Source organism: Lithobates pipiens, unplaced genomic scaffold (genome assembly GCF_037356315.1).
Source record: "Lithobates pipiens isolate NorthernLeopardFrog02 unplaced genomic scaffold, aLitPip1_a1.2 Scaffold_27, whole genome shotgun sequence".
Classification (NCBI taxonomy): domain Eukaryota; kingdom Metazoa; phylum Chordata; class Amphibia; order Anura; family Ranidae; genus Lithobates; species Lithobates pipiens.
In genome coordinates this window covers 106,293,019-106,437,197 of record NW_027507788.1, presented here as the reverse complement: position 1 = coordinate 106,437,197, position 144,179 = coordinate 106,293,019, and the positions used below count along the sequence as shown (strand labels likewise).

Genomic DNA, 144,179 nt, shown 5'->3' with positions numbered 1-144,179 from the left:
ATGGCATCTTCTATTGTTAGGTTAGTGAATCTTATAGTTTTACTCAGAACTTCTATTTTAGTATGGCCTTCTTCTTTCCCTTCTGAGTCTACTTTTTCCTGTTGTTTAATTTTATTAGGTGGTAATACCTCAAGGAAAAATGTTCCTGAGGGGTCAGTTCCTGACACCCATGCTCCCATGGAATACAACCGCTGATCTTCCTTCCTCGGCTCCGTTAATGTTATTAATAGTTGGTTACAGTTCTTACTATTTGTGCAGGGGGAGTTGGCCGCTTTTGTGATTATGAGTCTCTCCTTTATACCACTCTTTTTAGCCCCTGGTTGATTATACCCCCAATCTTGATGCGCTGTAGTCCATAGGGCTTGATCCCATGCTTGACATCCTGCCTTATTCCAGAGCCAGCAGATATATTTATCTGCCCATAGAAGTCCTCTAGCCCCAGTTGTATCCCCACAATCTGCAATCTGACAGAAGTCTACCAGTATAGTGCTAGTTATTCCCTCTATAAAGGTTAGATTTAATGCTTTTCCTGTTCTTTCCCAATCCAAAGGTTCCTCTACTCTTCCATAGCGCCTACCCCCTCTTATGGATGCCTCTCCTAGAGTCACCAGTAACCCAAGGATAATTACTGTCCCTTTCATCCTAACCAGCTACAGAGTTCCAGCGGATAGGATAGGGGAGTTGGAAGGGGAGGGAGACTTCACCGGTTTGAGACAAGTCCCACCTTGTGTGAGACCTCCCTTTGTAGCCGGACTTTCTGGACCTCTTGTAGCCAACTGGCCCTACTCTGCCTGTAAAACCTTCTTACAATGGGACTGGTGAATCCAGGTAGACCTCTCTGCTATCCTTATAGCCGTGGGAGTGATGAGAAGAACTTGATACGGTCCCTCCCACTTAGGTGAGTGCCAATGCTTTCTCTTTATTATTTTTACCAGGACCCAGTCTCCAATATGGATTTTCTCTTCTCCTTGGATTGGACCTTCTGGAATAGAACAGACTTCATTAATTTGCTTCTGTTTCAACAGATTAGACATATATTCTGATAGAGTACGTTCAGATTCTTCAGCTGGTGTTTCATTTGGCAATAAGGGTATTTTATATGGCCTTCCATATATTATTTCAAATGGGCTCAAACCTTCTTTTGTGGGTGTAATATGCATACTAGTTACCGCCAATGGTAAGCAGTACATCCAATTTTTACCAGTTTCTTCCATAGCTTTTCTCAGCTTATTTTTTAAAATTCCATTGTGTCTCTCCACCAATCCAGCTGATTGGGGGTGGTAGGCGCAATGGTTTTTTATTTGGATACCCATCACTTCTGTCAAATGTTGTATAGTTTTATTTACAAAATGGGGTCCATTATCACTGTAAATCCTTTCAGGGATTCCAAATCTAGGAATAATATCTCTTAGTAATGCTTTGGCTACAGTCTGTGCATCTGCACTTCCTGTCGGGAATATCTCCACCCATTTTGTCAGGGCGTCTATAATTACCAAACAATATTTCTTCCCTTCACATTTGTCTAATTCAATAAAATCCATGCAAATGTGTTGGAATGGATATTGCGGTGTAGGGAACTTCCCTTTCTGTGGTCTTATACCTCCCTGAGCATTGTGTCTTGCACATATAAGACATTGAGAGCAAAAAGTTTTTGAGTAGTTTGTGAATCCATAGGCTGTACATACTTTATTTAACATCTCAGTCATCCCCCTGTTTGACACATGCGTTACTCCATGTGTCAATACTGCTGCATACCTAAATAAAGATTTTGGTGATACCGGTTTCCCTTCAGGTGATGTGTAAATGTCATCAATTATTGTGCAACCCTTTGTTTTCCAATATTGTTTTTCCCCAGGGGGGGCATTTTGCTGCATATCAGTAAGGACTGTATGATCTATCACTATGATTTCCTGTTCTGTCATTATTTTATGTGTTTCTTGTGCCGCTATTTTGGCAGCTTCATCTGCCCTTTTATTTCCCTTTGAGATGGGGTCCGTATATTTTGTATGTGCTTGACATTTACAGATTGCAAGCTTTTTTGGTAACTGTATTGCATCTAGGAGTTCTAAAATGAAGTCCGTATGTGAAATTGGTTTACCACTGGAGGTGACCATCCCCCTGTTTTTCCATTGTTGTGCGAAAACATGCACTGTTGAAAAGGCATATTGACTGTCAGTGTATATGGTTACAGATTTTCCTTCTGACAGTATACATGCTCTTGTCAATGCTACAAGTTCTGCAACTTGTGCTGAATAATGTTTTGGTAGTGGCCCCGCTTCCAAAATCTCATCCTGTGTCACTACTGCATATCCTGTTGCATTTGTACCATCTGGATTTTTCTTACTAGAACCATCAACAAAAAGTATCATGTCAGGGTTAGATAATGGTACATCTTTCAGATCACTTCGTGGCAGTACCTTTTCAGCGATGGCAACAGTGCAGTCATGTTTATACCCGTCAGTAGGAAGTGGTAGTAGCGTGGATGGGTTTAATGTAGTACACCTCTGTATTGTTAAGTGAGGTTGTGTCAAGAGTATTGTCATACAGGAAAGGTGTCGTGCTGGGCTCAAATGTGATATCTTTTGCTGTAACAGGATAACAGACACTGCATGTGGTACCTTGAGAGTCAGTGAGTGATACAGCACTATAGATGCTGAGGCCTTGACTGCTTCAGCTGCAGCAACCACTGCCTGTACACAGGGTGGAAGTGCTCTAGTTACACTGTCTAACTTTGTAGAGTAGTAGGCAATCGGCCTCTGGTGGCCACCATGTGACTGTGTAAGTACTGATGTCATGTGACCTTCCCTTGAGTCCACTGTTTGTTCAAAAGGTTTGTCATAATTTGGTAAGGCTAACACTGATGAGCTAGAAAGGACTTGTTTTATGTCAGTAAAAGCAGTCTCTGTTTCCTCACTCCATTTTATAGCATCCTGGGGGGCCATCGGGCTCCCGTATATTGCCTGTAGCAATGGGGCCGTCAGTATTGAATACCCAGGAATCCAGGCTCTACAGAAATTTGTCATACCCAGAAAGGACATCATTTGTTTCTTTGTCTTTGGTTTTGGCAGCTGGAGGAGTGCTCGTATTCTCTCCTCATCCAGGTGCCGACCTTCTTTTGAGATGTTGTACCCCAAGTATTTGACCTGCTGTTGCCACAACTGAAGTTTAGCTCTATTTACCTTATGCCCTTGATCATGGAGAAAATATAACAGAGCCATTGTATCAGCCCTACAAACCTCTTCTGTGGAAGACGCCACTAAGATATCGTCTACATAGAGGAGGAGCTGGCTTCCCCCTGGGGGTATAAACTGAGCCAAGTTTGAGGACATTGCTTGTGAAAAGATGGTAGGGGACTCACAATAGCCCTGGGGCAGTCTGGTGAAGGTGTACCTTTTTCCCCTGTAGGTGAAGGCAAACCAAAATTGATGGTCGGGGTGCACCGGAATACTAAAGAAGGCATTACTTATATCAATCACAGAAAAGAATTCATTCCCTGGATCTAAATCATTCAGTAATGTGTGTGGATCTGGTACCACAGGAGCTCTTGGTATAACTGCCTGGTTAACAGCTTGGAGATCTTGTATCATTCACCAGCCTGTAGAAGGCGGAGCCTTCTTAACAGGGAAAAGAGGAGTATTGCAAGGGCTGTCAGGACATGGAATAATCACCCCGGTTTTTAAAAGTTCATCTACTACAGGGGCTATACCCTCCTCTGCTTCCTTCTTAAGGGGGTATTGTCTAAGGTGGGGTCTGTAGTGTGATTTTGGAGTGATGGTTACTGGTTGGACTCCTTTTATGAGTCCTACATCTGCTGGACCTCTAGTCCACAGTGTCTCTGGAAGCCCATCTAACAGATGATCCTCTTGTGCCAAGTATCATTCAGTTCCTGCAGCCCACATGTGTGCTGAGGGTGTTGTAATGATTTCGTGTCCCAAGGGTTTGTGACAGAAATAACCTGTCGACTTACTTTTGTATAAATCAGGTAGGCCCACAGGAGCCCAATCTCTTAGGTCTTGACATTCCTTCACAAACTCTCCTACATCTTTCCAATCTCGGCTTTTAGGTTTAGCTAAGGATAGATGTGGGGCAATTTCCCTAAACAGAACCTGTTCTTCGGGGGGTATACAACATGCTGATACACAGAATCCCTCAACACTCCAGTAAACATTGGTTAATTGCAGGGTAACTTCCTTCTTTAAGAAAAATCTGGAGGCATAATACCTATCAGGCCCTGGTGTTCTCTTAAAATACATTGTGCAGTGAACTCTATTTGGTGTCTGTAAATCCACTGTCCTCCCTTCCATCACAGTTTCAGCATAATTAATCATTTTGTCAACAGTATCAACTGTCTCCTTGTCTTTCATATACACATCTAAGGAGTAATAGTAGTGTGTATCTTCTATTGGGTTAATGGGTCCCTGTCCTACCTGGACTGCAAACCCATTATTTTGTGCACTGACTGACATGCACATGGCTGACATTAGGTCTCTACCCAAGAGATTCACAGGGCAGACAGTAGATAAGATCACTCTGGTTGTGATTTTAACCCCTGTCTCTGGTTCCTCAATGGTGACATACTCAGACAGTAATTCCCTCACCAATTTTCCACTTACTCCTTGTACCAAAATAGATTTTGTAGATTTATCAATATGGGGCGCATCTGCAGGGTGAATTAAGGTCCTAGAGGCGCCAGAATCCACTAAAAACTGTACACATTTTCTCTCCACCATTAACTCAACCTGTGGTAAGCTTTCAACATACCCTATCTTTTCCAGGTGGCTCACACATACTGTTTCTAGTCAATCCGATTTGTGAGGGCCTGGCCCCTCAGGGCAGTCCCTAGCCAAATGTCCCTTTTTTCCACAATCCCAACATTCCCTTCTTTCCACCCATTCTTTATTCCTCCATTGTCCTCTACCCCTTCCTCTTCCTCTAAAACTGTTCCTTCCTCTAAAACCACCTGTGCCTCTCCCTCTATGAGACCCCTCTTGTTCTGCCTCAGCAGTGTACTCTTCTGCATCCTCCTCTCCTTCATCACCTTGCATAAAAACCTTTACTTTCACATTCTTTTTTGCTTTTGCTTTCAAATACTTCTCAGAATGCTTAGCATATTGTAAAACATCTAAAACTGATGCAGTTCGGTAAGTAACCATGTTTTTAACAATGTAATCCTTATGATCCTGTTTCAATCCATTTAAAAAAGCAATCTTTAGCTGTTGCTGATATGCACTATTCACATCTTCAGCTTCGGGGAGCCCGGAGAACACTCTAAAAATCTCTCGTAATTTATTTAGGTAGTCACTGACACTTTCTTTATCTTCTTGTACTGTCATATTTATTTTTTGCCAATCAGTCCGTTGTACCCATCTAAGCTGGCATCTGTTCAGTAGGGCAGTCAACCTGTTTCCTAAGTCTGGGCTTTCTGGAGGCAATGGATCCCCCCGTCCATGTGCATTTGCTGGGGCGCAGGGGTCCCAATCCCCCTTTACCGAAGCCCAATCTGATCCTAATACTCTCCTCAGGGCTCTCTCTACTTCCACCCCATTCAATTTATAACTGTTCCGTAATCCCTCTATGTTTTCAATGAATTCAGCTGGACCTAATTTTGGATGTTTTATGTGTTCTGTAGCCTTTTGTATATCACTGTCAGTCCATGGTCGAAAAACAGTCATAGTCAAGGGATATGGCTGGCCCAGTGCATCATTCTGTCCTCCCCTTGGGTTTGGGACCTCTATCAAGGGGTATTCCTCACCGTCCTCCACACCATACCTAATAGGAGGTTTACTTAGTCTCTTGGCTCCTGCTGGGGCACCCAGTGCATGAGTTATGGCGTCAGTTAATGTTTCAAGGATCGATCTGTTCATCTCCAGGACTGAACTACTGTCTGGAGAGATTGAGGAAGTGGAGTTGGGGTTTTGTTCAGAGGCGGTTCCTTTGACAGGGGTGGATGTCACAGGGAAGGTGTTACCCTGGGCAGTTACTTGCACCTGAGGGGGAGGACCATTATAGGGAGGTGGTCTCTGGGTATAACAGATGAGATCATCCTCTTTGTCCACTAGGGGCAATTGGGCTTGGCATTTTTCCTTTGTTCTTTTCCCTTCTACCCTAATTTTAGCATGCTGAAGCCAATACTCAGCCATTTTTAACCCATACTTTTTCCGATCTTTAGGTCCTAACAACTTCAGCTTATCCACCAACTCCTGACACCCTTTCACAGTTAATTTACCATTAAATCCAAACTTCCTCTCCCACTTAGCACAGTATTGAACAGACTTTGGGTCATTGCTATGCATAAATTTCTTATCACCTTCTAATGGCAACTCAGGGACACAGCAACATAAACAAGCACAAGATATTCTCTTACAAAGGTTACTCCCCATTGTCAGTGTCTGTCTGGTCTCTCATTAACCTATAAAACACTGGAATAGTGACTCTCGGTTCACGGTAACAAAAGGAATATAAGAAGAATATAAACATCAACCCTCCCCACACTATAGGGAGAATTAGAAAATAATTAAAACGTATCTCAGCAGTACCGTTATTCAATGAGCTTGCAACATCAACAGAAAAGTTAAACATGAGAAAAAAGAAAGTTAACACACTGAGAAAGGAGAAAAAAAAAATATTAGCCTTGCGATCTTTTTAGATCACTTAACTAAACAGCGCTTAAAATAAATAGTCAGGCATTTAACCTCTGACATTCGGTATACCACAAATCTTTTTGTTATCTGTCCGGACAGCGGGCGACGTAATTTTTTACCTTAGACAACGTCCCCAAGTGTCTCTGTCTACGAGCACTGGATCATCTAGATATTATACGATCAATACCAATGTCGGCAATTACAACACATTAAACCAGAAGCAAAGAGAGAAGAAAAGACTCTTAGAAAGAATTAAGAATAATTTAAATTATCTTACCTCTCAAACACCTGGACTGGATCACACAAGGTTCGGAAACAGACAGTGGAATCCAGATCTTTCTTACCCCTGCCCCTTTTTCACCAAATAACATTGATTGGGGGGACTTATAAATCGGTCGGTGAGCTTCAAAGTCCAATACTCACCGAAGTGTTGTAGGGGCAGTCTGATCTGAAAACCAGCGTGTTGCTCCTGGCTCGAAAGACCAAAAATGTTAGGAATTTCCCTTGTGATCAGTAAAAACTCCGGGTAGTCTGAGAAGCAGGAAAATTTATTTCTGATGTGGCCCACAACAGAGAGACATGCTTACAGGACGAAAGCTGAAGAAAAATGTCTCCCAAAAGACTGTGTCCCGCCTTCACATAACCCATAAGAATAACATCTCTATGCTTCTATTGGCTGAGGAAAACATAAATTAAGTTGTCATGGTACGAACTAGTACCTTTATTCAATGAGCTTATGTTTTCCCGTACATTCTTAGGCTATCATATTTAGTTAAATCTAATGATTCTACAACTTACTATGGAGTTAATTAGGACAAAACAATACAATGAGTTAATACAATAATGTGCTCAGAAGTAAGTTTTTTAACAAATCAGTCTCAGGATTATTGTTTTTCTAATAGTCACACAATAAACATTTAAAACTTTTCTAACAGATGACTTCCTGTTGATCGAACAGCCAGGCACACCTCCAAGGGACCTCGACAAATTAAGGACCGTCTTTGGGAACCTCAATGTTCCCATCGCTGAACATAAGGTAGACGGGCCCGCGCAATCATTCACCTTCCTCGGAGTCAATCTGGACACCAGCTCCATGCAGGCCAGCCTGCCCCTCGACAAACTGACCCGCATCAGGGCAGTTCTCCACGAGTTCACCCGCACCAGGGGATGTACAAAGAGGCAGCTACAGTCGCTGTTGGGCATGCTCAACTATGCCATGCGTATAATTCCGCAAGGTCGCTCCTTTGTCTCACGCCTGTTGGTCTACCTTTCTCAGGCACAAGACCCGGATCAAATCCTATGCCTAGATACCACAGCCTTAGCAGACCTGTTCGATGTGGGACGAGTTCCTGTCCACCTGGAACGGTATCTCTTTGTTCATCCCATATATCTCACCTCTCTCGCCACAGGTAGTGACAGATGCCGCGGCCTCCACAGGGTTTGCGGCAATTTTTGGCCACCATTGGTTCGCCGGACCCTGGCCTTCTCAAATACTCAGGATCCCTGGGTTTAGTCAGTCGTCATCCCTTTTCGAGCTCTACCCCATGGTAGCAGCCGCCCAGCTCTGGGGTCATACCTGGACAGGACAAACTGTAGGTTTCACCACCGACAACCAGGCCACAGCCGAAATTGTCAACAAGGGCAGGTCCAAATCTCTCTCCGTGATGTCCTTCCTACGCAGGCTGGTGCAGCTGTCTCTGCAGCATCAGTTTAATGTTTACTGCACGTTTATCCCAGGAAAGTACAACTGTGCAGCTGACGCATTGTCCCGCTTTAATTTCCTGTCCTTCTTTCAGCAGGTTCCCAGTGCAGATTCGGTCTCAGCTCCTATCCCGCATTGGTCTCAGTTGACCCTGGACTAGAGCCACATCTACATAGAGCCACTCAGCTCATCAACCATTCACTATCGGACAATACTCTGAAAGCCTACCGGGTAGCCTGGAAGGCGTTCAATACATTTCTGCTTGCCTCCACAGTAGGCACCCCCACAGACGCTAGGCACATACTAGCCTTCACCTCATACTGCCATAATCAACTGGCCTTGTCATTCAACACCATCCGCTTATACTTAGCTGGCATACAGCACTTCCTCTCACTTCAGGATCCTACCAAGCCGTCCATCTTCTCGTCCCACGCGATCCGAGCCATCCTGCGCGGCATCCAGAAGCAACAGCCGCCAATAAAAGTCAAACGGCTCCCCATCACCAGTTCCATCTTCAGGGACATGTCCACCATGCTTACCAGTTACCCCTTCGGTGTTCTCCCCAGTCTGGTCATACAGGCAGCCATTTACCTGGCCTACTATGGCTTCCTACGGCCCAGCGAGTTCACTCATAACAGCCCACATACTCCAGTCCTTCGCAGACGTCATCTGCTCCGTAACCAGGACCACTTCATCCTCCACCTCTCGGTAACCAAGACCCAGCAAACAGGCACCGGCGTAGATATCCACCTCTACAAAACCAACAACGCCTGGTGCCCGGTCGCTGTGCTTACACAGTTACTCTCTCGGTTACCCGAGCTCCCGGACTCTAGCCCTCTTTTGCCCTTCCCGGTCAAACCGTTAACGAACTGCCAGTTCATTAAACATGTTAGGATTCTCCTCCGCAACTTGCTCCTCAATCCCGGTGAGTATTCCGGCCACTCCTTCCGCATCGGAGCAGCTTCATCCGCATCCCGGCACGGGGTCCCGGACCACGTCATCAAAAGATTGGGCAGGTGGAAATCGGCCTGCTTCACTCGGTACATCCCTAACCCACAGGTAGAGATGTCTCGAGCATTCACTCAACTTGCTTAATAAAGGTTAAGCTGGAAACAATAAAACTCTCTTATCCCTACCTAAGTGTTTTGCCCCCTTATTTTGGTATACCGTCCTTTAGACCAGGGCACACTTTCAGGTCCATTTCATATAGGGTATCTCATAGGGCTTCAGCCATAAGTAAGAAGGCCAGTATGGTGGCCTGAATTTATGGGAGGAGCCCGGGGGGTATTTAACCAGCCCACTCGCCTGTGGTCTTTGTCGGTTTCCTGTGCGCAATACCCACCCTCCCATCCCCTTTTTTAGGGCATTTATCAAAACATTTCTCTTCAAACACATTCATTTCTAATTACTGGGTATGCCCCCTTATTTTGGTATACCGTCCATTAGACCAGGGCACACTTTCAGGTCCATTTCATATAGGGTATCTCATGATAAGTTTGTATTGTTCGGATACGTATCGGTCATAGGGCTTCAGCCATAAATATATATATATATATATATTCTTTTTAGCAAAGACTCTGGAGAATAAAAAGATGGTTGTTCCAATATTTTATGTCACACTGTATTTGCGCAGCTGTCTTTTTAACACATTTTTTTGGAAAAAATACACTTCACTGAATTTTAAAAAAAGCTAAACAATTTTTTTGTATATTGCAAAAGATTATGTTATGTAAAGGTAAATAGATACTTAACATGTTAAAGTTTAAAATTGCGCACACTCATGGAATGGCGATAAACTATGGTACTTAAAAATCTCCATAGGCAACGCTTTAAAATATTTTAACGGTTACAGAAAAGATCTTTCTCTAGATTGCTCTCACTCTGATGATCACAACGATACCTCACATGTGTGATTTGAACACCTTTACATTTGAGGGCACGACTTGCGTATAAGTTTTCTTTAGTGCGCGAACACGCGGGGACGGGGGCGATTTAAAATAAATAAATAAAAAAATCTGATCACTTTTATTGCTGTCAGAAGGAATGTAAACATCCCTTGTGACAGTAATATGAGGTGACAGGTACTCTTTATGGAGGGATCTGGTGTCTAAAAGACCCCATATCCCTCCTTTACACTTAAAAGGATTCAAATTGTCACAATCTGTGTTTGTGAATACTGTCAATTTTTAAAGATCGGCACCGGCACCATTGGCAGCCAAGTAAAAAGGAAGAGACATTGTGACGCCGCTTCCTGGTCACTACATCAGAGACTTGATCAAAGCCAAATGCCGCTATGTTTGGTTGCTACCACCAGGTAGCCGACTGCCCGCTCTAAAAAATGGTACAGGGTACATCCGCTTCGTACAGGTATGTCGCTTTGCGAGAAGTAGTTAAAGATCTTTTATTTATTTTTTATTTTTTCGCAAACGTGATGGTTTATAAGGATAGATTTACGCATTTTGCAGTGCTTTTGCAGGTTTGCAGAAACACACTGCAGTCAGTTTAACATTCATTATTGGTCACGTTCATATCTTTACACTTTCCACCAGTACGTTTTTTGGAAAGGTGCAGGAATTTTTTTACATGCAGCATTGTGCATAATTGGCTTGATGGCATTAAACAGAATCTCATCAAAACGCGCCAAAAACATTTTCGGTGCGTTTTCCTGAATGACAACAGACACCTCCTCCTAGCAAGATACATAGATGTGAACCTAGCATTAAGAAATGTATTAATAGTTTTTTGCAAAGAAAAACAAACACACATATACTTACATACACTATATTGTCAAAAGTATTGGAACACCCGTCTTTACAAGCACATGAACTTTAAAGGCATCCCAGTCTTATGATATGTATACACAATAGAATTTTCCCACAAGAAAACCATGGATTTTTTTCCGAAGGATGTTGGCTCAAACTTGTCTTGCATACACACGGTCACACAAATGTTGTCGGAAATTCCGAACGCCAAGAACGTGGTGACGTACAACACGTACGACGAGCCGAGAAAAATTAAGTTCAAGTCTTGTTGTCAGAAAATTTGAGAACTTGCTCTCAAACATTTGTTGGTGGAAATTCAGACAACAAATGTTCTATAGAGCATACACATGGTCTGACTTTCATCCATTTGTTGTCGGAAAATCCTATTGTGTGTGCGGCCCACTAGTCTGTAGAGTTCAATATTGAGAAACAGCCCCAAAGCATAATGTTTCCACCTCCGTGCTTGACTTTAGGGATGGTTTTCTTAGGACCATAGTCAGCATTTTTATTTCTTGAAAAACAGCAAGTCATCCTCAGGAAGGCACATGTACAGTCATGCCAGTGCACATCTAATTGATTCAGAGAAGTATTGGGAGAAAGTGCTGTGGTCCGATAAGATTAAAATTGAGCTCTTTGGCATTAACTCGACTCGCCATGTTTTGCTTGGGAATCAAATACTTATTTCAGATTACTTTCACACTGGGATGCCTGGTTGTAAGCGCTAAAGTGCCGCTTGTTTTAACGTTGCTTTTGTGGCTCTTTTTGGTTGTGCTTTTTACCCCCAAAAATTAAAAAAAGTTCCCTTTTGTGGCACTTTCAAGATGTTTTAGAAGAGCTGCCCATTCATTGCAATGGGCACAGCATTTTAGGAGAGTTAAATACAGCGCTCCCAACCTGCCCCAAAGATGCTGCTTGCAGGACTTTTCCTAACATCCCACCCCAGTGTGAAAAGACACACTGCAATAAATGAGAGGCACTTTTCAGATGCTTTTCAGAGGCTATCTCTAGCGCTAAAGCGCATGAAAACCACCTCAGTGTGAAACAGGCCCGGACTGGGGCAAAAAATAGGCCCGGGCATTTTAGACTTAGCAGCCCGGGGGGGGGGGGGGGGCATTCGTGGGGGCGGTTGATGCCAGGATGTGGAGTTCCAGGATGTGTGGGTTTGATTACTTTAAGGCCGCTTTCACACGGGACGGATCAGTGATGATCCGCCCCGTGATGATCCGCTTGCTCAGCAGGGATCGCTCCGTTGTCCCCGCTGAGCCGGCAGATAACAGGGCGGTCCCTGCACACTGTGGGGATCGGACGAGCACGGACGGTCTGTCCGTGTTCGTCCGATCTCCTCTGCAGACGGATAGAAAAATAGGATTTTCCTCCGTTCTGCAGAATCGGACAATAGTGGAGGTGGACAATATCGGGTTCATCCGCAGACACCCGCTATCCCATAGGAATGCATGTATGTCCTTTTTTCATCCGCAAACGGATGTATGAAATACAGACATAATGTCCGCATGTGTGAAAGGGGCCTAACTCCGGTTTTGATGGTGGAGTACTGAAAATAGTATGAAGCAGCAAAAGATGAGGTTTGCTCTAATCCAGGGGCAACCTTTTGGGCATAGTGTGCAAAAAAATGCTTTCAAAGAAATTGAGAGTGCCAGATACATAAAAAATATATATAAACGGTCAACTTCACATGGAAAGGAATCTTTCAGCCCCAAATCCTTTATGAATACTGCGTAATAACTGGCTTTGTGACTACTGTAAAGCCGTTATAAAGTATTAAGCCTTGTACACACCACTAAACTACCATTTTTTCCTCAAATTATATTTGCAGTGTATGTGGTATGTGTTTATGGAATGATTGTATGATATATATGTTATTTCTCACATTTTATCCACAAGTAAAGATTTTTAAAAAAGATACTTGAATGAATGAATGAGTGACTTGTATAGCGCTACCTATGCGAACTGAATCGCCTCAGGGCGCTTTCTTGCCACCAGAGTCCATCTGCGGCTTTGCGTGGTCCTTTACCCTGTAAGGTCCTGACATGCTTACAACACTGACATACACATACACACATAGAAACTTAGAAGTTTTTGAAATAGGACTACCAAATGTTATGAAGATAAGATAGAGAAAAAACAGAGTTCAGGAGTGTGTTACATAAAGAATGCAGGGCTCATGCGTGCGCTACATAAAGAGTGCATGGCTCAGGAGTGCTCTACATAAAGAATGCAGGGCTCAGGAGTGCGCTGTATCAAGAATGCATGGCTCAGGAGTGCACTGTATCAAGAATGCATGGCTCAGGAGTGCGCTGCATCAAGAATGCATGGCTCAGGAGTGCGCTAAATAAAGAATGCATGGCTCAGGGGTGCGCTACATACAGAATGCATGGCTCAGGAGTGCGCTGCATCAAGAATGCATGGCTCAGGAGTGCGCTTCATAAAGAATGCATGGCTCAGGGGTGCACTACATAAAGAATGCAGGGCTAAGTAGTGCTCAGGAGCATGCTATATAAAGAAAACATGGCCCAGGAGTGTGCTACATAAAGAATGCAGGGCTCAGCTGTGCCCATCTATGCAGCCTGACCAGTGCCCAGCAATGTAACTTGACCAGTGCCCAGCAATGCAGCCTCACCAGTGCTCAGTAATACAGCCTCACCAGTGCCCAATCTATGCAGCCTCACCAGTGCCCAGCAACGCAACCTCACCAGTGCCCAGCAATGCAACCTCACCAGTGCCCAACAATGCAACCTCACCAGTGTAGGGGATCAGAGAGGAGAGCCGGCCAGGTCATCACACAGGCCGGTGTTGCCTGTTGTGACAGCTTTAATTTGAATCACCGCCATCCTGCGGTCATACCAGTCCCAAGTGTACTGTCTATCAAAGGAGCCAAACCAGGAGGCGGGACTTGTTTGACGGTGGGCACCCAGTGATTTAAATATAAGCTGTCACAGTAGGCGATGCCAGCCTGACACCCTCCAGTGTGGTACTTGGGCCGGACTGCACCCCCCTCCCCCCCCGCCTCAGCACCTGCCCAGCATCGGCCTTGCACTGGGTGGACATCAAAAATGTTGTGGCCTCTTACACAGCTTTTGGCCTGTTAAGAAAAGTTCCCTTTAATACACAAGGATCTCCTTTACTAGGGTGGGGCAATGCCTGTTCTGCTGTTGTTGCCTTGCTGTATTTCCCTGGATGACGCTGCTTACCATGCATGCATGGCTCATGGGTTTTGCACAATTGCAGTCCAGGATCCACATCATGGCAATGCCCATGTATTGCCATGACGTGGACACTGGCACTGACACGGTGGACATACTTTTGGTCACACCTGTATGTGTGAACTGAGCCTGTAAGTAAACGCAAAAAAAACAATCCTCCATAAACAGAAATGATTCTCTAAATTAATAAGTGTTCATACAATAGTGTTAGCATGCAGATAGCTGTGAACACTACGCTCTGTTGTTTATTGAGGATTATTATTAGTTTGTGTGGTTAGGTTATACTTTTCACTGTATAAAGTTTGGATAACACAGGGTTAAATGAAAGGGTCAAAACATACACAGACTGATCGGGGATGCTTTTACAGTGATGTCTGCCTGCTTGAGAAATTTGGGTCAGCTATGTGGGAGAGACCATGGGCGTCCGCAGGTAGGGGCAAGGGGGGTCAAGTGCCCCCCCCCCCCGGGAATTGGGGACCAGATCTTGAATTTAGCACAGTCGCGTTCCTATCTGGGCTTCCTGCCCACCCCGTTCCTTCCCTATTGGCCATAACTGAGGACCAATCAAAGCAGACCAGGAGAGGAGAGCATCATGGGACATGTAGTCCCAAAGATTGGTAGCCCCATTTTCCACAGGGAGGAGGCAACAGCCGTACACAGGCGCAGTACACAGGACACGCAGATTCTCCAAAATATCCGAAGATGAACGGCACCTGCGCCGTGAGTCCAGGTTCAAGCCCCACCATCTAAGTGGGCATAGAGTAAGAATAAAAAGAGCCAAGCAAAGCAAGGCCATGCCCGAAGCACGGCCCTCTAATATTTGCAGCCCTATGTCCACTTGGATGGAGGGGCTTGCACCTGGACTCACCTCGCAGGCACCGTTCATCTCCTGAGATTTTCGGAATTTCCTTGTGCTCCGTACTGCGCAAGCGCTGCACCTGCTCAGTACACAGCAGACACTATTTGATAGGCAGACATTTTTGGACAGAACACCGGCCCTGCATGAGGCAATTCCCAGCTAATCCGCGGACTGGTGTGAAAGATGTCAGGATTGGCTTAGCCCTTCCCCCTCTGGGCTGGCCGCTCAGCTGTCGGCTATTTGCCCACTCTCTTCTCTTTCCACAGTTACCAGCTGTTCCCGATGATGCTCATCTGACCTGCCTGTTTAAAGCCTCCCAGCTCACTCTTTCCTTTGCCTTTGCGTTGGTCACATCACAAGGAACCATCTCCTGCTGTTTGTTTCAAGACTGGCTTGCTGACATCCCTCCTGGCTTCTTATCCTGCTTGCAGTTGCTCTCCTTGGATCCATGACTTCTGGACTGGCTGATTACCCGATCTGGTTTATGAACTTTGGACTGGCTGACTACCCGATCTGGCTACTGGACTCTTGCTATGCTTGACTACGCTTTTTTTCTATTTACACAAGTGTGATTTTATTGTACTTCTGTCTCAGTCTGTTTCATGGTTCCTGACAGTACGCGAAAGCCATGAATTCAGAAGATACAGTCAATCCACTTGTTGGTAATATTTTTTCCAGATTGGATGAGCAAGATCACCGCATGAATCAGTTTGCCTTGGCGTTACAAACGCTCCAGAATCGCACGGCTCACCTAGAATCCCCCACGGTGGCTGCTCCGGTACAACCTGAGTCACATGCCGTCCCTGCTGCTGCACCAGTCTCTGTGCAGGCACCCGCCTCGAGTATTACATCTAGAGGTATGACTGGTTCTGCTCCGCTTCCCCAGTGATTTGGGGGGCGATCCAGTTCAATGCAGAGGGTTTCTCAATCAGGTTGAGATATACTTCGAAATGCTGCCCCAGGCATTTCCCACGGACAGAAGCAAAGTAGGTTTCGTGATATCTTTGCTTTCTGAGAGAGCCTTGGCCTGGGCTAACCCTGCTGTTTATTTCAAGACTGGATTGCTGACATCCCTCCTGGCTTCTTATCCTGCTTGCAGTTGCTCTCCTTGGATCCCTAACTTCTGAACTGGCTGATTACCCGATCTGGTTTATGAACTTTGGACTGGCTGACTACCCGATCTGGCTACTGGACTCTGGCTATGCTTGACTACGCTTTTTTCTATTTACCTTTTTATTTTTATTAATAAACAAGTGTGATTTGATTGTACTCCTGTCTCAGTCTGTTTCATGGTTCCTGACAAAAGTAGAGTGATAAGGGAGAAAGGAGGTGTGTGATCTAATGCATGAATCAAGTTGATAAATAAAGTTTATTCTAAACAAATAAATGAATATAACGAAAATTACTACGTGTTCATAAAAGCAGGTTACAATATTTTTATTTGATAAAATAGTGGAAATTATTATAAAACCCATGCAAAGCTATAGGCTGAATCAATGGCTAACACGTTTCAAGGGGATTCCTCTTCATCGGAGCCTTGGAAGACAAAAAAATTATCTGTATCAAGTGGTAGGTTTACATAGAGAGCGACGACTGTTTGGGAGATGTGTCACAAGACAGATGGTGTGTTTCTATATGTGAATTCTCCTCTGTTCTAGTGGTGTTCCTGTCCACATCACAACGCTCTGCACACCAGCTGGTGAAGGAGTTGCAGCTTGTGTAAAGTGGCTACAGGTCTGAATCGATCGTTGGATGACCCTGCAATCCTCCTGCAAGAGTTCTATAGTGTGCTGAATATGACCCTATGATGGTCTCCAGCCAGATGGCTGAACTGGCATCAACTAAGGATCCCATACCATGATGGTTCCCCACTTATGCCATCTTGGTCTTCCTTTCTAATGTCTCCAAAGATCCCCAGCCTTACACCTGAGGACACCCCACACAACGCAAGGTTCTTTGTATGCCATCCTGCAGGCCCAAGCACCAAAAATCAATGCCTATGGCGTTAAGATGAACGTCATCACCCCTGAGATACCGGTTAGTATCAACCTACAAATCCCTGTGCCATACCACCAGGCCTCCATTGCGAACTATGAATCTGCTCACCTCCTTGTGACCTTAATGCAGGTCTTGTTGGTCTTTTCAACCGACCTGGCTCAATACCAGTAAGTGCGGCCAACAATATCAGACCACACTACCATGGTTTTAGGAAAATCCATGCGGATTAAGAGGACATCAAATTTAGTGTCCCTGATCAAGTAGATAGATAGACCTTACCCTCAAGTCATTGCCCCCAACATGTAAATCTAAAATATGTGGGACACAATCCAAGCGGGCATACTTGGGAACTTCGGGCAACACCCTGCTCCACAGCATACCTGGCACACCTATCCACCGGACCATGGCTACCTCCCTGGGGACTCCCAACTGGTGGCCGTTCGGCCATACATCTGCCCTCCTTGCCCCCCAAAAGACAAAAGAGTGTCCCATGATCCACACAAGACCAGCATCATCTGAAAGAAAAATGCAGCACATAGCACTAACAACCCATTAACAACATAAGGACATAACACATTGCACTTTTATCTGACGATAACCTATACCAAATGGGGGCGAATATAAAGCCTAAATCATTCTGATTCCCAATGCCCAATGCTCTTTATAACTGACTTGTTCAAACCCCATCTGGCTGCTTCAGTGGCAGCCCCGATGCAGAAGGAATGTGACAAATATGCCGTGGGGTGTTCTGGAATTGGTAAACAACAACCCATCCTGGTTAACTAAAAATGTTCCCCCACCTAAAGGGCGGACAACAAAAACTCCTGCACTGCTACTACTTTACAAACAACCTCCCCTGGGACGCCATACACATGTACATACTTACCCTTCCCCCACCGGTCCGGCGTAGGAATATAGCCACCAAAGAACTTCCACAGTGAACATCACTTGTCTGTATAGCCCCAAGAGGTTTCCTGGATGGGCTAACCAATTATCCCAACCTGAAGGCCCCATAAAAAGCCAATGCGAATGCCACTTTGAATAAACTGGACTCATAGCTGGAATTGCATACCCTACTCACCTGTAGCATTAACTGGTGCAACATGGCAAAAGTGACTTGGCACCTACTGTCACCTATCCTGTACCCCTTCAAAGCCTGCCTAACCACAAAATCTTTGGTAACATCACTCCCCCCTGTTAATTTGAAACAATTTGCATAAGCTGACCATGTACTCACTCTTACGGAATTCCGTATCAAGCCTGCGATGACTCCAACGCAATTTACCACAGCTGTTGGGGACAAGGACTCCCGTGTTGCTCCGCTCCCAGTGCCAACCCCCAAAATAAGCCCCAAAACTGGACGACCCAGCTACATCGGTGTAAAAGTCAAAATCAAAATTGCTCACAGGCCTCACCATCCATAAAGACTGGCCATTATAAGAGTCCAACAAGACCCGCCAAACAAGCAGGTCCTCCTGGTGCTCCCACGTCAGAGTAATGAAATGCGTAGGAGAGGAGACGCCAGCGAAAAAACACCCGCCCCATGGGCATAATCCTGCACGCAAAGTTCAACTTCCCTAACAGGGACTGCATCTGCTGCAATTGGATTTTTCGCTTGACACCCACCGCACGGATCTCAGCCTGTAGACTGTGTAACTTGTCTTCCGGCAGGCGACACTCCATGGCCCGTGAATCGATTACTATACCCAAGAAGCTAATCTCAACCACTGGGCCAACAGTTTTGTCAGGCACTAGCAGTATTACAAATCGTTCCACGATATGCTGCAAAGTAGCCAGCAAAATACCGCACAACCTAGAAGAAGGAGGGCCCACACATAGAAAATCGTCTAGGTAATGGATGATGGAATTGATGCCCGACACGTCCCTCACCACCCATTCCACAAATCAAGTGAAGGTCTCAAACAGAGAGCATGAGATCGAACAGCCCATAGGCAAACACCGGTCAACATAAACAACATCCCAGCACTGACACCCCAAAAGGGGTAAAAACTATCCAGGTGAACAGCCAGTAGCCGGAATGCTGACTCCACATTCGTCTTTGCCATAAAGGCACCCTGACCATACCGCCGGACCCAACACACCACGGCATCAAATGAGGTATATGATAGTGGGCGGCACAGTGATGTAGTGGTTAGCACTCTCGTCTAGCAGTAAAAAGGGTCGCTGGTTCGAATCCCAACTATGACACTACCTGCCTGGAGTTTGCATGTTCTCCCTGTGCCTGCATGGGTTTCCTCCGGGTACTCTGGTTTCCTCCCACACTCCAAAGACATGCAGGTAGGTTAATTGGCTTCTGTCCAAAATTGGCCCTAGTATATAAATAGGGACCTGGGATTGTGGGCTCCGTGAGGGTAGGGATGGATGTGAGTGTGCAATGTACAGGGATAGGGACAATTGTAGACACTCACTCAGGTTGAACTGGATGGACTGGTGTCTTTATTCAACCTTACTAACTATGTAACTAGGTATAGTGAGCATGCCTCCGGGTCAATGGTGTCATTTACAGAACCCCCCTTTGGGAAGGACAGGTGATGAATCAAACAAAATTTACCTGGCTCCTTCTTGGGCACCACCCCCAATGGAGAAACTACTAGGTCCACCAAAGGAGGAGTTGAGAAGGGCCACCCAAGTGGCCCAACGCCACTTCTTTGGACAATTTCTCCAAAACTACTGGATGTTGTAACGCTGAACGTAAATTATGAGACAATGAGCATGGAATGTGAAACCCCTCCCTAAAACCCAATTCCAAGAGTCAGGCGGATACCTACTTAGAAAAGAAAGCATCCTTTCCACCCTCAACGGGGTCGTCCCTTTTACCTGAAGGGTCTCCGGAATGTCCGTTTCCCTGTTTAAAAAAGCGTGACAATGTGTGACTAACCCCGCAGCCCAAACATTCATGTTTGAAACGGCAACCGCTTCCAAACCTGCACACCCCTTCACTGAACTGCCAACATGCCCCTTTACATTTTTGGGCCTGCTGTCCTGGTGCCTCTGAACCACTGAACCTGCTGGGAAAAAAGCAGTGGGGGCCCATGCTGAAGACATAAGTTTCATCCATAAACTGACGTCCTTATGATCCCACTGTAGGGACACTGAAATGGCTTTCCGCTGGTGAAATTGTTCCTCATATCGGAGCCACGCCTGCCCCCATATACCCATTGCGCCGAGCAGCATTCGGGCTGTTTCTCACCAATCACTCTCTCCAAGATCGCAAACACTTGAAGCCAGTTAACAAAGGAGCTGGGAATCAGGTGATGAAGCCGATTTTCCTCCTCCTACTCTTTTTTTGACTCGTCAGGTTTCACCCTATCCAAATTGAACTTCTCAAGTGGTAAGAATGAAAAAATCTCCATGTGCTCACCTTTCCATATTTTTTACTCACTTCCAGCTTGAGATGTGCCCCCAGTGGGCCCGCAAAACACGTGTATACCTCACATTTGTCCGCATCTGCCATATACATGATATCAGCCACCTTACTTGAATCCTTAACCGCGTCGGATTTGTCAGAAACAGACGCTCCCGACTGCCCCACTGCCCCCCTAACTGAAACCAGACCACTGACTGCCCCCAGCTCTGGAACCTCCAAGGGCGAGGGACCCACCCAGGCACAGGGGAATGGGTGTTGCTACTTACCTCAAAGTACTGGACCAGTGATTTTAAACCTGTTAAGAGATGTTGGAAATCCAACCCACCTCCTGATGCAGCAGCCGCGTGGGTCACTGAGTGAGGAGAAGGTGCGTTATACAACCCCGACGAGGGAGGGGGGAACACCCTGCCCCCCGCCCCCGAGCTTAAAATCCCAACCAACACTGCCTGTAAGGAGGAAAGAGCATTATTAATGGATTTACCAGGCTGCACAGGAGAAGGACCCACAGCCGCACGTCCCACATCCACTGCCGCCAAGCGATCTGGCACTTCATCCTCTGAGCTGGACAGCTCACCTTCTGACAGGAGGAAGGCCGCATCCTGATGATTTGCCACCAAAGGTTCGTGGACATTATTGTTGATAGACTCTGTCCTTCCTTTGGGGACCAAAGGTTCTTTAGTGGGGAGAATATGTAGCAGGCATGTTGTAATGCAATTTCTCCTTTTGGCCACAAGATGGAGACAGAGAGATGCTGACTGGTCCTTCCAGAAAACAGAGCGAGAGAGAGAACACTGGGAAAAGAGTGAGTTTCAGGAAGGGCTGAGGGGACAGAATAGAGAGAAGTACTGAAGTAAAATAGGGAGATACCGAGGTTCAAAAAGTTCCTTGCTGGGACACAGTGACACTTAACAGTGAGGAGAGGAGGAGTGTGTGAAGGGAAGGAACTGAGGTACCAGAGAGAGACACACGCTGACACCAGGGACTGTGTGCTCCAACAGAGGTGGCGGGATATTCTGAAGCCCGGAAAAAAAGAGTATGTGAGGAGAATAAGGAGAGCGGTCTGAGCGAGAGAGAGAGAGGGAGAGAGAGAGAGAGAGTGTGTGGGGAGGTGACAGGTGTGAGGAAAACCGCTGAGACTGAGGAGACTGAGAGAGAGAGACTCTGGCAGCATCAGAGGGGGAGAAAGCCAAGCTTTTCCAGAGACTGCCTGGAGAGTGTTACCTGAAGATGGAGGAGTGAGGACACCTGAGGGGAGCCAGGAGCAGAGACAGCCACGTGCTCCACTACTATTTCGTCTAGGGACCCTACTCAGCAGCCCAGCACCACTCAGCTCTGCAGAGACAACCCATGCCGTTCAGGGATCGAGATACCCATCCAGGTATCGGGTCAGCCGCTGCCTGTTCACCTAGTGAGTTTCGCTACTAGTCATCTCATTTGGCCATCAGCAAGAGATCCAGAACCTTACAACATCTGTTGGAGCATCAGGAGCCTGAACCAGCACCTGGAACTATTGTCGTGTCATCACATAGAGGAGTGGTGAGCGAGTAAACCCAACATCCTTCTTGACACGATACTGACACTGCATGCAGACACCAATTTCCCTTTTTAGTGTCACAGGATGCTTGTTTGGAGCTGCCATCTCTAGTAGTTTGCTCTTTTAAATCTCTACTAACGGAACATTCTAGAGGATTACTGCTCCGTGCAAGCTTGTTTAAACCTTCTCTTAAAATAAGGGTCCCAACATTTGCTAGCAGAGGATACTAGTATTCTTCCCCTCAGGACCTGCAACATTACAGAACTGTGCTTACTGTACTTTTCATTGTGTGTTTGCCTTCCAAAGGTGTTTGCAGCCCAGGAGGAGCTGAGAAGTTGATAAGTCTTCTCTCCTTGCTCTCAACGCCTGTATTAAGGGCATATAGATTACTTCCCTTTCTATACCTGCAGTTGCTAAATATTGAAGGTTATCTTTTCTAATGTATTAGCTATTTGTAGCAAGGTTTACCAGTGTTGTAAGTTTCCATAGGCTTTAAACTGTGCTAATATATTCAACTTGTTTATCACTACCAGGTGTGTGGCTATTTTTGGTGATAATCCACAGCCAGGATAACGGTATTTACCACATGTGTCCTTAAATGCGTTTGCAGTACTTTTATTTAACCAGGTGTGTCAGAGGAGCTGAGGTCATTCTTCGAGTTTAGGCAGAGATCAGAGAATCCAAATTCGCCAATTTATACCAATATGGTAACAAACTACTTACTTTATTGTATACAATACAGAAACCCCATCCCAGCCATCAAGATTTTTCCATATACACTTTTTGGGGTACTGTGTGTGTGCTCCTGGTTCATGCTTAGGTCCTTTCCTCAGCTCCCGTGCTGGACATATTTATCTGGCTGACCTGCAGGTGGTATAGCGTGGCCTAGTATAAGCTCTTATGTGAGTACTTTCAGTTATGGCCATTTATTTGTTCATCATCATCCTTAATCCCTCTACACCCTCCAGTCTGTGGCTATATCAAACTATAATGGTGATTTTTCTTATCCCCTTTTTAGTATATGGATGCACTTGCTCCTGATGAGTGGGTAGAAGTCCATGAAACGTTGTTGAGCTTATTTTGATGCATCCATCTCATATTTATGATTCTAGATGGTTTTTATTGCTCTACCACCTTGATATAATGTTATGCCTACTCCATTTGGAGGACTGTGATGTATAATATTTACTTTCTGTGTCATGTTGGTGATTATCTTCAATATGTATGTTTTGTATTACTTTGTATTTTATATGCCAATGTGCTATTTTGCGTTTTTATGAGTTGATCCATGCCCTATCTTTGGTCTAATAAAGAATGAAAATTTTTACATATGTATATGGATTTGTCTGGCTCTACCCCACACACCTCATCTAAAGTCCCACCCTCCCCCCCCTCTTTTTTTCATAAGCAACCAGGGATGGAGGCGCAGTATTCCCCATTGCGTCTCATTTAAAGTCCCAAATATTCCCTTTTTTCTTTGAAATTCACCAAGCAGTTCCTTCTGGGGTGACACTACAAATGCAAAGTTGAAAAAAATTACTGAACGTCCGCTTTATAATCCCTCAATGACCTCTGTAGTTTCAGACATTGTGGTGCAATTTATCCTTAAAGTTCATAAGAGCCTGTGTTGATGGGCTTTTGTTTTTTTTTATGGATAAATAATAGATGAATGGAGCTTGCCAGATGCACATGACCACCTTTTCAGTTGCACTAACAAGCTTCAAACGACCTTTCTATTCTATTTGACTGGTAGGGGGAAGGAATCCATTCCGATGCAAACAAAGGCCTGTCATTACCGGCCCTAACAGAGGCACTGACATTGGATCTAGTAAGCTTCTCAGCAGGGTTTACCTTGCTTTCACTGCAGTGGAACTTGACAGCCTTCCAGCCTTATACCAGGCACACCTGGAGCTCAGCTTTACAGTCGAAAGATGGAAAGCTTCCAAAACACTGCTAAATCTGCTGACAATCTAATGAGAACCCTACAGTGCCTCTGCTAGGAACTTTGAAAATGAATTGCCCCACAATACCTGCAGCAATCAGTGGTTGCTTGCTTTGAAGGTAATTTACAACTAAGCATTTAGTAATACTTTACTTTGTCCATAGTCTGGCAACCAGTTTACTTTAAACTAAATACAGATCTGTAAGCATTTTGCATATCAACTTTCCTTTAAACCACCAATCATAAAATATTATTTTAAAAGGTTTCTTTAAAAGAAGATTATTTTTAAGCTCTACAGTCTTGAAGTCCTTTTTTATTTATAACATAACTACTTCTCTTATAAGAACAACATTTTCAGTATAACATAAATCCTTTACTGTTTTGTGCGTTTTCCTATAGGTATGTCATACTTGTGCACCAGTTAGAGCCTTTGACAGAAATTATTGTTGATGGAGCTCCAACTACTGTCTCTTCATTCTGCCACTGACGCGTTGAAACTTTAACGGTACCGCGCTGTATGTGTTTTGTGCTCTATGGAATATTCATGTGAGGGATAACAGTACAATGAAGGAGTTACCATAGCAACCAACATATTTTTTTCTTGTTTTCATCATTTATGTTGGTACACTTAGCCAAAAAATGACAAATTACTGCCTGGAAAAATGGACATAAGAGATGCTCTTTGTGACTAAGAATTCAGTAGACCCTGGCTCCTAATAAGCCTAATGAGCAGCTCACGCTAGCTGCCTCCACTGCCTTTCTTGTAGAATAAACCAGAATATCGAAAAATAAACTTAAGACAGTATAAATCCACCCAAACTGCATGAGACGCAGATGCTCTATTTGTTTAACCACTTATCTACAGGGCAATTTAAAAAATTTTCCCCACACATGTTAACATCTGCATTTTGTGCTAGAAGTTACGTTAACCACTTCCCACCCACGCTATTCTCAATATACGGCCTCATGGCAGTTCTCCAGTTCTGGGAGGGCATCCCTTGATGTCCTCCAGTGTGCGTACTTCCTGTGAGCCCCCTGGGTCTGCATTGGGAAGTCTCTTTGAGTGCTGCGTGCCTTGGACACAGCATATCACAGATCAGGGTAAAGGGCCAATCACAGCAGCCCTTTTTCACATGATCACTGTGTTCAATCACAAGCGATCACAGATGTAAACAGAACAGGTCTTTGCCTGTTAATGGCTGTCCTGCTCTCACAAAGAGACTGTGTGTGAGAGAAAAAGGGCTGGATCTGTGGGGGGAGCAGTTAGTACATTAATTTACAGTGATACACAGTGCCCTGATCCTCCTGCAGCCTTATCAGTGTCCTGATTATCAGTGCAGCCCCTTCAGTGCATCTTATCAGTGCCCATCAGTGCTACCTTATCAGTACAGCCTCCTCAGTGCCCATCTGTACAGCTTCATCAGTGCCTACCAGTGCAGCCTTATAAGTGCCCATCAGTGCAGCCTCATTAGCACACCTCAGTGAAGAAAAAAATTACTTATTTGCAAAATTTTATTATAATAAAAAAATTTCAAAATTGTTGGTCTTTTCTCATTTATTTAGCAAAAAAAAAAAAAGTGGGGATTAAATACCACCAAAAGAAAGCTCTATCTGTCTCAAAATATTATATAAATTATACTTGAGTACAGTGTTGCATGACTGAGTAACTGTCATTCAAAATGTAAGAGCGTGAAATCTGAAAATTAGCCTTGGCAGGAAGGGCTAGAAGATATACGGTATTGAAGTGGATAAACCTCCCAAAAAGTGTATATTTGCTAAAAGCAGAGGCCCTGGAGTATACAAGTGGTCATTATAATTGTTTTATCACACAATATTGGTGCAGCCATTTATCAAACACATAATTTTCAGGACAAGACACAATAAAATTAATTTTAGTTCACACAACTATAATATAAAACCTAGTTTTTGGTAAAATATAAAATATGGGATTGTATCAAGTAAATAGATACTAAAATGTTGACTCGAAATTGCGAGCGCCCGAGAAATGGCGACAAACCATTGAAGTTACAGTATGTTCTTCTTTTACAGATATCCAGTGCAGATTGTTGAACATGCACAGGACTGTCACCCACTTTGCCTCACTGCACACTCCCCACCCATTCTAGAATGTTTCTCTGCAGACCTTGGGGCGGCTTCAATGTCCTGGCGGCTTGAGGATGATGGGAGCCCCGCATAGCAGAAGTACTAAAGGACGAGGATGGTGCCCAAGAGAAGAGAGGCTGTGTTAGGTGAGGAAATCACAGCCAGCTGAGATCAAGTCATGGTACCAAGAGGAGCTTTGTTGCTGGAGGCTTAACTAAGAGAGGAGGCAGATAGCAAGAGCAAGTGCCACACCCCCAAATCTGACCATCTCTTCGCACGTTTTACATTTCAGTCCAGTGTCCAGTCTTCATCAGTTTGCACTGGGTGTCTGTAGAAGGACACAGCTCCAATGTTGTTAAAGACTTTGTTACACCTGCCTGCCTATGAAGCACCATAGCAACCTATGTTCTAAAAATGACACCATCCACAGCCCTACTGATACTACCCACTGCCCTGCTGACACCATCAACTGCCCTGCTGACACCATCAACTGCCCTACTGACACCGGCCACTGCCCTACTGACAATATCCACTGCCCCAATGACACCATCAACTGCCCTACTGACACCATCCACTGCCCTACTGACACCAGCCACTGCTCTACCGACACCTTCCACTGCTCTACTCACACCAGCCATTGCTCTTATGACACTGACCACTGCTCTTTTGACCCAGTCACTGCTCTACTGACACCAGCCATTGCTCTTATGACACTGGCCACTGCCCTACTGACACCAACCTCTGCACTATTGACAATGTCCACTGTCCTAGTGACACTGGCCACTGCCATACTGACATCGTTCACTGCCCTGCTGACACCATCCACTACTCTACTGACACCAACCTCTGCCCTATCGACACCATCCACTGCTCTACTGATGCCTAACTCTGCCCACTGCCCTACTGACACAATCAACTGCCCTACCGACACCAGCCACTGCCCTACTGACACCAGCCACTGCCCTACTGATAATATCTACTGCCCCAATGACACCATCAACTGCCCTAGTGACACCATCACTGCCCTAATGTCACCAGTCACTGCTCTACCGACACCAGGCATTGCTCTTATGACACCGGCTACTGCTCTACTGACGCCGTCCACTGCTTTTCTGACATTGGCCACTGTTCTACTGACACCTGCCTTAACACAACACATGTTAAAGCATGACATTCTGTGCTTGTGTTAACAAAACGCACCAGAAATGCAAAGTGTGGAGGGGCCATGAGTGCAACAACCATCATGCATAGTTGCCAACATTTGGAAAAAAAAATTCCCAGGGACACCTTATGCCGCATACACACAACCGGTCTTTCCGGCAGAAAAGGTCTGATGGACTTTCGACAGACTTCCGAATAAATGGACTTGCCCACACATGAACAGACTGAAGTCCGTTCGAAAGTCTGTTCGTTTTGAACATGATGGAACTAGAAAAGGAAGTTCAATAGCCAGTAGCCAATAGCTGCCCTTGCGTCGTATTTGGTCTGTCGGACCAGCATACAGATGAACGGTTTTCCCGATAGGAATTGAGTCCATCGGACAGATTTGAATTTTGAAACATGTTCTTTTGTTAACTTTTTAAAGAAAAACGATCGGATTATCCCACACACGATTGGACTATCTGACGGAATGATTCCATCTGACCTATTCTGCCAGAAAGTCCAGTCGTGTGTACGCAGACTAACTTGTTAGCTTTGTATCTAGCAAGCAATTGTAGTCAGAGAATGACTTTATTAGGGACAAGGCGTTTTACATGAAGGTGGCTCTACGGATTATAGGGCACAGGATCAAAACCCCAAGTGTACATGAGGCCGCGTACACACGGGCGGACTGTTCGCCCAACTTTGTTCGTCAAACAATCCGACAAACAGTCCGCTCAAAATTTGCATGAACGGACTTGACCACACACGATGAACGAACAGTCCGCTGAAAGCGTGCACGATGACGTGAACGGCACGTACGACGGGACTAGAAATTCGACGTCCAATACACTGCAATGCAACCTTCGCCGTGTAAATCCTTTCTGAGCATGCGCGAAACTTAGTTTGTCGAACAAGCCTACACACGAGCGGACTGTCCGCTGAAACCAAGTTTCAGCGGACTGTCTTACGGGAATTCCGAAAAACTTTGTTCGTCAGACTGTCCGCTGAAACTGTCCGCTGAAGCCCACACACGAGCGGACTGTCCGCTGAAACACTGTTCAGCGGACAAAGTTGGGCGAACAGTCCGCCCGTGTGTACGCGGCCTGAGGCTTTAGGAGTAGGGATGGGCAATCGGTTCGGCCCGAGCAACAACTTTCCTTGTTCGGACGTTTGGCGAATAGACTAACAAATGAGTCATTCAACCGTTTGTTCGGCCCCCCGAACTGACCACAATGCATTGTGGCGCTGAACAGTGCATTGCAAGCACTGAATACAATATTAGTTTAGTGTCAGTCTAATGATAGTGTAAGTGTAGTGAGGAGGACCATCATTCAGCTTTTCATAGTGTGCAGCTAGAGTAGGGACAGCTCAGATAGTTTCACTGTAGTGTAGTGAGACCATGTCCATAATCTTGACATTAGTGTATAGCTAGAGTAGGGACAGTTCAGATAGCGTCAGTGTAGTGACGATTGAACACCATCTATTTGATTGCGTTACTGCAAATTTAACGCCATTTACTTCTATGGCGTTACTGCCAGTTTAACGCCATATAGTTTTGTGTGCGTTACTGCCAGTTTAATGCCATATAGTTTTGTGCGTTACTGCAAGTTTAATGTCATTTACTTCTGTGTGCGTTACTGTCAGTTTAACGGCATATCATTTTGTGTGCGTAACTGTCAGATTAACACCATATAGTTCTGGGTGCGTTGCTGCCAGTTTAACACCATATAGTTTTGTGTGTTACTGCAAGTTTAATGCCATTTACTTCTGTGTGCGTGACTGCCAGTTTAACGTCATATAGTTTTTTGTAAGCTACTGCCAGTTTAACGCCATATAGTTTTGTGCATTACTGCAAGTTTAACACCATATAGTTTTGTGCGTTAGTGCAAGTTTAATGCCATTTACTTCTGTGTATGTTACTGCCAGTTTAACGCCATATGTTTTTTTTGTGCATTGCTGCCAGTTTAACGCCATATAGTTTTGTGCGTTACTGCAAGTTTAACACCATTTACTTCTGTGTGCGTTACTGCCAGTTTAATGCCACATAGTTCTGTGCGCGTTACTGCCACTTTAACGCCATATCATTTTGTGTGCGTTACTGTCAGATTAACAACATATAGTTCTGTGTGTGTTGCTACCAGTTTAACACCATATAGTTTTGTGCGTTACTGCAAGTTTAATGCCATTTACTTCTGTGTGCGTGACTGCCAGTTTAACGCCATATAGTTTTTTGTGCGCTACTGCCAGTTTAACCCATATAGTTTTGTGCATTACTGCAAGTTTAACACCATATAGTTTTGTGCGTTAGTGCAAGTTTAATGCCATTTACTTCTGTGTGTGCATTACTGTCAGTTTAACGCCATATAGTTTTTTGTGCGTTGCTGTCAGTTTAACGCCATATAGTTTTGTGCGTTACTGCAAGCTTAACGTCATTTACTTCTGTGTGCGTTACTTCCAGTTTAACTCCATATAGTTCTGTGTGCGTTACTGGCAATTTAATGCCACATAGTTCTGTGTGCGTTACTGCCAGTTTAACGCCATAGAGTTCTGTGTGCGTTACAGCCAGATTAACACCATATAGTTCTGTGTGCGTTACTGCAAGTTCAATGCCATATAATTCTGTGCATCACTGTACGTTTGGCGCATTATATGGCAGTATATTATAGTGTATGCATGGAATGTGTCTGTGTAGTGTGAGTACTCAAATTAAAGTGCACCAAACACCACTTTACATTTGATTAAAGTGAATCTACATACATATTTCCACTTCTTTTTTACATTTGCTTACAAGCACCACCCCCTCCCTCCAAATAATGTCTGGGAGGACAACAAGGAGAGACAGATGTTCGCTTGGTACTGTAATGCCCCGTACACACGACCAGACTTTTCAACATCAAAAGTCTGACGGAATGATTCGGGCAGACTATTCGAACGTGTGTGGGCTGCAGCGGACTTTTGATTTGCAAAAGTCTGACAGACTTTAGAAATGGAACATGTTTCAAATTTTTCCGACAGAACTCTGCCGGACCCAGAAATCCGCTTGTGTGTGTGCTAATCTGACGGACTAAAACCGACGCTAGGGCAGCTATTGGCTACTGGCTATGAACTTCCTTATTCTAGTCCAGTCATACGTCATCACGTTCGAATCCGTCGGACTTTGGTGTGATTGTGTGTGGCCAAGTCCGTTCATTCGGAAAGTCCGTCAGAACTCTGTCAGAACTCCGTCGAAAGTCTGCCGGACTTAAGTCCTGTCGTGTGTACGCGGCATAAGGGGGCCAGCAACAATTGTATCCACAGGCAAAGGTGGACGTGGTGGTCAATCCTCAGGCAGGGCATCATTTCCTCTGTTTAGTGAGTTTGCCCGTGCTACCCAGCCACAGCATGAATGGCAAGTCTCACCAGTGCTAGATTGTGGTCATGTATGGCTGTAAAGAAAATCACATGTGATACAGTGGGAACTGAACCCAGTGCAGATGGAAATCGACCATAACTGGAAGATAATGATATGGATACCAAAATGTACAATAAAAGATACCAGCGCACAATGGGTTAAAACCAATGAAAATTGCAATAATGTGAACAGTTTATTAGATAAAATTCATGTGGAAAAAGTATTTCAAATGTCAAAGCATTTCTAATGTTAAACCGGATATAATAGAAAAGCTTATGGTGATGCTGGAAGGATCCTAAAGCAGAGAGAAGCTGACGGCATCCACGGATGGGGAAAACCTGGCAGTGGGGGTGGCGCCAATGTCCCCACTGTACTGAGCCAAACTAGGAACTCGTTCACCGGTGGTCTGTGGGCAGCTAGGCGTTCTGGTGATGGAAGGGAAGAAAGAAGTGATCAGCGGGAGCTTCATGCTCCACTTGTCAGAGTACCGGGTCAGCCCTACTGTCAGGGAATGGAGTGAAGCCGCAGTCCACGGTTAGATGTTACAATGCTCTTTCCGTCTGAGCACAAGCAGGTGTGTGGCTGCTCCCAGAGTTGGGTGGGGATGCCCTAGTCCAAGTACGGAAGTTGGGAGGAGGGAACCAAAGCACGGTCAGTTAGCATGGATAGCGTCCAGCACTGGTGGAGACTATGGTTCATAGTCAGGTTCGTGAACCAGCAGGGTTGCCACAGCATGCAGAGGAGGTGGTGGACTGACTCACTAAACCTTCCTCATCCTCCTCATTCTCTGTCACACAAGCAGAGACAAGTGTGCAGTCCCCTGCAGTTGACAGAGTGGATAAACCTGCCTCCTTGTCCACATCTATTCCTGCCATAGCCCCACCACACAAAGAGTAATTTTTCTGCACCTGTTTGACAGGTGTATAATTGTAATTTGGTACAGCAAGGCCAATTCTTGCTTTCATCAAGATTACCTCTATAAGGTTACGGTGGGAAGGCGCCAATGACACCCAAAGACCAATTTTTATGCACCCGTTACTTCTATCTAAAGTCAAAGTGACACCAGAATATATCCAAAAAATCTCTAATATTGTTCCCAGTGCACTATATTATGGCCTCATCATACAAACTGACTCCCCAGCTGTTGCTGAGCAAAGTAGGCAGCTTGCAGGAAAAAAAATTTTTTTTTTGGCTTTATAGCAGATTCTAGACATGGTACAGATCTGCCACCTTACAGGTAGTCTAAGGGGACCCCCCAGGCACTATATTGCAAGGAATTTTTCATTTTTATACTTTCACTTTAAAAATAAATAAATTACTGCTCATTTAAAAATTACGTTTTTCACAAACTTTTTTTTATAGATACATCTCCCCCAGGGCAAGACCTGGACCCCTATAACCATTGTATGCCCAATTACTTGCATATAAGCCTTCAAAATGGGCACTTTTTGTCATTTTTTTGGACGTTTGGGTCCCATTGACTTTATTCGTTATTCAGGTCCGAACATTTGCGGTGTTCAAAAGTTCTGGTGTAAACTGAACATGGGTCCGTTCGGCCCATGCCTATTTAGAAGTCATTGCACTGTGTGAATTCTGAATCCCAAAGGGTAGAGCTGGAAATATTCCCAGACCACCATGCATCTACTGGGCTTGTAGAATGGATCTATTGCAATTTATTAGCTTACCACATTTTCTGGGGTAACCCCCCATTTCCTCCGTAATCCCCCTTTTTTCTTGATTTTTGTTCTGTCCCCTCCCCCCACCCTCCTCTAGTCTTCACCATGCCCTACCTCCCCTCTTTCCACTTTCTTCTTCTTGTGCCCCTCACTTGTCAGTCCCCTTATTTTCTTTTGTTTTCTCTTCTTTGTATTCTCCCATTTTCCTACCATCGCAAATGGAATGGGATTCTGACTTCCCTTTTGCTCATTCTCCCTTTTATTGTTTTGCACTAATGAGCCTTGTTATGATATACTGTAGGATAGTATTATCAATGTTGATCATTAATCGACTTTGGCACTACAGGGTCACCTGTGGTATTACCTAGTGAAGTCGAATCTGATCATGTGCTTTGCAAGCTGTAAAGCTTGTAAATTGTAACCATAATATCAATGTCTCACAATCTACTAACCAAGATTAGATTCATATAATACGTCTTTTTTACATAAATCCCCCTGTTGATCTGTGGTAATATGTTTAAGTGACCACGGGGTCAAATCTGTCAACAGGTTATTATCAATAAAATTTCAGTGAAAGGAAAGTGGATGAGGGGAAGATTATGGCAGAAGCAGTGAAAGTGGATGTGAGGAGGACTATGGGGGGAGCAGTGAAAGTGGATGAGGAGAAGACTATGGGGGGAGCAGTAAAAGTGGATGAGAGGAGGATTATGGGGGGGGGCAGTGAAAGTGGATGAGAGGAAGACTATGGGGGGGCAGTGAAAGTGGATGAGAGGAAGACTATGGAGGGGCAGTGAAAGTGGATGAGAGGAAGACTATGGGGGGCAGTGAAAGTAGGTGAGGTAAAAGACTATGGGTGTAGAATTGAAAATGGATGGGAGGAGGACTATGGGGGGAACAATAAAAGTGGATGGGAGGAAGACTATGGGGGTGCAGTGAAAGTGGAAGAGGGTAAGACTATGGGAGTGCAGTAAAAGTGGATGAGGAGAAGTCTATGGGGGAGGGAACAGTGAAAGTGGTTGAGAGGAGGACTATGGGGGGAGAAATTAAAGTGGATGAGGAGAAGACTATGGAGGAGCAGTAAAAGTGGATGAGGAGAAGTCTATGGGGGGGGGGGACAGTGAAAGTGGTTGAGAGGAGGACTATGGGGGGAGAAATGAAAGTGGATGAGGAGAAGACTATGGAGGAGCAGTAAAAGTGGATGAGAAGTCTATGGGGGGAACAGTGAAAGTGGTTGAGAGGAGGACTATGGGGGGGAGAAATGAAAGTGGATGAGGAGAAGACTATGGCAGTGCAGTAAAAGTGGATGAGGAGAAGACTATGGCAGTGCAGTAAAAGTGGATGAGGAGAAGTCTATTGGGGGGAACAGTGAAAGTGGTTGAGAGGAGGACTATGGGGGGAGAAATGAAAGTGGATGAGGAGAAGACTATGGAGGAGCAGTAAAAGAGGACAAGGAGAGAACTATGAGGGGGGAAGTGAAGGTGGGTGAGATAAAAGACTATAGGAGGAGAAGTGAAAGTGGATGGGAGGATGACTGTGGGGGTGCAGCAAAAGTGGATGGGGGGGGGAAGACTATGGGAGTGCAATAAAAGTGGATGAGGAGAAGTCTATGGGGGGGGGAACAGTGAAAGTGGATGGGAGGAAGATTATGGGGGTGCAGTGAAAGTGGATGAGGGGAAGACTATGGGAGTGCAGTAAAAGTGGATGAGGAGAAGTCTATGGGGGGAACAGTGAAAGTGGTTGAGAGGAGGGCTATGGGGGGAGAAATGAAAGTGGAAGTGGATGAGGAGAAGACTATGGAGGAGCAGTAAAAGTGGATAAGGGGAAGACTATGGGGGAGCAGTAAAAGAGGACTAGGAGAGAACTATGGGGGGAGCAGTGAAGGTGGGTGAGATAAAAGACTATAGGAGGAGAATGAAAGTGGATGGGAGGATGACTGTGGGGGTGCAGCAAAAGTGGATGGGGGAAGACTATGGGAGGTGCAGTAAAAGTGGATGAGGGGAAGACTATGGGGGGGAGCAGTAAAAGTGGTTAAGAGAACTATGGGGGGAGAGCAGTGAAAGTGGATGAGGGGGAGACTATGAGGGGAGCAGTGAAAGTGGATGAGGTAAAAGACAATGAGGGGGAGAAGTGAAAGTGGATGACAGGAAGACTATGGGGGGGGGGGGTGAAAGTGGACAAGAGGGGGCCTATGGGGGGAGATGTGAAGTAGATAAGAGGTGTACTATGGGGGAGAACTGAAGGTAGATAAGATGTGTACTATGGGGGGAGATGTGAAGGTAGATAAGAGGTGTATTATGGGGGAGAGAAGTGAAGGTAGATAAGAGGTGTACTATGGGGGGAGACGTGAAGGTAGATAAGAGGTGTACTATGGGGGGGAGAAGTGAAAGTGGATGACAGGAAGACTATGGGGGGGAGTGAAAGTGGACAAGAGGGGGCCTATGGGGGGAGATGTGAAGTAGATAAGAGGTGTACTATGGGGGGAGAAGTGAAGGTAGATAAGAGGCGTACTATGGGGGGAGATGTGGAGGTAGATAAGAGGTGCCGTGTACTATGGGGGGAGAAGTGAAGGTAGATAAGAGGTGTACTATGGGGGGAGAAGTGAAGGTAGATAAGAGGTGTACTATGGGGGGAGAAGTGAAGGTAGATAAGAGGTGTATTATGGGGGGAGATGTGGAGGTAGATAAGAGGTGTACTATGGGGGGAGAAGTGAAGGTAGATAAGAGGTGTATTATGGGGGGAGATGTGGAGGTAGATAAGAGGTGTACTATCGGGGGAGAAGTGAAAGTGGATGACAGGAAGACTATGGGGGGAGTGAAAGTGGACAAGAGGGGGCCTATGGGGTGAGATGTGAAGTAGATACGAGGTGTACTATGGGGGCAGAAGTGAAGTAGATACGAGGTGTACTATGGGGGGAGAAGTGAAGGTAGATAAGAGGTGTACTATGGGGGCAGAAGTGAAGTAGATACGAGGTGTACTATGGGGGGAGAAGTGAAGGTAGATAAGAGGTGTACTATGGGGGGGAGATGTGGAGGTAGATAAAAGTTGTACTATGGGGGGGAGATGTGAAGGTAGATAAGATGTGTACTATGGGGGGAGATGTGAAGGTAGATAAGAGGTGTACTATGGGGAGAGATGTGAAGGTAGATAAGAGGTGTACTATGGGGGGAGATGTGAAAGTGGCTGAGAGGGATTACATATCTCCCAACTTCTTGAGATAGGAATAAGAACACATATTAGCAAAACTATGTAGGCATATAAGACATACCCCTGCCATGCCCCCCTTAAAAGAGCAATTAACAAAAAAAATATTAGTTTTTTACCAATACTATATTGATTTTTGGAATTTACAAATGCGGCAATTTAGAAATCGGATGAAAGGTTTAGCACTGGGAAACACTTTTTGAAAGATAAATGGTGCTTTTTATATACATTTATATCAGAACAAAATGAGGGACACATGAGGAGGAAAGAAGGACGTTGTTCCAATTCAGGGACAGTCCCTTGAAATCAGGAACAGTTGAAAGCTATGAGGATGATGCACCAACAAAAGGTGTCATGAGTAGGGTGACCAGATGTCCGCGGTTTCAGGGGACAGTCCCCGGATTGAGGACTGAAACAATTCTGCCTCCGGGTTTTGTCCCCAGATTTGACTTCAACAGGAGCTGGGGCAATTTTCAAAGACAGTCAGTGCAGAATAAAAAAAAAATCTGAATTACACACCACGCTCCTACTAGCTTAGGGGAGTGTATTTTTTCCATTATCTGTGTTCCTTTCTGATGATGATGTGCCGGTCACTGGTCGGAGCGGATGGACTATTTCAGTTTCCGGCACATGCCCATTCTGCTCCGTTCACATGTTGTTCTGCCTTGGCTCAAATCCTGGCCAGCCGCCTGCCTGCTTATCTCCTTGCCTTCCCTGGCAGAGTCATTTTCCTCCGCTCCCCACCCAGTAGTAGCCGGGGCCCGGAGAGTGAGACCTGAGAGGCTGTGAGGCAGGCGGAGGCAGCACAGGGCAGAGAGAGGAAGCTAAGCTCAGCTGACGATGTCCAGCAGCAGGAATAGAGGGGAAGCAGATCCAATCGTGGGGCTGCCAGTGCCTTCAAGGCTTCAACACAGGTGTGCTTTGGGGGTGTCTGTGAATAGACTACATTGCACTGTGTCTGTCTCTCTGGCATAATGGATGTATCAGAACTCACAGGCAGCGGGGGGCACTTATTGGTCAGAAGTTCACAAAATCAGCACCCAGCAGCCATGTTATGTGCACAATGTGACAGAGCCAGCCAGAGCCATGATAGAATGCCTGCTGCCTGTGAGTTATCATAACGCTGCTGATCCTAACCAGTTGCCCGTCAGCTGATAGCAGATTTACTGCTACAGGGAGGTCGCACTGCGTAGGATCACGTATATACGTGGTCCTGCATTTCTGGGTATCAGAGCCAATCAGCGGATCCGGCTATGTAAACAAGGCAGTTTGCCATTCTGTCAGTGTGGAAGACATTGATCCTATGTTCCTGCAAAGCAGGTACAGGTATCTATGCCTTCCCTTAATAAAAGCACCTCCCCCACAGTGAGAAAACACTTGTTAGGCACACATTTAACCCATAGATTGCCCTAGATGTTATCCCCTTCCCAGTCAGTGCCATTAGTATGGTGACAGAACATATTTTTAGCACTGATCACTGTATTAGTGTCACTGGTTCCCACAAAGTGTCAAAAGTGTCACTAATGCCGCGTACACACGAGCGGAATGTCCGACAGAAAAAGTCAGACAGAATCTTTTCATCGGATACTCCGATCGTGCGGGTCTCATCTGACTTTTTTTTTCGAAAATTCTGACGGACCTAGAAATAGAACATGTTCTAAATATTTCCGACTGAACCATTTCCTATCGTGAAAACCACTCGTCTGTATGCTGTTCCAACAGACCAAAAACTACGCATTCTCTGAAGCAAGTAAGAGATGGAAGCTATTGGCTACTGGCTATTGAACTTCTAGTCCCGTCATACGTGTTGTACGTCTCCGCGTTCTAGACGGTCGGACTTTGGTGTGATCGTGTGTAGGCAAGACAGTTTCAGTGGAACTCCGTCGGAACTCTGTCGGAAAACCCTTCGGAGTTTATTATGACGGGAAAACCGGTTATGTGTACGCAGCATTAGTGTCCGATTTGTCCACTGCAATATCGCAGTCCCGCTATGAGTTGCTGATTGCTGCTATTACTAGTAAAAAAAAAAAAAAAGTATGTCCCCAGATTTCATTTTAAAAATCTAGTCACTTTAGTCATGAGAGGATGCTGTGAGTCACTGCACGCCATGTAATGATGAGATCAGTACGCTAGTTGATGTATTCTGATCGGATTATATATCAATTGCTACACTCCGCAACGCGCATACCATCGCTGCCCTTTTCAAACATGGCGTTGTAATTACAGTCACATCTTAAACGTAATGACGTAACATCCCGGGGAGGCCAGTGAATTGTGAAGCGGAAATAAGGTCTGGCTCCGCCCCCTTTCCTTCCTTTCCTCTCCAGGCTGAGCGGAGTGAGGTAGTGTTCCGTACCTGTGGCTCTCCGTTCCTGGGGATACGGGGTTATAATGGCGGGGAGAGAGCACCACTACACCCCCGTCGCTCTGTGCTGCCAGGCATGTCGGCCCTGAGGCGGATGGAGCGCTGTACGTGGTGCGGGGCCGCGGCTCATACAAGCACATGGGGTGAACGTGGTAGGCCCGGAGCGGCCTCCCTGCTGTTTGTGGAGTCCGGGGCTATGGGTGTCCTATGTGTGATGTATACGTCCGATACGTACAGGAGAGCCGGCATCTGGTGTGCAGCTCTTCTGTGACACCCTGGGTGTGCGGTGATCGGGGAATACACCGGGGATCAGGCCGGAGGACATGAGTTGTATTTGGGCTCCCAGGACTATCAATGGGAAGCCGGAGCTGATGATCAGGGCGCGCTCTGTCACATCATAACCAGGGCCTTGAAACATCTGTACAATGTTTTTATTATTCAGATTTGAGATTTTTGTGCCGATCCAAAGTGTTACTTAAAACCCCAACAATTAAATATACTGCAACCTATTCTTAGATTTGGTGGATGTGTAAGGTTTTCATTTTTAGACTTTTTTTTTTTTTTTTCAGTCCAGCCTGTATCACTTCCTGTCTCGGGTGTCTCCACTCTGGATGGCGGAACAACCGAGACCCCTTTGGGCAGCAGCGTTGCCAATGTGGGGAGAGGGGGGTGTCATGTAGCAGGTTTACATGGACTTGACTAATAAAAGTTGAACTCCAGCTTACAGGTTTATAGGCAGTTACAACAAACCATTTTAATCACCCGTCAGTGTTGTAATGGTAAAGGCATTTTATCCTATACATTCTTTGTATTACAATACAAAATCTTTTATATGTAGGCCCCCCCTAATACTCACCAGGGACCAATCTCAGTCCAGCACTGTGCATGTCTGCAGTAGCTCCTCTGCCATTGGCCCTTGCTGCTGTCAGTCAAAATCTGCGATCAGGGAACGGGGCCGAGTCAGGATGTGTCTAAATAGACTCAAACAGCCTGGCTCGGGAGCATGCCTGCTTGAGTACCCCTTATAGGAAATGAAATGGCTGCACACTCCACTGGAAGCACGGATACGTTATTGAAGTGCCAAGTACAGATTAAAACATCACAGCACTGGCAGGAAGGTGTTTCATGCACAGCAGCGCTTATTTGTTCCCAAATTAAGTGCTGCTTTGTGTGGAAGAATGCATCTATTCTCCTGTCAATACTGTGATGTTTTAATCTGTACTTGGCACTTCAATAAAGTGTTTGTGCTTCCAGGGGAGTGTGCAGCCTTTCCACTTCTATTGTCTGGATCTCAGGCGAGCCGGACTCTCTGGTCTGTTTATCGCATATGGGGCTAAGTGTTGTTACCTGAGGCAATGTAGCTGTTTGTGTGGACTGAAGCGGCTTCCTATGGGGACACTTGGCGTAGGGAGGAGCCAAGATCACCAGCGGCGGACTTGTGGAGGGGCTGCTCTGTGCAAAACCACTGCACGGAGCAAGTATAACATGTTTGTTATATTTGATTTTTTTTTTTTTTTTTTAAGCCTGTAATATCCCTTTAAGCTACCTGCTTAACCTTTTGATATTTGTAAATTAAAAATCCATCTGAACAATTTGTTTTGTAGGTGCCGAAAATGTCTGCTCATTTACAGTGGATGGTCATCAGGAACTGCTCCAGTTTCCTAATCAAGCGAAACAAGCAGGTGTACAGTACTGTAAGTAGAGATTTCTTCATTCTCTGTACGATTTAAACAGCTATACATGAGGCATGTGTATTCTTTCTTCGATCTTGGTTGCTTTGTGTATTTCTTGTACATCTGCAGTAATCCAGCATGAAACTTTGCCACTAAGTAAAAGTATTTTTTTGCTAGAAAGTTACTTAGAACCCCCCAAACATTTTTTTTTCCAGACACCATAGAGAAAAAAATGTCGGTTGTTGCAATACTGTCACACTGTATTTGCGTTGCAGTCTTATAAATGTATTTTTTTAAAGAAATACACTTTTTTGAATAATAAAAAAAAAAGTTAGCCCAATATTTTTTTAGATTTTGAAGCATATTGTTACACTGAGTAAATGGATACCCAACATGTCGTGTTTCAAAATTGCACCTGCTCGTCGAATGGTGACAAACTTTGACACTTAAAAATCTCCATAGGCAATGCTTAAAAATTTCTACAGGTTATCAGTTTTGAGTTAAAAGTTCTTTTGCTAGAATTTTTGCTCTCGCTCTAACGATCGTGGCTCTGGCAAGCGGCGAAGATGACGGGACCTGGTGGGAGGGAGTGGTCACCTCTCCTGCTGCTAATATAATTCATTTTGAGGCGAAACCACAGCAGAGACCACTTTTATCCGAAACCAGACTGCCTGCAGTTTTTAAAAATACCGGGGGTTAGGCATCTATCTGCTGCCATAATGGTATTCAATGGCAAAATACCAACGGCGGACGGTCAGGGAGTGGTTAAAGGTTACATTTTTTTATTTTTTTTATTCTTTGTGGCTATTGGGGAATGTATTAAATTTAGTTTTTGTGTCAGTGTTTGGCTTTATTAGCTTTGGTCTGGTTGAAAGCGGTGCTGAGTATAACCAGGCTGCGAAGGTGAAATTCAGTTTGCCACCACCTGAACTTAAAAAAAAAAAAAAAAAAAAAAAAAAAAAAAAACTACGTAATTTCTAAGTAGGACTATAACAAAGTGTTTTTTTTTTTTTTCTTATTTTGGATAGAGTAAGGGAGGGTCATAACCCCTCTGTTTTTTGCCATCTGTGTCCAATCATTGGGTAGTTTTCCATTCACTTCCTGTCCCATAGCCAAACAGGAAGTGAGAGGAAATCCCTGCAAATTAAATGAGTCCCATGGGACCCTCAGGTCACCAGAACTAGTGTCCCCATTTCAAGATTTCCCCTCTGACTTTTCTGGGGACAAACCAAAATGATCTTTTTTCTTTTTACTTTCAATATTAATGGTAAACGGGACAAATAGAGAGGGCAAATCTCTCTAACAGGGACACAGGCTGCAAAGAAACAATAAAAAATGCAAGTGTTATAATCCATCTGCGCTCTGTCCAAAAAAAAGAAAAGTTTTGCCTTTAGTTATGCTTTAATCTTAATAAAAACGGCTTCCTCTTATTGAACTGGTTGCACACCGGCTAAGTCACAAAGATAGTACATAGACTAGAACAGGGGAAGGCAACCTTAAAGAGGTGGTGATCTACCTGACCAACATGGGATAAGACAAAGATCACCAGGCACAGTGTCAACTCCACACCCGATTTTAATCCTCTACTTGCCGTACTACCATGTAGCAATCGTGTGCATTTGCATGGCAATTGTGGATTTATAATCTGGTGCTGAGGAGGAAACGTATCACCTATTAAACACTCGGATTGCTTTTCAGGGGAGCAGCAGTTCCTGCCACAACGCAATGTATTTGCAAATTTCCTGGTTTCTGTGCTTTGCCATATACCTCTATTTATAGCCTGCAGCTGTGGTGCACTTTCTGAAAGCGCACCAGAACTCTTGCACCAGACCATGATCTACCAGTCACCTGTCTGATCTACTGGTTGCTCACCCCTGGACTAGAATGATGCAAATCGCCACAAGAACATTTTATTTTTTGCTCTATCAGTGAAATTTTAAATTGGATAACTTTACATAGGACATCACACCCTTTGTACTCCTTTAGGCAACGTACACTTTCTGTCACTTGAGACAGAACATTTATTGAGCCAAGTGCCCTGAAAAGGAATGAGTTAGCAAAGCGTTTGCTTCGTTTTCTAAAGTTTGGTTTAACCCTTTCATGCCTAAAGGGTAAAACAAATCTTAATGCCTAAGCACAATTTTGCAACTTTGACATGCATTAGTAAAACCGTGCGTATCATCACAACTAACTTGTGCATCCAGGTGGATTATACTGTGTTTTATTCAGGACAAATTGGGCTTTTATTTGGTGGTAAATGGTAATGAATTTAGATTTTTATGAATTTTTATCAATGAAAAATTGGCCCAAAATAGTAATAAAAAAATAGCTGTATATTATTTTTCTGTCATAACCTACCACCAAAGAACAACCTAAAATAAGTTCTCCTGCTCCCAATGATCGCAACGATACCAAATATGGGTATGTTGTTTGTATCTGTAGTACAGCTCAGAAACAATAGTGAGCACTTTGCTTTTTTTTTGTCATACCTAAAAAAAATTTGGTATAAAAAAAAAAAAAACTGCTAAAAATATACTGACCCTGATCTTTGACTCTTGACCCAAACATTAAGCCTGGCACTGACCTAGAGCAAACCTTTTTTTTTTTTCTTTTTTTTTTCAGTTTCTTTTCTCTCTACAGGGTATAATTCCTCTCCATTTAGAGAGTGAAACACACAGGGGCAGGCTTCACACTGACTGATCACTGTGGTAGCCAATGAGGGGCAAAAAGTAATGTTGCTTTTTCATTTTTTTTCAAAATTGTTGCTTTTTTTGTTTATAGTGAAAATAATAAACACAGAGGTGATCAAATATCAAAAGAAAGCTCTATTTGTGGGGGGAAAAAGGATGTCAATGTTTGGGTGCAACGTCGCACCACTACGCAATTGTCAGTTAAAGTGACGCAGTGCCGCATTGGGAAAAAAGTGCTCTGGTCGGGAAGGGGGTAAATCCTTCTGGAGCTGAAGTGGTTAATAACCATCATGGGTAGGGCTGCAACTAATGATTATTTTCATAATCGATTAGTTGGCAGATTATTGTTTCGATTAATCGATTAATAACATAAAATACATTTTTAAAAAAAGGTAATTTTGCTGCAATTTGTTGTTGGGCAGATTAACCACTTGACGACCAGCGCACGACGATGTACGTCGACAGAATGGCACGGGCAGGCAAATGGGCGTACATGTACGTCTCTTTAAATTTGCCGCCCTGCCATCAGGAGCGCGCCGGCGGCGCGCTCCCGCGCTGGTCGGGACCTCCGTGAGTCCGGTCGCGGGACCCGCGGACTCGATCGCCGCGGGCATCCCCGCGATCGTTTCACGGAGCGGCCGAAGGAAGAAATGCCGTTGTAAACATTTCTCCATTCTGCCTAGCAACTAGTGATGCTGATCTCTGCTCCATGTGATTGGAGCAGAGATCAGTGTTCACAAAATGAAAGCCCAACCCCCCCACAGTTAGTAACACACCCCTAGGAACACTTAACCCCTACACTGCCACCCACTGGTTAACCCCTTCACTGCCAGTGTCATTTACACAGGAATCACTGCATTTATATAGCAGTGATTATTGTATAAATGACAATGGTCCCAAAAATGTCCGATGGGTCCCCCACAATGTCGCAGTCACAATAAAAATCGCTGATCGCTGCCATTACTAGTAAAAAATTATTAATAAAAATGCTATAAAACTATCCCTATTTTGTAAACGCTATAACTTTTGCGCAAACCAATCGCTTATTGTGATTTTTTTTTTTTTACCAAAAATATGTAGAAGAATACGTATCGGCCTAAACTGAGGGAAAAAAATGTTTTTTTATATATTTTTGGGGGATATTTATTATAACAAAGTAAAAAATAATGCGTTTTTTTCCAAAATTGTCGCTCTATTTTTGTTTATAGCGCAAAAAATAAAAACCGCAGGGGTCATCAAATACCACCAAAAGAAAGCTATTTGTGGGGAAAAAAGACGTCAATTTTGTTTGGGAGCCACGTCGCACGACCGCGCAATTGTCAGTTAAAGCGACGCAGTGCCGAATCGCAAAAAGTGGTCTGGTCTTTGACCAGCAAATTGGTCCGGTCTGAAAGTGGTTAAAAAACAAAAATTGCTGCAAAAACGCATGATTACGTGCTTTTCTGCAGCTTCTCCATTGAAGTATATTGAACCAAAAAAAATAACTCTGTTACCTGAATCCAGTAGCATATTTTCCCAATGAGGTTGCATTGTTATATTGGTAATTGTTAGGATTTCTTCTTTAGACAATCCCTCTCTTCCCAAGGTCTTTCCTGTAAATGGCTCATACAGGGTAAAGAATGTACTTGAGACATCTCAGTATACAAACAATTTCACAGTCAGCACTGTTTTTATACCACAAAGAAGACCCTGTATTGTTATAGATAGAATGAGCAGTGTAATAATTAAGCACACAGGCGTTTTGGCTTTAACCACTTCAATACAGGGCACTTAAACACCTTCCTGCCCAGACCAATATTGAGCTTTCAGCGCTGTCGCACTTTGAATGACAATTGCGCGGTCATGCTACACTGTACCCAAATGCGGGTGGGCACGGATAGGCGGCACGGGTGGGCACGGATAGGCGGCACGGGTGGGCACGGATAGGCGGCACGGGTGGGCACTCATAGGCGGCATCGGTGTTATAGTAATGGATGCCAATCAGTGCCAAACAATAATGCATGCCAATCAGTGATGCCCATTGTGGCCACTGATTGGCATCCATTATGGGCACTGACTGGCACCCTGGTGGTCTAGGGAGGATTATGGATTTTTATTACCTTTTCCCTGGTGGTCTAGTGGTGTCCCTGGTGGTCCAGTGTGGGCATCCTCGGGGGGGCTGTGCTGATAATCGATCAGCACAGACCCCCCCTGTCAGAGGAGCAGCCGATCGGCTCTCCTCTACTCGCGTCTGACAGACGAGAGTGAGGGAAAGCCGATCACCGGCTCTTCCCATTTACACTGTGATCAGCCGTGATTGGACACGGCTGATCACATGGTAAAGAGTCTCCGTCGGAGACTCTTTACCGAGATCGTAGTTGCCGGGTGTCAGACTGACACCCCGCAACAACGATCGCCGCAATGCGCGCCCCCGGGGGCGCGCATCGGCTCATAATCCTAATCACGTCATATGACGTCCGGTTAGGATTATGAAACCACTTTGCCGCCGTCAATTTGTAATAGGGCGGGCGGCAAGTGGTTAATCACCATTTTCTACACCCCTGCCAAATAGACAAGTATTAGTAGTGTTGGGAGCAGATAATGTGCCATTGCCTGTTAGGCACTCCTAAGTTATTCCTTGTTTACCACGGAAGTCATACATTGGTGGACATCGTGATCTTTTTTTAAAGCTTTTTCTGTACTTGTACAAATTATCAATGTAATTGTTTTCTAGGAGCCAAACAATCTGAAGGCCAGGAACTCATTCCGCTACAATGGTCTGATTCACAAGAAAACAGTCGGCGTTGAGCCTGCTGCTGATGGAAAGGGGGTCATTGTGGTCTTGAAAAAGCGTGCCGGTAAGAAGTAGTTAAACAAATTTTTGTTTCTTGTTAACTGGTATCTGTTTAGAGACCTGTGTGAGAAATACAGTACTGTATTAAAGTCTTTAAATACGTGTGAAGAATTGCTATAAAATAAGAATGCTTTCAAAAATATATATTCCCTTTTTATTCATCATCAATTTACAAAATGCAACATGAGGAAAATATAAATCAAATGACTACCCTTTGGCTTCAAACCAGCATCAATTCTTACACTTGCACAATTTTTACACTAGCACAAAGTCAGGGATTTTGTAGGTTGAGTCATGTGAATGATTAAAGTCGAACTATAGGCAAAACTTATTTTTATTAATTTATTTTTGGATAGAGCAAGGGGGGTTAACCCCTGTAAATTCTTTTTTAAATGTGTCCCTTTAGGGAGATTTCCCTTCACTTTCTGTTCCATAGCCAAACAGGAAGTGAAAAGAAATCCCGGCAAATTAAGGGAATTCCTTAGGGACCCCCAGGTCACCAGAACTAGTGTCTCCATTAGATGATTTCCCCTCTATTATCTGGGGACATGCCAAAACTTGGGATTTTTGTTTACTTGCTATGTTAATGGTAAACAGGATAAATTGAGAGGATGCATCTCCTTTAATGGGGCTTGTAATCCTCCTCCACATTACCCGAAAACAAGTTTTTCATTTAGTTATACTTTGACCAATTATAATGTCATCAATTTCATGTGTATATTGAAACAGTCATAAACAGCAACATCTGTGAAGGAAGCCTAAATCTGAGCGAGGAACAGCCAAACTCTGCTACTCAGGGGGAGGGTGCTAATTTGCCTTTGAACTGTGATAAGAAAGCATAAGTGGGATTTCTGCTTAGAATTATCAGATCGGTTATATGGTGTACAAAAATGTTGCCTTGCTGTTTTTTTGGGTTGGGCAATAACCTGAAACTTTTCTTTTTAGGCCGTCGCAAACCTGCCAAGTCATATGAGAAGATCACCATTAACAAAAACTCCCGTGCGACCCTCAGCAGCTTGCGCCACATTATCCGCAAGAATAACTACAGGAGGGACCTGCGTATGGTGCGTCATTGTCTATGTTCTTTGTGACTGATCACTGACTTAGGCTGGCCAAACATTATACATTTTGCTTATTCAATTTCCTTTAGATTTATCTTTAAAGTTGAACTAGATGGACTGGTCTTTGTTCAACCTTACTATGTAAAGATGTTATTTTAAAAAAAAAAAAAAAAAGTTATACTTGCCTGCTCTGTACAAGGGTTTTGCATAGAGCGGCCCTGATGCTCCTTTTTTGGGGTCCCCCAGCGGCGCTCCTGCCCATGGGGGCACTTGTGCGGGCGCGCTTCTGAGTCCTGCTGCTGTGTCCATTGACAAACGGCAGGACTTGGCTCTGGCTCCCATGTCACTGGATTTGACTGACAGCAGAGGAAGCTCATCTATCCAATGAGGATCTGAGACATCGGCTGGAGCTGCTGGGCTCGTTCTCATCGCTGGAACGAGCCTGTCCCTGTATTCAGCCAAAGCAATTTTTTTGTTTGAAAAGGGTCGAGGGTCTGGTTGCTTTGGGGTTTAATAACGCTTTTTTTGTCATTTTTGCAGTGTTTACATGTTTTATCTTCCACATTTTTTTTACTATATTTAAGGGTTAAGCCCACCTTTTGCAAAAAACAAATGCACCCATATTTTCCGCAATGTGGTTTTATATTTTTTTTTGTAAGTGAGCCAGCAATGCGTTGTGGTGATCAGTGGATCGTTGGTTACATGCTCCTGCACAGAGCTACAGGCTTTCAGTTTGAGACCTAAAGGAAGGGTCCATGGACCATGTGTGCAGTAATCATTATCGTTGTGTTCCATTGAGAATTATGTCTAGCTGCCTGCCACAGAGACTTGTAGTTCACAGATCTTTGCAAATGAATGATGTAATTGTGTGTGTGTGTGTGTGTGTGTGTGAAGCCCTATGCAGAATTCAAGTGAAATCTGGCACAGTGGTGAACGGGTTGACATAGGAGAGGGTCAAACTGTGACCAATCTGTATCTACAGTGAAGGCCCACAACTTCCTGCTTTGCAAACACAGATACCAAAGGGTGTGGCTTGAAAGCTACTGCTGGCTCAGCCTTTTGACAGCAGTCAAGCTTTGGCCCAGGAGGAGGAAGACTGCAGCCCAGTGGTTGAGAAACACTGGAACATTGTGTGGTACGGAGGCATAGATGCATGACACTGCAAAAGTGTTGTCCAGTACAGCTTGGTTCATGTTTCACATTGTAAAATAACTGGTAGTTTTCTAGGTTTGTGTGATTAGTATAATTGACTCTTTTTGTTTCTTTAATTTAGGCGGCTCTCCGTCGTGCCAGTGCTATCCTGAAAAGTCAGAAGCCAGTTGTGGTGAAAAAGAAGCGCACCCGGGCTGCCAAGACTGCTTAACTTTCTAGGAATATCCGTAATAAAATTTTCAAACCAAAAAAATATCCTTGCCATGGTGCCTTTTTGTCAGAACGTCTGTTCATTGCTGTAAATTTGAAGATTTACTTCAAGTTGAGTAGTAGGGAAAAAGTTTTTACTGGTCGTAAGCTTAAAGCCCAAGTGTAGCTTGAAAAATCAATAAAGGGGGGCTTAACTTGCAAGGAGCAAATGTGTCCCTTGTGCTGATTCTTCTTTTAGTAGTAGTCGTTCTCGGTCCAGCCTAATTTTGCCTGCTAATGTGCATTACAGAATATGCTGTGTGCGGCTATATGTACATAACTGCTGGCGCTCATATGGGTGTATTTATCACAATGGAAAAATGTGCATGTACAATGGGAGCGCTAGCAGTTATCGGTATAGCCACAAAGACGTATAATGTGCTGCATCTCAATGGGCAAAATTGTACTGCAGCTGAGGCTCCTGGGCACCAAAACGAGCATATTTTACTCTGTACAGCCACGTGCAAAAGCCCTAACCTGTAGGCCACTATTGCCACCCACCACCTGATATCTCTGGCTTCAGTACTTTTGAGTCACTGGCCAGGAACAAGTAAGGAGGGCTTGTATAAAAGCAAAACTTTTTTGGTTTGGACAGAGTGGAGATGCACTAGAACACCTGTAAGGTGTTTATTGCTACCTCTGACCTTGTTGGGAAGATTAACCCTTTGTCCTGTTTACCATTATCATTGAAAGTATAAGCAAATTTTGGGTTGTCCCCCACAACCGCAATAGAAAGGAAAACTACCAATGGATGCACTAGTTATGGTGACCTGGGGCAAGGCAAGAAATCCCCTTAATTTGCTGTGATTTCCCCTCTTCCTGTTTTGGCTGTGTGACAGATGGCAAAAAGCTAACTGGTTATAAACCTCGCTTTTCCAAGTCATCTTCCAGGATGGTTTACAGAGATAGGCTCCTCCCACCTAGCACAGGAAACCCATGATCCACATTATAAAAGCACAACACATGCAATAGCCTCTCAGCATTTGTTTACTCCAGCCAGACAGGAGCTCCAGACAGTTTTATTTTTTTGATCCTGCCTTCGTGTTAGGTGGTGGCAGGGGCCTCCCGGCATCCATACCCAGTGTAACAGGAGCAGTATTCCTGGGGTATGAGTCAGCTTGAGCCACCCATAGACCTGGAGAAGCGGTCTGGGCTGAAGGTAAGGGACCCCCCTCTCCTGCTTTGTGGTTGTAGCCTCAGTGAGGTACCTGTTAGGAGTGGAGGAGGGGGTCCAAAAGGAATGGCACAGCAGGGTGTTCTGGTGGAGGTGGGACCTGCCGTTTGGTTCCAGGTGCTTTTCTCCGCTACTATGCTTCAGGGCTTCTCTATCCTCAGCTTGTGGACCATACGGGTGGCGCAGGATGTCACTTGGTACACCCAAACGCTGAGAATTGAGGCCCTAGCAAGGGTAATTAAAGGATAACTGGTGTGCTGTGCTGGAGGGCGGTGCCGGATCCACAGCGCCACCCAGGATTCTCCACACCTCCTTAAATGGGGGCCAGGATAAGAAGTTGGTGCTGAAGGCTTGCAGGAGCAGCATGGATGTGCCAGGATCTATGTAAGCAGGTCTGGAGGTGCCATCGGTTAAATCGGGCCCTAAGGTTAGAAAATGGCGTGCAGGCTGCGCCTTTCCCTTTCTTATCCTGTGGTGGGCGCACAGGGCTTTTATCCAGAGCCTATTTTGTTTATGCTTATGGTGGACAGGTGCTGCACATACTTGCATAGGTTCCTTTAGTGGGTGACTTAAAAATTCTTAGATTAGAATTGTGTTATCCATTGGGTGTTTTGATAATTGGTATTTACTTCAGTGGAACCAATTTCCTAGCGTCTGATTCATTGCAGGACAAAGCTAGCAAAACAGAAATAACCCAGAAAAAGGTGCCCGATGTGCACCAAGAAAATGCCTTATGGTTGAAAGAAAAGTGCATGTCTGGACTGTATAGATCAGGGGTGGCCAACCAGACGAAGACCAAGAGCCACATTTTTTACTGAGTTACCGCAAAGAGCCACATCATACGCATGCTGGATAAATAAGTGAAAAGAAGCTGAAATGGTTAACAGCCAGCAGTGTGTCACACTATCAACAGACCGAGAATGTCCTGAGCAGATCTTATCAGTGTTCAGGTGAAACGTTATTAAAAAAAAAAAAGTACAGAGCAAGACAGAGGGAGAAGGGAGGACAGATCATTAACCTGCACACTTGTGGCCATACCTTTTTGTATCTCATCGGCTTCAGATACAGCGTGTTTCTCCTTCCTCTGCCCCCCTTCAGCCTCACTCCAGCGCCTATGTATTCAAATGTGGCGGGCTGGGGGACACTACACGCTGATTGGCTGTTGTGTGGGAGGAGCGGAGGAGTGCAGAGACTCGGGCTGCCTGTCACCGCAATGAAACAGCCTGAAGAGCCGAAGGAAACCGATCGACACAGCCCGAAGAGCCGAAGGAAACCGATCGACACAGCCCGAAGAGCCGAAGGAAACCGATCGACACAGCCCGAAGAGCCGAAGGAAACCGATCGACACAGCCCGAAGAGCCGAAGGAAACCGACCAAAGAGCCGCATGCGGCTCGAGAGCCGCGGGTTGGCCACCCCTGGTATAGATAAACTAATCAAGGGAGAGACAGGACCTGTCCTCCAAGGGTTTTATGGACTAAATTAAGGAGATGAAACACTTTACAGTCCTTTAAACCCAGGGAGCAGGAAGCTCTTGCTGAACTTATCCCCTGTACTTCCGGTGTTCTGCCATATAGTGTCCGGCCATCATATAGTGTCCGCGCCGTACTGCGCATGTGCCCTACGGAGCAGATAAAGCTTCGGAAAATCTCCGAAGCTGAACGGCGCCTGCGCCGTGAGTGGAGGTGGTAGCCCCACCATCCAAGCAGACATAGGGTTGTGAATATTAAAGGGTCGCTCGCCACGCTTCGGGCTCGGCCTCACTGTGCTCGGCTCTTTTATATTCCTACTCTGTCCACTTGGATAGTGGAGATAGAACCTGGACTCACGGCGCAGGCGCCGTTCATCCTCGGCATTTTTTGGAATCTGTATTGCTGTGTACTGCGCAGTACGCAGCGGACACTATCGGATGGAGGACCTTATACGATAGGGCACCAGTGCTGGTGGTAGGCTGATAGTCCTTGCCCAGGCACGGGCAACCCATCAGCAGGGAGTACTAGAGGGGAGCTCAGATTCTGAGGAAGGGGAGCTTAATAGGGTGGAAAAAACCCAGCAAGGTCCTCCCTTCAAGGAGGAGGATGATACAAAGTTGTGGGAAAAGTGTCCCAGACTAGACTCTTCCCTATCTAAAATTTCAAAAAGTTCAGAGCTCTCCTTTGGAGGACACAGCCACCTTAAAGGAGCCAATGGACCGGGTGACACAAGCGCATGGGGATCGTGCTGCTGCGTGGGATCCCTCTCCTGAAGGACGTTCCTGAACATCCACTCAGAAGGAAAAAGCTCCCACTTGGCCATATATGTGCAGTGGTCGGGTGGGAGGTGATTAAAGAAAGTTTGGGAAGTCTGCGCCGCTAAATTTAAATCAGCCCTAGCCACTAAATGCGTGGCTCATACGTTGGTTTGTGACTAAAACAGCTCCGTACTCTTCTGGAGTCGGACATGCCCAGGGAAGAGCTTTTGGATGCTTTGCCAACTCTAAATAAGGCTATATAGCAAATGCGTCCATGGAGTCTGCAAAGTTCTCGGCCAGGTCTACAGCATTGATTGATTAATGAAGCCAGGAAGCTTGTATTGCGTTGTGAATAGAAAAAAATCACAGGGAAAATTTTTATGTTTTTATGATGTTTTGTAAATGGGTAAAAAACTCAATAGAATATATAAAAGGGGGGGGATGAAGCCAGGAGGGCTATCTGGCTGAAGTCCTGGGGAGGTGACAGTGTTAACTGCATGCCGACCAGCCTCCGCAGTTGTACTGCTGCAGCATGGCTCGCCTGCGCGAATAGCATAAACGGCCGCTTGGGACACACGGAGAACCGTCAGCTGCACGTGTAAACACAGTTGCCGGTTCTCTAAACTGACAGATCGTCTGTTCATACAGAGTATGGACAGCGATCTGTTAGTTTCCCTGCACAGTCCCATCCCCCCTTAAGTTAGAACACAAACTAGGATACATATTAACCCCTCCCCTGCCCCCTAGTGTTAACACCTTCACTGCCAGTGACATTTTTACAGTAATCAATGTAATTTTAATCGCACTGATCGCTGTATTAATGGCAATGGTCCCAAAAATGTGTCAAAATTGGTTTCATCAGGTTACAAGATAGTTTCTTTCTTGTCCACCAAACAGATTTTTTTTTCCCTCCAACCTTCATCTTCCGGCTCGTCGGGAATCCCTGTTCGGTGTAGTACATGATCCGGCTACTGCGCGGGGTGATGGTACCTGTGCTGGTCCTGGATCTCAAAGCCCTCAACAGCTTTGTGAAAGTACAAAGGTTCAGGATGGAATCAGTTCGCTCTGTGGTCGCTGCACTCCATCAGGGGGATTTCCTGGTGTCCTTGGACATCAAGAATGCATACTTGCATGTCCCCATATGCTTCAGGCATCAGAGGTTTCTGCAATTTGTGGTCAGGATGAGCACTACTAATTTGTAGGTCTCCCTTTTGGCCTAGCGTCGGCACCAAGGGTCTTCACCAAGGTGCTAGCCCAAATTCTGGTTTTCTAAGGCAATGAGGGATCGCAATTGTGGGTTACCTGGACAACCTCCTGAGAGCAGCTTCTGCCTCAAAATTAAGGGAGGATGTGGCAATCACCATGCAGACTCTTCGGGAGTTACCTTATCCTCAATTCCTCACTCGAGTCTTGCAGAAGGAGATCCTGTCCAAATGGGACAAATCACTGTTATCCCTGGATTGTCAAATTTGGGTGAGCCAGCTAGTCAGATTCCCTGCTCTGGTGGCTGAGGTCTCCGGCCCTTCGATCCGGGAAGTCGTTCCTTTGCTACCAAAAAACTGTTAAGCCCCATACACACTATCAGTTTTTCTGCTTAGTTTTTCCTTCAGATTTACCAAAACCATGTAGTGCAAGGGCCTGCCTGATTGCATACAAATTGAAACTCCTAAGGTTTGACCTCATAATATGGTTTTGGTAAATCTGAAGGAAAAACTCAGCAGGAAAACGGATAGTGTGTATGGGGCTTAAGCGTTCCCAGGGATCAGGCCTGACTCTACAAAAGCTGCAGTTATGTGTTTTATAAGTGACAGTGATTGAAAGGGTCAATCCTGTGTCTAGGGTGGTCCCTTCAACCTCTCAGACCTTAGATCCAATGTATTGTATAAATTCAGATATATCTGGAATCAATTCTCAAAGGACATAGAAACGACACTCATACCATGGTGCCCTTCGAGAACTAATTGTATTGAGTTAACACAAAGTGATTCATATAGTAAATTACACGTCACACAGAATAAGACATGCGCAGTAGACATCAAGACTATTACAGCTGGTCAAGACAAAACGCTATTGTTCTTTGTTCTAAGCTGGCTAAAATAATGTGAGAAAGATAACAAGAACGTGAGACAGTTCATGATTTCTCCAGTAGCTGAAGGAATGCTGAGAAAATGTGTGAAAGTTTTAGATAAGTGTGTGAGAACAAATGAGTTAGAAGAATCTCATGTTGAGACAGTTATCTGAGAAGTTAAAGGGCTTATCCCGTTAACGCCGCATTTTTGGCAATCCTAAACTACTGGGGATGCTAGTATAGATCTGATCAGATCAAATATATTGATCCGTTTCGACAGTATACTACTAAAGGAAGCGCATGGTGTGTGCGTAGGTGTTAGTGCTACTGGCACTAATCTGATGCCCCCCCCCCCCCCCCCCGGGTGATCAGGGGGTTAAACCTATATTGCGTAATATATGGTGGGTGCCCTGACGCAATAAAAAAAACAAACTAACCAGCCTCACCCGTAACACTAATACAGTGATCACTGGTAACGGGGTGAAAGGGTTAACTAGGAACTAGGAGCAATCAGGGGGTTAAAACCTTTATTAGGTAGTCTATGGGGGGTACCCTGATGCTATAAAAACCTGATGCTGAAGCTAACCAACTAACTGGCTAATTAGCATCACCTGTAACACTAATACAGCGATCAGAAAAAAGATCTACTAATAACACTGGTGACGGGGTGAAAGGTTTAGCTGGGGGCGATAAAGGGATTAAACCTTTATTAGGGAGGTTTAGAGGGGTACCCTAAAGCTACCTGGGGCTACTACTAACTTCTCTAACACTGATTAGAGTTACAAATGATCAGTGAAAAAAATCTGAAAACTGCGCTTGATGACACAGTGACAGGGAGTGAAGGGGTTAACTGGGGGGGGGGGGGGGGTGTGATCGAGAGATGACAAGTGTGCCTACGTGTACTGGTGTTAGTGTAGTGTGCAACTCACTGTTAGACGTCTCTCTGGAACCGAGTACCATGAGGGGAGATGACATCACTTCCCTTGCCTGTGTTTACATTACACAGGCAGGGGAGGAATTTCATTCGCCAGAACTGATCACCATTTGCACACCCGTGCCATTCTGCCGACATATATCGCTGTACGGTGGTCAGCAAGTGGTTAAAGCGTTTGTTACCCTAAAAAAGAAAAATTGATCCTGTCCCCTTAAACCATGTTATACAGCACGGTGCTTGTGCTGTGTAATTTGGTCCCCTGTAACACCTGGCTAATCCTGCCTGGCTTTGCCTTCCCCTCTCTAAACTGACCACAGTTTATCATGACTGCTGATCCCTGACAACGTAGTCAGTTTATGTGCCTCCGTCATCCTCTGTCCTCTCCTGTGTCTCCTATCTCCTCCTCCCCCCTCCCTGCCTGTCAGCTCTGTCCACTCCACAATCCTCCCCTCCTACTGCAATCATATCTATACTACGATCATCTCATCTCTGTTATATAATGCTATGTATCCCTGTGCCTGTGTTATATTAAAAAATGGTGACGCTCACGTGACTCCGTGGCTCTCTCTAGTCCCTGGCTGATGTCAGTGGCAGTGCTCGGCCCCGCCCACTATACAGTGCCTTGCGAAAGTATTCGGCCCCCTTGAACTTTTCAACCTTTTGCCACATTTCAGGCTTCAAACAAAGATATAAAATTTTAATTTTTTGTGAAGAATCACCAACAAGTGGGACACAATTGTTAAGTGGAACGAAATCTATTAGATATTTTAAACTTTTTTAGCAAATTAAAAACTGATAAGTGGTGCGTGCAAAATTATTCGGCCCCTTTACTTTCAGTGCAGCAAACTCACTCCAGAAGTTCAGCGAGGATCTCTGAATGATCCAATGTTGTCCTAAATGACTGATGATGATAAATAGAATCCACCTGTGTGTAATCAAGTCTCTGTATAAATGCACCTGCTCTGTGATAGTCTCAGGGTTCTGTTGAAAGCGCAGAGAGCATCATGAAGACCAAGGAACACACCAGGCAGGTCCGTAATACTGTTGTGGAGAAGTTTAAAGCCGGATTTGGATACAAAAAGATTTCCCAAGCTTTAAACATTCCAAGGAGCACTGTGCAAGTGATCATTTTGAAATGGAAGGAGTATCAGACCACTGCAAATCTACCAAGACCTGGCCGTCCCTCTAAACTTTCAGCTCAGATAAGGAGAAGACTCATCAGAGATGCAGCCAAGAGGCCCATGATCACTCTGGATGAACTGCAGAGAACTACAGCTGAGGTGGGAGAGTCTGTCCATAGGACAACAATCAGTCCTACACTGCACAAATCTGGCCTTTATGGAAGAGTGGCAAGAAGAAAGCCATTTCTCAAAGATATCCATAAAAAGTCTCGTCTAAAGTTTGCCACAAGCCACCTGGGAGACACACCAAACATGTGGAAGAAGGTGCTCTGGTCAGATGAAACCAAAATCAAACTTTTTGCCCACAATGCAAAACGATATGTTTGGCGTAAAAGCAACACAGCTCATCACCCTCAACACACCATCCCCACTGTCAAACATGGTGGTGGCAGCATCATGGTTTGGGCCTGCTTTTCTTCAGCAGGGACAGGGAAGATGGTTAAAATTGAGGGGAAGATGGATGCAGCCAAATACAGGACCATTCTGGATGAAAACCTGTTGGAGTCTGCAAAAGACCTGAAACTGGGACGGAGATTTATCTTCCAACAAGACAATGATCCCAAACATACAGCAAAATTTACAAAGGAATGGTTCACAAATAAACGTATCCAGGTGTTAGAATGGCCAAGTCAAAGTCCAGACTAGGGCTGAAACAATTAATCGATCAATCGACAACTAATCGATTATGAAATTAATCGATTACTATTTTCATAATCGAATAATCAGCCACTAACATAATGGGGTTAACAAACTATAATTAGCACTTTATAGTACAAAAAGAGCAAATCGCTACTGTAAATATTACTTTCACTGTCCCATAGTAAAACATTAACCCCTTACAGTAGCGATTATTTGCTCTTTTTGTACTAATTTTAGTTTAACCCCATTATGTTACTAAACATATCAGACCTGGGTCACACCTCTGTGTTTTTTGGTGCTTTTTTTTTCAGAAACACACTACAGTTCATTTACATGGTTTCCTATGGGACACATTCACATCCATGATTTTTTCAGCTGCTGCGTATTTGGAAAAGACAAGGACTTTTTTTTAAACGCAAAATGGTGCTATTTTGTTTTTTTTGGTTCAATATATTTCAATGGAGAAGCTGCAGAAAAGCATGTAATAACGAGTTTTTGTGGCAATTTGTGTTTTTTAATCTGCCCAACAACAAATTGGCCAAAAAAAATATGTAAAAATGCAAATTGCAGCAATTTTTTTTTTTTTAAGGTTATTAACCAATTATTCGATTTATCGAAACAATAATCGGCCAACTAATCGATTATGAAAATAATTGTTAGTTGCAGCCCTAGTCCAGACCTGAATCCAATCGAGAATCTGTGGAAAGATCTGAAAACTGCTGTTCACAAACGCTCTCCATCCAACCTCACTGAGCTCGAGCTGTTTTGCAAGGAAGAATGGGCAAGAATTTCAGTCTCTCGATTAGAGGTCGACCGATATATCGGCCGGCCGATATATCGGCCGATATTTGCAGTTTTTTAATTAATCGGCATCGGCCGATTGTGCTGGTAAAAAGCCGATATAGAACTGCAGCGGGACTTTGAAATGACTTCTCTAATAGAAGTCAGTGTAAGTTTCCATAGAAACGTCTTCCTCCTCTCTGGGCAGGCTGCCAAGAAAAGAACAAAATGATACAATGTTTACACTTGAATGAATGAAGTCATCTCTGTGTGTAGAAGTTCTCAGTTTAACCATTTAAAGACTAAATCTTTTCTGACACTTGTTGCTTACAAGTAAAAATCCTGTATTTTCTGCCAGAAAATCACTTAGACCCCCCAAATATATATATATATTTTTTAGCAGAGATCCTAGGGAATAAAATAGCGGTTGTTGCAATATTTTATGTCACACGGCATTTGCACAGAGGTCTTTCAAATGCATTTTTTTGGGAAAAAAATACACTATTTAAAAAATAAAATAAAAACAGTAAAGTTAGCCCGTTTTTTTTTTTTTTTGTCCAAAAGTTTTGACTACCTGTTTTTATTTAATACATAGGTTTTTTTTTTTTTTATCTAAATCATACATACAAGTAAACTGATTGGAGGTTTGTTTTGTTTAATAAATGTTTAAATGTAAGAAATTTTCTGTATCACTTATGAAGACTGCTTTCACACTGGAGCGAGCAGGCGTTGATGGTAAAACGCAAGTTTTAGCGGCTCTTTACCATCATTTTAGCGGTGCTATTTGGCTGCTAGTGGGGCACATATAACCCAGCTAGCGGCCAAGGAAGAGGTTAAATGCGCCCATGAAGCACTGCTGCCAAATCGCATTGCATGCGCTTCGGCAGTGGTGCCCATTCATATCAATGGGCAGGAGTGGTGGAGGAGCGGTATACACCACTCCAAACGTGCTGCTTGCAGGACTTTTTTTTAAGATCCTGCCAGCGCATCGCCTCAGTGTGAAAGCACTCTGTCTTTCACACAGACTGCAGGGGAGCCATTTTGCAGGCACTTTACAGGCGCTATTTTTAGCCCAAAAGCGCCTGAAAAACGCCCCAGTGGGAAAGGTGTGTTAGATCAAGGGGGATTAAAAAAAAAATAATAATATATAAAAAAAGGAAAAAAATAAAGAAATAAAATAAAATCGGCCTAACATATCGGCCCAAAAAAATCGGCATCATATATCGGCTATCGGCCGCCATGATTTCTAAATATCGGCATCGGCCAGAGAAAAACCCATATCGGTCGACCTCTACTCTCGATGTGCAAAACTGATAGAGACATACGCCAAGCGACTTGCAGCTGTAATCGCAGCAAAAGTGGCTCTACAAAGTATTAACGCAAGGGGGCCGAATAATTTTGCACGCCCCACTTTTCATTTTTTTATTAGTTAAAAAAGTTTCAAAAATCCAATAGATTTCGTTCCACTTCACAATTGTGTCCCACTTGTTGGTGATTCTTCACAAAAAATAAAAATTTTATATCTTTATGTTTGAAGCCTGAAATGTGGCAAAAGGTTGAAAAGTTCAAGGGGGCCGAATAATTTCGCAAGGCACTGTAGCTGTCAGCCGGGCAGAGGAGAGAGTCATTTTAATAGAAGTTATAATCTGTTATATAATGCTATGTGTCCCTGTGCCTGTGTTATATAAAAAAAATGCAGATTATAACTTCTATTAGAACGTCTCTCTCCTCTGCCCGGCTGACAGCTATAGTGGGCGGCCATTGACATCAGCCAGGGACTAGAGAGAGCCACGGAGTCACGTGAGCATCGCCATTTTTTAATATAACACAGCCACAGGGACACATAGCATTATATAACAGAGGGGATGGCATGATCCTAGTATAGTGGATTAGCAACCACTTTAACTGTAAATTCCTTTTCTTGCAGTACAGTTATTTTTTATGTAACCTTTATTCAAACACAGAGTGTGAGAAGAAACAAACAAGCTTGCATATCTTAATACGACTTTAGACTTACACTTATAGACATGGAAAGAGCCCCTGGTGACAGTGCCATCAAAGTAAGATGCACCATAAGGTTTCCCTTGTGTCTTGATTAGAGGTTGACTGATATGGGTTTTTCTCTGGCCGATGCCGATATTTAGAAATCATGGCGGCCGATAGCCGATATATGATGCCGATTTTTTTGGGCCGATATGTTAGGCCGATTTTATTTTATTTATTTATTTTTAATCCCCCTTGATCTAACACACCTTTCCCACTGGGGCATTTTTTAAGGCGCTTTTGGGCTAAAAATAGCGCCTGTAAAGTGCCTGCAAAATGGCTCCCCTGCAGTCTGCGTGAAAGACAGAGTGCTTTCACACTGAGGCGATGCGCTGGCAGGATCTTAAAAAAAAGTCCTGCAAGCAGCACGTTTGGAGTGGTGTATACCGCTCCTCCACCACTCCTGCCCATTGATATGAATGGGCACCACTGCCGAAGCGCATGCAATGCGATTTGGCAGCGGTGCTTCATGGGCGCATTTAACCTCTTCCTTGGCCGCTAGCTGGGTTATATGTGCCCCACTAGCAGCCAAATAGCACCGCTAAAATGATGGTAAAGAGCCGCTAAAACTTGCATTTTACCATCAACACCTGCCCGCTCCAGTGTGAAAGCAGCCTTCATAAGTGATACAGAAAATTTCTTACACTTAAACATTTATTAAACAAAACAAACCTCCAATCAGTTTACTTGTATGTATGATTTAGATTTAAAAAAAAAAAAAAACCTATATATTAAATAAAAACAGGTAGTCAAAACTTTTGGACAAAAAAAAAATGGGCTAACTTTACTGTTTTTATTTTATTTTTATTTTTTAAATGGTGTATTTTTTTTCCAAAAAAATGCATTTGAAAGACCTCTGTGCAAATGCCGTGTGACATAAAATATTGCAACAACCGCTATTTTATTCCCTAGGATCTCTGCTAAAAAAATATATATCATTTTTGGGGGGTCTAAGTGATTTTCTTGGCAAGATTTAGTCTTTAAATGGTTAAACTGAGAACTTCTGCACACAGAGATGACTTCATTCATTCAAGTGTAAACATTGTATCATTTTGTTCTTTTCTTGGCAGCCTGCCCAGAGAGGAGGAAAGGGTTGCTATGACGACTCAGTCAACTTGCACTGACTTCTATACAGAAGTCATTTCAAAGTCCCGCTGTAGTTCTAAATCGGCTTTTTATCAGCACAATCGGCCGATGCCGATTATTTAAAAAACGGCAAATATCGGCGATATATCGGCCGGCCGATATATCGGTCGACCTCTAGTCTTGATCACTCCTTATTGCTTGCTGAAAACTGGGGCCTCATGGAGTGGGTAGGGTTTTAGGAGTATTCCGTAGGGGGAACCTTAGCAAAAGTGTTTGCCTGTTGCTCAATCACCTGAAGGTAGCAGCATATAACCAATGGTCTATGAATACTAATTTTGAATATACAAGTATGTCAGAGTTCCTGAATTTCTGAAGAATCCCACACATTTACTATGCCTTGTAAATTTGCATGCTATTTCACATAGCCCGCTGCCTGAGCTACAAGGGGCTGAGAAGAGTTTCAGGAGGCGGAGTCAGTATAGGAATCACTGCTTAGGCAGCGATGTACCATGGGATATGTAGTCTGTCAGGTCACCTAGAGCCCAGGTGACAGATGCACACCGTAGGGTTAGGGGTGCACCGCAAGGTTGTGGACCCTACGGCTGACTGCTGCAGACGGGGGACATCCCACTGGGGTTAGAGCGTAAGATTCCCCGGGGCGCGGAGTCTTAGAGCCAGCAGGTGTTCACCAGAGCCTCGAGTGGTGAGGATGGACTTGGCTGCAACTGGCTCCAGGTCGCGACCCCCAGGGTCCCCCAGCTCACACCCACAGTAGGCAACAGGAGGATAGGGATGGTGAGGGACAAAGCCAAGGTCGGGGCCACAAGCAGAACAGAATAGTCAGGTACACGCCAAAAGGTCAGGGTCACAGGCAAGCAGGGATAGTCAGAACACGCCAAAGTCGGTAACGGAAAACAGTAGCAGAGCACACGGCAGGAAACAGGAAGCTAACACACAAAGGTTGATCAGCAGGGTAAGCTAGCAGTGCACAGGTTAATATAGAGTTGTCTGATAGGAGCTAGGGTGGAGCCATGCCAGAGGAAGGAAATAAAAGCAGTCAGGTGAAGCTCGGCTGGTCTCTAGAAATGAACACATGCAGACAGGTAAGCAGAACAACTCTATTGCATAACCATGACATAGTCCTTAGAAAACAAAAATAAAGCAAAGGGATGAGCAGAGAAGACGCCTCAAAGCATGCAGGGAAAAAGGTAAACTTTATTGAAAAAAATGCACAGACATCTAAAAAAAAGAAATCTCACAAGTGTATCACATACCCACACCTGTGAGATCCTTTCCTTAATAGTACTACATAATCAAGTAAAACATGAAGCTGTAGAGAAAAATGAAACAAACAAAACAACGTTATATACTAAAAACAATACAATACGCTGCTGTCAACTATATAAACCCCCCCACACTTCCTTGTGACCCTGATATTGCACTCTTATAAAAATTAACTAAGCCGTGTATAGGGCATAGCAATACTTTCTCATAATCTCCTAATTGACCGCACCAGACCCATAATATGAAATATTTTTATAGTTCATATAGATCCAGCAGGAGGGAAAATATATGTTCACTTCCCATGTAATCACTTGTCAAGAATCTTATTTTGCAAGTCTATAGCTGGTATAACAAGTATGAAGCAAAAAGGCAGTCCAATAGATGGAGAGTATATATAGTCTGCTGATGCATAAATGAAGAAGCAGTTCCCAAACACATCTACAGATTATAACAGTGTAATACTTCTCAAACAATATAGAGAGTGGAGGATCTATGTTGCATGGTATGAGTCCATAGGTCTTATCCTATCTGAAGACACACACGTCAGCCGACAACTGGCTATAGGGTCATATAGATGAATAGAGACTCTGAATATACCAGTAACATACCGCTCATGTCACTCAGCCATGTATGTAAATTAAATGTTAAGTAAAGTGGCTAAGGGTGGCAACAGACCAGATTTGGGCTAAATGGGTGTTTTCCACCTGGGTTTAATGTAAACAAGAGGAAAGGTCTGGTGTCACCAGTGACACACCTCCATCCCTAAAAATAACAAACATACAAAAAATTGCCCTGGGACTTTAAATGCAGTAGCTAAGCCAATAAAATTTCACATAATAAAACTGCATTTATACAAATGTCATACAGTATGTACAGGCATCAGCAAAAACGACGCATTTCAAGAGACCAAAACTCGCTTCTTCAGGGGTAGATGCAGGTTTGATGTGTCTAAATGAACAGAGAAATGTGACACAGTGATGAATGTAAAGGCAATGGTAAGAGTGCCCAGAGGTAAAAGACCCCATACTTACTAATAGACAAAGCCAGAGTGCCCATTGCTGGATTCCCAAAGGGTGGCAGCGGACATGGGAGTTGAGGGGGAGAAGTCGAACACAGACACCAGCAGGGAACAATCGGATGGCAGACATGGCACGGGTGGAAGTTTGTGGCCCTTAAATGTCCCGATATGTAAATTGGTGGATATCAGCTGTAACACAAATGTATATATATCAAGAGATACCAAAGAAAATAGCAGAATAGACATAAAATGATATAGTATAGTTGTATATGTAAAAGCATATATGCTGTAACACAAGTATATGTGTCAACCATTGCTAAATAAGCAAAATTGTATAATTATGTGTACTGACCTGATCCAATGATGGAATGGACACAGAGACCAAGGGTAAGTATGAATAACGAAAAATATATCTAGGGAGACGATCCCTAGAAAAGGAGGAAAACAAGGTGTGTGAATGAGAAAAAATCTATATCAAGCACAAAATTAGCGCTGAGGTGAAAAAAGTGTGTATACCTTTACAGGATAGATGGCCTAACAGCAACAGAGACCACTGTGGTGTGTGAAGTGTGAGCGAGTGAGAGAGGAAATACCAGCCAAGTCCACCCTTTCATTTGTATCCCCGGAGGGGTCCGGTGTTTTTTTTTTTTTTTTTCAAGTCAAAGTTTATTGAAAATACAAAGTAAATTACATCACAGTGGTACAAAGCATTAAAGCTGATGAAGAATATTGACTATGTGGTACATTGCAATTGTTCAGGGTATGTCCTAAGTCTAGCAAAGTAGTACCAAGTATGATGTAACAAAACAACTTCTGAATCATGAACTGTGAAGTCTTAATAAACAGTAATAATTTGTCTAGGAATCAAGAATCCGGTGAGCTGATATGGCAACTGACCCTTGCTTGTGAGGGCTAGATATAGGGGTAACAAATAGGGATGCGGTCACCGGATCAATAGCAATCCCTATTGGAGTGTCTTATAGCAAGCAAGGTCTTCAAACAGGGTGGGGACCAGCGATTATGAGGTCAAGGGTGGGGTTAAGCAACATGAGAGTAGAAGGCCTGGGCAAGTCCCAGAGGGACTTTTTGTATATCTGTTATATTTAGGGATGTTGATGTGTCACTGGTGACACCAGACCTTTCCTCTTATTTCCAGCAAATTAAGCCTGCGCTGTAACCGCCTTTTGGCTATAGCACAGACGGGAAGGGGTTAATAAATTACAACAGTGAACAGATTGGATGCTTGAAAAGCAGTAAAATAGATTTACAACAAGCCCTCAATGACCTCTTTAGCCATAGATACTGTAGTCCACAGAGTTCGAAGCAGAATCACTGACGTTTAAGCTGGCTCTCTTAGTAGCTTAGCTTACACTGCTCACGTTTGCTCCCTGTTTACATTAGAGCAGTCTTTCTCAATCTTTTTACCCCAGGATGAACCCTGGAAGTAATTTCAGATCTCAGGGAACCCCTGCTAAAACAAATACATCAGGGGTCAGTGGGAAGAATACCCCTGTTACAGTGGTGAATAGAATGTCCCCTTACAGACAGTTAAAAAGATCATTGGTGTAATGCTACTTGCTCCACCAAGTGGCATTGGTCCCAAGACTTTACAGGCACCATCAGATGGCAGGTCATGTCAGCAACAGCTCTGTTAATCCCTAACAAACTGGTGGAACCCTAGTGTTCCACAAAACCCTGGTTGAAAATGGCTGCATTAGAGATTGGAAAGCTAGAAGGTTGTCTAATTGCTGCCCAGGGAAACAATTTGATAACTTTAGTGTTTATGCTGTGAACTTTGAGGATGGATTTCTCAACAGTGGCTGTAGCTACAGAGTTCAGCGAGGGCTTTTTTTTAAAGGGCACATTGACTAAACAGTATATACTGTACACTCACAGCCTTGCCATAGGTGTACTTAAAGCAATCAAATTTTAGCAGGCATTTTTCTAGTCCAGTTGAGACTCAGTGGCGGCCCGTGCATTGTGGGTGCGGGGTTGCCGCCCCGTCTATCCCTGCCACCGCCCCCTCTAGCCATGCGCTCAGCCCCTTTCAGGACGCTTGACTCGTGGACTCCTATGGCGGGAAGGGGTGTTTTTTTTAAGCAGCTGATTAGAGCCAGAGGATCTAATAGGCTTCATAAAAGGGTGGACTCGGGGTGCAGAGAATGCACCCTGATCCCACCCAATTTCGTGACCATAGCAAATAAATTTTCGCTATTTTCACCCTACAGTGTCTCCCTGCCAATCTACCAATCGGGAGGTAGGTCAGTAAGACCTGTTTCCTGATTGGCCAAAGCATATTGGATGCCCAGCGCTTTAGCAGAAGAGGAGACACATGCCCGCACTGGAGGAGACACAGCAGAAGGAGAGTCACAGCCCGGTAAGTGCCGTACCTCCCGTATGGTGCTGTGTGTGCTGTGGCAGAAACCATGAGCCAACAGTAGGGTGCTATTGGAGCCGTCAGCTGAAGAGGGGGGTTGTGCTGTCAGAGCCGCCAGCCGCCCTGGGGAGGGGGATTCCTGTCAGAGCCACAATCCTGGGGGAGGAGCGGGTGCTGTCAGGGGAGGGGGGGTGCGAGTTCTATATACCAAATGCTGACATATATATATATATATATATATATATATATATATATATATATATATATATACCCTGACTGTAATGATGATCTATATACCCAAGGCTGATATATATACTCTATCTGTAATGGTGATCTATATACCCAATGCTGACCTATATACCCTATCTGTAATGCTGATCTATATACCCAGTGCTGACCTATATACCCTATCTGTAATGATGACCTATATAATGGGTGGGGCTTATAAGAAGTGGGATGGGTCAAAAAGGAAGGACGGGGTCTGGCGCCCCTCCCCCCATACTAAAACTTCACCAGCCGCCACTGTTGAGACTGGAAAATAGCAATTGTTTTCTGTTGGCAACAGTTTTCATTTATCTTCCTCCAGTTTCCATACTCTGTAATTCCCATATACTTGTGAGCGGTGTGAGAAAGATGTGAAACACTTAGATAGTATTTTTTTTCCTCTGAAAATTCCGGACAAATTCCTCACTTTTCCTGACATTTGGGGAAAAGTTACTTTTATTAGAAATGAATTGAGCACTTCCAAGCTGATATAGCTTTTTCAGTCATTGAGTAATTTGTAAGTCCACACCTGAAAAGTTTTTGTTTGGCTTTGCCCAAAGACTCATTTATACTTTGCTTTGTAAGAGCTATAGAATATGTGCTCCAGGATTTAGTATTCAACTCCATAACAGTTTTAGCACTATCTTTATATTTTGGAAATGCCCTTACTCTAATAAGAAGCACCTAAATACAGATTGGGGTTGATTTATCAAAAGACTAGATACTCTGCACTTTGCATAGGGAATGTTCACTGAGTTTATACATTACATTTTTTCAATCTTCTATTGTCCAATTTTGCTGGGCATGTATGAATTGTAACCTCAGTTTCCTGTTCTTAGCTGACAGGATTGGCAAACGGTGTGGTCTTCTCCTGCTGTAGCCCATCTGCTTCAAGGTTCGATATGTTGTGCGTTCAGAGATGGTATTCTGCATACATTGGTTGTAACGAATGGTTATTTGAGTTACTGTTGCATTTCTGTCATCTCAAACCAGTCTGCCTAATCTCCTCTGACCTCTGACATCAACAAGGCATTTTTGTCCACACAACTGCCGTTCACTGGATATTTTCTATTTTTTGGACCATCCTCTGTAAAAACCTTAGAGATGGTTGTGTGTGAAAATCCCAATAGATCAGCAGTTTTTCAAATATTTAGATCAGCCCGTCTGCCAACAACAACCATGACACATTCAAAGTCACTTAAATCCCCTTTTTTCCCTATTCTGATGCTGGGTTCATCAAATCGTCTTCACCGCGTCTAGATGTCTAAATGCATTGAGTTGCTGCCATGTGATTGGCTGATTAGCAATTTGTGTTACCAAGCAATTGAACAGGTGTACCTAATAAAGTGGCTGGTGAGTGTATGCAAGATTGATTTTAATAACCTATCCTGCTAGAAAAAAAACTTTTTTTTCTCTCGCACATGATTGGGTATTCAGAGTGGGTACAGATTCGCTTTATGTACTATTAGTCCATTTACAAATTAAAATTACACGTTTCAAAGTGAACTTTTCCTTTGCCAAGTGAACAGCCTCTGATGTGTCATTTATATTACAGATTTTTACATAGGTCTGTGGTCTTTTAAATGTCACACGCAGAACAGGAACTTAATGGGTAGAACCAATCTTTACCATTAGGAAAAAAAGATAAATGGATTTAGATCTAAAATAGGATGCATTCAGTTACATCACAATTAGCTGGGCTTTTTAAATCCAGTTAGTTAGTACATTTAATCTTCCTATGAAGGGGTGGAGCATACTAGTTTTAAGGAGCTTGTCTTTAATATAGGATGACCTACAAAGTCACAGAGCTTGCACTATGTTAAATCTACTCTGCAAAAGTTTATTAAATATTGTAAGGTGGGAGTGGGAAATTAGCTATTTTGTTAAGTTACCCCTAGTCCTGATATCCCACATAAAAACTGCAGTATATTAAATTACTCAAAATTTTCAAGTTAAAATTCAGCATCAGGGATAGATATTTTTTTATAACATCAAAACCAAGAAAATATATATTTTTTAATTTTAATTACAGAAAACACTGTTAAAAGGTTTAATCAATACCATCATTGCACATCATCATCTTGCATAAAAACATCTTATTTAACAACTACTGACTTATTCCATACTTATTTTAAACAAAGGTATCCATTTACAAACTATGTTCCTAGTGCTTTAATTGGGATCCAACTTATGACATCCAAAGTTGCAGGACATGTGAAATTTAATTTATTTCTATGAGAACTGTTAATACTGACATTACAGAAGTCACTGCAACTTCAGAAAATGTTTCTACACTGCTTTGGTCCGACTTTTGATGTGACTTTGGTCCAGATAATTTAAGGTCAGATCAAAGTTGCATCAAAGTTTCGCTCCAAAGTTGCACTGGAAATTGTGGAAATTGTGCAACTTTGGAGATGCGCTAATGTAAAAGGATCCTAAACTGTAAACACTCTTAAGGCTGCCATAGATGCCTAGAATGTTGTCTAGTTCCTGCTGAATTGTGTGAAACTTGAAGCCGTGGATGATCCTGATTCCTGGTGCCACCATCCGGCTTGCCAAATGTCTGGCTGTGTTCACACTATTGCGAATAGGTTGAGGGTTTACCCGCATCTAATTCACATGTCAGGAGCCTGTGACTGGCGCTCAATGGAGGTTTACACAGCTCTGGGATGGCGGCAAAGTGAATTGCACAGGAGTCCTGTGCATCTTCTGGTCTATTTCAGGTCCGAATTCAGCCCAAAATTTGGGCCGACATCAGACCTGAAACAGTGAACAGGGATGCACCGGACCCAAGCTGTGAGCCGCTCCACACCCAGCCTTAATGTTTTAATTGACTTTTGATGAAGAAGAATGTGGGAATTTTTTTTATTTTTCGGGGGGATAAATATGCTTTAACACCAAACACTAGTCTTTGTTTAAGAAAGAAAATGCTTTTTTTTTATATCGTAAGGCAGTTATGTGTATTTCAATGAATGCAGGCAGCACACTATGTAAGATGTATTACAGCTGGCTTGTCAAGCTCAAATCAAGCATTTGGCTGAATTGGGAGGAAAAAGTCTTCAAGGGGCCACAGTTCACACTAACATTGTCCAATTTTGATGTCCATTTTTGCTTTTACATGCTTTGAACAGCATATAAATAAAATATGCACGAGGAGAATATGTTCACAGCTGAAAATTCCACAGATGTATGGAAATGTAAAGGCATGGTCATGGAGGGGGTAAAGCAGCACATATTTATTGTAGATTTGGAGAGATTAGGCAGCAGGACAGGATTATGGTGGGTGATGAGGCAAGAGGTTGTAAGTCTACGCAGGGGAGGGGGAGAGAGATGAGGCATCAGGACCAGATGGTGCTTGGGTGAAAAGAAGACACGGTATGATGGGACTATTGGTGGGGGGAAGAAAGAGCAGAACAGGAGGTAGTAGGGCCAGATATTGGAGGAGGGAGGAGGAGATGCGTTGTTTTAGGATTTATGTGTGTGATTTGGTGGAAGATTTCTCTCTGATGTGAGACACACTCAATAGTGTCCAAAGTACCAGCCACTCCTCACTGCATGTCTTGCTATAGAAGACTTCAGAAAGTGGGAGAATGTCTCTACCTCTAGCTGTTGGTAGCTAGTTCAACAAATCATAGGGGCAGCAGTCCAATCTGTCTGTATCCATACATATTGGACGTTTTGTTTATAAAAAGATGCGCATTTCTCTTTTCATAAACTGTTAGTAAACAGGTATTGTATTATTATTTTTATATAATTTTTTTTACACTTTACAGATTTGCAGCAGAGCAATTATCATTTCAGTCAATTAACCCATTTATAATTTACCTTGCAAAATTGTAAATGTATGTCATGAGAGTCACTAAGGCAAAGGAGAACTAGATCAGGTTAGGACTGTTCATTGCTCTCAGCTATTGCACATGGAAGCACATTATAGGTCATATTATTTTAACCACTCACCTGTAGACGTGCATAGTATTGACTTTATACATGTTTATTATATTTATAAGCCCTGCTGAAAATAAATTACCTATCATGGATTGATTTTATCAAAGCTTTACATCAATTTGGCTTCACTTTGTCCCGAAAGAGCCACCGATCGTATTTATTTCTTCAAGCACTTATGCTATGATAAGCTTACTATCAAGTAAAGCATATCTGCTGGACTAGTTATTCAGACAAATGCAAGCAAACACCAGGTCTTTGTGCTCTGTTTTATCCTCTTATGTGTACTGTATGCACTTTAGAATTTGTAGATCCTTCCATGATGAATTTAGCAGCTGATTATTCCATCAAAAATGTATATATTTTAGCTGGATTCATCTTGCCAAAGCTCATTTTAGAAGAATTATTGGCTGCTTGTCTCGCTTCTTGCTAGCTTATGAGTTGTTGCCCCCGTTCTGCTGTTTTGCATTAATGTGCTCATGAATTTTGGAGCTACTTAACTTCCACTGTATATTTTCCTATCTACATGTGCTTTCAGAGTTGTGAGACAAAGGAGGCATGGACTGAAAACAAATTTTGTGCATTCATGCAGTTATATACAGTTTTTTGTGCATACAGTGAAGTATGAGGCACCAGCTGAGTGATATTCATCCTCCATTTTCTAGCGGAGTTTCCTGTTAGAAGTGCTTGATCTCTAACACCGGTGTCCTACAGTAATATCACGAGCAATGATTGTTTCATTAAAGCGCACACTGTTGCTAGGCACCATTCTATAAAGGAAAATGCACACAAAGATGCACTTACCAGTGTCCACAATGGATGGTGATGGATTCAGCTGTAATCAATCCTTGCAAGCATTGAACAGAGTACTGTATAACAGGAAATATTCAACATAAATGCACTGGATTTCACAGATATCATTTATTGGTAGAATACAATAACTAAAGATGCAAGTGGAGCCATATTTATTAGTCTACCAACAAATGTTATGATACTATGCTGTAAAATGCTCGCATACACAGTGTTATAATGGAATCGTAATCTCTCTTATTTAGGGAAAACAGAAGGTAAACATTTTTGTATGATATACTACAGTATGTTAGACCCTGGTCAGAATTCTCATATCTCATATTTGTAATTAATAAACATGACCATCTGCCATGAACATGGAAGCCTTTACTTGGATCCAGTACAAAGGACATTGCTCCCTCCATGCACTTCAAAGTCAAATCTCAGTGGGGATGGTGGTAAATTGAACTGTGGAACACACACTGAATATGTAAGTTACACAAACTTAACATGTTACCAGAATAGTATATTTAAACTTGTATCTAACAGTTAGATCAGTATATTGTATGCAATGTTTTAATGATATCTAATGTTAATTATAATAGGATTAAGTTATACCATGTAAAATATGTACAGTACAGAGTAGTGCTGCGGCTATACGGAAACTCAAAATACATGCACACTATATTATGCAGATCATAATACCTTTACATATTCTATTCCTTTTATTCTACAGTAAGACCTACATTTACCAGGGAGCGGATAAGTTTTCCGCCTCAATCTCCGCAACATCTCCAAAATATGCCCCTTTCTAACCAATGACACCACAAAGCTCCAAGTTCACTCCCTGGTCATCTCTTGCCTCGACTACTGCAACTGGATTACCTTTACATAGGCTATCCCTTATGCGGTCCATCATGACTGCTGCTACCAGACTCATCCACCTTACAAACCGCTCAGTATCTGCTATCCCTCTCTGCCATTCCCACCATTGGCTGCCACTCACCCAACAAATTAAATTCAAAATACTAAGAAAAAAAAATGTGTGAACTTTTATATTTCTGGTTTTTGTCACTTTTAAAAATGTAAATAAAATAAATTCAATATACTAGCAATAACTTACAAAGCCATCCACAACTTGGCCGCCAGCTACATCAGTAACCTAGTTTCAAACTACCAACCAAATTGTTCTCTTCGGTCATCACAGGACCTCCTGCTCTCTAGTTTTCTTGTTTCCTCCCATGCTCGCCTCCAGGACTTCACCCAAGCCCATCCCATCCTATGGAATTCTCTTCCCCAATCTGTCAGGTTATCTCCTACTCTATCCACTTTTAGGCGATCCTTGAAAACCTTTTTTTGGTAAAGGGGGAAGTAAACCGCAGGCTGGATTTTTATTTTCTGACCTGTAAAGTAAAGACATAATGTGCTAGTTTGCATCGCATACTAGCAGTCTATGTGTAAATTACCTTCAATTAAAGCCCTTCACTGATGCGTTGTCAAGGCTAGAGGCCGCATCCATCTTCACCCATCTTCTTTCTGGGTTTTGCGGACTCAGGCTGTGTGACTGGCCAGAGCCACGTGACCTCACTCCCACACATGTGCATGGGAGCCGCTGGGTACAGCACATGGCTCTGAAGAAACGGCATGGGTGGCCATTTCTTCAGAGAGTATGCACCGATGACACTATCGGCTGCATGTACAGTACATATCTCCTAAGCGGTGCACGTTTAGGAGATATTTACATTATACCCTTATTATAGGCTTACCTATAGGTACAATTAATCTATGGGAATTTACAACCACTTTAGGAGAAGCCTATCCTGCCTCTACCCAAAAACTGTACTTTTATTTTCTCCATCAGTCCATCACCCATAGTTATTACCTTTTGTATCACTTGACCCTCCCTTCTAGATTGTAAGCTCTAACGAGCAGGGCCCTCTAATTTCTCCTGTATTGAATTGTATTATAACTGTACTGTCTGCCCTCACATTGTAAAGCGCTATGCAAACTGTTGCTGCTATGTAAATCCTGTATAATAATAAAAAAAAAAATAATTAAAGCTTATAATAGTTTCTGTTTGAAACAAAGAAAAACGATTGTATAAAGTCAATATTTCATAAAATATCCCTTCTGTGTAGGAGTTCAAAGATAAGATAACTGTATGATCTAGAGATTTTCAGGCAGTTATGAACTTATGCCCCACCAAATATAAAAGATGTCTTTGTATATTATATTAAGAAAAAAAAATTAATTTTGTAAATCAGAGTGAGCACTTTTGGAAGGAAGAAACATCCTAAAGATCTAAACCATAATAATTCTAAACACATTCTTTACCATTACAACAGCATTACCTTAAAGTGATACTAAAGTCTATTTTTGTTTATATTAAAAAATAACAAACATGTCATACTTACCTGCTCTGTGCAGTGGTTTTGCACAGATCAACCCGGATTCTTCTCTTCTGGCCCCTCCCTTCTGCCAAGTGCCCCCACAGAAAGTAGCTTGCTATGGGGGCACCCATCCAATCTGTGCCACTGCACTTTGTCCATTCAGACATGAAGCTGCAGATCAGCCCCGCCCCCTCTCTCTCCTCATTGGCTTACTGACTTTGGCTCCCACTGCTGTCTCAGCCAATAGAGTCCCCGGCCACTGAGACTCTCGTGCAACATCGCTGGATCGAGATGGGCTCAGGTAAGTATTAGGGGGGCTGCTTCACGCAGAAGGTTTTTTTTTTATCCTAATGCATAGAACCACTTTAAAGACTCTAACTACAGAAAAATGCCTGTTGATCTGTTAGAACTGCATTCGGCTCCTAAATCTTGTTGTAAGCTGATAATGCACAGTTTTCTTTGTAGAATGCTATGGTGTCAGCCCTGCACATTTTTTTTTTTTTTGCTTAACAACTCAACCACTCCTAGTGGCTTCTTATGCACTGCATTGGAACTAACTGACTTGTTTAAAGCTAAGAACTGGGAGGACTAAATAGTCTTCTTGAGATAAGATAGCACAGGCACAATATAGCTCTGAATGTCTGACGAGATCCACAGGTATTTTTTACCCTTATAAAACACATAGTATAACAAACACTGTCAATGGAATATTTACCAGACCTAAAATAGGCAAATAAGAGAAGGTACCGTAATTGCTAGGGTTTACATATAATACGTTTTAGAGGTTCAACATTTCAGCCTCCTATGTCACCTGGTGGTCCAGTGATCAGGGAGCTGACCCAGATGGCAGTCATTTTTTAAACCAGGACATAGGTAATGTGTGTACCACTTGCCAAATTTCAACTCCTCTATTGAAAAAACAGAGAGCATACTGTATATATATTTCAACTGTATATGTATTTCAACTGTGTATGTAAATGTTGATGTTTTACTTTAAATGTGAATGATATTGCTTATTCATTTACCTGCTTTTTAATTCAGGAAAATGCTCTTAAATACATTAGTATTAATCAATTTTTAATCGGTAATTATTAGAAAACTAAAAGAAAGAGACACTTTATGAACATTTACATTTTTTTATTCCAAATTCAGAAACAATTGCATTTTCCACTTCAAATAATAGTAAGCATATTGTTTTATATTTATGATTAATGCAATGCCACATGGAATTAAACGTGTGCTAACACATTTCTGAATCTTGCTTGTGAACAGTGTCTGGTAAAATGTAGACGTGTGAAAATTACCCAAAAGCAAAGCACAAAGAATCTTATTGGCTTTACAGTGTTTTTGTGATAAATTACAGTGACATACATGAGTTTTGATTTTAAACAATTCACCAACAGTAATCCTACTAAATCAAATCAGGGCAATGCCACATCTACAGTAAACAGGCTCTACTGTAATAAAAAAAATCTAAATTTAGCAGCTGATTCATTCACAGCACTTTCATTGTAATGTTGTTTTAACTCCTTACCTGGCTTAAAGTGTATCTTAACCCCAATAGATATAATATATGGCAATTTGCCAGTTCTTAGATGTGGTTGCTGCATTAGTATTCTTTTAAAGCTTTTTTCCCTTTATTTTCACCTGGTGAACCTGCTAGTAAAACAATTCCTGTCCATTCCTGACAACTCTTACATACAGTGCTGTAACTGTGATAATCAGCTTTGTCTCTCTAGGCTGCTCGTTCTTGATTTGGATTACAGAACACCCCACTTATCTTCTCCATACCATAAAAAAGGAGATGTTTGGTAGTCCACAGAGGAGAACTGAGCAGGGCTGATGTAACTACTTAGGATTCCATTGCAGAAGGAGCAGAGCACAGCAAATTACAATCTTCAAGTGGTATATTTAACAGACCAAAAGGTAGAAAATAAAAGTTAATTGTTAAGGTTTACATACACTTTAAGCCCATCCATTGAGCTAATATGGTGTTCATAGAGCACAATATCTCATTGTACATTCCATGGTGAATGTAATCTGGAATTGTATCTTGTAATTATAGATTGTGGAAAATGAATGGGTTACTATGTGTATTTTACCACACAGAGGAGTCATAGCCATATCCTAAATGGCAATTTTTGCTGGAGAACTTCTTTAACTGCAGAATGCATTTTTATATATTCAACAATAAACATTTAACAGGTTTTTAACGTACTAAGTGTCACCGGTTATGGTAATCTTATAAATAGGAAGTGGGTTCTTCCTCACTATTTTCATGGATAGACATGCAACAAAAATTCCATTGCTACTCTTGTTTAGTATGTTAACCTATTGCTGAAAATGCGCTTAAATCAAAACTGTAAGAAGAAAATAAATTTACTCCAACACAACTGGTCTTCAGTAATTTAATGACTTGGACAACAGACAATTACAGGGACAATAAGATCTTTTGCTTGGCCATTACTAGCACCCTTTGAACTTTTAATGTGCATTTTAGGATCTCAAGATTAGAAGCTGTGTGAGTGCCTGGAGGATAGTTCTGAGCATCACCGAGGTTGCTGAGTAGTTTTTTTTTTTTGTATAATGAATTATCATTATAATTCACACATTAATTAAATGTGGGGGTATCCTTTGTTGGATGCATGAGGGACATATTGGGGTAGATTTACTAAAAATGGAGCCCAGAGAATAAGGTGCAGCTGCTCATGGTAACCAATCGCCTTCTAAATTCAGCCTGTTCAATGAAGCTTTGATAATAACACCTAGAAGCTGATTGGTTACTGTGCACATCTGCACCCGTTTCTCTGTGCTCCAGTTTTAGTAACTCTCCCTCATTATTTAGCTCTAAACATAATGGTAAAATTCAGCACAATTGATACTAAAGTTACTGTAAAACAATAGAGGTCTTTTTTTAATAATCAATTCTCGACCTGCAACCTGCAGTAGAACCGACACATGATAAAAGACTGAAAAGGTATGGAAACAATGCTCAGAATGAATGGCTAAAGATTTCCCAATTACAGAGCGAGAGTGCCAAGAGACTTTCTAGTTACATTGCAAAACTGCATAACATGTCACTTCCTTCATCTGCAGAATGTGCTGGGTACACTGGTGCTTTGCTATACTGCACTGTTACTCTAGAGATGTATAGGGAAGCCTGTGTTAGAGGCCCAGTTATAACACAGCCATGTTTTTCCATGTGCCCCTACACTAACCCATGTAAAATTTCAGATTACGTGACCTAGGGCAGGGACTAGGGACTTGGAAGGGCACAGAAAATGTCACTGCATTCCGTACTGACCCTCTGTCATGCACCTATTTGCATAGCATGCTAGGTAATAGAGTAGCTGACTTATTATAGCAGTCCACCAGAAACCTTAACCCCATTGCAGAAGTATTGTACTGCAACTGGATCAGTAGCCCAGTTAATTTATTTCCTAATGGCCCGCACCTGCTCCATATATTGGGTAATCCAACATCGCAATTTCCTTTTTTAAGCTTGATTCTCTTGTTGTTTTATGACATTTTTCTGTAGGTCTAGGAAACATAGGACATTTAAAGTGTTTTCTATGGTAGATTCTTTTAATTATTAGATTTCAGTATCTATATCCTTTTATTAAAGACTGTAAACATCACCTGATAACTCACAAACACATATATACACCAAATTATATACACCACAGGCAAGCACATTTGGCGTTCTTTTATGCCTTGCTGTCTTTCTTCAAGTCTTGTTAGCTACTTTAGGGTCATATTGGATAAGCCGCATTATTTCATCATTCCTCATAACTCCTTGAATAAATTCCCCTTCAGCAATTTTATCTGGATGAAAAAAAATAAAAATATATGAAAATAAACCAATATCTTGTGTAAAATTAATATACCTACATAAAACACAAATTATTACCATCCTATAAGTTTGCTCATTACACTCTTTGTTGGGTTCAGAACTTATTGGATATATCATTGCTTATCCAAACCCCATTAAGAAGACGTTGGTGGTGGTTTAAGCCTAGTACACACTAGTAGTTTTTGTTTTTCGTTCAACCCAGCAGGGCTGAATGAAAAATAACTTACAGCTCTGGAGGAGCTGCTATATTAACCATGTGATGTTAGTACAGTGACAGTGGCGTACTAAGTGGGGGGCGGGCCACCCCGGGTGCCACACACTGGGGGGGGTGTCAGGCCAGCGCCCCCCCTCCACAACTGAAGAGGAGACAGCACCGCGGGTTAGGCAGTGGCGCAATGACAGACCACACAGAGAGAGCCCGAGGCACTGGCATTGCAGGAGGGAGGTGCGAGCAGCACCCGAGTGACATCTGTCGGCTCAGTGATCCGGGACCCGGTGCAACAATCCCCTTCTCTCTGTGGTCACGTCGCGCCGTTCTGATCAGTCTCGGCAGCGGCTGTCACAGCCGAGCAGAGTGAAGCTGCCTCCCCCTCCTCCTGTATGCACAGCACTGTGTAGACATAAAGGAGGAGGGGGAGGCGGCTTCACTCTGCTCAGCTGTGACAGCCGCTGCCGAGACTGATCAGAAGGGCGCGACATGACCACAGAGAGAAGGGGATTGTTGCACTGGGTCCCGGATCACTGAGCCGACAGGTGTCATTCGGGTGCTGCTCGCACCTCCCCCTGCAATGCCACTGCCTTGGGCTCTCCATGTGTGTTCCAAGGTACATTATGGGTCTGTGGGGGGGGGGGGCTGTATTGTTAGGGGGGTCTGTGCACTGTAGGGGGGTTCTTTACTGTAGAGAAGCCTGTGCACTGTAGCGGGGTTCTTTACTCTGGGGGGTCTGCACTGTAGGGGGGTCTGTACTTTAGGGGAGGATTCTGCACTGTAGGGGGGTCTGTACTGTAGGGGAGGATTCTGCACTGTAGGGGGGTCTGTACTGTAGGGGAGGATTCTGCACTGTAGGGGGGTCTGTACTGTAGGGGAGGATTTTGCACTGTAGGGGGGTCTGTACTGTATGGGAGGATTCTGTACTGTAGGGGGGGGTCTGTACTGTAGGGGAGGATTCTGTACTGTACAGGAGGGTCTGTACTCTAGGGGAGTTCTTACTGTAGGGGGGTTTGCACTGTAGGGGGAAGAGGTCTGTACTGTAGGGGAGTCTGTACGGTGGAGGGGTCTGCACTGTAGGGGAGGATTCTGTACTGTAGGTGAGTCTGTACTGTAGGGGGGTCTGCGCTGCAGGGTGGAGGGGTCTGTACTGTAGGAGGGTCTGCACTGTAGGGGAGGATTCTGTACTGTAGGGGGTCTCTATGGTAGGGAGGTGGGTCTGCACTGTAGGGGGTCTGTGCAACATGCAGGGGGTCCAGAGCTGTGAGTGTAATGTAAAGGGGTGCAGAGGTGCAGGGTGCTGTGTAATGTAAAGGGGTCCAGAGGTACAAGGGCTGTGTAATGTAAAGGGGACCAGATGTTCAGGGTGCTGTCTAATGTAAAGGGGTGCAGGGTGCTGTGTAATGTAAAGGGGTCCAGAGGTACAAGGGCTGTGTAATGTAAAGGGGTCAGGAGGTTCAGGGTGCTGTGTTATGTAAAGGGGTCCAGAGGTACAAGGGATGTGTAATGTAAAGGGGTCCAGATTTGCAGGGTGCTGTGTAATGTAAAGAGGTCCTTAGGTCCAAGATCCTGTGTAATGTAAAGGGGTCCAGAGGTACAGGGTGCTGTGTAATGTAAAGAGGTCCTTAGGTGCAAGGTCCTGTGTAATGTAAAGGGGTCCAGAGGTGCAGAGTGCTGTGTAATGTAAAGAGGTTCTTAGGTGCAAGGTCCTGTGTAATGTAAAGGGGTCCAGAGGTGTAGGATGCTGTATAATGTAAAGGGGTCCAGAGGTGCAGGGTGCTGTGTGTAATGTAAAGAGGTCCTTAGGTGCAAGGTCCTGTGTAATGTAAAGGGGCCCAGAGGTGCAGGGTACCATGTAATGTAAAGGGGTCCAGAGGTGCAGGGTGCCGTGTAATGTAAAGGGGTCCAGTATGCCCCTGTACAGTGATCTCCCCTGCTGTGCTATTGTGTTCTGACAGGAGGATGGCCCCCTGCCACAACACTCTGGTCAGTCAGCCATTGGCTGAGAGTGCTGATTGTCAGACCTTTTCCAGTCATGCCCCATCAACAGGGGCGTCTGTTGGACCGTCTGCAGTACACACAAGCTGAGTGTTGGTGGGTTTCTATTGAACCGGCTGATGCCACCCAACATTCGGCCACTTGTGTACTAGGCTTTAGCTCATTGAATCCAAACATTGCACTGCGCAATTCTTTGGAAAACAAATTGTCATTCAGTTAAAATTTCATCTACCTTACCAGATTCCACAAAAGTGGAAATCCCCTTCACGTTCTCCCTGTTGTTGGCTGGTGGATGTTTTTCAAACTTAAAAAAAAGAAAGACTACTGGAACATTCATAACTATTCAGTTAAGAATGGAACCAGGCTGACCAACTCATACTGCTTCTGTGGCCTTGTTGTCACTTTTCCCAATTGTGATTGGATGAGGAGTAAGGGCATGACCGGAAAAGACCCTTCATTAGTTCAAATCAATGAACATATAGAGTTAATTTAACTTTTTTGTTGAAAGTAAAGAGCACCTTTAAAGAGACTTTTTCACTGTAGGGATAAATACTGCAGTTATAAGGTGCCTGCGCACACCTACAGCAGCCACAAAAGTTGCAAAATGAAAAGTTTCAGCAGTTCTTGATGGGGCCAAAGCTTGACCTGCCCTCCGAGGATATCATAGTGACAGGCCAATAGCAGTGTGTATGTGTGTGGTATAGCTTAGTGGTAAGCAGGGCTGGTGCTAAACTATTTTGTGCTCTAGACAAGACCAGCTACTTGCACCCCCCCTCCCCCCAAAATTTTAAAATATTAAAACAGCATGTAGCTCGGGTGATGTGGTCCCACTTTATATCAGCTGATATTCATGATGTTTCTTTGCCGCACTGGGATCACAGAAATCTTGGTCTGTTGTATTTCCTGAGCGCAGAGTCCTGACATCAGCTTTCACATCCTAGGTCTGTTGTGGGGAGTGCCAGACCTTCCTCTTTGAGGTGCTCCCAGTTGGGGAAGATCCGTTTGACTACCTGGTACCCTGCCAAGAAACAGTGCACTATGGACCATTGCTTATAAGGTTGCCAACCATGGCCACGTCATCTGCAGAGCAACACCCTGGCTCTCCAGACCTGGTGGAGGAGGATAGCACCCACCAGGGCTCAGCCATGGACCTTGGGGTAGAGGTCCCTCAGTGCCAGTGGAGTCAAGCTCTGTTGATAGCCTGCATCGGAGGTACCATCTGTGGAGGCAATTGGGGCACCGCCAACTACAGCAGCATACCCAGCAGAGGGAAGTTGTTCTCTAGGACCATCGGAGGTAAAGCCATCTGCCCTACCCGCCAGTCGGTGGTGGTGTGGGGATGTGTGGGCCTTCAGTGCTGTGTGAGGAGCTTGAGAAGTGGCCTGGGGCTTTGTGGGACACCCCTAAAGGTACTGCCGTGGTGGATCAGCTGGAAGGATTTGTGGCTCGTGTTGCTTCACCTGCAACATCTTTACCATTCTCCACTGCTGTTTTGCCTGAGAGTGGACACTATTACAAGGTCCCCAATCCCTGGGAGACCTCACGCTCTCCTTACATGGAGTCAGAGGAGGAGGAAGGGGAGGAGACCAGTAGTGCCCCAGAGACCCACCAACGACCACCATCTCACCTGGCCTTAGGACAGGGGTAGAGCCACTACCTCACACAGTTGTCTGTGTAGCCCTCTCCAGCAGTAGATGACCAGAGACGTTAGACAAACCACCAGCCATGGCTGCATCCTAGGCAGCAATGGGTCCTAGGTGGCTGCCCAGTTCACCTAGTGGTAGCGCCGACCCTGGAGGTAAGCTCTGATACTTCTAAGAAGGGCAGGAACTTTGCCTGTCAGAAGAGCCTGCCATCCAGCCATGACAGAAAGGTTTTGGCTATAGTTAGATTACCTAGAGGTACATGCATGTTAAATCTGTAAAAGCTTGTCCCCTTTTCCACTAGTAACTTTTTTTTAACCACACATCCACATAATCTATAGCATTATATTTTCAGTCATTTGGTGCATGCTTTAAAGTATATTTAAAGTCAATAGTTTCCTTTAGTTTTGTAAGAGAATAGCTCTCAGTGATTTGAACACAGTCCCATCTCTATCCAAAATGAAATTTTTTTTTTATTTAGATGAACTTAAAAGTGGAACTAAACCCACTGATTTAATTGTTCCCCAAAACAGTAACCTTTGAGGCATGCAATGAAGGAAAACTGTTATGCCACGTACACACGACCGGACTTTTCGACAGACTAGGTCCAACGGTCTTCCCGACGGACTTTCGGCAGAGCTCCGTCAGACTTTCCAAATGAACGGACTTGGCCATGATGATGTACGACCGGACTAGAATAAGGAAGTTCATAGCCAGTAGCCAATAGCTGCCCTAGCGTGGTTTTCATCCATCCGACTAACATACAGACAAACTGATTTTTCGACCGGACTCGAGTCCATTGGAAAGATTTGAAACATGTTTTATTTCTAGGTCCCTCTGACTTTTGGGGAAAAAAAGTCAGCTGGAGCCCATACATGCTCATAATATCCGACGGATTCATTCCGCCTGACCTAGTCCGTCGAAAAGTCCGGTCGTGTGTACGCAACATTAGTGTTTCCAGTGTGCTTATGTCAGGTCTCAACTGAACTGTTAAGCCACCAAATGGTTGGTGTTTTAGGTGATCACATGTGGAGCTCGAACAACTGCAGATCAAACAGAAGCTAAGATTGTCAGTTTCCTTGGCTGTAAAGGAGAGGGGGGTATAGTTGCACTTTAAGTGAGACTTGGAAGTAAGTTTTCAATATTTCCAAATTCTCCCAATGCTTGTGTAACAGGCTCACAAAGTCCACAACAAAACTTACCAAAACCTAACTTTCCAAAGTCTTCATCTTGTTTAAATACAAGTTGTGAAAATGTGGCAATATCAAATAAAATAAAAAACCCATAGCAAATACAATGCCCAGTATTTGCTAACCTCAGGGGGGCAGTTATGTTTGTACCCATTACAATCATTTCACGATGATGAACTGAAAAGTGTGTTGAAATGCAGTTTGGCTTAGCAGACTTGTGTAATATGAATTAGTGTAGAAATATTAAAAAAATGTGTCTATTCCTCCTGTACATTAGCAGCCAGAGCCAGAAAGAGAATAATAAATAATGGGTTTCACGATCACATGTCCCCCAGTGAACTTTGACTGTTTAGCTGGAATATGCTCAGTAGAATATGATTGTTCATTGTATGCATAGCAAATATTGCTGTATTTGCAATTACATGTTAAATAAAATTACCATTATCTTTCTTTTTAAAATAAGCCCATAGCTTGTCTGCTCTCTTTTGTGGTGTATTTTCATCCTCTGGGAGGTTCTTCTGTTCTGATGGAGGGATCATCTTGAAAATAGCCTAGAGAAAAACCAAAAATATATTACTGTGTAAATATACTTATATAGTAATTTGTGTAAAGTTGTATGTAAATACGGTGGCATGGTGTGTTATCACAAAACTCTTCTTTTGCAACAACACCTTTTTGTTAGGAAAAAAATTATCTCTATAAATTCCACTTGTAAATTACCTAACCGGGAAAATACATCATAATTTTATAGTGGAATACTGGGGTTATGGCTGCAGCTAGATGCCATAACCCTGGTATTAAAATTTTCCTCAACCACTGCTCTTTCCGATAAAAGTGATTTGAGTGACTGATTGGTCGCTGGATCACTTTTAGTAAAGGCGGGATGGGTCAACCCCCCTCCCCCCATTCCCGCCATTTTCCCGTGGTTCTCAGGCTTACCTGGCTCATTGGGAAGCCCAGAAACCTATCTGATGGTCGCAGTGGGTGGCAATAGAGATTGGCATGGAAAGAAGGACTCTGCTAATCTCTATGACCTAGGAAGCCGAGAACGACATCATGATGCCACTTCCAGTTCATGACCAATGTAAACAAGGCCATTTATTTTTTGTGGAAGCATTAGATCAATGTGTTTTTTTAGATCTGATGTTTTCCATTGTAGAAGAGAGATGTGGGGTCTTGTTGACCCCTGATCTCTCCAAAAAGAGGACTTGTCATACTTTATTGTTATCACAAGGGAGGTTTACTTTTCTTGTGATAGCAATAAAAGGGATAAAAAACATTTTCAAGGGATAGTGTAAAAATAATTTTTAAAAATGTCATAAAATAAATAATGAATCATTTTTTTTTTTAAAGCTCCCCTGTCCCCTTGTGCGCAGTGGTGAACGCATACATAGGTCATGCCCACATATGTAAACGGTGTTTGCACCACACATGTGAGGTATCACGGCGATATGTTATAGCAAGAGCAATGATTCTAGCACTAGACCTTCTCTGCAACTCTAACTAGTACTGACGTTTGGCACCATTCCACGAGCATGTGCAATTTTAAAACATGACATGTTAGGTATCTGTTTATTTGGTGTAACATCAACTTTCATATTTTTCAAAAAAATTGTGTTATATATTGTGTTTTTTTATTCAATAAAGTGTACTTTATGTCAATATTTTATGTCCCCTACCTGGAAATGGTATACAGATTAGCATGTGCCTGACTTTACATTGACTTTACACATATGCATATTTTCCTTAATTCAGGTACTCAAGCCTAATTAACCAATTTATTCAGTGCACTAGCCAGACATCCAGCATCTTCGGAAGAAAATTGATAACAGCAACCTCCATATGTTTCTCAGGAAAGGTTTGGTTCCAATGTTTCCATTTCTGGATTACCCAAAGCCTTCAGCAGTTCCATACAGAATACACTTTAGGTCCTTCTGGCAGTAGGGATGCAGGAAACACTTTAATCTTAATTTCCCATAAAAGAATTTGTATGTGATTGATAATTAGTAACTAAATGTATGAATATCAGTCACCATTTAATGAATATTGGTCACCATTTAATGTCTACTGACTGCTAGATTATGGCCGGTGCCTAGTATTGTGGGCTCATTATATTGCTCTGATGGCTGCTCACCTTGTTGGCTCCCTAACACTGACCTGGCAGACAACTAAATGCACCTTTGAATTACATATACAGTATGTGGAATGTCTAACTCCGGAAAATATTTATGATTCTGTTCAATCTCTCTTGTGATTCATACACACCTCCAACACTGCATAGCCTCTAGGGTGACTCCTCTTTTTTTATCACACTTAGGGAATACAGCACAGTCACCTTCTCTCTTCAGGTCTACTGACTAGACGAAGGAGTAGCACCACATTTATGGGGGATTTCTGTGCTCTTGTAAACATGTTTTCAGTGTTAGACAGCGTTATGCAATTTATCGGAGCCTGGTTACCTGACGATGTTAGCTTTCTCTCTATAATAAAGATACAGTTAGGTTTTTATATTACTGTAGTTTACATTCAGCTTAAAGTAACCACTTGCTTTGAATCACAGTTGAAGGACCATTGCCTGAAAGATTTGGGAGCATTGTGTTTTTGCAACAGCATATTGGGGTCTACCATACTAAGAAATCTCAACATTTCCAGGAAATAGATGTGCAATGATGGGTTTCTCATGCATCAGTACAGACTGGGGAAATCTGATACTCAAGATCTAATAATTCAAAGGCAATTATGTCAATGTAAAATGTAATAGAGGGTCTATATACAAAAGAGTTAAAACTAGCATCAACATTTTCTTGTTTGTCTATTTCTCTAGTTTTTCTTCAAGGTCTACAAAGCCAGGAGCAACAGTGTAATGCCCCGTACACACGAGCGGACTTTTTGACATCCAAACTCCGACGGACTGAGTCCGGCGGACTATCCGCTCGTGTGTGGGCTGCAACGGACTTTAGCTTCGCAAAAGTCTGACGGACTTTAGAAATGAAGCATGCTTCAAATTTTCCCGACGGAACTCCGCCGGACCCGGTCCCCTTCGAAAAATTCGCTCGTGTGTGTGCTACTCCGACGGACTAAAACTGACGCTAGGGCAGCTATTGGCTACTGTCTATGAACTTCCTACGTCGAATCCAGTCGTACGTCATCACGTTCGACTCCGTCGGAGTTTGGTGTGATGGTGTGTGGTCAAGTCCGTTCGGTCGAAAAGTCCGCCAGAACTCCGGCGGAACTCCGCTAGAACTCCGTCGGAAGTCTGTCAGACTTAATCCCTCTCGTGTGTACGGGGCATAAAGAAATAAAAAAACAAAACATAAAAATAACACCTACTGGAGATCGTTTCATTTCAACTTGAGACAAGCAAACCAGTCAGAATTTAGTAATAGATTTGCGCAAATCAGAGCCATAGGTAGCTCTGCCAACAATATCATGGTTTTATGTTTTTATTTTATTTTTTGTTGGAAAGGGAAGAATGAGTGGGTACCAGATTACCTGCAAAGAAAACTAGGCAAGTTCAGACAGCTTGATCGAGTTCAGGCTGCAGACTTAGTTATACATGGGATCATCGGTTATGCATAAGCTAAAGTATGACCATCCTGTCTGCCTATTACTATGTAAGGAATTACCAATCCAAAGAAGATAATATCAAGAGAGAATGGTAAGACTACAGTTTACAAACAAAGGCCCAGACATATTTCTAGAGAAGTTCATAAAGCCGGTCATAACAAGTCAATGCACAACTAAAAGAAACAACACCATTTCACAGAGGTTCACAAAGCAGGCCATACCAATAGCTAACAGTAAGCTAGGATCCAAAGCAAACCATACCTATAGACAAGAGCAAACTGAGACTCCAGTTTACTAAGAGAATGAGATCTTTTCAGAGAACATGATGAAGTAGGCTATTCCCCATGCTCTGTTGAAATAAACCTTAATTTTAGCGCAGGCTAAAACCCACCCGGTTCGATTCGCCAGCAGAACATACAAACAGGCAAAAAATTTGTGCCAACATGCGAACACCGTTAAAGTCTATGGGACACGAACATGAAAAAACAAAAGTGCTAATTTTAAAGGCTTATATGCAAGTTATTGCCATAAAAAGTGTTTGGGGACCCGGGTACTGCCCCAGGGGACATGTATCAATGCAAAAAAAAGTTTTAAAAACTGCAGTTTTTTTCAGGAGCAGTGATTTTAATAATGCTTAAAGTGAAACAATAAAAATGAAATAATTCCTTTAAATATTGTGCCTTGGGGGGTCTCCTTAGTCTGCCTATAAAGTAGCACATCTTTCCCACGTTCATAATAGTACCACAGCAAAATGGCATTTCTAAAGGAAAAAAATGTCATTTAAAACTGCTCGCTGCTGTAATGTATTGTCAGATCCTGGCAATATAGATTGAAAAATCATTGAAAAAAACAGCGTGTGTCCCCCCCCCAGTCCATTACGAGGCTCTTCAGGTCTGGTGGGGAACCCCGTGGCAAAAAAAATGGAGTGGGGGTCCCCCCAAAAGCCATACCAGGCCCTTTTCTGAGCACGCAACCTGGCAGGCCGCAGGAAAAGGGGGGGGCGAGTGAGCGCCCCCCGAACCATACCAGGCCCCATTCCCTCAACATGGGGAGGGTGCTTTGGGGTCTCCTGCTTTGGCCTCATCCCCACAACCCTTGCCAGATGGTGGGGATGAGTGACAGTTTTTGACAATTAATTTATTAAAAAAGAAAAAAATTGTCCCACGATGTAAATCCATCTTCAATCACAGCGCAGACGGAGCAAAAAAAAAAAAAAACTCTGCCTCGATGGGAGGTGTCCCTGCGACTGCAGCCTTTTCACGTTGACAGTAATGATGTGATGTCAGAGGGGGCGGGGTCACCCATTTACTTCACCGGGTGACCCTGCCCTTTCCTATATAACAGCTGTCAAAGCAAAATGACGGCAGTCGGTGGGACGCCTCCCATGGATGGAGGCGTTGTGATTGAAGATGGACATCGCAGGACACTTTTTTAAAAAAAAAAAATGAATTGACCTGAAGGGCCTGGTATGGATTTTATGGGAGACCCCCACACCATTAAAAAAAATGTTTTTTTGTCACGGAGTTCCCCTATTGTCCATACCAGACCTGAAGGGTCTGTTATGGACTGGGGGGGGGACCCACGCTGTTTTTATCAATGATTTTTATGTATATTGCCGGCATCTGACAATACATTACAGCTGTGAGCAGTTTTAAATGACATTTTTTCCTTTAAAAAGTGGCAAAAGTGGCATATCTTTTAAAACAATAGCAAATGTAGCTGCCTTACTGGAATGAAGGAATGATTCAAAGGTAGAGGACAGGCTGTATTAAGGATACCCTGTAAAGTCTCTAAGCATTCAATAGAAACCAGTGTGTACTGCAGTTGGCCTGGCTTCTGTCGAAGGGGAAAGGTCTGCCGATCGGCTCCTGATCAGCGCTCTTAGCCAATGGCTGAGAGTGCTGACAGGAGTGTTCTGGCGGGGGGCAGCACCCCCTTGTCAGAACACAATAGGACAGCGTCGGAGATCGCTGTACATACCTTGGATAATTAGTACAGTGGCTCCTCCTGTAAGCTAGTGTTTACTAGGCTTAAGGCTCGGTTCACACTACTGCGATCTGAAAGTCGGGCGACGTATACTGCGACTTTGCCAGGTGATTTCCTGCCAATTTGCTGGTGACTTGATGCAAATTTGAAGCAAGGCAGGGGATACGCTGCAGGGAATGCCTGGCTAATCTTCATATAATGTCAGATCCAAATCACATCAATATAGATGAGGATCCGACTTGGAGGCGACTTCCATTAAAGTCTATTGGTACAAGTCGTCTTGAAGTACTATGGGAACCTTTGCTAGAGTAAGAGCAACTTCGGTAGTGCTAATTAAGAGTACTCTCACAAGTCAGATCCCAAGTCATGGCAGTGTGATCTGAGCCAAAATCAGAAAAGCTATTACAGCTCACATCTATGGTGGCCTGTGTCTCCTACCTCCTCTTCAGCCTCCATCAATGCCTTTAGAGTTCAACACTACCAGGAGTGCCAGATGCCTCTGTCCCCTGCCCCATGTTGTGGCTCCATCCTCCAATCCCTATGTCACTGCTAAACCTTGTAGGGACATGGGGACAAGTAAGAACCACAGATTACAGTGGAGAACACAGACATAGCACTTCTGGAAGTTTTGAATGCCAAAATGTAATATGGAGTTTGCCACACTGGAATAGAGGGGAGAAAGGAGACACTGGTCTATCTCTTCTATTGCAGGAAACATTTTATTTTTTTGTTTAGAAACCTGACAAGGTCACTATAAAGTAATAAAGTACACTACTTTGCAGTGCTATGCTAACCAAGCATTTTTTTCATTTCAAGTCCATTTACACCTCTTCATAAATGTTCAGTTTAAAAATTGCTTAGAGGGGGCTTGGTGTTTTGAAGCACGGGGTCCCATACATGCAAGGTGTTATATATATGGTGCATCATTTTTAAGCAATCTGGCAAACACACATGCATTTTGCTCAGCAGTGTGAGTTTTTACTGCCAAATATGCAATGCAGTAACAACAATCCAGTTTAATGCTCAAAACAATAAGGACAGAGGTATCTTCTCAACACAAGAAAAACTGATAGAAGTTTTAGCTCATACATGCTTTGTTAAAAAAAGAAAAGAAAAAAACACTTTTGACTGCAATAAGTCATCTCATCAAAATATGAAATATATCTATGAAATACTGTGCAATGATTTTACTGTATTGAATTATATTGCAATGTCCATAATTTTCATTCCTGGTAAAGGCATTCAAAATATATTTCTAATTGAATTCGTTGCTGCTCTGATGTAGGATTGCGTATTTTTGAAGACCTAAAGAACACGTATTTAGATGAAAATTTTAAACTGGCTTCGTAAGAGTAAGAGGGTTACATGTGACCCAAAAATTTGACATGCCTGCTGTAAGTGAATTGATTTGTTTTTATGGTTCGAAGTTCAGTCTGCCGTGTGCTTACAAATTACAATAATGAGAAGATGGATTTTCCTCTGCTGCTTGCTATGGGCTAGAGGAGGTGGGGGTTATTCCATGTTACTACATGGACAGCTGCTATATAAATCAAGGATTTGTATTTTTTCCTTCAAATTTTTTTTTTAATATTTTCTTTTAGATTTGCATTTACGTGTGTAGCAAGGCCCCAGGCCTCCTTTGATCTAATGAGAACCTCCAGGGTCAGGGACAGCTGACATCCTTCTGTATATAGTGAGTTGTGAGGCATGGTGGGTGTATAGTTGTTAAAGACACTTCTTGGATGCAAAAAAAAGTTTATTTCTCTTAACAAATCTTTTTGGGGAGAGAGGGTTAGGGCCAGGACACCCTTAGGTAGTTGCAAGATTAATTGGCAGACTGTGAGACTTCAATAGGAGGACAGCCATGCAGGTAAAGGCATCCAACAAGACGCCACATCTGCATGTGTAGGAATGCTGTCTCCTATGGCAACAGTCTTTAACAGTTCCAAACACAAGGCTTAGCAGTTCCTTCACTTTTACTACAATCGCTCCTTGTAGTTCTTCAGTACACTGAGCTTCCGGTCTCTCACTAGACCCACTGATTCACTGCCACTGAATCCCCCAAGCTCCTTCAATCTTCACGGTGGTATTTTCCTCAAGTTTCATCCCTGCTTCTCTGCTGGGTCCCTATCTTGGCACTCTAGATACCTCTCAAGTTTAACCCCCGCTGGCCTGCTCTGGTAATAAGGCGGATAGTCCCTTACTGGCAACAGCTTCCCCTCTACCTCTGACCGTGACAGGTTCTCTGGCCAACAGAGCTGTCACTTTTGGTTGGACTGCAAGCTGCAGTCCTAACCCTGCACTGCTCTCTTTCTTCTGGATAGGCCCTCAGACAGCCTAGCAGCCAGATGTGCCCAGGATGGGCCCAATCTCCAGCCTAGCAACCCGGGCAATACAACGCACGTCCACCCAGACAGCTATCCAGGTGGCACAGATCAGCCGACTCCACCTATATATATAGGCTCTCCCAGCAGGCCAAGGGATACAAGAAAACCCCTACCCATTGGCTGAAATACTATTATACATATTAGCATAACATGACCTTGCGTTGCCCTTCTCGTATCTAGTACCACCAAGTACCCGGCCACCTAGTGGTAGAAAAAAAAAGTGCAACAAAGCCAAACTTAGGGAGAAATCAATAGATCTCTAGCAACCAGGATAACTACTCCTGGCAAGTACATTTTGAGGAGCAACCCTGCCTAAACTCCAGGGTGCTACATGCATACTAATCAAGTATAAGAGCATAGACCGTAATGGCTGATCTGTACTTACACATGCTTCTGTACTGTAATAGATCCATGAAGCCAGTGCTCTTTTGGGCATTTAGTTAGACATTTAGTCATAACCCACTGGAACCCCCTGGTTTTCAGAACCAGAGGAATTATGCCCCTGCTGATGATTGTTGTTTTTTTTTTTTCTATGTATACGGTTTATGTTGTCATAGTTGTGTGATACCTTCTTTAAGCTTGTTTAATATTGGCTACTGTCATTTTTGATTGTTTCACTGTCTAATTTTACAGGATACATTGTTGAATATACCGTATATGTTTTATTTTCTCTTTTCTATATACATGAAATGTAAAATAAAGAATTTGGGAAAAAAAAGTATAAATGCAATGTCTACACTGGGCAACCAGTTGATATGCTGTACGAGTACAGGAAATATTCATTTATGACACTTGATAAAGTTGTATACATATATGGTTTCAACCTTTTACACATAAATCAGCTCAATTTAGTTAAACAATATAATTAGTTAGTTGATCCAAGTATAGTATTACTGGGATTTAACATTGAACACTGGTATGTCCATTAGATTAGAAGACCTTAATGGTTTATTACATAAAAAGTATAGCATTATTAAATTGCCTTAATACAGCTGAATATCAGTGTAATCGCGTTAGTTTCATGGGTTTGGTGATTTGTCTTCTGTACATTTTGTTCCTACTTGGATTATGTGACAGCTGTGAGTTGGTTTTAATGTCCTGAGTTTCCTTGTTAGTAAGACCCTGAGCATAATGTGCAGTCTTTAGTACAAGCGCCTCCTGCTCATGAGGCTTTTCTCCAAGGGTTTCTGAGTTATCCTAATTTGTGCCCAGTGTAACCTTTCTCTAAGTAGATGTTGAGCTCTTGCTCGATAACCTCACAAGTACAGTCATTTTAAATGACTGTTGTGCACATTGTGTTGAATATTCAGACTACATACCAAGCACATAAGTGGTTTTCTTGGTTTTCATGGTTTTCTTCACCTACCTACCTACAGAATTACTATGTTTACATCTAAGATGTCTCTGTAAACAGTTGCAAGCCAGTCGTCAACAGATATCACACTGGTACCTACCGTCTGTGTTCCATATGTATTTTGTTGGTATTAGCTACCTACTAGTAAGAATATAAATAAAGGAGTTCTCATAAATGTACCAGGAATGTTCTCTAATCAATCCATCCATTTACAAAATATGAGTCTCTTATAGATTGCAGAAGGCATAGGGACTATATAAAATTTGGGCTGTGTTTTTACGTCCCATATTGTCCCATATGTTACTACTCCTGTGTATGTATATCCAGGATAGCTGGATTCTTAGATCATTTATTGAATATGAGTCTCCTTTATAGATCGCAGAAGACATCGGTTCAATCTAAAATTTGGGCTGTGTTTTTTTTCCGCCCATTTTGTTTCAGAGGATACTATGCATGCCCAGGATATTTGGCCATTCAATCCATCTATTTATTTATTTAATACGAGTCTCTCCTATAGATTATAGAAGGCATAGGGACTATATTAAATGTGGGCCATATTTTTTACCACCCACATTGTTCCACATATAAATACATTTTAATCTCTCTATCTAGTTAGGATCGACCAGGTTACTGAAGTCATACGGAACAGATAACCAATTGAACCATATACCGTCGATTGATGTGGTCTTTTATGTCTCGTTCTATACAAATCTGATCTATATAAATTCTATCCTCCTTTTTCCATCTTTATACCTTAATAGCTTCCCCATGTTTGTGATCAATGTTTTTATTGTGGGGTTAGCTATAATAATACATATATATTTACATATATATTTACATATGTCTAATGGAGTATAATAAACATACATTTATCTTTAACCATTGGGATATAAATTTGGTATGCTTCATCTTTTCTATATACACATTTATATATACACTTTTTATACATATTTCATATGTACGCACTGTTTCCTGTTTTCTCATAGCACATGAATTGTCTATATTGGTATATCTTCATTACTACTATTGATTTTATTTTTATATAGCTATCCAAATATGTGCAAGTTTATATGTCTATGTCTTTCTCTTTCTCATTAATGTTTATGTGAATAACAGGTGGCTAATAAGAAGTCTGCAATTTATTGATCTGTATCACCTGTTGCTATATTAGATAGGTGTAGATAAGGAAACTAATGCTGACTTATCTTTGTAATGAATATGCGCACCTGTTAGTGTGTGAAACACGTCTACCATTTGAACTGTTTGTAACACATGGGATGTTCGTTTATTAAATAAGAATTTTGATGGATCTTGGAGTGAAGCCATTTCTTCAGTGTTGAATGTTCTCTAAGGCTCCATTCACACTTGTGCGACTTATCGTGCAACTTGGACATCCAAGTTGTATGACAAGTCATTCCCCATGTTTTCCAATGAAAACCATTCATATATGCAGAACTTAAAGTTGCAGCGACTTCAAAGTAAATCATGCACTACTTTGGTCCCATTTTCATGCAACTTGAGGGCCACAGACTTTAATGTTCCATGAAAGCCGTACATGAATGTTATACAGTGCAACAGTTGCCTATTATCACTGGTCAAAGCCAAAGCCGTATCCAAGTTGCACCCATCCAAAGTTGCATAAAAGTTGTACTCCAAAGTCGGTGCAACTTTGGATTCGTACAAGTGTGAATATACATAAAAAATAGAGAACTTCTCCAACTGGGAAAACATAAAATAATCTAAATACAGCCCATTTTTAATAATTTGTTAATTGATAACTGCATTGGTTATTCATTTTATTTCTTTGGTTTGGGTTTAGCTGTATGTCAAATTGTGTTCCCTTTTGAGTCCTCTTCAGTAGGACCTCAATGCTTTTAAATATATTAACTTTAACCCGTATTACATTAGTTTAACCCACATTTGTCTCATCATCCACACTCAGATATAAGGAATATTTTGGAACTTAAAAAGTCATCATCGTCTACCAGTTATGACATATTAGGGTTATTTTAGTAAAGTTAAATAGAGTGTTCACTTTGCGTGGGAAGTTGCTCTGTGCAAGAGAATTTTCCCCAGAGCTTAGTGAAAAAGGGGAAGCTTTGTTGACTTACACCATCCAATCATGTGCAAGCAAGAATGCATTTTTTTCTGTTCATTGCACATGGTTTGGTACTCTTTGCAAAGTAAAATTTCTTCGCATTTTTTAAGCTCTGGAGAAATTGCCAATTGAAAAGCCTTTAGTGTATCAACCCCATTATTTACATATACAATTTAGCTTAATAATATCTCCATATAAATGGAAACCCTACCAATACATTTATAAAGGGTTCTACTAGGTCAGGGGTCTCCAAACTTTATAAGCAAGGGGCCAGTTTACTGTCCTTCAGCTTTTGGCTAAGCCAGACTGTGGTCAGTGGAAGTAAGTGTAGCGCTGGCTCCTGACGAGCAGGCGCTATATGTTTTTCAAAGTTTAACTTTCCTGAAACCACAGTTTTGTTTTGGGGCTAATTCTCTAAATTCATGGTTTCAGTACCAGTCCAGCTGGGTTGCACTGGGTTCTCCTTGACTGCAGGTGTCGCTGTCACCGCCAGCAAGAGTAAGAACACAGTCTAGCTGGGTGTATTGAATGCCACTGTTCTGTCAGGAACCAGCCCAGTGGGAGCGTTCTCCTGCTGTGCATTCTGGGAGGTGGTATTTAAGGTACAGAGATCACGTGCATCGTTGTTTTGTTCCAGAGATTGTTTTCTGTCTGTTCAGTCCTGGCCTGCGGTGCGGAACCATGCATTTCAAGTCTCGGGGCTGGCTAGCCCAAGGCAACGCAACTGCAGGGACAGGCCTGAATGGATTTCGGGGCCAATTGATCCAAAGGTGGTCCGGTGCCGTCTCATCCAAGGGAGAGGCCCAGCAACTGGAGAAACCCCAGGGGAGGACTCTTCAGGAGAAGGCCATGCGCAAGGCTGGCTTCTCTGAAGGAGCCTGGAGGCTCAGTTGAAGGACACTTCATGGATCTACACTCATACGGTATCACCGGATTGGCTGAGAGATACTGGTACCGTATGATAGCTCTTTGAATTTGTCTATGTTCCTCAGTAACGCTCAAGTCTGTGGCAGAGACTTTCTCAAATATTCTACGCTCAAGTTTGTGGCAGAGACTTTACTTAACATCCTACCAACTGCTAGGCCTAGTGAGAGGAGGTCTATCCGGGGGCTGTAAAATCCAGTTGTGAAACGGTTACTATTCTCTGGATTTTTCCTATAAGAGACTTTCCATTTTTGCAGTCCAAAGTACCTGAACTTAATTCTAACCCTCTACCCTTATCTAAAGACTCTTTCTGTTTGAAATAAATAACCAAAAGAAGATTCAGTGTCAGTTTCCACCTTTCTTTGGGCCATCTTCCACCGGATCCCCTAGACAGAGAATAGGTCAAGAAGGTAACGGTAAGCCCAAATAAAATCAGCAGCTCTTTCGGGGGTCAGCGCTACACAAGCAATCCCCCATCATATGTTTTGGGAGGAATAGTGCCCAATTGGTGCTGTCAGTGAGAGGAATGGTGTCCCATAATTGGCATCAGTTAGAGGAGTACTACCCCTAGGGCTGGACAAAGGTAAGCAAAGGGCTACATCTGGCCCCAGGGGTGGCAGTTTGAAAGCCACTGTACTAGGTAAAAAAAAACTCCTGAAAAGAATATTTAGATTTGCCTCTTTTTGAAACCATACAATGACTTGACATTTGACCCTTATCAATAGGCTGAATGGTCACATGAGGATTTACACTTAGGAAAGGTGGAACATGTACCTTGGGATGTGACCCCTTTCTGAGGGATTTTTGTCAAATATAAAATAAAAATAGATGGAAGGTACTAATGACTTAAAGGTCACGTTCTATAAAAAAAACAAAAAAAAAAACAACCCATCCTCCTCTGGTGATGTGACAGTGTTTGGGCCTAGCAGTTGGTTGCAAGGCCTGAGCACTGTCACATGTAGCAAGTCATATATTTCCTTGTCTGCAGAGAGCAAGGAGCTGTGATGGAGCACCCTTAAAGTATCAAGGTCAGGGGATGCTCTTTACAGAGACACTTATCTTGCCCTGCATGAGCAAGGTGATAGTATTTATTTAGAGTGCCATCTGCTGTATGCAAATGGTAGATATGAAATATTTTGCAATATTGCATGATGTTTGCTTGTATAAAGCAAAGTTAAAGAGTCTTACTTTTCAGTACTGCAAATTACTGAAACCCCCCCCATATGTCATTTATCGCTTACCTTTCTGCATATTTCTATCATAAAATATTTTTATACTGTGATACGTCATCCTGTTATTAACCAACCTTTTAATAATAACATCATCATAATTCATTATCGTTATTAGTTATCATTCTTTACCGATTGGCTCTCCAACCACAACTAAAGTTTTCCTGAGTAGTATGCAGTACATCTTCATGGGCTGCAGGTGCCACTGTTGCAATTTTCCATTCCACAGCAATTTTGTATGCACTTTACATATCCATTGTACATTCACATCATTATGCTAGGATTAAAGATTTGGGAAGCCTCAGTAGCATTTGTGATTGAAAAAGTAGACAAAAAAAAAAGTGTTTTTACAAATTGGACCCTATTTCACAAAATATATTACTGTGTAGGAATCATTAAACTTGGCGGGTATATTGGAAATGGTGTCTGTAGTAGTACTAAGGCTACAATCACACCAGTTATTTAGGCAGGTGTGAATTGTACAGTCAGAAATCAGAGATTCCTGCTTCAGTCCCAAGCAGCTAGATATGGCCGCTGGTCCTGTTAAGCCTAATAACAGGTTGCCGAAGGCTGCAGCTATTTGCTGCTGTCCACACAGCCAGTGATGTCCTGCGGTGATCGCTAGGGAACAGGGCAGGGGGCCACACCTAGCCATTCGCTACAATTTGTACCAGTCTACCATGTTGGTGTGAATATAGCCCAATAACACATATTTGTTACTTTTTTCTATGTTCAATAAATATATTTTTCAATATATTTTGTTTTATTATTATATTATATTATAATAATCTAACAATATATATTAATAATTAATATAATATAATTAATATTTAATATTCATATTTTAATATTCATATTTTAATATTCATATTTTAATATTCATATTTTAATATTCATATTTAATATTAATTAATATAATATAATAATTATTATAATATAATTAATATAATAATAATAATAATATTATATTTTCAATAAATATTAGTTTTCAAAGTAGACAGCATTTCTATAGAAAATTATAAATCTAAATATTATCTTTGTTCATTTGTGCAGTTCTCACATACATAAAAATAAGCAATTTGGTCAATAGTAAAGAAAAACCATAAAAAACATTAAAAATCAATCAATACAAATATGAAGAGTGTATTTAAGATGAAGATTGAAACAGATATAAATAAATTAGAAAAAAAGACCTTAAGAAAAAAAAAAAACATTTGGTTGGGGTTACCCTTTTATTGGTTGTCCCACTGCTAAATTTTCAGTCTTCGGATTTACATCCATAATTGAAAGCGTACCTCTGACCTTAGCATCCCCCTCTTGCTCTGTGCCCCTCACCCCAATTGAAGCATCCTTGGCACCTTTCAAAGAAATTATATACTTACTTTTTTACAGGTGTCACCGGTCTGGTCTGGTGAAGTCACCGGTCTGGTAATGTCACAGGTCCACTTCATCCTGTCCTTCAGCTGCTGGTGGGTGAATTGCAAATGTCTCAGAGAGCAGAACACTTTACATGGCACTGCTGTCTAAAGTATTCTTCTGTGGGTCAGTGGGGTGGAGTAATGTCACCCTGGGCTCACAGGGAGTGGATTTATTGGCACTGAGTGTCATTCAACCCAGAGGTGGAGTGGAGCTGGATATATGACTGGGGGAGTCTGCAGGGGGACAGGCAATACTGAAAATTATGTAAGTATAGCAGCTGGAGCTGCTGGAGGATCCCCTTTTTTTGCCCATGGTAGAATTAGGCTTTAAAGCGTGATTTCGACTTTTTGTAGAAATAGTGTGGTACATGAGGAAACCTACACTAGAGACTTTAGCTGCTGACTTCTCCTGAAAATGTCAGGTTCTGTTCTTATGCTATTCCAATTGCTTTTTTACTTTTTGAGTGACTGATCTGGAACAAATAACCAGATCAGAAGTTCTGACTGTGCTCTGACTTTTAAATCAACAAGGTTGTTCCAGGTCAATGGCCCACAGATTTTCAACGGTGGTTAACAATCTAAATTTCTCCTGGAAAATGTTTCCATAGAATTGTATAAACGTTTATAAACTAAAAACCACATTGCAAAAAAAAAAAAAAAAAAAAAAAACCATAGTTAATTTCCGACATCCTGTTATCATTTGACATTCAGGCTTTAGAGGAAATATGATGTCCACCACGAAGAGCTTATTCGCAGTAGAGCGGGCTGTTGCAATGCATTAACATATGCACGCTAATGCAAGTTTTTTGCATGCATTAATGTGCATTGCATTAAGGCAGGAAAAAGAGGTCCCCCGTATATAATGGGACTTTAAAGGCTCATATGTTTACTCTTTGAGCCTTTAAAGCCCCATTATATAGAGGGAAACCTTTTTCCAAGTTACAAAGGGATTTAGCCAAGGTGAGCAGATATTCTAACCTCAGTTCTTTCTGACAATTGCATTAAGGCAGCCCATTTATTATGAATGAGCTGCCAATGCACCACAATTGAAGAAAAAATATGCATGACCCTTTTTTCAAAATGCAGTGTGCCACAATAAATAGTATGGGTGTCGTGGTACGTTGCAGTTTTTTTATGCATTGCACTGACCTGTAGAGTGTGTAGGGGTGCATTCACATTGACTGGCACCACAACACACTGCTTATAGAGCAGGTGCATTGGCATGCACTTTAGCAACACACATTTATGTGTAATTACAATTAATTAATTACAGGTATTTACAGTAACACAAAAGTGGGACTGGGCTCTGAAGAAGAAAAAAAAACATACCAATAATTAAAATTTTTCCATATACTGATATTTTTCAAAATTTGGAGAAAATCTTTTTAAGTGTTACTAAGCCCAGGACCATCCATTCTCTATATCTGGTATCCCACAGTACACAGAACATGGTAATGCAATTATTGTAGTAAATATCAACTGCCAAATACCTTTTCTCAGCAGTATATAGCAGTGACTTCTATCAGTGTCTGGTTAAAGCTTGTAGGAGGAGTTTTTATTCTCCTCTGACTGTCCTATGAGACTGCATGACTCTTGACCCTCTGTCTGGACAGTGCTGATTGACCCTGTGCTGATCACATGCCCCCCCCCCCCAAAAAAAAACCTCTCTAGCTATACACGCCAAACCGAGCATGGATTGGGGATTGTAGAAGAAGGGAAGGATCACAGATGACAGAATCAAACAGCCTTTTTACACAATGCACAGGATTAACCCCTTAGGTTCCACAGTGAGTTTAGCAAGCATGCTTTCCTGCATATACAGACTGATTTTATTGTTGTGGGTTTAGTAACACTAAGGATTCTAGCAAACGTGGTACAATGCTTTTGTGCCCCTGAGTGATCCATAACACCTTGATATACATTACTGATCTGAACCTGTATTATGAATGAGCATGTTAACACATTAAAAATGGTTATGAATGAGCATGTTAACACATTAAAAATGGTCTAAATCTGACTGTGATGCAAAGAGGGAGCTGATCATAAGACCGGTTTCACAGAGACTTCAGCTTATATAAGAGCAGTAAGAACAGCAAGCTTTGACAAAGCATTTGCAGAACTTTCAGCAAGCTTTGTTGAACCTTTTAAAGTACCATTCAACTCCAGTTTGTAAATGCTGAACAAAGATCCTACTGGGAGTGCTGATTGCCACTTTATGCATGCTGCTAGCAGGCCTTCAACAAACCTCAAGAAGTGCTGAAGCCTGCTAGCAGGTAATAAGGGAAGAGGCACAAAGGAAGCTGATCATTGACCTAACCACTTGCTGACCGTCTCATGCCAATTTACGTCGGAAAAGTGTCACGTTCATGCAAAACAACTTATGGGTACGCTGTCCCCTTTAAGAGTCGCCGGAGGCACACATGCACCCGCTACACGGCGAGGCACCCAATGCTCGTGGCCGGCGGGGGCTTGAGAGCCAAAACGGAAATCCCTGTTCTGTCAAGGGAGAAGAGACAGATTGTTCCTAGTAAGTAGGAACAGCGATATGTCTCCTCCCCCAGTCAATCTCACCCCCCCACATTAAGAAACACTAACTAGAGAACACATTTAACCCCTTGATTGCCCCTAGTGTTAACTCTTTCCAAACCAGTGACATTTACACAGTAATCAGTGCATTTTTATAGTACTGATCGCTGTATAAATGTGAATGGTCCCAAAAATTTGTCAAAAGTGTTCGATCTGTCCACCGCAATGTCTTAGTACTGCTAAAAATTGCAGATCACCACGATTACTAGTAAAAAAAATGCCATAAATCTTTCCCATAGTTTGTAGACGCTATAACTTTTGCGCAAACCAATCAATATATGCTTATTGCGATTTCTTTTACCAAAAAATAATATATATTGGCCTAAACTGATAAAGAAATTAGTTTTTTTTTTTAAATTTGGGGGATATTTATTATAGCAAAAAGTAAAAAATATTTTTAATTCTCAAAATTGTCACACTTTTTTTCTTTATTTTCTTTCTTTCTTTTTGGGGTTTTTCTTCTCTTCAAAAAAAAAAAACACAAAGGGGATCAAATACCACCAAAAGAAAGCTTTAATTGTGGGAAAAAAGGACGTCAATTTTGTTTGGGGACAGCGTCGCACTACCGATCAATTGTCAGTTAAAGAGACGCAGTGCCGTATCGCTAAAAATGGCCTGGTCATTAAGCAGGAAAATCTTCCAGTTTGTAAGTGGTAAAGCAGTGTTCCAGCCAATTTTTTTTTTTTTTTAAGTCAGCAGCTATAAACACTGTAGCTGCTGACTTTTAATAAGGACACTTACCTGTCCAGGGAGCCCGCGATGTTGGCCCCCGGAGGTCAATCTGTCCATCTGATTGCGTGACGGCTCTGCCATCCTAACTAAGGGAAACAGGCAGTGGAGCCTTGCGGCTTCACTGCCCATTTCCTACTGCGTGAGTCGCGCAGCACTTTGTGAATGGTCGGCTGTCTTCTGGTACACACACAGGTCCCAGAAGAACACGTGAGGACAGACGTTTCTGGTAAGTAAAATATTTTTTTATTTTAGAGTGGACCTCCGCTTTAAAGAGTTGTAAGTTAGGTTTTTTATCTATGCATTAAGATAAAAAGCCTTCTGTGTGTAGTAGCATCCCCTAATACTTACCTGATACCCATCTCTATCCAGCGGTGTCCATGAGTTTCTCTGCCGTCTCTCCCTCCTGATTGGTGGAGACACAGCAGCGGCGCCATTAACTTCCGCCGCTGTCAATCAAAGTCAGTTAGCCAATCAGGAAAGAGAGGGGGTGGGGCCGAATAGTAGCTCCATGCTTGCTGTGGGGGCACTCGACAGAAGGGAGGGGCAAGGAGCAAGGAAGAGGAGGATTTGGGCTGCTCTGTGCAAATCCACTGAACAGGGCAGGTAAATATGACATGTTTGTTATTTAAAATAATAATAGCTAATGCTAACAATGCACCCCCTTGTGTGTCTAATCATATTTCAAGCACTTCTTACAAAAATCTATTGTACCATCTAACTTTAAAGTGTCTCTAAAGCCTTTGTTTTTTTTTAACCCTAATGCATTCTTTGCATTATGGTAAGACACTTTCTTTGCCAAACAATCCCCCAGCCAACCCCCCCCCCATACTTACCAGAATCTGATCTTAATCCAGCCCTATGCACAAGAGCCGTGCTCTCCCTACTCTCTCCCTCCTCACTGGGCAGATTGATAGCAGTGTTAGCCATTGGTTCCTGCTGCTGTCAATCAAATTCAGTGACAAGGGAGAAAGAGGTGGGGCCAAGCCACACTGTCTGTGCCTATAGACGCAGACAGGGAGACACAAATGCCCCCATAGAAAGTGACTTCCTATGGGGGCACTCTCTGAACAGGAGGAGCCAGGGCTGCTGGAGGGGGCAGAAAAAGAGCACTTGGGTTGCAAAACCATTGCTTGGAGCAGGTAGGTATCACATGGTTATTTTCATTTAAAAAATCCAAAGTTTTGCAGTCACTTTAATTTTGCCTTTTCAACTAATCCTTTCTCCCAACATGCTGTATATCTAAAAAAAAAATATTCTGTTTTTTTGTGTACTCAGTTTATACTTTGCTAAAATTAAACCTAGTTTTGTAAAAAGAAAAAAAAAGCACAGTACAGTGTCTCTCTTCTAGGTCTGACACTTTTTTTCTGTGTATCTAAACCCAAAGGCAAAAAATGTCTAGATTGCAGCTTACAATCATTAAATGTGGTAGCTGCATTCGTTTCTTGTGTCTCGTGTCTTTTTTCTTTATTTTCCACTGTTGATCTGGCCAGTAAGCCTGTTATTTTTCAACTACTTTGAACAGACCAAGCCACCCAGCAAAAGTGGTTACAGGGTTGAGACAAACCATTTAACACTGACGGGTTGCTTAAAATAGTCAGCTTTTAAATAGTAAAACCTTTCTCCAAAAAGGCAAAAAAAAAACGTTGCTATAATTGCTCAAATGTGGATTGCGACTAAATTTGCTAGTGCATCTAATGCCGCATACGCACGATCAGACTTTCCGGCAGACTTGGTTCGGTGGACCGGAATCCGTCGGACAATTCGATCCTGTGTGGGCTCCAGCTGACTTTTTTTTCCGATCTGATCCCGTCCCCTTACCATGTGATCAGCTGTCAGCCAATGACAGCTTATCACATGATGTAAACAAACATCACAGCGTGATGAGAAAAAAAAGATGATCACCGGCTTATGTTAAAGGGACATCGGTCCCGAAAAGGAGGTAAAGATGCCTCCTCTGTGCCATTCATTACCCCCTGCCAGTGCCACCTATTATTGTCACCTGCCAGTGCCACCTATCAATGCCCACAAATGCCACCTATCAATGCCCACCAGTGGTGCCAATCAGTGCAACCTAGCAGTGCTGCCTGTCAGTGTAAGCAATTAGTGCCCATCACTGCCACCCATCAGTGCCCATCACTGCCAACTATCAGTGCCCATCACTGCCGCCTCATTAGCATACATCAATGAAGGAGAAAAATTACCTGTTTACAAAATTTTATAACAAAATATAAAATATATATATATATATATATATATATATATATATATATATATATATATATATATAAAAATTGGTCTTTTTCAAATTTTTTAACAAAAAATAAAAAACGCAGAGGTGATCAAATACCACCAAAAGAAAGCTCTATTTGTGAGAAAAAAATGAAAGGAATCTGTCCTACAGCACTATTGTGTCTTGCCAGTGGGGAGCCTTCCCTCCTGGCACAACACAATGATCATTGCTGCCAGCTATATTTGCCGGCAGTGATTGCATGAAAAAAAATCAACAGGCTGGTTGTACTTAAGTTTATTGATGGATAATCCCGTTGACTAAGGCTGCTAGGGAGAAAACTGCTTTTTCTACCTCAGAGGGGAGTTTTCAGTACAAAAGAATGCCTTTTGGACTACAAACTGCTCCAACCACATTCCAGCGAGCAATGGATAGGATTTTACAACCTCACCGGGCGCATGCCTCAGTGTACTTGGATGACATAGTCATTTTTAGCAGAGACTGGGAATCACACTTGCCCAAAGTCTAGGCAGGTCTGGACTCTCTTTGGAAGGAGGGGTTTACAATAAACCCTGAAAATGTGCTTTGGGAAGGGAAGAGGTGAAATACCTGGGATATATTGTGGGTAGAGGGGTAGTGAAACCTCAAGTCAGCAAGGTAGAGACTATACAGAACTGGCCCACCCCCTCACAAAGAAGCAGGTACATGCATTTCTAGACATGGTGGGATATTACAGGAGGTTTGTGCCCAACTTTGACATATTGTTGGCTCCACTGACCAACCTGACTAAGGGTTGGAAATCGGTCATGGTGGAAAAGGAATGCAGACGCTGAGAAGAATTTTTTAGAGCTCAAGTCGGCACTGTGCCAACACCCTGTTCTGATAGCACCCAATTTTTTAAAAGGGTTCATTAGCCAGACTGATGCTGGGAGCGGTGTTGTCACAAGTCGTTCATGGCGAGGAGCACCCGGTAGTCTTCCTCAGTAGGAAGTTGACACCAGTGGAGAAAAACTACGCTATAGTTGAGCGAGAATTTCTGGCCATTAAGTGTGCTCTAGAATTCCTCAGATACTATCTCTTGGGGAGGAAGTTTAAGCTGATTTCTGACCATGCCCCTTTAACATAGATGAGACAAGGTAAAGGGATTCATGCCAGGATTACTCGTTGGTTGCTGGCACTCCAGGAATTTAAGTTTGTAGTGGAGCATAGGCCCCGGGAGACTGCATCAAAATGCAGATGTCCTCTCCCAAGTCCATTGTTTTAGCTCCACTGTTACCTCCACCTCCTTGGCGTTGGGGCAGAGGGGGGGATATCTAAAGGATGCTGTGGCTGGGTCCCCTCTGTTTGGTCTGTGGTCCCTAAGGGAACAAAAGGGTTAGGAGAAGGTGGAGGGTGGATGGTGATTTTGTGTACAGCGATAAAAGTGAACAGCAGTGTCCTGCCTGGAAGCCTCCTTGCAGGGGAAGTTACCAGCGACAAAAACCAAGGACTGTTTAACTGCAATAGCAATTCTGGACTTTGCAAGTCGGTGAGACTAAAATTTCTTTCTGATGTTTTTGCCGCTGTGAAGCTGTTTAGGTTAAATAAACATTCTTTTGATTGCAAAGCCAGTGTCCTGTGATCTAGCTGGCTCCCTGAACTTGACAATATATTTTATATATATATTCTTTAGATTTATTCTTTCAGATTGGTAGCTGGGAAAATTCTACTGAGAGATATATTGGCAGACTACAATACAGAGTGCTGCACAAGTAAAACAGAAAAAGAAAATCGTACCTTTCTGAACACATTTAAACCTGTATGCCTTAAGAGAATGTATAGTGTTTCCATATATTGTCTTTTTTATTCACTTTGAAATGTTTATTTATATGCACTTTTATTTTTTTAACTTTTTTACATTTCTTTTACGTAGGTAACTATATAGTATTTAAAGAGGAACTGCAGTCTGCTCACATTTAATGTTGTGAACAAGGCCGTTGCGGCTGAAACACGTCTTCCTCTGCTGTACTTTTATCTTTATGGTGATATAATACATTTGGACTGATCTAAAGAGCATGTATGGACTGTGGGCAGCTGAAGCTGCTGCCTGTTCACTTCCTGGATTTACACAGACACACAGAGGCACACCTCCAGCTCTGCAGTTCTCATTGGCCCACTTATGACTCATCCCCCCTCCCTTCCTGTCAAACTCTCACAAGAGTGAGAGAGATAACTGTGCAGGATGTCATAAGGCTAGGCTTTTTAGCAGACAAGAAACAGGAATTGGGCTGCACAAAGTATTTACTGGCAGAAAAAATATATTTTACTATCCAAAGGGCAGAAGATTTAATAGATGGAAACGTGAAAAAATGGCTGAAGTTCCGCTTTAAATATTTAAAATGTTCTCCTTCCAAACGGCAGGTGGTGTGTGAACTTTCAGCTTTTCCGATATCTGATTTGCTGCTCTGCTGAACCTTTGGATAGAACGTGGAAAGGAAACCTCTGCCAGGTTTTATTGCTGCCCGTATACCTGCTGGGGGGTTTAGCCGCTTGCCGTCCGGCTCACGCCGATATACATCAACAGAAGGGCACGTACAGGCATATTAACGTACCTGTACATTGCCCTTCAAGAAGCGGTCTGTGGGCGCGCGTGTGCACGCCGCGAGCTCTATGAGTGTTACTCAATGATCCGTGGGGATACCCGCGATCGTCTCATGGAGAGGAGGAACGGGGAAATGTTGATGTAAACAAGCATTTCCCCATTCTGCCTAGTGACACCGTCACTGATCAGCTCTCCCCGTAATTGGGAGTGGTGATCAGTGTCATGTCACACATAGCCCCTCCCCCCAAGTTAGAATCACTTCCTAGGACACACGTAACTCCTACAGTGCCCCCTAGTGGTTAACCCCTTCACTGCCAGTCACATTTACTCAATATTATATTGAATATTATTCAATGTATTTTTAATCACACTGATCGCTGTATAAATGTGAATGGTTACAAAATAGCTCCAAAAGTGTCCAATCTGTCCGCCATAATGTCGCAGTCACGATAAAAATCGCTGATCGCCACTATTACTAGTAAAAAAAAAATATTAATAAAAATGCCATAAAACTATCCCCTATTTTGTAGATGCGATAACTTTTGCGCAAACCAATCAATAAACGTTTATTGCGATTTTTTATTTATTTATACCAAAAATATGTAGAAGAATACGTATCGGCCTAAACTGAGGAAAAAACATGTTTTTTATATATATTGTGGGTATTTAATATAGCAAAAAGTAAAAAAGAATGCGTTTTCTCAAAATTGGCGCTATTTTTTTGTTTATAGCGCAAAAAATAAAAACCGCAGAGGTGATCAAAGACCACCAAAAGAAAGCTCTATTTGCGGGGAAAAAAGAACATCAATTTTGTTTGGGAGCCACATCACACAACCGCGCAATTGTCAGTTAAAGCGATGCAGTGCCGAATCGCAAAAAAACGCTCTGGTTTTTTGTCAGCCAAATTGTCCAGGGATTAAGTGGTTAACCTACATCATTGGTTCTTTTTAGTTGTCAGTGAAATGGAGGTTGAGAGGAAATCTGAGAGGTACCCCTGCTAAGCTGGCCTTACATTATACAATTTTCTCATTCAACTTCCTTTAGAATTACCTTCAACTATGCAGTGCAAGGGCCTGCCTGCCTGCATACAAATTGAAATTGTTTAGGTTTGACTTCATATTTTATAGTTTTGGTAAATCTAAAGGAAAATTTTGCAAGAATATTGTATAATGTATGGCCAGCCTTAGGCTTGGTTCACACTGCCGCGGCCTGAAAGTCACGTGACTTACAGTGCGATTTTGCCAGGCAATTTCCTGGCGATTTGTTGGCGACTTGAGTACTGTTTGATGTGACTTGATGTGACTTTGAAGCAACTTTAAAGGTGACTTTAAAGCCACTTTGAGGCAACTTTGAAGCAACTTTAAAGCCACTTTGAGGCAACTTTGAAGCAACTTTCAGGGAATGCCTGGGTAATCTTCCTGTAATGTCAGATCCAAATCACATCAATATAGATGAGGGTCCAACTTGGAGGAGACTTCCATTAAAGTCTATGAGCACAAGTCGGATAAAAGTCTCCTTGAAGTAGTACAGGAACCTCTTCTACAGTCAGAGCGATTTCAGTAGTGCTAATTAAGACAGCTCTCATTGACTAGAATGGTATTTTACATGTCACGTGACTTGGGGTCTTACAAGTCAGATCCCAAGTCACGGCAGTGTGAACTGAGCCTTATGCCGTGCACACACGACCGGACTTTTTGACGGACTAGGTCCAACAGTCTTTCCGACGGACTTTCGGAGGAGTTCCGACAGACTTTCTGAATGAACGGACTTGGACACACACAATCACACCAAAGTCCGACAGATTCGAACGTGGTGATGTACGACTGAAGTAGAATAAGGAAGTTCATAGCCAGTAGCCAATAGGCTGCCCTAGCGATGGTTTTTTGCCGTTGGACTAGCATACACACGAATGGATTTCTCGGTCTGGCGGAGTTCCGGCGGGAAAATTTAAAACATGTTCTATTTGTAAAGTCTGCCGGATTTTTGGCAAGCAAAGGTCCGATGGAGCCCACACACGATCGAATTGTCCGACGAACTTGTTCCGTCTGACCTTTGCTGTGAAAAAGTCTGGTCGTGTGTGCTACGGGCAGATGGTATTAACCACTTCTGGACCAAGCCTATTTTTAACATTTGTTGGTCACAAGTTAAAATCAGTATTTTTTGCTAGAAAATTACTTAGAACTTCCAAACATTATATATATATATATATAATGTGGATAATGACAGAACTCTGGACGGCCGCACTCCAATGCTAAAACGATGCTTTATTCAAATAATATTTAGGACACAGCAAATGTACAGTAAAATTAACCCAATTTTTCAAAGATAATGTTACACCAAGTAAATAGATACCCAACATGTTACGCTTTAAAATTGCGCACACTCGTGGAATGGCGACTACGATACTTAACTATGGTACTTAAAAATCTCCATAGGTGACGTTTAAAAATATTTAACGGTTACCAGTTTAGAGTTACAGAGTAGAACTTTTGCTAGAATTATTGCTCTCATTCTGACGATACCTCACATGTGTGATTTGAACACCATTTACATTTGCAGGCTTACGTATGCGTTGTTTTTGGTACGCAAGCAGGCGGTCACGAGGGCGCTTTAAAAAAAAAAACTTTTTCTATTTAATGTTTACTTATTTTTTTTACACCATCTCTTAAACCCCAGATCCTTCTTTTGCATGTAAAAGTATTTAAAAATGACAGAATCTGCATTTTGTAATACTGTGGCTTTTTTTAAATCAGCGTAATTGGAAGCTGAGTAAACCAAAATTGACGTTGTGACGTCGCTTCCGGGTTACCACATCAGAGACCCGTTCAAAGCCGAATCCGGCTTTGTTTGGGACTCTGGCCACCTGGCGGATGTGTCTGGTTGCTCGGGTCTTAAAAATGTAAAGTGGCAAAAGGAGGTGGGAGGGGTGGGGAACGTCCCCTCCCACCCCCTGTGATAACCACCGAGTGGTTGCCGAGCCACATCGGTTGTTATCACCACCAGCTCTAAAAAATCGTACTGGGGTAAAGCCTGCAGCTGCAGGCTTCAGCCCGGTACAACCACTTCCTCAAAATTACGTACATGTACGTTGTTTCGTGTGAAGTGATTAAATTCACACAAAAAAAAAAAATTTTGGCAAGAGCAAAGGCTGACGCTATCTTTTTGTCCTTAATCACAACGCTTAAACCATCAACCACAAATTATACCAAATACTAAATTATAAAAATATAATGTCCAATATAATGCATAATCCATATAGTGCAGCCTTAACCACTTCAGCCCGGGAAGATTTGGCTGCTCAATGACCAGGCCATTTTTTGCGATAAGGCACTGTGTCGCTTTAACTGAGAATTGCGCAGTCCTGCAATGCTGTACCCAAACAAAATTGGTGTCCTTTTTTTCCCACAACTAAAGCTTTCTTTTGGTGGTATTTGACCAGCTCTGCGTTTTTATTTTTTGCGCTATAAAGAAAAGAAGAGCGACAATTTTGAAAAAAAAAACACAATATTTTCTACTTTTTGCTATAATAAATTTCCCCAATTTTTTTTTTTTTTAAAAAGCTATATTTTTCTCTGTTTAGGCCGATATGTATTAGGCCATATTTTTGGTAATAAAAATCGTAATAAGCGTATGATTGGTTGATTGGTTTGCGCAAAAGTTATAGCGTCTACAAAATAGGGGGTGGCTTTATGGCATTTTTATTTATTCTCTTCTTTTTACTAGTAATGGCGGCAATCTGTGATTTTTATCGAGACTGTGACATTATGGCAGACATATCGGACACTTTTGACACATTTTTGGGACGATTGACAATTATACAGCAATCAGTGCTATAAAAATGCACTGATTACTGTATAAATGTCACTGGCAGGGAAGAGGTTAACACTAGGGGGCAATCGGGAGGTTAACTGTGTTCCCTAGTGTGTGCTCTAACTGTGAGGGGAGGGGACTGACTATAGGAGATAACAGATCGTGGTTCCTAGCTATTAGGAACTCATGATCTGCCTCTCCTCACAGAACAGGGATGTGTTTACACACACACGTCCCTGTTCTGCCTCTCGTGCCTGCAATCGCGTGTGGCTGGCAGTCATCGCAACCGCTGGTCACGAACATCGGCACCCCTGCAGTGCAGCAGGCATGCACCGCCTGCTATGCCGCTTAAAGGAGCCAACGTACAGCTACGACAGCTTGCCGGATCATGCCGACCTGCCGCAGTATAATGACGCCAGCTGGTCATCAAGTTGTTAAAGAGGAAGTCCATTAACAAATAACATCCTTCAAGTTTTGCATGAAGCTATCATTTATCTTGTGCAATACTTTCCAAAAATGTGCTCGGTGCAAATTGTGCAAACTAAATTCCATTCGAGTCGGGCCTTTCACCACATTCTGGTGTCTCCAGCCATCCAGCTTTCCTTCCTGTAACCTTGACCCAAGGCCTAAGAGGCCTCTAAGTTCCCTAACTCACATTCATAGAAACACATATTAGACAGGAGCCAATTAACCAACCAGCATGTCTTTGGAGTGTGGGAGGAAACCCACACAGGCACAGGGAGAACATGCAAACGCCATGCAGTTAGTGCCATGGTTGGGATTTAAACCAACAACCTTAGTGCTGCTAGGTGGAAGTTTTAACCACTGTGCTAGAAATCTGTTCAGGAAAAATTTATTTTGAAAGTGTATATCAATACTCCATAAAAGCATCAACGTTTTTAAAGCGGAATGAAACTCTTTCAATCAAAATTAACTGTTTTTAATCCTTTTGCTGCCAGCATTAATGGAGAGGTTTCCCGACCGAGGCCAAAATGAGCTCATACACCCCATGAGTTTTCTTTCAATTTGAGGAGGAGGGGCTTTCCCAGCTAAGCACACCCTCCTGCCTGCATGCCTGAGCTAAGGGCAAATGGATTCCTGGAAGTAAATGCTACATGAATCATCTGACCTTTCTCAAGATGGTCACAGGTAGAAATGCTGGGTTTCTTTTTTTATAAAGCAAATACCTAAGAAAATAAAGCATGGCGTCATGGATGGTTGAGTTTGCTTTAAATATTATTGATTCATTTAATCACCTCAGCTGCGGAAGGTTTTACCCCTTCATGACCAAGCCATTTTCTGCTATTTAGCACTGCGTTACTTTAACTGGCAATTGTGCGGTCATGCAACGCTGTACCCAAACAAAATATAATTTTTTTTCACGCAAATAAAGTTTTCTTTTGGTGTTAATTGATCGCCAATGTTTTTTTAATTTTTTTATGATAAACAAAAAAAGACTGAAAATTTTGAAAAAAAATAACCCAATATTTTTTACATTCTGCCATAAAAAATATCCAATACAAAAATAAAAACAATCACATTTCTTCATAAATATAGGCCAAAATGTATTCTTCTACATGTCTTTGGAAAAACAAAATCCCAATAATTGTATACCAATTGGTTTACCTGAAAATAATACCATCTACGAACTATGGTAAATGTATTTTATTTTTTTTATTTTTTTTTATACTACTAATGGTGGTGGTCAGCCACTTATAATGGGACTGGGATAGTGCGGTGGGGGATCTATCACTAACTGAGATTGGGGGAACTGGTTAACTGCCACTGACATTACCAGTGACACATATACAGTGATTAGTGATAATACTATACACTGTCACTGTACTAATGACACTGACTAGGAAGGGCTCAACATCTAGGGCTGTCAAGGGGTTTCTTGTTTGCTGCTTTTTACTAAAGATCTATTTTTTCTGCTTTGCAGGGCTATGAAACAGAGAGATTGTTCGCTCTGTACAGAGCCCTGTGTTGACTGTCAACATAGAGCTCTGATCTTTGATTGGACGCAGCCGATCAGCAGGTCCCGGCTAGGAATTATTGGCCAGAATCTGCTGACAGACTCCTGCTGTGTACAAAAACAGCACGCCCTAAACCCAGAAGCAGGCAGTGATGTACCAGTACATGGCATTGCCTGCAGGGGCAATACATTGTGTGTAGGTGGTCTGCAAGTGGTTAAACAGAGTGTTTCAGTTTGTGGTGCTCAGATAAAGTTTATTTCTGCTTTATAGCGGAGGTCCACCCTAAAGTGGAGCATCCACTAATTGGAACCCTCCCCCCCACCGGCGCCACAATTGGCACCTTTCAGGGGGGAGGGGGGTGCAGGTACCTGTACAGTACAGGTATCTGCACCCACTTCCAGCGTAGATTCTGCAGAAGGTACGCCCCTTTCCGCAGAATCTACGCCCCTTTCGAGAGATCGAGAGATCGGCTTTGAGTGCCGACATCGCGGACGCGCTGGGTGGGTAAGTGTCATTATTTTAAAAGTCAGCAGCTGCAGTATTTGTAGCTGCTGGCTTTAAAAAAAAAAAAAAAAAACGGCGGACTCCCGCTTTAACAATGCTTCCCTTCATCTTGTAGTAGTCTTGTAGTAGTTTTACAGAATGTCATAAACATATCCATGAGGCAGACAAAGAAACCAGCATTTCTGCATGGAGAAACCCATCATATACACAGCAGGAAAATATGTTAAAAGTTTAAGGTTAGGGTTGATTTACTACAGGCAACTGTACAGGGACTGTTCACTTTGCAAGGGAAGTTGCACCTTGCAAGGCAATTTTCCCCAGAGCTTAGTGAATGAGGTGAATTTCTGCAGATGTCCATCATCCAATCGTGTGCAAGTAAAAATAATGTTCTTTTTTCTTGCAAATAATTGGGTTTTCTTTCAAAGGTGAAATTGCACCACATTCACTAAGCTCTGGGAAAAATTCCTATGCAAAGTGCAACTTCTCTTGCAAAGTGGACAGCATAGTAAATCAATCCCAAGGAATTGACATGATTTGTCTACTTTAAAATCATTGCAATGTAGTGGAACCTATGCTTTATCTGTGCCCACCCTTATTGTTGACTACTGTGATTTGCGGAGCAATGGCCACACACAGCACCTAACATTTGAAATTCCTCCACATGTGTATGGTGAGTCATAGGAACCCTATAACCGGGACAGTATTTTCCTATTTCTTTTATTATGACAGCAGATTAGATCTAGACTCTTGCTTAATATTTTATTTTTATTTTCATGCTGGTCATAGATTTCAAAATAGGGTGAATCATAATTCCGAGAGACAATTCAAAGCTGCCAGAACCTGTGGTCAGTTGTGCATGTTCCCATCTGGTCATATAGAGGACGTTTTACAATTATATATTGGAACCTATTGGCTTACATTTAAAATGGCAATTAACATAAGATTTAGGAGATTAATGTAAGATTTTCTCCTAATTTTGGATACGTTACAAGCGTTATCTCCCCCTACAGAAAACAAGTGGCCAATTAACTGCAAAGCCCCATACACATGATTTTCTGCTGATTTTTGTCTTCAGATTTTCCAAAATCATATAATATGAGGTCAAACCTTAGGAGCTTCAATTTGTATGCAATCAGGCAGACCCTTGCACTACATGGTTTTGGTAAATCTGAAGACAAAAATCATCAGAAAATCTGATAGTGTGTATGGGGCTTTAGGCTTCATGCATACAGGGCATTTGCTTTTCTCCTCTGAACCCCAAAACTCCTGGAAGGATAAACGTTTCCTAAAAATGTGCTGAAGGGCTGGTTCACACCGGTGCAATGTCTGAGATCGGATGTGATTCTCACCGCACTGCAGTAAGAATCACCTGCGATCTCTGTGCGATGCGATTTCAGCCATAAAGATCGTATGGCTGAATTTGCATCAAACTCGCACAGGACCCTTTTTTTTGTCCGCAGTAGAATCGGATCGCATGGGTGTTCACAATTTGCAGATCGCACTTCGAGTTTGAGCATTACTGGATTCCGTTGGCTAAAATATCAATTTGTTCTTGCCATTGAAATGCAATAACACTCAGATGCACCTTAACGCATCTAGCGTTTAGATACATTTAAGTGCATTCAAGAAGTTTTCTGCTCTTCAGCTCCTCTCCTGAATGTGCTTTTATACCAGCTTGTAAGCGCTCCTCTTCTAATGCCCCATACACACGGTCGGATTTTCAGTCAGAAAATGTTCGATTGGAGCTCTTTGTCAGAAATTCCAACTATGTGTAGGCTCCATCGGATTTTTTCCATCGGAATTTCCGACACACAAAGTATGAGATCTGGATCTCAAATATTCCGTCAACAAAATCACGTCGGAAATTCAGTTTGTGTGTACACAATTCTGACGCACAAAGTTCCATGCATGCTCAGAATCAAGCAGAAGAGCTGCACCAGCTATTGAACTTCATTTTTCTTAGCTTGTCATACGTGTTGTACGTCACCGCGTTCTTGACGTTCGCAATTTCCGACCAACTTTGTGTGACCGTGTGTATGCAAGACAAGTTTGAGCCAACATCCGTTGGAAAAAATCCATGGATTTTGTTGTCAAAAAATCCTATCGTGTGTACGGGCATAATATGCCTCTAATTTGTGGACATCTAGATGAACTTATAGGTGGTTTTATACATTGAAAAAAATGCCAAACGCCTGTAAAAGCGTCTTTTTAAAGCTCAGTGTGCAAGAGGTCTTAAAGAAGACATTTTTCTGCAGTCCAGAAAACATTCGTATTTTTAAATGCTTAATCAACTTGAGGGAGACAAAAGAACAATAAAAACAAAATGAGAAGATTCCCTAAACGTTATTGGGTATTTAACATGAACTTGGGTTCATTGGATGAGTGGAGAATATACAGGCATACCCCACTTTTAAGTACACAATGGGGTTTATTTACTAAAGCTGGAAAGTGCAAAATCAGGCTCACTTCTGCATAGAAACCAATGAGCTTCCAGCTTTTATTACCAAAGATTAATTGAACAAGCTGGGGTTAGAAGCTTATTGGTTTCTATGCAGAAGTGAGCCTGATTTCGCACTTTCCAGCTTTAGTAAATAAACCCCATTGTGTACTTAAAAGTGGGATATGCCTGTACTCCTCTAAAAAATGAATCACTTTCTAGCCTAAAACCTAAATGACATCTGGTTTAAAAATCTAGACTTCAACTCTACAGTCACACAAATAACTTTTCCTTGTCAAAGCAAATTCTGTATGTAAAAGAGTTGCAGAGTTTCAGTTATAATATTACAGTCACATTATAATCAACAGTGGTGCGAGAAAAAAAAAAATGTGTGTAAACTTTACAGTTGAATACAAGTTTTTTAAATGCTTAAGAGCAGAGTACTGTTATTTGTCCTTATACTAACTTTGTGCAATCAGATTACGATACACATCATTGTAAACACATGCCTGTAAATGCGTATGTTTTAGGAAATAGACCACTGGATTTCAAATGATTGTACTTTGCACAGGAAAAGGCCTACACCCCATTTACAATTGCCTATTCATATCCATATACACTCAGACAGTCCGGGACTTGATGTGAACTCCTTAGAAAGCGGGCAGGAAGACAGATCTGAATGGCTTGGACTGTATTGTTACGTATTAAGTTATGTGAACTAACTTATTCGTTTTCATATTGTATGTCAGTGTCATTGGCTACATTCATTATTAATCAGAAGATATTCATTACCTTTATACTAATCTACCAAAGTGAAAACTATTTAAAGTGGTTCTAGAGGCTGAAGGTTTTTTTTTATCAAAAAACAAAGTTTTATTGAGCATAAAATAAAAGAGACATACAAAAATAAACTGCAACAGGCACTACACACAGGGCAATCAAATTGACATATGCATACTGGTTACAAGTCATTGAAGGTTGTTAACAAGTGGAACCATTGATAGACATACAGATGCTGTAATATACATTGTAGGTAAAACACCAAACGGTGCATCGTATATTGGTATGGTTGTAAATACCCACAGGGAAAAAGAAGGGGGAGAATCATATGAATCATATGAATGAATACATAGGTCATACGGGGGGGGGGGGGTTGCTAGTGGGAATCAAGGATCATTCCTCTGCATTGCAGGTGGTAGCATCCTCTAGCAACCTATCCCAAATGTTATGGTATTTGTTTGGACAACCCCTATGTAAAGTGTACAGTGGAGCCTTGCATTGCAAGCATAATCCGTTCCAGGAGAATGCTTGTAATTCAAAGCATTGCATATCAAAGCGAGTTTCCCCATAGAAGTTAATGGAAATGAAGATAATTTGTTCCACATTGACTTCTATTGCATGTAATACCTAATGTGGCCAGGGAGGGGGGAGATGGAGAGCCTAGGAAATACTCGGGGACAGCTCGGCTGAACTCGGAAAGCCTTGCAGAGGCTCGGAAACTCTCGGAAACTGAGTATTTCCAAGTGATTCAGAGTATTTCCGAACGCCTCCGGACCTTTGCCCCGCACCTCTTGCCAAATGGGGTACTGCAGACCACATTAGCTTGAATTCTGCTCGATTTGTGAGACCACACTCGTAAACCGAGTCAGAATAATAATAAAAAAAGTTGCTCGTCTTTCAAAACGCTTGTTAACGCTTTACTCGTTAACCAAGGTTCCACTGTACCTTTTTGTAGGAAGGGTGGTATTAATAGCTCCGATCCACTGTTGAATAGTGGGGGACAACTCTCTCATCCATGTCCTGGCAATTTGTATTCTAGCTAAGAATAGTGATTCTTGCAAAAAATATGTTTTAGGTATTTGTTGCCCTCAGAAAGGGAGAGGCGCCCCAGTATACATTAACGGGGGCACAAGGTCGGGGGGGACCCATGCAATCGCGGAGAAATTTGACAACCTGTGACCAGTACCCCTGGATGGACAGGCAGGACCATAGCAAGTGGTAGAAGGAGCCCCTGGGATCACCACACCTAGGACATGCTGAATGCTGAATTATGGACCAGCCTATACCTGAAGAGGCGGTGGGGAATCAGATAGGACCTATGGAGGACGTAGAGATGGGTGAGGCAATCAGATGGGAGGCTGAAGGTTTTTTACCTTCATGCATTCTATGAATCAAAAAGAAAATGTGCAGCTTCCCCCCATTCCCCCCCATACTCACCCGAGCCTGCCCGTGATCCAGTGATGGTGGGGCCGCGCCATGCTGTGTGCGATTCAGACCTCCAGAGGCGGCTCGGGAATGAACACCGACAAGTGTCCCCAGAGCATCAGCTTGCTGTGGGGGCACTCAGCAGGGGGGAGGGTCAGGAGAGCCGAGAATAGGAGGATCGGGGCTGCTCTGTACAAAACCATTGCACAGAGCAGGTAAATATGACATGTTTGTTATTAAAAAAAAAAAAAAAAGCTGTACCTTTGCAAACCCTTTGAAGAGTAACTCCACTTTCAAGGGGAGGGGAAAAAAATAAAATAAAAAATTAATATAGCATATACATTTGCGCCACAAGTCATACTGTAATTAAATGCTATTAAAAATAATCTTTCCATTTCAATCTGCAGTGCTGTAGTTTTCTGTAATATGCAATGCAATATGGCTACCTGGAGGTGTTCTGTACACAGAGTACAGAATGCCCCCCAGATATGTCATTTCCTGCTTGTGTGATTGGCTTATTGATTTTCCCAGAAGTCTGCACTAAGTGAGATTGCAGGCATCCCCTGCAACAAAAATGCAATTTTTGGTGAGATATTCCCAATAGAAAATCACATCTAAAAGGGATGCAGACCCTGTAACTTTCCTCATTAGAGCTTTGCAGGTGCAGCAGCTGATAATTATGAAACCACTTCCATTAGACTCACTCAGAACATGGGCACAGACAAACACACAGGGATTTCTTCAGACTAACAAAAGGTAGGAATCTGCAGCAGCGTTTGTAAACATCCCTACAATACACATATATCACCCAGAAGGAAAAAAAAATTTCTCAACAAGAGTGGAGTTACTCTTTAACCACTTGCCGACCGCCGCACGACGATATACGTCGGCAGAATGGCACGGGCAGGCATATGGGCGTATATATAAGTCCCTGCCTTCCCGCGGGTGGGGGGCCCGATCGGGCCCCCCCCGGTGCCTGCGGCGGTCGGCATTCGTTCGGGAGCGATCCGGGATGAGGGGGCGGCCATTCATTCATGGCCACCCCCTCGCGATCGCTCCCAACTAATAGAAATGCTCCGTGACATCACTTCCTCTCCTCACAGGAGAGGAAGTGATGTAATCTCTCCTCCGTGTCGGTATTTTTCGTTCCGGCACCGAGGAGAGAGGATCGGTGAGTTGCACCAACACACCACACGTACAGTAGAACATGCCAGGCACACTCACACCCCCCCTTTACCCCCCGATCACCCCCCCAATTACCCCTGCCCCCCCAGTCACAGTGACACCAATTGCATTTTTTTTTTTTTTTTGCATTGGTGTCATTTGTGACTGTAATAACTGTTAGGGCAGTTAGGGTTAGCCCCCTTTAGTTCTAATGTGCCCCCCTAACCCCCCCCAATAAAGGTTTAACCCCGTGATCACCCCCCGTCGCCAGTGTCACTAAGGCTGGGTTCACATTGCAGCGGTTTATGAGAACGAATGTGATTCGCACCGCACTGCAGTGCAAATCACATCCGATCTCTGTGCGATTCGAGTTCAGCCATACAGATAGTATGGCTGAATTCGCGCCGCACCCGCCGCACCCGCCGCAAATTCGCACGGGACCCTTTTTTTGGTCCGCAGCAGAATCGGATCGCATGGGTGTTCACACCATGCGATCCGAGTTTGCAGATCGCACTGCGATATGCGAACTGATCTGGGGGTGTCATTAACATTTCACTGACACTCCCAGCAGTTCGCATAGGGCAGTGGGAACTGCCGCTGGGAGGCATGCGATGCGGGAACCCGCCGCAGATTCGTGGCGTTCCCGCATCGCTCCAGTGTGAACCCAGCCTAATAAGCGATCATTTTTCTGATCGCTGTATTAGTGTCACAGGTGACGCTAGTTAGGCAGGTAGGTATTTAGGTTCGCCGCAACTTTTTATAGCGCCAGGGACCCCCATATACTACCGCATAAAGCCCCCTGATTTCCCCCTAGTTAACCCTTTCACCAGTGATCACCATATAACTGTTACAGGTGACGCTGGTTGGTTAGTTATTTTTTTATAGTTTCAGGGCACCCGCCATTTATTACCTAATAAAGGTTTAACCCCCTGATCACCCGGCGGGTGTCATTTGTGACTGTAATAACTGTTAGGGCAGTTAGGGTTAGCCCCCTTTAGTTCTAAGGTACCCCCCCCAATAAAGGTTTGACCCCGTGATCACCCCCCGTCGCCAGTGTCACTAAGGCTGGGTTCACATTGCAGCGGTTTGAGAACGGATGTGATTCGCACCGCACTGCAGTGCAAATCACATCCGATCTCTGTGCGATTCGAGTTCAGCCATACAGATAGTATGGCTGAATTTGCGTCGCACCCGCCGCACCCGCCGCAAACTCGCACGGGACCCTTTTTTTGGTCCGCAGCAGAATCGGATCGCATGGGTGTTCACACCATGCGATCCGAGTTTGCGGATCGCACTGCGATATGCGAACTGATCTGGGGGTGTCATTAACATTTCACTGACACTCCCAGCAGTTCGCATAGGGCAGTGTGAACTGCCGCCGGGAGGCATGCGATGCGGGAACCCGCCGCGGATTTGTGGCGTTCCTGCATCGCTCCAGTGTGAACCCAGCCTAATAAGCGATCGTTTTTCTGATCGCTGTATTAGTGTCACAGGTGACGCTAGTTAGGCAGGTAGGTATTTAGGTTCGCCGCAGCTTTTTATAGCGCCAGGGACCCCCATATACTACCGTATAAAGCCCCCTGATTGCCCCCTAGTTAACCCTTTCACCAGTGATCACCATATAACGGTTACAGGTGACGCTGGTTGGTTAGTTATTTTTTTATAGTTTCAGGGCACCCGCCATTTATTACCTAGTCTCACTAGTGTACCCCTAAATTTAGGGGTGTCTACTTTCCAAAATGGGGTCATTTGGGGGGCGTTTGTGCCATCTTGGCATTTTATGGCCTTCAAAACTGTAACGCCCTTAGAAAGCCTGAAGGCGGTGCTTGGTTTTCGGGGCCCCGTACGCGGCTAGGCTCCCAAAATGTCCCACATATGTGGTATCCCCGTACTCAGGAGAAACAGCAGAATTTATTTTGGGGTGTCATTTCACATATGCCCATGGCATGCGTGAGCAATATATCATTTAGTGACAACTTTGTGAAAAAAATAAATAAAAAAAAAAGTTTGTAATTTTTCCGCAACTTGTGGCAAAATATAAAATATTCCATGGACTCAACATGCCTCTCAGCAAATAGCTTGGGGTGTCTACTTTCTAAAATGGGGTCATTTGTGGGGGTTTTGTGCCATCTTGGCATTTTATGGCCTTCAAAACTGTAATAGGTAGTGAGGAGTGAAGTCAAATATTTACGCCCTTAGAAAACCTGAAGGCGGTTCTTGGTTTTCGGGGCCCCGTACGCGGCTAGGCTCCCAAAAAATCACACACATGTGGTATCCCCGTACTCAGGAGAAGCAGCAGAATTTATTTTGGGGTGTCATTTCACATATGCCCATAGCATGTGTGAGCAATATATCATTTAGTGACAACTTTGTGTAAAAAAAATAAAAATTATTTTTTTTGTCATTATTCAATCGCTTGAGGCAAAAAAATAAAATATTCAATGGGCTCAACATGCCACTTATCAATTTCCTTAGGGTGTCTACTTTCCAAAATGGGGTCATTTGGGGAGGTTTTGTACTGCCCTGCCATTTTAGCACCTCAGGAAATGAGATAGGCAGTCGTAAACTAAAAGCTGCGTAAATTCCAGAAAACGTACCTTAGTTTGTAGATGTGACAACTTTTGCGCAAACCAATAAATATACAGTTATTGACTTTTTTTTTACCAAAGACATGTGGCTGAATACATTTTGGCCTAAATGTATGACTAAAATTGAGTTTATTGGATTTTTCTAAAAACAAAAATTAGAAAATATCATTTTTTTTCAAAATTTGCGGTTTTTTTCCATTTATAGCGCAAAAAATAAAAATCGCAGAGGCAATCAAATACCATCAAATGAAAGCTCTATTTGTGGGAAGAAAAGGACGCAAATTTTGTTTGGGTACAACATTGCATGACCGCGCAATTACCAGTTAAAGCAGCGCAGTGCCAAATTGTAAAAAGACCTCTGGTCATTTACCAGCAAAATGGTCCGGTCTGAAAGTGGTTAAAGCTAATTGGTTAATTAAAACCATTATCAAATGCATTTAAATCCTGTAGTCTCTATTTATTAAGACAGTGCCTGGAACAATCTAAAATACAACTTTTCATTGATTTAGAGCAGTCACAATAACAGCAAGTAATACTTTATTGTCATCAGACATTACACATTGTTGTTTACAAAGATATATAAGGCTTTATACAGCCTTATATATAGTACAGCCCTCAGATGCCATGAGTGATGGATATTTACACTTTTTCTATCTGAATCTGCATTAAATCTGATCTTGTTGGCCTAGCATGGCTAATTCTATCTCTGAATTCTTAACCGTGTTTTTATTACAGACCTTAAGTCCCTGTTCACAGTGGCATGCTTTTGCTGCACTAAAACGCACCTTTTAAGCACAAGAAAAGCAAGTGACAAATTATCCCCTTTAAATCCTCTTTAATTATTCAATTCACTGAAGTGCGAGTGCACTGCATTTTAAAAACTCCTTATTGCATCTCTGGTGCCCTGCTTGAAGAACACACCAAAGATTCCAACAAATTATTCTAAAAGCACACGTTCCTGTAGCCATGGCGGTGTATGTAAGTTAATGCTGAAGCAGCTACCGGCTAGAACTGTGAATAGTCACAGAGAGAGATATCGCCAGCACACCAAGATCTTTAAAATGGGTCCAAAGCTTTGTTCAGCGATCACTTTGTCACAGCAAATAGCAACCCTTTGGAGCTACACAGGACCCCTTCATCATGTTACGTCACATGCCTGATGAAGGGGTCATACGTGGCTCCAAAACATTATTATTTTCTGTAATAATGGAATCGCTGAATAAAGCTTTGGACCCATTTTGGAGTGGATCTTGGTGTTCTGGTGACATCTCTCTTTAAGAACACACCAAGAACACACCTTCCATTATACAGTATACAAGCTAGCTCTAACTAGTGAAAATGTTGCTGTTTTTGTACGATCAACACATGGAATAGACGTTCAGACAATGATAATGTTATTTGCAAATCATTGGACACTGCAAGTCCGTTTTTCCACTTTGATGCATTCATGCAGAGAATTCTGTTTCAATTATTTTAACTAATCTGAGATTAAGGGCTATCGACAAATCCAATTAAGAGCCAGTGTGCTAGTGCTTGGGCTGTAGTACCTGATAAAGAAGTATCATTATTTTTAACCACTTGCAGTCCATGAGCTTTGTATCCTTTTTTTTAGCTGGTGCCCAGCTTCCATGTAAAAGTGGTTTGGGCAGCTGTAAAGTCGCTTGATCACTTTTACAGTTCTGTGAAGCGCAAAAGTGCAGTTCTCCAATCTGCTCTGTGATGAATGAACATGGAAGTGCTGAGCTCTGAGACTTTCTGGGTTCATAGCTGTCAAAATCCCTGCTGAAATGCTGGGTCCACAGTCGATCAAGCACAGACCTGTGATTGATCAGCTGCAGTGGCGGCAGGGGAGATATTAGGGGCGTAATAGAACCCCGATGTCTCCATAAAAAGATCCTTTTCCCTGCCAATGCTATTACATAGGGGGCTTGTTAAATCCCTTGAAAGAGCAATAAAGTTATATGTAAAATAAAAAAGTATAAAAAATGTAATTTATATAAAAAATATATTATATAATAAAAAAAATGAAACAGCAACCCCATCACCCTGTACACACATATACATGCAAATAGGTATTGCTGCTAATGTTGGAATGACATCAAAAATTCTCAGATCATCATTCACTTTTAACTCTATCGATGACTTAAAAGTGAATGACGATCTGAGAGTTGTTGCTGTCACTCCAACATTAGCAGCAATACCTATTTGCATGCATATGTGTATATGTCTATCTATGACTTGTAAAGGCTTTTAAAACGTTGACTACGAACAATTTGGGCTGCTTTTTGACATTTCAAGGGTGCGTATAATTTTGAGATGTGTAACCCCGTCTTTCATATTTTACCAAAATTTGGTATTATCAGGTGTCTGTGTGTATTAAACTGATATTAGGGTATTTTTTACTGAAAATATTCGATTGATAAACAGTTGCACAAATATAATGCAACATAAAACATTTCAACAACCACCATTTTTTACTACTGATTATATTATTATAATTGTTTGGGGGTTTGAAGCTATTTTCTGTCAAAAAATACAGATTTTATCATGTGTGTAAAAATCACAAAATTGCACCTAACACAAAGTGGTTAAACATCAGTTTATTTTACACTGTAGATTCTTTAGTAAAATGCTAAACACAAAACTGTACTTACTGAGATGATCTCAAGTACTTCAACTTTGCTGACTTCACCGTTCCTGTCCACATCAAACAAAGAAAATGCCCATTCTAGCTTAAGGCTGGTTTTCCCTGAAGAGGTTAGATGAAGTGCAATGATGTACTCTCGGAAGTCCAGGGTGCCATCATCATTTGTGTCGAAGCTACGGAAAACATGCCTGGCGTATGTCTTCGGGTCCGAATTGGGGAAGAAATTGGCGTAGATCTTCTCAAAGTCTGGGCGTGTTATCTTTCCATCTGGACATTGTTTCTTAAAACTTTCATACCAGTTGAAAAGCTCTTCCTCTGAATACTTTGTGTTCATTTTTAGGTCTTCAAGGATTTCTTTTGAAAGGGCTCCACTTTTTGTGTTCCCCATGGTTGTTGTCACAACTTACTGTAGGTTTCACCAGTGGCTGCCGTAAGAAAATAAATATCTTCAAACTTCTGCTACTTCTGCTTGGCTTACATGAAGTAGAGATGTCAAGAATGCCTCATTCTCCTTTTATAGATTCTTAAGTGACTTATTACATCAGAGATTGAAAATCCAGCCCCTTCTTCTACACCTTTCAGAAGTGCCTGGGTAAAGGGCTTAGTGATACCTATATCTTTTTAATGAAGGGAGATTTCAGCCCTGAGCAGATTTAGTCATGTCTTTAATTTCCGCCATATGCTCTCTGTCTATATCCTTTCCTCCTCTCCGTAGCTAAACGAAATTGTAGGCCACAACAAGTCATCATTTTTTTTTCAGTATGGGTATATCTGGAACTTTTCTTTATCTTGCTTTGTATCTGTATTCATTAACCTACATATATGCATAGTACAGCTCGTAGATGTTTGTATGTACCAGCCTAATTGAACAGGACTGTAGCTGAAAGTATTTACCAATACAGTCTTTACACTGAACAGAAAGTTCAACTTCAGCTTAAAGGGTACATCTTCCCATAACTGTTATTGTTTTTAAGTAAATGTTGGGAGGTTTATTCATTTAACAAGTTCTAACACATTTCTGTGACTCCTGTGTAGCCTTTGCACCTGGACCCTTGTCTTTACCCACATGGTGCTGGCATCAAAGATGGGTCTGACTCTCACGGCTGGTTGGGTACAAAAGAAGCATGGAGACTTCCTTACTTGTCTTTTTCATGACTGGAGAGAGGAGAAGGCAGAGCTTTTAATTCTGCTATGCCCCATACACATGAGCAGATTTTCCGTCGGAAAAAACTTGGATGGTTTTTCCAACAGAATTACGCTCAAGCTTGGCTTGCATACACACGGTCACACAAAAGTTCTCTGAACTTTCGACCATCAAGAATGCGGTGACGTAAAACACTACAACGAGCTGAGAAAATTAAGTTCAGTGCTTCCGAGCATGCGTAGGAATTTTGCGCGTCGGAATTTGTACAGATGATCGGAATTTCCAATCTGAACTTTTTCCAACCGACAAATAGAGAACCTGCTCTCAATCTTTTGCTGGCTGGAATTCTGCCAGCAAAAATCCGATGGAGCATACACACGGTCGGAATTTCTGACCTAAAGCTCACATCCGACTTTTGCTGGCAGAATTTCTGATCGTGTGTATTGGGCTTTAGTATAATTAAACTAAATCAAAAGCCAACATTTTTTGATAAAGTTGGGAATGATTATTAGGCTGGAGCCTAAAACTGCAGTTTCAGCCTGCTACAGTGGAAGCGGCAATAGTGAATACATTTAGGCCTCATGCACACTGAACATTTTTACAGATGCTTCTAGGGGCATCGGGCGTGTTTTTTTTATTCTGGCCAATTAAATGAATTAATGCCCAAGAGGTTGACATGTAAAAGCTCCTAAAAGCGTAAATGCATCAGCCATTATTCTGCTGGCTTGTATGTGTTCAACATACTGCTACATTGCTGTGATTTTGGCACATTTCTAAGAGGTTATGTCCATCAGAATATACTTTGTACCTGGATCATTGTTTTTTTTTTAAATAAATCAGTTTTTACATAGTTCACTATGGGCATGCACCATTTTTTATTTATTTATTTATTTTTTCAAATATAAGTTTTATTTAAACACCAAACCAGGGAAGATCTCGACAGTACAATCAAATATAAGGTACAATCATGCATAATTATCAGATTCCTCAGAGTAAATTTGCATATATTACCCAAACGGTACACATCGCCTAACTAGTATCTAATAAACCGGTAACATACAGTGGTGTGAAAAAGTGTTTGCCCCCTTCCTCATTTCCTGTTCCTTTGCATGTTTGTCACACTTAAGTGTTTCGGACCATCAAACCAATTTAAACAATAGTCAAGGACAACACAAGTAAACACAAAATGCAATTTGTAAATGAAGGTGTTTATTATTAAAGGTGAAAAAAAATCCAAACCATCATGGCCCTGTATGAAAAAGTGATTCGCCAGAGGATCTGTACCTGTGCAGTACTCTTCAAAGGATGTACCGTCTTCCAAAAAGGGAGGCAGTACGTGCCTTTAATGTCAGTCAGTTCCGGCAGGGTGGGCCATCGTCCCGTCGCTGCAAACTAGGCAGCATGATCAAAAGCCGCACTCCTCAATGACCCGAACCCAGTAGGATGAAGGCCCGTCGTAAAGTCTGGGTGTCTCAGTATTGGATAGAGAGGAAACCTGTTGGAGGTGAGAGAATATTGTGTAGTGGTTAGTTTTCCGTGACGTATTTTGGTTCCCAGGAGGGAGTGGGATTTCAGTGTCGAAGGGAGGGAGTCATAACACCACAACGCACTCTTAAGTGGGATACTCGTCTGCGCTTGTTCTACCCATACCCACAGCTTAGTTGTTTCGTTACGTCTCCAGTCTAGTATTCTGCCTAATTAAGTGGCCTGGAAGTATTGTCGAACATCCAGTATCACTAAGCCTCCCTGGTCCTTGGGAAACGCGCCTTTTTGTTGGCCCAAATAAAACACGTAAAGAGGGCTTGTATTTGTTTGAAGAATGAAAGTGGTATGTGGATGGGAAGGGCTTGATGTAAATAAAGAATTTTGGGACGGATGCACATTTTTATGAGGTTGCATCTGCTGAACCAGGAGTGTAAGCCACTGTTCCACTTCTCCAGCAGGGAGCGAACCCTGGCCAGAATGGGAGGGAAATTCAGCTTATATGTGTGTTTAATATTCTTTGGGATGAAGGTCCCCAAGTATTTTAGAGCCACCTTGGTCCATTTAAAGTGGAAGTGGGTTTGCATGGAGTTCATAGCTAAGGGAAGTATGTTTATTCTCATGGCTGCTGACTTAGAGAAGTTGATTTTTAAGTTCCACAGCGCACCGTATGTGTCAAAGAGATTAGGCAGGGAGATCATGGGATTAGTCAGGGAGAACAGCAGGTCGTCCGCATATGCCGATATTTTACAATCAATGTCCCCTATGTGGAGGCCCTGAACGTCTGGGTTCCCTCTGATTTTGCATAAGAAAGGCTCTAGCGAGAGTGAAAAAAGCAAGGGTGATAGTGGACACCCTTGTCTTGTACCATTTGAGATGGGGAAAGGCGGCGACAAGAGGCCGTTTGCCTTTACTTGTGCTGTAGGGCTAGAGTAGATTTTGTTAATCCAGGTAAGCATCCTGTCCCTTAGACCAATATGATGGAGTACTCAAAGCATGAAGTTCCAATCCACTCTGTCAAATGCTTTTTCAGCGTCACTGCTTAATAATACGCACGGGGAGCCCTTGGTGCTGGCGACGTGAAGGAGATTAAAAACTTTGATGGTATTGTCACGTGCCTCCCTAGTGGGTATAAAACTCACCTGGTCTAGGTGGACTAAAGACTGGAGATGGTGTGCTAGTCGGGTGGAAAGTATTTTGGTAAATATTTTTAGATCTGTGTTCAACAGAGAAATAGGTCTATAGCTTCTGCAGCTGGCAGGGTCCTTACCCTCTTTGGGAATCAAGGAGACGTGAGCTTTCAACATCTCCCTGGGAAGATGTTCCACTCTGACAGCGTTGAAAAACGCCACCATACGTGGGCCAACTATGAGGAGAAACGTTTTGTAATATTGGATGGTGTATCCATCTGGGCCTGGGCCTTTACCTAGTTTCATGGTTCCGATGGCCGACTGGAGCTCAATTAGAGTTATCGGTGCCTCTAGCTCATCTGAAACATCTGTGGGGAAGGTTGGCATTTGAGAAGTTCTGATGTAGTCGTCTACAACTGTTTGGGGGGGCCGTTTGTGTGGTAAATTATACAGCTTAGTATAAAAGTCGCTGAATTCTTGCAAAATTTGTTTCGGGAGAGTCACTCTCTGTCCATTTGGGTCTGTAATATGGGGGATGTAGGCGGCCTGTCTTTGTTCTCGGACCGCTCTAGCTAACGTTTTTCTGCATTGGTCACCAGATTCGTAAGTAATTTGTCGACTGCGTTGTATTGCCCCCTTAGCTCTATAGTGCAATAAGTCTGTAATCTGTTTGCGTATGGTTCCTAATTCTAACTCCAGAGTTTGAGAAGGGGCGTGTTTGTGCCTTGCCTCTATGGATGTCAAAGCAGCCAAAAGCAGCCAAAAGCTGGGAGAGCTGTGCAGCCCGCTCTCTCTTGATACATGCTCCATGGCTGATCAAGAGTCCCCTAAGAACTACCTTGTGAGCCTCCCAAAGTGATCCAGGATCACAATCTGGGGTATCATTCCCCTGAAAGTATAGATTTAGCATTTTAGTCACTTCTGCCAGTATTTCAGGCCTCTGAAGGAGACCCTCATTTAACCGCTGTGTGCTAGCTGTGGACCTCCCCGTGAGTGTGTATGTAATGCCGCGTACACACGTAGAGGACTATCCGGCGGACTTAGTCCGGCGGACTTCCCGCCGGACTGTCTGCCGAACTTTGCGAACAGGCTACTTGACCACACACGGCACTTTTTCAGCAGGCTAATACGGCGTACTAAGTCCGCCGGACTATCCACCGTACTTTTGAAATGAATGGACTCGCCCACACACGCGGAGGAAAGTCCGCTCATTTTGAGCACGTCTCCAGGTATGCGGGGCCCGCGAAGGAGACGTTGCTGGCCCCGCCACCTGGTATGGACTTAAAGGGGAACCCCAACGCCGAAAAAAATCAGCGTGGGGGTCCCCCCCAGGTCCACATCCGACCCTTGTCCGAGCACGCTACCTGGACCGGCCAGGAAAGGGGTGGACGAGCGAGCGGCCCCCCTGAGCTGCCCCCCCTCCTGAGCCGTACCAGCCCCCCCACCCCAAAGCACCTTGTCCCCATGTTGATGAGGACAAGGGCCCCTTCCCGACAACCCTGGCCGTTGGTTGTCGGGGTCTGCGGGCGGGGGGCTTATCGGAATCCGGGAGCCCCCTTTAATAAGGGGGCCCCCGGATACCGCCCCCACCCTATGTGAATGAGTATGGGGTACAATGTACCCCTACCCATTCACCTGTGGAAAAAAGTTAAAATAAAACACAACACACAAGGGTTAAAATAGTTTATTGCACAGCTCCGGGGGTCTTCGTCTTCGGGGGTCTTCTCGCTGGACTTTCTTCTTCGACGCCGCCCTCTTCTTCCGACTTCGGGGGTCTTGTCCCCCTCTTTGGTTCTTCTTGCCGGGCCACCGCGCCTTCTTCTAGCTCTTTTACAGGCCGGTCTTCTGTCGCTGCTGTCGCCGCTGTCGCCTCTGTCGCCGCCTTCTGTTCTTCTCTTCAGATGTTGCCCCGTCGCTCTCTCTGCTCACAATGACGGGGACAAGGCGCGCGGCCACTTATATAGGGACATCACCGGATGATGTCCCCGCCTATTATGATGTCACAGTCCCAGCATCCTCTGGGACTGTGACACCATAATGGGCGGGGACATCATCCGGTGATGTCCCTATATAAGTCGCCGCACGTCGCGTCCGTGCCATTGTGAGCAGAGGATGCGACGAGGCAACATCTGAAGAGAAGAACAGAAGAACAGAAGAACAGAAGGCGGCAACAGCGGCAACAGAAAACTGCCTGTAAAAGAGCTAGAAGAAGGCGTGGTGGCCTGGCAAGAAGAACCGAAGAGGGGGACAAGACCCCGGAAGTCGGAAGAAGAGGGCGGCAGCGAGGAAGAAAGCCGGGCTCCTCCGCTAGCAAAAGAGCTAGAAGAAGATAGCGGAGGAGTCCGGCGAGAAGACCCCCGAAGACGGAAGACCCCCGGAGCTGTGCAATAAACTATTTTAACCCTTGTGTGTTGTGTTTTTTTTTTACAACTGAATGGGTAGGGGTACATTGTACCCCATACTCATTCACATAGGGCTGGGGGCCGGTATCCGGGGGCCCCCTTATTAAAGGGGGCTCCCGGATTCCGATAAGCCCCCCACCCGCAGACCACGCCAACCAACGGGCAGGGTTGTCGGGAAGAGGCCCTTGTCCTCATCAACATGGGGACAAGGTGCTTTGAGGTGGGGGGGCCGCCCATGTTGAGGGCACGCGGCCTGGTACGGCTCAGGAGGGGGGGGCGCTCGCTCGCCCCCCCCCCTTTCCTGGCCGGCCGGGTAGCGTGCTCAGAAAAGGGTCTGATGTGGACCTAGGGGGGACCCCCACGCCGATTTTTTCGGCGTTGGGGTTCCCCTTCAAGTCCATACCAGGTGGCGGGGCTAGCGACGCCTCCTTCGCTGGCCCCGTCTACCTGGAGACGCGCTCAAAATGAGCAGACTTTTCTCCGCACTGGAAAAGTCCTCTCATTTCAAAAGTACGGCAGACTGTGTATGAGTGTATAAAAGTATGGCATACCAACGGCCGGATTGTCCGCCGAAATGCAAGTCCGGCGGGAAGATTGGAATGCAAAAATACTTTCTAAGTCCGCCGTACTTTCGGGTAAAAAAAATCCACCCGATTGTTTGATCGTGTGTACGTGGCATAAGGGATATAGGTGCATGATCTGACCATGTAATATGTCCTATTGAGGAATCTATTATCAAGTGTAGCTGATTGTGGGGCATAAGGAAGAAGTCAATTCTAGTGTAGAGTTTATGAATTTGCGAGTAAAAGGTATAATCGTGCTCTCCAGAGTGAGAGAGTTAGCTACCTGTTTCCTGTGAGACGGAGGTACTGACGAATGTCCTAAAGAGGTGTCTGAGGAAGGTATAAGAGGAATGTTGAAGTCTCCCCCCAGAATCAAGTGGCCCGCCGCAAACTCTCCCAGTTTATCCAGGGTGTGCACAATGAAAATATTCTGGCGTTCGTTAGGGGCATACACCATCGCAAACGTGACCGGGACTTCGCCAACCAGCCCTTTAAGGAACAGGTAACGGCCATCTGGGTCTCCAAGTACTGTCTGGCACTTCCAGGGAAGCCTACTAGAAATCAGTATAGAAACCCCCTTGGTTTTGGCTGATGGGTTGGTAGCGTGGTACGTTGTGGGGTAGAATCTGTTTTTAAGTAGTGGGAGTTTAGCATGTTGGAAGTAAGTTTCCTGTATAAAGGCGATATCCGCCCGAGATTTCTGGAGGTCATTTAACCGGTTCCTGACCGGCGCACGCCAATGTACGTCGGCAGAATGGCACGGCAGGCATATTGACATGCCGGTCGGGACCCCAGCGAGTCCGGTCGCGGATCCCGCAGACTCGATCGCCGTGAGCATACCCGCGATCGTCTCACGGGGCGGCTGAACGGAGAAATGCCGTTGAAAACAGCATTTCCCCGTTCTGCCTAGCAACTAGTGACGCTGATCTCTGCTCCGTGTGATTGGAGCAGAGATCAGTGTTCACTAAATGAAAGCCCAGCCCCCCACAGTTAGTAACACACCCCTAGGAACACTTAACCCCTACACTGCCATCCACTGGTTAACCCCTTCAATGCCAGTGTCATTTACACAGGAATCACTGCATTTATATAGCAGTGATTGCTGTATAAATGACAATGGTCCCAAAAATGTGTCAAAAATGTCCATAATGTCGCAGTCACAATAAAAATCGCTGATCGCCGCCATTACTAGTAAAAAAAAAAATTATTAATAAAAATGCCATAAAACTATTGCCTATTTTGTAAACGCTATAACTTTTGCGCAAACCAATCAATAATTGCTTATTGCAATTTTTTTTACCAAAAATATGTAGAAGAATACGTGTCGGCCTCAACTGAGGGAAAAAAAATTTTTTTATATATTTTTGGGGATATTTATTATAACAAAAAGTTCCCCCCCTTTTTGCGTAAAAAATAATGTGTTTTTTTCAAAATTGTCGCTCTATTTTTGTTTATAGCGTAAAAAATAAAAACCGCAGGGGTGATCAAATACCACCAAAAGAAAGCTCTACTTGTGGGAAAAAAAAAAGGATGCCAATTTTGTTTGGGAGTAGGGATGAGCCGAACACCCCCCGGTTCGGTTCGCACCAGAACTTGCGAACGACCCCCGCGTTCGGTACGAACGTTAGAACCCCATTGAAGTCTATGGGACTCGAACGTTCGAATTGGAAAGTGCTCATTTTAACGGCTAATATGCAAGATAGTGTCCTAAAAAGGGTTTGGCGACCTGCCTCCTGCCTCAGGGGACATGGATCACTGCAAAAAAAAGTTTTAAAAACTACCGTTTTGGCGGGAGCACTGATTTTAATGACGATTAAAGTGAAAAAAAAAAAGTAAAATATTCCTTTAAATATGGTGCCTGCGGGGTGTCTGTAGTATGCCTGTGAAGTGCCACGTGTTTCCCGTGTTTAGAACAGTCCCTGCACAAAATTACATTAAACGGAAATAACACCATTTAAAACTGCTTGCGGTTTTAATGTTATATCTGGTTCCTGCAATATGGTTGAAAATCATTGAGAAACATGGCATGGGTAGCCCTCCCTGCCCATTACCAGCCTATTTGGGTCTTGTACGCATATTAAGGGGAACCCCGTACCCATATTAAAAAAAGGAAATGCGTGTGGCCCCCAGGCCCTATATACTCAGAACAGCAGTATACAGGCGGTGCAAACAAGACAGGGACTGTGTAGGTTTGTTGTGTTAAGTTGAATCTGTTTGTCATTTTCAACCGGTACATTTTTAAAGTGTAGCTCCAGTCAAAAAAACTATCTTTAAGCTTTTTGGAAAACATAGGGAAGGGTTATCACCCCTGTATAATTTGTTTTGTCGTCCATCTTTTTTCATCTCACTTGCTGCTGTCTCCTTGCGTTTGCAAGTAGGAGATGTTTGTAAGTTGGATGTTTGAAAGTAGGGGCCTGCCCTATATTATAGCGGTATGTACTGGGTACACTAACACTACTGACTGCAAGCTCTATTATTAACCACTTGTTAGCCCAATGTTTGCATAAAGTGAAAGATGAAGTTACGCTGAGTAAATAGATATCAAACATGTCACTCTTCAAAATTGCACATGCCCGTGGAATGGCGCCAAACGTCGCTACTTAAAAAATCCCCATAGGCGACGCTTTAAATATTTTTTTACTGGTTACATGTTTTGAGTTGCAGAGGAGGTCTAGGACTAGAATTATTGCTCTCGCTCTAACATTCTCGGCGATACCTCACATGTGTGGCACATGCGAGCACATGGGGACATGGGCGCTTTAATTTTTATTTTATTTTTTTATTGTTCATTTTACTTTATTTATTTTAGTTTGACATTTTTTTTCCCAAAAATATATTTTTGATCACTTTTATTCCTATTACAAGAAATGTAAACATCCCTTGTAATAGGAATATGGGGTGACAGGTCCTCTTTACAGTGAAATCTGGGGGGTCAATATGACCCCACATCTCACCTCTAGGCTGGGAAGCCTGAAATAAAAAATAAAAAAAAGATTCTGGCTTTGATCGTACTGGCGAGTTGGTAGAAGCACCGGAGGGCGGTGAGGGGTGGGGGGCGTCTATGGCTGGGTATTTCAGGGTATCACCGAGTATGGCTGGGTATCTCTGAGTATGGCTGGGTATGGCAATTTATGGCAGGGTATTACAGAGTATTGGCGGGGTATTGGCGGGGTACTACAGAGTAATAGCAGGGTACTGCACTGCAGAGTAATGGCAGGGTACTGCACTGCAGAGTAATGGCGGGGTACTGCACTGCAGAGTAATGGCGGGGTACTGCAGAGTAATGGCGGGGTACTGCACTGCAGAGTAATGGCAGGGTACTGCACTGCAGAGTAATGGCGGGGTACTGCACTGCAGAGTAATGGCGGGGTACTACAGAGTAATGGCAGGGTACTGCACTGCAGAGTAATGGCAGGGTACTGCACTGCAGAGTAATAGCGGGGTACTGCAGAGTAATGGCGGGGTACTGCAGAGTAATGGCAGGGTACTGCAGAGTATGCACTGGTATTGCAGAGTATTGGCAGGGAATTGAGGGGTTAAATTCGGTGAGCAGCGATGTGGGCACTGCAGATGCAGCCCACATCGCTGCTGACACCGATCTCTTTCCCCTCCGCTGTACCGATCGGTACAGAAAGGGGAGGGAGGAACAGGCGTCATAACATGACGCCGGTTTGTTTCCAAGTGATCACTCCGTCATTTGACGGAGCAATCACGTGGTAAACGGCCGCTATGAGCGGCCGTTTACCGTGATGCGCCGGGTCCTATGGACCCGGCGGTCACGGATGCTCTCGAGTGCGCACACCTCGGGGCACGCGAGAGCAGAATTCTGGGAGGCCGTTAATTAACGGCCTCTCTGAGTTAAACAACCGCCCTGAAGCCGTTAATCGGCAATGGGCAGTTGTTAAGTGGTTAAAGCTAGATCACTAGCTATATAGGTGAGGTGAATATAGTGGTGTATACTGCAGTCAGGGCACAGACAACAACCACTACACAGCAGCAAGATAGGAAATCAGCCAAAAACGATTGGTGTGTACTGTGTTGAAGGTACACAGAACACCCACTGCTTCAGATGCAAAGTAACACACTACAGGAGGCCGCCTTAAAGGCGGCCTTATATAGTGTGGGGCGTGCACTACACAGCCTGAGCTATGATTGGCCACAGGCAGGATGCCTGTGGCCAATCATGGCTCTCCTCGCTGCCGGCGCTGCGATTGGCCAAGCATGCAGGGTCACAGTGCATGCTTGGCCAATCATCGGGCAGCAATGCACTGCGCCAACGCAGTGCATTGTGGTCCGCGCGCGCGTCACTCGAATTTTGACGCGAACGGCCAAAACGTTCGGAATTCGCCGAACGGCCGAACGGCCAATGTTCGAGTCGAACGTACGTTCGACTCGAACACGAAGCTTATCCCTATTTGGGAGCCACACCCACGGCCGCGCAATTGTCAGTTAAAGCGAGGCAGTGCTGAATCGCAAAAAGTGGTCTGGTCTTTGACCAGCAAAATGGTCCAGGGCTGAAGTGGTTAATAACATGCACCTTTTTTCTGGGATGTTTAGGCCCTTAGCATTGAGCGAAATTATTCTTATGGAGTCCATCGCTCTGGCTGAGGGCAGGGACGTTTTTTTTTTCCTGACACACATGTGATGCTGGGGGATTATACCAGATGGTGGTCATGTTTAAAGCCAAGCACTCATTACCATCTATAATTTGATGGGGCATCACCTGGTGGCGAAAGTGCACACTTTCCAACAGGAAGTGGGAATGTGGAGACACTAAAGCCTTGTACACATCAAATTGTTGGCCAAACAAGCATCTGATTTTTGTCCAAAGGGCTTGTGCCATGAACTTGTCTTGCATACTAACGGTACACAATTGTCGGCCAACAAACACGAACGTAGTGTCGTACCACGAGGAATTTCAGCTCTTGAGCACCACCCTTTGGGCCCCTTCTGCTAATTTCATGTTCGGTGAGCATTGATTCCGAGCATGAGTGTTTGTACTTTCGACTTTTGTGTGACAGACTTGTGTACTGACGATGCGAAAATCAGACAACAGACTATTGTCCGCCGAAAATTTAGTAGCCTGCCATCCAACATTTGTTGGCCAAAAGTTGGACAACAATTGTCAGAAGGAGCATACTAACGGTCAGATTTTAGGACAACAGTCTGTCAACAGACAATCCCCTGCCAACAATCGGATCGTGTGTACGAGGTTTTAGACGTGTTTTATGGATGCCCACAGTTACATTAATCATCACAAACTTTGATTGGGACTTTGTTTATAAATTATTTCCTTGTTTTGATTTATATTTTCACACTTTGTGATATTGTCACACTTATCATTTAGTTATTCACATATGCACATTATATTTATATTGTCGTGTTTTAAAAGTTTTTTATTATTATTATTTTTGGATTTAGTGTTGCTTTATTATTATTTATATGCTTGCTGTTAGTACCACCATTGCTGAGTAGCTGCTTTTGATTTTGTACGTATTCCCAGCGCAGATTCTATTTATTTATTTTTTATTTAATGATTAAAATCCATCAGTTATTTTTTTTTTGTCTATCAGTGTCTCATTGGGGAAATTTTGTTTTACTTGCTGTTCCAGAGACACGAGAGGAAGTAAAAATAGAGTGAGGAAAAAATTTCCCCTTACCTGCTCTTTAGCTGATAATCATAAAATGTTGAATTTCCTCTTATTGTTTGTCCTGGGGTAAGGTGAATCTCCCTAGTAGGCGACACAGACTGTAAAAAAAAAAAACAGAAAGGGGTTTCAGCACCTTCCCATTCCCAGGTTTAAAACTAAAAGAAATATTTTGGCTTTAGAAATACTTTAATATGTATATATGTATAGGCAGAAACTTTTCATGTTTTAATAAGAGCAGGGTTAGTTTTGCTTTTTTAAGCTATTTTTTTTTTATTTACTTTCTTTCCTGTTCTAAGGATGCAACAGAAAGTGTGAGAAAATCTCCCCAAAGTGAGAGTGATTTTTTCCTTCAGATTTACCAAAACCATATAATATGTGATCAAACCTTAGGAGTTTCAATTTGTATGAAATCAGGCAGGCCCTTGCACTACATGGTTTTGGTAAATCTGAAGACAAAAATCAGCAGAAAATCTGATAGTGTGTATGGGGCTTTAGGCAGCTTTCACCAGAACCAGTGGCGGCTGGTGAAGTTTTTGGATGGGGGGGCGCCAGACCCCGCCCATCATGACCCCGCCCACCATTTTGGCCCCTCCCACTTCTCATAAAACACACCCCTTATGTAATCGGAAAAAAAATTTGACGTGGGTTCCCCCTCCGAGAGCATACCAGGCCCTTAGGTCTGGTATGGATTCCAAGGGGAACCCCCTACGCCGAAAAAACGGCGTGGGGGTCCCCCCCAGATCCACACCAGACCCTTATCCGAGCACGCTACCCGGCAGGCCAGGAAAGGGGGTGGGGACGAGCGGGCGGCCCCCCCCTCCTGAGCCGTACCAGGCCGCGTGCCCTCAACATGGGGGGGTGTCTTGGGGGAGGGGAGCGTGCGGCCCCCCCACCCCAAAGCACCTTGTCCCCATGTTGATGAGGACAAGGGCCTCTTCCCGACAACCCTGGCCGTTGGTTGTCGGGGTCTGCGGGCGGGGGGCTTATCGGAATCCGGGAGCCCCCTTTAATAAGGGGGCCCCGGATACCGGCCCCCCACCCTATGTGAATGAGTATGGGGTACAATGTACCCCTACCCATTCACCTGTGAAAAAAAGTACAAAAAAAAACACAACACAGGGTTAAAATATTTTATTGCACAGCTCCGGGGGTCTTCCGTCTTCGGGGGTCTTCTCGCCGGACTCCTCCGCTATCTTCTTGTAGCTCTTTTGCTAGCGGAGGAGTCCGGCTTTCTTCCTCGCCGCCGGCCTCTTCTCCCGACTTCGGGGGTCTTGTCCCCCTCTTCGGTTCTTCTGCCGGGCCACCGCGCCTTCTTATAGCTCTTTTAGAGGCGGTGGCCCGGTCTTCTGCTGCTGCCGCCGCCGCCGCCGCCGCCGCCGCCGCCGCCGCCGCCGCCCGTTCTTCTTCTTCTTCTTCTTCTCCTTCTTCTCCAGGAGATGTTGCCTCGACGATCTCCCTGGCCGGAATGCCAGGGACGCGCTGCGCTGCTACTTATATAGGGACAATGGGGCGGTGTCACATGGGTTGATGTCACATGGGTTGGTCACATGGGTTGATGTCACAGTCGCCATGCTCGGATAAGGGTCTGGTGTGGATCTGGGGGGGACCCCCACGCCATTTTTTCGGCGTAGGGGGTTCCCCTTGGAATCCATACCAGACCTAAGGGCCTGGTATGCTCTCGGAGGGGGAACCCACGTCAATTTTTTTTTCAGAAATTTGGCGTGGAGTTCCCCCTTCAGAGCTCATTCTCTGATTGGCCACGGCAAAAGTTGCCTGGCCTGGGGAAACCTTTCTGGCTGTGAAAGCTTTTTGCATTCATTCAGCTAAATGCACGAACATTCTCCACAAAGTAGAGGCTAGAAAGCCTTTATGCGGTGACTCACCTCTCACTGTCTGGCAGCTCCGCTCGGGCTAAGGAACGGAGCTGCCTACGTCACTTCCGGGTTTCGTGAAGCAGCCGAAAGCCGGAAGTGACTGCCTGTCTAAGAATGACAATGCTCTTGCCCGTAGAATCACAGTGATTTTACGGGCGGAAGCTAGTCGGCGTTCTGCAGTGCGCCGCAAGGCGGGTTTTTAACCCGCAAATGAAGCACCATGGATGCAATTTTGTGATTGCATGGACATGGCGCTTCTCATAGTGCACTGTGACCGGCGCCACAGTACACTATGTTAAATTGTTAAATGACATTTTTTTTTTTTTTAAATGTCTTAAAGGGCCCGTTTTTTTTTTTTTTTACTTTTTTTTTACTTTTTTTTCTTTTTTACACCTAGGGAGAGGGGGGCGGCACCCGGGCGCCCCCTATGGGCGGGCCGCCACTGTAGGAGAGATACGTTCATCAGTCTGGTACAATATGGTCCACAAAGGGAAGGGGAAATGGTGAGAAGCACCGGGGCTTTGTGACACCCAGATATTTTAAATAGTCATGCACGGTGATGAAAATATAAAACAAATCTTTATGCTGACAGTTGGTGTGTTACTGCAAGTAGGGACTGTCTCCTGGACCCACTGATTCATTTAACTATTACCACAGTGATTTGTCTTTTTGACATTGACATTTTCGAAAATAAATAATTTTTTGTGACAATTTACTACTGCTTGCTGAGTCACGTTATTACCACCCCATCTTTCTATGAAGGTATACTGCTTTTACTTTCTGGCTGTTATCTCTTGTGTCTGGAAAAAAATGGGCTGCTAGTATTTTTCTTGCATCTTGCGTCTTTCTTCCATCTTGTGATCTTCCTATTGTCACGGTCTAGTCTGCAGATTTCTCTTGTGAAATTCTTACCTCCTTGCTGCAGATCTGTGACTCTATTTCACATATGGTGTTTGGCTTCTCTGTTCACCTTTGGGGCTCACCTGGTCCACTGTAGGTTTATATCTTTTTCCCTTCTATTACTTTATGGGTCATCTCCTTGTTTGCTTCCCTATATATACACATGCTCAGTGCAATGCTCCTTGCCTTGGCAACTTCACAGTTCTATAAGCTCCCGTTCTCTTGTCTCTTGTGTATCCTGTATCAGACTACCCATGTATCGACCCCGGCTCTGTTTACCATCTATGCTTGTTCGCTACCCGCCCTGACTTCATCTAGTCTCCTGGATTTCTGGTTGTCTTCTGCTGCTTGCACTCTGCACACGTGTTTGGTCTCCGCACCTTCAGCTGGGCATACCACGGGGTCGCGACCTGGTTTCAGATTGCTGCAAGTCCACCCCCACCATCAGGGGCTCTGGTGAAGAAGCAGGCTGGGGCTTAGACTCCACGCCCTGGGGAACCCCAAGTTGGCGATCTACAAAGGACCTATTACAGACTCTTTTCAGTTTGCTCAGGTCATGAGCTCCTCTGAGACACCACAGCCTCTACTGGAACAACTTCAACATTTGGCGCAGAGAGTTGATGTCCAGTAGGCTTATCCAGAGCAGATCATGCGGTGTCTACAAGAACTTTCCTCCCGTTTGGACCAGCTGCAGGTTGTGTTCACTTCCTCACCTTCCGATCCAGCTCCTACCCCAGTTCCTGCTTCTCCAGTTTCCGTGGCTCCTCCTGTATCGCATGGTTCTTCGACTCCAGCTGTCTCCACCACCTCGCTTTTCTGGTGATCCAAAACTTGTCGGGGCTTCATCAACCAGTGTTCAATTAATTTTGAGCTAGCGGCCCGCCATTTCCCTACTGATCCTTTCAAGGTGGTGTACATGGTATCATTCCTTTCTGGGGAGGCTCTGGCTTGGCCTCCACCACTGTGGGAGCATCAAGACCCTATGATTTTCTGTTCTCCTGCCTTCAAGCAAGCTTTCCATAAGACCTTTGATGTGCCTGGCACTGTGGGAGAATCAAGATCCACTATTTTTTGTCTTCCTGCCCTCCAGCAAGCTTTCTGTAAGACCTTTGATGTGCCTGGCAGGGCCTCATCCGCTTCTGGAGCACTTCTTCGGCTTTGTCAAGGATGCATGACTGTTGGTCAGTACGCAGTTCAGTTTTGCACCGTGGCCTCGTAACTAGCATGGAATGATGAGGCCCTTACCGCAACTTTTTGGCAAGTTTTAGCAGATTGTATTAAAGGATGCCTGAAACCTTTGCCTTTTTGCGGAACTGATGGCCACATATTAAAGTCCTGTCCTGTTTGCCCCAGACAACTCACAGGTCTAGGTCCCTCGGAGGGAGGTAATCTAGACCAGAACCTGAATTCCATCACTTTCCCTCGATCTGTCTTACCTGTCTCCATTCATTGGGCCCTGAACTCATATTAGGTAGCTGCATATGTAGACTCTGGGGCAGCCGGGAACTTGATGGAGCAGTCCTTGGCCGATGGTTTGGGCATTTCTCTCATTCCCTTGGCAAAGCCCATCTCAGTATCTGCAGTCGATGGCTCTATTTTAGCCTTAGGACCCCTACGATTCAAAACTACCCCATAACTATGCATGTTCGTGTTCTTCATCATGACAAAATCTCCTTCCCGATTCTTACCAAGTCTTCTAATCTCATCAATCTTGGACTGCCGTGGTTGCAAAAAATTTTTCCATCTTTAGATTGGAACTCTGGTCAGGTGTTGGTGTTGTCATAGGGCACACAATGCCACCAGACCTGTCTCCCTAAGGTGCTTCTACCTCTCTCTGTACCCGTGGCCAAGGTCACCACCTCTCTGATGCTCACTCAACATTATCAGACCTTCCCAGATGTCTTTTATAAAAAAGCTGCTCCCCTGCCTACTCCTACTGCAGGTCCTCTTCCAATGCTCTTCAACTCTAGTTCCTTACCCTCTTTTATGCCTAAACCACCAGGCCTTTTACTTACTGTACAGCTCAAAGCGCCAACTCTGCTACCTTCTGGATGGGTAGAGGCCCCAACATCTGTGACCTCTGTACTACCTGAGGTCTCAGTTTCCTGTACCCTGTCTGCTGAGACCCCAGTGCCCTTACTCCTTTCAGCTGCTTTGGGCCCTGCCATGGTTCCCACATTAGTAGCTTGAATGCCTACCCCAGGTTCCTATTCAGCACAGCCTGTCATGCCCACTGTACAAACTAAAGCCTCAACTCATATTCTCTCACCTTTGTTAACAGCCCCCACTCCCAGTCGTGTGTCCTCTCTGCCAGCCACCTCACCAGACCCTTCATTTTGGCTACCAGTGTCTGCTCCTGCCTAAGCACCTGATTTATCTTTTCCCATTCCTGCTCCTTTAGGGGCAGATGTTCCCAAGAACTCATATCTGTGTGGAGGACTCGTAAGGGGGGGGGGGGGGGGGGGTACTGTCACGGTCTAGCCTACAGATTTCTGTCGTGAAGTTATTACCTCCTTGCTGCAGATCTGTGACTCCATTTCACATGTGGTGCTTGGCTTGTCTGTTCACCTTTGGGCATCATCTGCTCCACTGTGGGTTTATATCCTTTTCCCTTTCTATTACTTCCTGGGTCATCTCCTTGTTTGCTTCCCTATATATACACATGCTCAGTGCAATGCTCCTTGCCTGAGGAATTTCACAGCTCTCTAAGCTCCCATTCGCTTGTCTCTTGTGTATCCTGTATCAGACTACCTGTGTACCGACCTGGCTTTGTTTACTGTCTATGCTTGTTCACTACCCACCCTGACTTCGGCTTGTCTCCTAGATTTCTGGTTGTCTCCTGCTGCTTGTGCTCTGCACACGTGTTTGGTCTCCACACCGTCAGCTGGGCATACCTGGGGGTCACGACCTGGTTCCAGTTTGCTGCAAGTCCATCCCCACCATCAGGGGCTCTGGTGAAGAAGCAGGCTGGGGCTTGGACTCGACGCCCTGGGGAACCCCAAGTTGGCGATCTACAAAGAGCCTACTATTACAGACTCTTTTCAGTTTTCTCAGGTCATGAGCTCCTCGGAGACACCACAGCCTCTACTGGAACAACTTCAACATTTGGCACAGAGTTGATGTCCAGTAGGCTTATCAAGAGCAGATCATGCGGTGTCTACAAGAACTTTCCTCCCATTTGGACCAGCTGCAGGTTGTGTAGAGGAAGCAGGCTGGGGTTGGACTCTGTGCCCTGGGGAACCCTGAGTTGGCCATCTATAAAGGGCTTACTATTACAGACTCTTGACACGTATGCTCCATCTCCACTCTAGATGAATTCCGGCATCACCATTTAATTTGCAGTGTGTATATTTTATCGGCTATAGAATCCTCTATTGTGTTAACCAAGGGCTTTGATGTATTCTATCACTTTGTACATGCTTAATGCTATTTGTATTTTTAATGTTCAGTGACCTCTACTCTGATAGAGGTGACATTTTAGCTTTTTCAAAAAATGTTTGTTTTATATTTCCATCACTGTGTATGACTATTTAAAATATCTGGGTGTCACAAAGCCCCGGAGCTTCTCACCATTTCCCCTTCCCTTTGTGGACCATGTTGTACATGAATTGGGGCTGACACCCACCATTGGTTATTGTTTGCTGTATATGGGCTATTGAGCTATAGTTCATCAGTCCGGTACTTCATCACTGCCCAGTGACAGGGAGAGGGACAAGACCTATTACTGTTAATTAACTGCAGCAAAGAAAAATCACACCTTCCTTCCCTGCCAGACACATCTGTGCTGGGTAGCAGACCTGTCTTAATCTCCAGACTGGATGCGCAGAAATACAAATCCCTCGGTAACTTATACAGCAATGTATATTATTTGTGTGTTTAGTTGTTTGCCTGGAGTTTGGCTTTACTTTTCAATATTTTTATTGAAGTGACAATGTTATTTAAGGCACAATCAATAAACAGTGACAAAAACAGAAGTGAAAATCGAGCACCCTCAGAGAGTGCCTTTCTTTCAAATGATCATAAACATAGGACCTTTGAATAAAAGACAGAGCAATCTTAACATAAAATGTGTTTGGCGGGGTGATAATTAACATAACCATATAACATAAACAAAAAAATAAGAAATTAAGTCTTCAACTGTAGAGTCAAGAAATACATCTCCAAGCAACTAGGGACTGGTTGCAGATTGTCCCATCAAGCTACTTTAACTTATAACATTAGTGTAGCCATGGTGTTGCAGCTACTAACAAACAATCCACCAATTCCCCCCACTGCTGGACTTCATACATCACTTCCAGAGTCAATGAAGTCTTTTCCTGGTTTTGTTTTAGTTGTTTTATTGGAGGGTGCAACTTGGATAGGGTGTGGGATTATGGGATGTCCATAGAACATATCATTGCCATCATATTTTAGAATTGAAGCAAAACAGCACAAAGTTAGAGCCAGAAGATTAGATGTGCATTTAAAACTGAGTGTGAATCTCCTCCTGCATTTACCTATATGCAGGACATGGGCGTCCGCAGTTAGGAACAAGAGGGGTCAAGTGCTTCCCCCCCCTGGAATCAGGGATTGGATTTTAAATTCAGCACAGTTGCGTTGCTATCGGGGTGCGAGCAGCCCTCACCCCGGTGCCAGCCGCCAGTGGGTTGACACCATCAAGGTACTGTCAAGCCCCCCCCATCAGTGTAGTGTGACTTTGGCTCTTTTCCCTGCTCAGTCCAGCAGAGAACTCTGTGGCATTGTGACAGGAGAAAGGCGAGCTGCGGACTGTCAGAGGTTCCCACCACTTGCCCCTCTTTTCTCCTGTCAGGGAGAAGAGACGACGGCTCTCACCAGGTTCCACGCCCAGCTTCCTGCCCGCTCCTTCCCTGCTGGCCATAACTGAGGGCCAATCAAAGGAGACTAGGAGAGGACAGCATCGTGAGACATATAGTCCCAAAGATTGACGGCCCCATTTTCCACAGGGAGGAAGCTACGGCTCCATCAAGAGAGAGATTGAGAGACTGTAGCCTTGAAAAAAGCTGAGGCAGAGAGTGCTACAGGACAAAGAACGAGGAGTGTGCTGGATGGAAGGCAGAGAGAGAGCCACGCTGCCCAGAGCCACCAGAGAGAGAGCCACGCTGCCCAGCGCCACCAGAGAGAGAGACACACTGCCCAGCACCACCAGAGAGAGAGACACACTGCCCAGTACCACCAGAGAGAGAGACACACTGCCTAGCGCCACCAGAGAGAGAGCCACACTGCCCAGCGTCACCAGAGAGAACCACGCTGCCCAGCACCACCAGAGAGAGAAAGGCTGTGCCACTACCAGGGTACAGACATACTAAACTACTGACCAGAGTCGCCCCCGGGGAACCAAGAGTGAGCGACCATCCAGCCAGAGGGATCACTGCTGTAGTTTCGCTGGGTCTGGTAAGAGGGCCTGTTGGCCATTTTCAATTTCTTATCCTAGGGACTGTACTATGTTTGCAGACTCTGACTATGATAATGTGATAATGACATTGTCGAAAAGTGGCGGTGCATGAGTGACCCTAAAATGATGCCCCCCCTGAAAAAAATTCTGTGGATGCTCATGATGCAGGAGGATATAAGTAATATATATTTTACCTAATAATTAAACAATACGCTTAGAGGGAGAACCCAACCCTTGAACATTATGGGAAAGCAGTTGTATGGTTCCAACGTAGTCGGTTAACGTAGACATGGATAAGGATAAAAATAACTGTAAACTGGTGAACTCACCCACCAATGTACAGACGTCATGGAAGTCCAGGTAAAATTCCAGCTGACCCTCAGGAAGGAAAAGGAGAAAAAGTTAAAAACAGAGAAGGGAGTAAAAAGAAGGATAAAATCATACATGGGCTTAGAAACACCCAGTATCAAAAGTTGCTACATAGAGAAATAATTGAACAATGGAAAACACAAGATAACCTAACTGTGTAGTCCAGAACCCAAGTTCTGGCAATGTGGGAGTCTCCACCAAAGGTAACCAGTGGGAAGAGTCCGACAAATTAGGAGTGCATAGTCTCCTCCTGGCACAAAAATAAAGTAGCATGTAAAATGCCCTCCCAGACATACCCCAAAAAAAAAAATTAAAGTCCCAATATCAACAAGGCCAATGTGTCCCAGAGAACAAAAAGCACCAGGTTCAAAGACACATGAAATAGTAACAAAACGTAGGCAAAAAAGCTAAAGTCCCCAAAAGGACCACTGAGAAGCCACTGCTACAAGGAAATTTTTTTTTTTTAAATTAACTGGTGCCCGGGAGTTCTCAGGTCACTCGGCGTGAAGTCGTGGCTTTCCGTGATGATGGGGAAGAGGTGAAGGCAGAGGGCCGCTGGATCTTGATTGGTTCTGAGATGAGGGATTATGGGAGATAAATCCCAATTTCAGCAGGATCTTTTTACCTTCAGCAAACGTAGAAAAGGAATATGATTTGTTGCTGTAGGTAAATTTTAAACGGAAAGGATAGTTCCATTGGTAGCAAATGTCACGCTGAACCAAAGATGAAAGCAAAGGTTTAAATGCTCTCTCTGTTTTTGAAAGGTAGCTTGGGAGATGTCTGCAAAGATCTGAATTTTGTAGCCTTCAATTTCAAGGTCCGGGTGTTCAAGGTGAGGGCGGCACCAGATTGTGGGACAATAGCAAATGAATATTCGCTATTGTCACACTGATTCTGCCTCTTGGCCAATCAGGAAGGGGGTCCTGAGACCCGTTTCCCAATTGGCTGAAAGGAGAAGCTACCCTATTAGCTGAGGAAGGAGGAGGGAGGAAACGCACGGTGGACACCACTGCAGTCCCAAGGAATAGATGCACTGCGAGGACACCACTGTGATGCCAAGAAGTAGACGCAGGGGAAACCGGTTGTCCAGAGGGAAGCGCTGCCCAGGATAAGTGTTGCGGGTGACGGACCAACTCGGGGGAGGGGGGAGCGGGGTGACCCGACCGGGGGGGTCACTGTGCACGGTTTGCCCTCCCCACACAAATATACCACTGGCCACCATTGCTATACCTCCTGTAGAGGCAGACATTTACTGAACTGCAGGAAGAATCAATAAGCTACAAGAGCACTCACCAGCACCCTTGCAGTTCATTGAGAACTACAAGCTGTCTGCAACAATGATCAATGGCACTTGTAGTTCATTCACTCACATTACTCTGTGATATGGGTGTAACATGTTACAAAGGTGAACTTATCCTTAAAACCATGAATGGCCCTTCAAGCACTGACTAAGTCGGGTGGAAAATTATCATGTCAGCTAAAAAAACATCTACAGAAAAATGAGGACTACTTCATCAACAAAAAAGTTAGAGATATATACATAACTTTTGAACAAATAAGATATTTAATTGAAGAAAACACCCATGCCTTCTGATGATTAGCCTAGTTTTGATGATTAGATTTCCAGCAGTCAAGTTAATAAAAACAGAAATAAAAATTAAGAAAAACACCCATAAATATATAAAACTAAACATATGGAATAGTGTGGAACATCATGTAAGAGATAAATAAACAGATAAATCTAATAAAGTTAAAAGTGCTCATCTAAAGGTTCATTATAAAAACAATTATAAAAATGAATACAACTGATACTGATGAAAATTATATTAGGTGGACCTAGATATGTAAATTTTTGGGAAATGTTGAAGCCATGTTTTTTTCTGGAAAAATTCGAAATTTTGGAAAAATTAAAAAAAAAAAAATATCGGTGTGGAGTCGTTTTTATAAATTGAAAGTAATTTTGTTACACTGGGAATGTGAAATGCAGTGTATTATTCTTGAAAGAAAAGTACAGCTTATTCAGAAAATAAACTAAACTTCCTTTTTAAAATTTAATTTTTTTATTACAAATTGACAAACAAGAACTGTATATGTTATAGTATAACTAAAGGCAAGACTTTTTTTTAGTTTTGTATAGAGTGGAGAGGGATATTTATTG

The 144,179-nt window shown here is 43.4% G+C and overlaps 2 protein-coding genes across 2 annotated transcripts; one reads left to right on the top strand and one right to left on the bottom strand.

Moving 5' to 3' along the window:
* Nucleotides 1-37,808: 37,808 nt before the first annotated feature.
* Nucleotides 37,809-47,754, top strand: RPL28 (ribosomal protein L28). The gene is made up of 5 exons (XM_077457317.1): nucleotides 37,809-37,903; nucleotides 39,531-39,620; nucleotides 45,003-45,126; nucleotides 46,068-46,186; nucleotides 47,457-47,754. Exons 2-5 carry the CDS (start codon nucleotides 39,540-39,542, stop codon nucleotides 47,544-47,546), a joined length of 414 nt encoding a protein of 137 aa, XP_077313443.1. The 5' UTR covers nucleotides 37,809-37,903; nucleotides 39,531-39,539; the 3' UTR covers nucleotides 47,547-47,754.
* Nucleotides 47,755-74,175: 26,421 nt separating this feature from the next.
* On the bottom strand, nucleotides 74,176-121,593 carry LOC143934050 (visinin-like). Its single transcript, XM_077457316.1, has 3 exons — nucleotides 121,101-121,593; nucleotides 81,113-81,224; nucleotides 74,176-75,606 (listed from the first exon to the last, which is right to left on the bottom strand). The coding sequence occupies exons 1-3, from the start codon at nucleotides 121,479-121,481 to the stop codon at nucleotides 75,509-75,511; spliced, it is 591 nt and encodes a 196-aa protein (XP_077313442.1). The 5' UTR covers nucleotides 121,482-121,593; the 3' UTR covers nucleotides 74,176-75,508.
* Between the last annotated feature and the right edge of the window lie 22,586 nt (nucleotides 121,594-144,179).

Bases quoted from the DNA above. Each gene is read 5' to 3' on its own strand.
- LOC143934050 (XM_077457316.1), bottom strand. From the start codon at position 121,481: ATGGGGAACACAAAAAGTGGAGCCCTTTCAAAAGAAATCCTTGAAGAC. The intron at 81,225-121,100 runs GTAAGTACAGTT...GTTTTTCTCTAG, and splicing joins AAGTACTTGAGATCATCTCA to GCTATTTTCAAGATGATCCC. The intron at 75,607-81,112 runs GTAATTTTATTT...TTTTTCATCCAG, and splicing joins TTTTAAAAAGAAAGATAATG to ATAAAATTGCTGAAGGGGAA.
- RPL28 (XM_077457317.1), top strand. From the start codon at position 39,540: ATGTCTGCTCATTTACAGTGGATGGTCATCAGGAACTGCTCCAGTTTC. The intron at 39,621-45,002 runs GTAAGTAGAGAT...ATTGTTTTCTAG, and splicing joins ACAAGCAGGTGTACAGTACT to GAGCCAAACAATCTGAAGGC. The intron at 45,127-46,067 runs GTAAGAAGTAGT...TTTTCTTTTTAG, and splicing joins GGTCTTGAAAAAGCGTGCCG to GCCGTCGCAAACCTGCCAAG.